This window comes from Oncorhynchus nerka, linkage group LG23 (genome assembly GCF_034236695.1).
Source record: "Oncorhynchus nerka isolate Pitt River linkage group LG23, Oner_Uvic_2.0, whole genome shotgun sequence".
NCBI classification, from domain to species: Eukaryota; Metazoa; Chordata; class Actinopteri; order Salmoniformes; family Salmonidae; genus Oncorhynchus; species Oncorhynchus nerka.
In genome coordinates, this window is record NC_088418.1 from 48,156,332 (window position 1) to 48,300,510 (window position 144,179).

General features: G+C 44.7%; 3 protein-coding genes and 2 pseudogenes across 4 annotated transcripts; 2 read left to right on the top strand and 3 right to left on the bottom strand.

The window, feature by feature from the left end:
• The first annotated feature begins 20,498 nt into the window (after positions 1–20,498).
• On the top strand, positions 20,499–47,354 carry LOC115106967 (actin nucleation-promoting factor WASL-like; annotated as a pseudogene).
• A 3,478-nt stretch (positions 47,355–50,832) lies between these two features.
• LOC115106968 (leiomodin-2-like) lies at positions 50,833–56,196 on the bottom strand. Its single transcript, XM_029630234.2, is given in 5 exon segments — positions 50,833–51,218; positions 52,819–53,108; positions 53,111–53,453; positions 53,591–54,277; positions 54,535–56,196. Coding segments are annotated over 5 exon segments (1,653 nt in total). The 5' UTR covers positions 54,814–56,196; the 3' UTR covers positions 50,833–51,164.
• A 7,369-nt stretch (positions 56,197–63,565) lies between these two features.
• Positions 63,566–77,587, bottom strand: LOC115106252 (ankyrin repeat and SOCS box protein 15-like). 2 transcript variants are annotated; one of them, XM_029628820.2, is made up of 13 exons: positions 77,482–77,587; positions 76,798–76,879; positions 76,646–76,698; positions 76,022–76,150; positions 75,736–75,894; positions 75,360–75,466; positions 75,072–75,210; positions 74,666–74,837; positions 74,074–74,234; positions 73,547–73,691; positions 71,116–71,383; positions 70,661–70,814; positions 63,567–70,485 (listed from the first exon to the last, which is right to left on the bottom strand). In XM_029628820.2, the coding sequence occupies exons 2-13, from the start codon at positions 76,875–76,877 to the stop codon at positions 70,310–70,312; spliced, it is 1,743 nt and encodes a 580-aa protein (XP_029484680.1). In that variant the 5' UTR covers positions 76,878–76,879; positions 77,482–77,587; the 3' UTR covers positions 63,567–70,309. The 2 variants fall into 2 exon arrangements, with proteins under 2 accessions (XP_029484679.1, XP_029484680.1); XM_029628819.2 differs by having other exon boundaries at positions 63,566–70,485; positions 76,646–76,879.
• A 1,957-nt stretch (positions 77,588–79,544) lies between these two features.
• LOC115106253 (NADH dehydrogenase [ubiquinone] 1 alpha subcomplex subunit 5-like) lies at positions 79,545–82,685 on the top strand. The gene is made up of 5 exons (XM_029628821.2): positions 79,545–79,609; positions 80,077–80,121; positions 80,212–80,328; positions 80,576–80,641; positions 82,476–82,685. Exons 1-5 carry the CDS (start codon positions 79,589–79,591, stop codon positions 82,575–82,577), a joined length of 351 nt encoding a protein of 116 aa, XP_029484681.1. The 5' UTR covers positions 79,545–79,588; the 3' UTR covers positions 82,578–82,685.
• Positions 82,686–83,695: 1,010 nt separating this feature from the next.
• On the bottom strand, positions 83,696–108,127 carry LOC115106970 (conserved oligomeric Golgi complex subunit 5-like; annotated as a pseudogene).
• Positions 108,128–144,179: the final 36,052 nt, after the last annotated feature.

Below are 144,179 nucleotides of genomic sequence, written 5' to 3' on the forward strand. Positions count from 1 at the left end.
ATGGGGTTGTGGTGGCTAAATTGTCCAATATAATTGTCCCAATACAATTTCCATCCTAATCCTTCCGCCATAATGGAGAGAGGTGAACTGTTAGTCTTGATGCAAACGAATCCAATGTCCAGAGTTTGATTCAAGTCGAAATATAAGAATCCATGTATTTGTCGTTCTTCTTGTTACAAATATGTTACGAAAAATAGAACAAAGCTAAATTGTTCAATTCAAACCAAAGAAACAAACAACATGCATGGTTTGGTCAAATGAGTGTGTGCTGCCATTGCAGTCACTCCGAAGACGTGGATGTCGATTAAGGCAGCCCTCTGCACCTCTCTGATTCAGAGGGGTTGGGTTAAATGTGGAAGACACGTATCAGTTGAATGCATTCAGTTGTACAACTGACTGGGTATCCCCCTTTCCTTTCCCGATAGGCCTTGGAGCCTGTAGACATTTGAACTGTGTTCCCCTTCAGTAGAGGGGGATATACACACCTGAAGATGAATGGCAGTAACACATAAAAATATACCAAATAAGCCAGGGATGTGCAACTGGCAGGTCACCCCTTTGCTAGGCCCGCAGATCCATTTCCAAAACGTACTGTTTAGAGTTAGAATAGTAGAATACACAAGGTGCCATTTTGGAATGTGGTTGTGCATCGGCAGTTTTTCACTTGTGATGCCAGTCACTGGGATTCACTCAATTAGTCACCATCCCTATTGATTTTGTTAGTCACTCTCACTCAGATATCATATTAAAAACTGCAACCATTTTTCTCCACCCAATGGCAAAATGTATAGAGTTGCAGGAAATTAGTTGTACAATTGTAAAATGGGGGGAGCAACACAACTGAACTTAGGGGCCCCAAAAGGCTAGGGCTGGCTCTGACTGCATGTAGAACCGTGAGCCGCCACAACCCCTCAGGATGAATTCATGTTTCTGGTGGCCCCCACCCACATCAGAGTTGCCCAAGCTCTGACAAAGACGGAACCTTTTTCTTGTTTTTTTTCTTTCCAATGCAATGATATTTTCACAGGTTCCTCACTCAGCCTTTTCCTGTAGATGTCCGTTTCATACCTTTTACTGTGACTTTTTTTTTGTATTTTGTTTTTTACCCCTTTTTGGTGATATACATTTGGTAGTTACAGTCTTGTCCCATCGCTGGAGAGGCAAAGGTCGAGAGCCACGCGTCCTCCGAAACACTGCTTCTTGACACGCTACTTGCTTAACCCGGAAGCCAGCCGCACCAAGGCGTCGGAGGAAACACCTTAGGAAACGCCCGCCACAGGAGTCACTAGAGCGAGACGGGACAAGGACATCCCAGCCGACCGGCCAAACCCTCCCCTAACCCGGACAAAGCTGGACCAATTGTGTGTGCGACACAGCCCGGGATCGAACCCGGATCTGTAGTGATGCCTCAAGCACTGCTGCTCCTCTCGGGAGGCCTTTTAGTATTAATTTGTGCAGTTGAATGAGTGAATGAGTGGAGAAGGGAAAAAAGAAGGGCTATATTATATGATCTTTATTTCTGCCTAGTATATACTGCCCTCTTGTGGTACAGTTATATTTCATCTATCTGTCTCTGATCTCTATCTCTCCCTCTGTATCTCTCTCCCTATGTCTCTCTCTGATCTCTCTATCTCTCCCTCTGTCTCTCTCTGATCTCTCCCTCTATCTCCCTCTGATCTCTGTCTCCCTCCCTGTCTCATACGAACTCTAATTTTCTTCATTCATTAAGTTACATATTCAATTATTTCTGTTCTGTGGGCATTTGAGGAACTGACCTGGTTGCTGCATTACTTCCCATCGCTCTGTGTGTGAGGAGAGCACTGGTATGGCAAGGGGCGTGTGTGTTTCAAGCTTCACGTTTTTTTAGTAGTCCTGTATATGGGATGCACACCGTCCAGCGAAATGCTTACATGCAGGTTCCTTCTTGACAATGCTACCACAATAACAAATAATAAAAGAAAGGAATACGAACAAAGTCAATGGCAGTAGAATAGAATGAACATTTTATCATAAATGTAATACAGGAAGACAATTTATAGCCCAATATGTACATTTGTTTTGGAGATGGGGACGTTGGGGGGCAAGTGTTTAAATTGTGCAGTATTTAGCAATGATAATAAAAGAGTCTGTTAGCAGCAGTTGTGATATGTGTGTAGCATGAATGTATGTGGGTGTGTGCGTGTTAGGGTTGAGTAGTGGAAACCGGGTTATAGAGATTTCCCAAACCCACACCCTTTTCCCAGGACATTTCTCCCGCGCTGCAGATAGCTGTATAGGTCTCCTAATACAGGAGTATTAAAGGCCTAGTGCACTACTTTTATTAATATAGATTTTTTTACTTACCTTTTTTAGGGGGGTGCTGCAGCTACTTCCTGCGGATATGGGGTTATACATAAGCTTCTAACTTATAGCCTCTGTCTTTTGCACAATTTGCACCTGCGCTCCCGTGGACTCGCTTCCTAAAAAACGCTCCTTAGCTCTTGGTGTCCCCCCCCAACAAAAAGAAAAAACCTAGACTAGAATAGCTTGCTGGGCATTTTTCTTTAGCATTTGTTATACTAATAGAATATTTGTAGAGGGATGCAAGCTCTTGATTGCTCCATGTTAAATACATCAGACTCACTGGGAGTGTGAAAGAAGAGAAAAAACACAATGGCGGTAGGCTATCGCAGTTATTTATTCAGACCCATAGCCATTCACTCTAACTGAAGAGAAGTGAAAGCCTTCTGCATTTTATTCTAGTTTTATTCAAGCATGTCATTAGAACAATGAAGAGAACAATGAGGAAAACACAACTTATTTCATTTAACTGTTGAAAGCAAAGAAGGGACGAAGCAACAATCGAGAGAGAAAGGAGAACGATAAGGGGAAATATTATGAAAGTACAGTACCAGTCAAAAGCTTGGACACACCTACTCATTCAAGGGTTTTTCTTTATTTGTACTATTTTCTACATTGTATTGTATAATGTAGGAGGCATATTTTGGGTCATTGTGTAAGAACCAACGCTGGAGTAGAGAAGCAGGTACGGAGAGTGAACATTTAATATTGCACAGAAATGGATCAGGAAAGGAAAAGCGTAAGAACTGGGTAACAAAAAAAAAAAAAAAAAAATGTAATGCTGAAGCAGGGAACAGAGCTGGGGAACAGACAGATATAGGGGAGGTAATGAGACAGGTGATTGAGTCCAGGGGAGTGCAATCATTTTCTGATGAGCGTGACGAGGGAAACAGATGTGCGTAATGATGGTGGCAGGAGTGCGTAGTGCTGGGCAGCCTTTCACCCTCGAGCCCATGAAGGAAGAGTGGGAACAGGCGTGACACATTGTCCTGTTGAAAAACAAATGATAGTCCCACTAAGCGCAAACCAGATGGGATGGCGTATCACTGCAGAATGCTGTGGTAGACATGCTGCTTAAGTGTGCCTTGAATTCTAAATAAATCACAGACAGTGTCACCAGCAAAGCACCCCCCACACCATCACACCTCCTCCTCCATGCTTCACGGTGGGAACCACACATGCGGAGATCATCCGTTCACCTGCTCTGCATCTCACAAAGACACAGAGGATGGAACCAAAAATCTCAAATTTGGACTCACCAGACCAAAGGACAGATTTCCGCCGGCCTAATGTCCATTGCTTGTGTTTCTTGGCCCAAGCAAGTCTTCTTATTATTGGTGTCCTTTAATAGTGGTTTCTTTGCAGCAATTTGACCATGAAAGCCTGATTCACGTAGTCTCCTTTGAACAGTTGATGTTGAGATGTGTCTGTTACTTAATTTGAACTCTGTGAAGCATGCATTTGGGCTGCAATCTGAGGTGCAGTTAACTCTAATGAACGTATCCTCTGCAGCAGAGGTAACTCTGGGTCTTCCTTTCCTGTGGCGGTCCTCGTGAGAGCCAGTTTCATCATAGTGCTTGATGGTTTTTGCGACTGCACTTGAAGAAACTTTCAAAGTTCTTGAAATTTTCTGCATTGACTGACCTTTATTTCTTAAAGTAATGATGGACTGTCATTTCTCTTTGCTTATTTGAGCTGTTCTTCCCATAGATTAGTCTTTTACCAAATAGGGCTATCTTCTGTATACCATCCCTACCTTGTCACAACACAACTGATCGCGTTAAGAAGGAAAGAATTTCCACTAATCATCTTTTAACAAGGCACACCTGTTCATTGAAATGCATTCCAGGTGACTGCCTCATGAAGCTGGTTGAGAGAATGCCAAGAGTGTGCAAAGCTGTCATCAAGGCAATGGGTGGCTACTTTGAAGAATTTCAAATATAAAATATATTTTGATATGTTTAACACCTTTTTGGTTACTACATGATTCCATATGTGTTATTGCATAGTTTTGAGGTCTTCGCTATTATTATACAATGTAGAAAATAGTAAAAATAAAGAAAAACCCTTGAATGAGTAGGAGTGTCCTAACTTTTGACTGGTTCTGTATATGTCACCCTACTAATTATACAATTTTTAAAACGTCCCTATTAAAATTACATTCATAGCCTATAATTGTAACTTTGAAGGCAGCATGTCCTGAACCAGCAACGCAAGTTCTCTCCCAGCTTCATGGTTTAAAGAGGTGTGTAATTCCAGTACATATAATACAGTATAATACAATACAGTAAAGTAATACAGTCCACAAAATTAGCCTATTGGAGCTTGTTTAGTTTCTTTTCCCAAGAGAGCGTGGCTGCATCTATGGGCTTTTATGTTTTTCTGTCATGCATTATGTGAGGTAGCATATAGCCTACTGTATATCATAGGCTATTTATTGGATAATGGCACTATCATTTGGGCTTTTTCGGGCTTGGGATCATAAAATCTATTTAAAGTAGGGCTCATAGAATATCTTTAATGTATGGCTCGTCAGGCTCAGGTAGCATCAGGCTTGAATCTTCATGCTGGTCAAAGCTCTAATCAAATCCAGACATATTTATATGCTTTAGAATGACACTTCTGATTTTGGCGGGAAATACTGGGTTACCTGGGAGAAAAGTGATCTATTCTCGGGATGGAACATTTATAAATACCGGGAAAATATTAAACCCTAGTGTATGTGTGTGTGTGTGTGTGTGTGTGTGTGTGTGTGTGTGTGTGTGTGTGTGTCTGTGGGGTGTGTGTGTGTGTGTGTGTGTGTGTGTGTGTGTGTGTGTATGTGTGCTAAGGTGCAGGTGGTCAGTCCAGTTTGAGTGTTCAGCTGTCTAATGGCCTGTAGACAGAAACTGTCTCTGAGCATTTTAGTATCAGACCTAATGATCCGTTGCCATCTGCCCGACAGTAAGGGAGTGAACTGCTCGTGGCCGGGGTGTGTGGTGTCCTTGATGATGCTACGGGCCTTCCTCGGGCACCATTTTGAGTAGATGTCCTGTAGGGTTGGGAGCACGGTCCCAGTAATGTAGTGGGCCGTCTTCATATACCGCTGGAGGGTCTTGTGGTCCTGGACGGAGCAATTCCCAAAACCAGGTCGTGATGCATCCGGTCAGGACGCTCTCGATGTTAAGCAGTATTTGGAGAGCACCCTTAGGAAGTAGAGACGCTGTTGCGCCCTCTAGACAAGAGTGGTAGTTTTGTTGGTCCATGTCAAGTCCTCGGTGACGCAGAGGAACTTCAAACTCTGACTCTTTCTTTTGCAGTCCTGTTGATGTGGATCGGAGCATGTTCCTTTGGTTTGCTGACGTTGAGTTGGAGGTTGTCCAGGGGTCTCTGAGGTACCGCAACGCATGAGAAGAAAAGTGATGGTGGTGAAATGGACAGCGCTCTCCAAGGTGCTGATTCATTAAAATTATTTTAGACGTCACTGCGGAATATGTACTATGAACACATGCTCGAGCAGAGCTGTGGGGCTTACCCAAGTCTGAATCTCTTACAGCCTTTCAAGACATCAATGTACAGCAACATTTTTAGATGTCACTGCAGAACACCCATCAGACAGAAGGGACCATGCAGAGGGGGTAGATGAGACCACTCATTTAGAAGGACATGACATTCATCAAACCGTTTATTATTCTCATCAGAGGAAGAAGTAACGCCTTTCCTTTTAACACTCAAAGGCTCCTCATCTCTTCCGAGATGGCATAGCAGTTCAGACGTCTTTTGTCCTCGTCTTGTCGTGTCCTGTATATATATATATTTACAACTTTTTTCACATACATTTTATTTTTATTTTCCATCAACTCATCTTCAAAACACTCTCCTGCAACCCGCCTCACCAATTTATATTTATAAATAAGTATTATTTACCTCAAATCTGCAATCCTCCAAGAAACTAGCCAGAAACTCCAAGAAGCTAGCCAGAAACTCCAAGAAGCTAGCCAGGAGCTAGCCGGAAGCTAGCCCAGAAGCTAATCCAGAAGCTAATCAGAAGCTAGTTCAGAAGCTAGTTAGCTTCTTTACTGGCAAATCGTTAGTATTCAGCTAACCACGGTTTGTGGTCATCAGCTATCCTTTAGCTCGAAAATCTATCGCCAGTTTTGTACAGCGCAACGCGGCTCGGAACGGAACATACCGGACCAATTTTTCTCTCCATGTCCCTGGATTTCAACTGCTCTCTGGACATTCATACCCGGATCTCACAGCTAGCTAGCTGCTATCCGTGTGACTATCTGCTTTCGTCGATTCCGGAGCAAACATCAATTACTCCGGAGCTAGCCAGCTCCGTCAATCACTCCTGAGTTCCATCAATCACTCCTGGGCTGCAGTCACCTATCCGGACCCGTTTTACTGCCTACGCGGAGCCCCACCGGGCCTTCACAACTGGACTGCCGACGTTATCTACACGAAGGAGATCCGGCTGGCTCCTCCGTCGCGACGTTACCTGGACGCCCATCTGCGGCCTGCTAACCGTTAGCTGTCTTACCGGCTGCTCTCAGAATAGACAATCGGACAATTTATTTATTTGTATTATTATTATGTTCTTCTTGGGCCTCTATAACTATATCTAATGTTTATTTATTGTATTTATTATTTATTTATTTGTTGTTTATTATTATATTTTTTGTGTGATTTGGATTAATCCCCTCTACCACACGGAACCTCACTCATCTACTGACGGAACGCAAGAGGTGGCTAACAACAGACCTCCATCCTATGCTAGCTTGCTACCGATGGCCTGGCTAGCTGTTTAAATCGCCGTGTCCCCCAACCAACCTCTCCACTCACTGGACCCTTTTGATCACTCGACTAAGGATGCCTCTCCTTAATGTCAATATGTCTTGTCCATTGCTGTTCTGGTTAGTGTTTATTGGCTTATTTCACTGTAGAGCCTCTAGTCCTGCTCACTATACCTTATCCAATTTATTAGTTCCACCACCCACACATGCTATGACATCTCCTGGTTTCAATGATGTTTCTAGAGACAATATCTCTCTCTTCATCACATCATCAGGTTTACCTCCACTGTATTCACATCCTACCATACCTTTGTCTGTACATTATACCTTGATGCTATTTTATCGCCCCCAGAAACCTCCTTTTACTCTCTGTTCCAGACGTTATAGACGACCAATTCTTATTGCTTTTAGCCGCACCCTTATTCTTCTCATCCTATGTTCCTCTGGCGATGTAGAGGTGAATCCAGGCCCTGCAGTGCCTAGCTCCACTCCTATTCCCCAGGCGCTCTCTTTTGATGACTTCTGTAACCGTAATAGCCTTGGTTTCATGCATGTTAACATTAGAAGCCTCCTCCCTAAGTTTGTTCTATTCACTGCTTTAGCACACTCTGCCAACCCGGATCTTCTAGCTGTGTCTGAATACTGTCTTAGGAAGACCACCAAAAATTCTGAAATTTTAATTCCAAACTACAACATTTTCAGACAAGATAGAACTGCCAAAGGGGGCGGTGTTGCAATCTACTGCAAAGATAGCCTGCAGAGTTCTGTCCTACTATCCAGGTCTGTACCCAAACAATTTGAACTTCTACTTTTAAAAATCCACCTCTCTAAAAACAAGTCTCTCACCGTTGCCGCCTGCTATAGACCACCCTCTGCCCCCAGCTGTGCTCTGGACACCATATGTGAACTGATTGCCCCCCATCTATCTTCAGAGCTCGTGCTGCTAGGCGACCTAAACTGGAACATGCTTAACACCCCAGCCATCCTACAATCTAAACTTGATGCCCTCAATCTCACACAAATTATCAATGAACCTACCAGGTACCCCCCCAAAGCCTTGAACACGGGCACCCTCATAGATATCATCCTAACCAACTTCCCCTCTAAATACACCTCTGCTGTCTTCAACCAAGATCTCAGCGATCACTGCCTCATTGCCTGCATCCGTAATGGGTCAGCGGTCAAACGACCTCCACTCATCACTGTAAAACGCTCCCTGAAACACTTCAGCGAGCAGGCCTTTCTAATCGACCTGGCCGGGGTATCCTGGAAGGATATTGATCTCATCCCGTCAGTAGAGGATGCCTGGATATTTTTTTAAATGCCTTCCTAACCATCTTAAATAAACATGCCCCATTCAAGAAATTTAGAACCAGGAACAGATATAGCCCATGGTTCTCCCCAGACCTGACTGCCCTTAACCAATACAAAAACATCCTATGGCGTTCTGCATTAGCATCGAACAGCCCCCGTGATATGCAGCTGTTCAGGGAAGCTAGAAACCGTTATACACAGGCAGTTAGAAAAGCCAAGGCTAGCTTTTTCAAGCAGAAATTTGCTTCCTGCAACACTAACTCAAAAAAGTTCTGGGACACTGTAAAGTCCATGGAGAATAAGAACACCTCCTCCCAGCTGCCCACTGCACTGAAGATAGGAAACACTGTCACCACTGATAAATCCACCATAATTGAGAATTTCAATAAGCATTTTTCTACGGCTGGCCATGCTTTCCACCTGGCTACTCCTACCCCGGTCAACAGCACTGCACCCCCAACAGCAACTCGCCCAAGCCTTCCCCATTTCTCCTTCTCCCAAATCCGTTCAGCTGATGTTCTGAAAGAGCTGAAAATCTGGACCCCTACAAATCAGCCGGGCTAGACAATCTGGACCCTTTTTTTCTAAAATTATCTGCCGAAATTGTTGCCACCCCTATTACTAGCCTGTTCAACCTCTCTTTCGTAACGTCTGAGATTCCCAAAGATTGGAAAGCAGCTGCGGTCATCCCCCTCTTCAAAGGGGGGGGACCCAAACTGCTATAGACCTATATCTATCCTACCATGCCTTTCTAAGGTCTTCGAAAGCCAAGTCAACAAACAGATTACCGACCATTTCGAATCTCACCATACCTTCTCTGCTATGCAATCTGGTTTCAGAGCTGGTCATGGGTGCACCTCAGCCACGCTCAAGGTCCTAAACGATATCTTAACCGCCATCGATAAGAAACATTACTGTGCAGCCGTATTCATTGATCTGGCCAAGGCTTTCGACTCTGTCAATCACCACATCCTAATCGGCAGACTCGACAGCCTTGGTTTCTCAAATGATTGCCTCGCCTGGTTCACCAACTACTTCTCTGATAGATTTCAGTGTGTCAAATCGGAGGGTCTGCTGTCCGGACCTCTGGCAGTCTCTATGGGGGTGCCACAGGGTTCAATTCTTGGACCGACTCTCTTCTCTATATACATCAATGAGGTCGCTCTTGCTGCTGGTGAGTCTCTGATCCACCTCTACGCAGACGACACCATTCTGTATACTTCCGGCCCTTCTTTGGACACTGTGTTAACAACCCTCCAGGCAAGCTTCAATGCCATACAACTCTCCTTCCGTGGCCTCCAATTGCTCTTAAATACAAGTAAAACTAAATGCATGCTCTTCAACCGATCACTACCTGCACCTACCCGCCTGTCCAACATCACTACTCTGGACGGCTCTGACTTAGAATACGTGGACAACTACAAATACTTAGGTGTCTGGTTAGACTGTAAACTCTCCTTCCAGACCCATATCAAACATCTCCAATCCAAAATTAAATCTAGAATTGGCTTCCTATTTCGCAACAAAGCATCCTTCACTCATGCTGCCAAACATACCCTTGTAAAACTGACCATCCTACCAATCCTCGACTTTGGCGATGTCATTTACAAAATAGCCTCCAATAACCTACTCAACAAATTGGATGCAGTCTATCACAGTGCAATCCGTTTTGTCACCAAAGCCCCATATACTACCCACCATTGCGACCTGTACGCTTCTCGTTGGCTGGCCCTCGCTTCATACTCGTCGCCAAACCCACTGGCTCCATGTCATCTACAAGACCCTGGTAGGTAAAGTCCCCCCTTATCTCAGCTCGCTGGTCACCATAGCATCTCCCACCTGTAGCACACGCTCCAGCAGGTATATCTCTCTAGTCACCCCCAAAACCAATTCTTTCTTTGGCCGCCTCTCCTTCCAGTTCTCTGCTGCCAATGACTGGAACGAACTACAAAAATCTCTGAAACTGGAAACACTTATCTCCCTCACTAGCTTTAAGCACCAACTGTCAGAGCATCTTACAGATTACTGCACCTGTACATAGCCCACCTATAATTTAGCCCAAACAACTACCTCTTTCCCAACTGTATTTAATTTATTTATTTATTTTGCTCCTTTGCACCCCATTATTTTTATTTCTACTTTGCACATTCTTCCATTGCAAAACTACCATTCCAGTGTTTTACTTGCTATATTGTATTTACTTTGCCACCATGGCCTTTTTTGCCTTTACCTCCCTTATCTCTCCTCATTTGCTCACATTGTATATAGACTTGTTTATACTGTATTATTGACTGTATGTTTGTTTTACTCCATGTGTAACTCTGTGTCGTTGTATCTGTCGAACTGCTTTGCTTTATCTTGGCCAGGTCGCAATTGTAAATGAGAACTTGTTCTCAACTTGCCTACCTGGTTAAATAAAGGTGAAATAAAAAAATAAAAAAAAAATAAATATGCATATAGAGCCCCACAGTGGAGGTGTCATAATACCCATAAAACCAAGCAGTCAAACGGAAATGGTTCCAATTGTTTTTCCACCATTCATTTTTCCCATAGGGGAAAATTAAAATAAGGGCTGTGTTTCGTGAAGGCTTACCCTGGGGTGACGTTTTGAAAACCATGGAAATCTCGTTCAGACAAGGTGACTTTGATCAATATATTCGTCTCAATTTACTCTCAGATTCTAAAATGCTAATTAGCATCAAAGCAGCCATAGTGCAAAACTATAAATCCTTGCAAGCACCTTCAAGGCATCTCTATCTGATACTTTTGCTAACAGGTATTTTGTCAATTTGAAACTTTCACAAGACAGTTCCCAGAATTGTCCATTTAAAGAAATTTTCCCAATGTATTCAATACTACATTTAGCTAACATTCAATAGTTAATCCAGAGATTTCTTACCTTTGCTTCGAGTCATAAGTTTCGTCCAGATCATCATGAAATTTGTAGTTATTTATTTTAGACACATTAGCAGCTAATTAGCATTTGGGGGGGGGGGGGGTAAATACAGGCGAATATATTTATAAAAGTCATATCGTCCTAGAGAGATTTACACAGTTATCAAAATGTCACGCCAGAGTAAGCGTACACAAAAACCTTATTTTAGTGTTTCTAAAATCCCCTATGTTGTTGCCGATCCTTGCGGCCTGTGCCTGTCAGGAAGTCCAGGATCCAGTTGCAGAGGGTGGTGTCCAGACCCAGGGCTCTGAGCTTGGAGGGAACAATAGTGCTGAATGCTGAATTCTAGTCAATGAACAGCATTCTCACATGGGGTGTTCATCTTGTCCAAATGTGTAAGGGTCGTGTGAATAGCAATGGAAATGGCATTTCCCGTGGATCTGTTGGAGCGGTAGGCAAATTGGAGTGGGTCCAGTGTGCCTGGCATGCTGACTTTGGTGTGGTCCATGACCAGCCTCTCGAAGCACTTCCTGATTACCGGGGTGAGTGCCATGGAGCAATAGTCATTTGGGCATGTCACCTTGTTTTTCTTGGGCACTGGGACAATGTGTGTGTGTGTGTGCTTGATCACTGAGGCCAGGGTTTGCATTGTAGCTGGGTCTGTGGTGGCTCCATCTCTTACAACGTTCACTCTTGGGTCTGTTTTCTTTCTGTGGGAGTTTGCTGTAACTCTTCTTGGGGCATTGAGATTTTACAGAACACTCTCTGAGGAGGACAAGGAGTTGTACTTCAATCAAGTGGACGGATTGATGAGCTTCCCCTGAGCTACAAAGATGAAGGGTCAAGTATCCCGAATAGGCATGGAGTTTCAGGCATGGATGGGGGCTCCATGCCTGAAGTTTGAAAATTCACATGACTCTGTTACTGGCACAGCCTGGTCAGTTCAGCCATTATACATTTCACAAGATGCCTCATCTCAAGTTGATTGGGAGTGAACCTTGGAAGACCTTTTGTCCGTCAGACTTCCCATTCCTTCAAATCATATTATGTAATCTAATCCTAGAGGTTAGAGTTTCCAGAGCACTGAAAACATTCTCAGTGTTGTGTGTGTATGCAGTTCAGTAGCCTGGTCCCATCTGCATGCCCTGCTTTAGCCAACTATTCTGACAACAATGGCATGTATGACACCAACGGTCAGAGGAGCTGGTTAACACACAAACAGATCTGGGATCAGTTTAATGGGCCACAGCCCTGACTCATCAGTCATCATCAGACAGAGCATACTGTAGTTGATCAGCTAACCTGACCTAGGTCTACTCCCAAACAGTCTGTATGTCAACTCTCTCTCTCATTTGGTGACATACTCTTAAGATCCTTGTGATTCGTACCAAAGAATGGTGAGAATGGTGAGAAACCATAAAGCACCCAATGATATTGAAAAATCACAAAAGATGGTGTCCGAATGTTGACAGCCAAGGTACCTTATTACACACATCCCTGTCCTTAATTCGATCCAGCTGTAATGTGTGACTGCAGGGCACTCCTTTGTGCTCAGCTCAGTCCCAACCACAGGGAAACACCTCAGAACACTGAGGGATGTGAAACAGTGTAACTCTACTCAGAAAACAACGTTTACATCAGTAACGCCCCATTCTCTGGCTTGGTTTGTGTTTCGTTGGCTTTACCACTACTGCCCTTTATAGACAATACAACAGAGCTGTCATTGTACTTAAGTGAGCAGTTAGCCTCGTCCTCTTCATCATGATCATTATTGTCATCGTCATCATCTTTATCATCGTCGTGATTTCCTTTACACTCTGAAAGAGCATTGTGTACTACATTCTTCTCCTTGACAACATTCATTCTCTCTGTCGGCATGTTTCCTGATAAACACTTGTTTCCCTATCTGTGTTTGACAGGCCTCCTGTGCTGGCATGCCGTGGCCCTCTCTCCCTCTTTCTCTGTTTCACTGACCCATATTGAGACCTCTGTTCTCAGTGAGGAGGGTCCTTCTCTGCCTGCCTGTCTGGTTCCACGGGTTCTTTCAGTCTGCTCCATTGAGCCATTCAGCAAAACCAGCCTATGTATCATTTTATGGCAACTAATCATTTTCTGATGGGAGTGGCCTGAGTCCACTGTCATGATGTAGACCCAGAGAAACTATAAAGGCATATTGTCCTGATGCTCTCATCAGGAGTGCGTGCGTGCGTATGTGTGCGTCCGCATGTGTGTATGAATCACTCTGTTAGAGGCTGGGAGCCGAGGCTCTGCATCTCTACCCCCTCGAGCTCCATGATAAAATATGCAGCAAGAAACGTGTATGCTTCTCTCGTAGGCCTACATAGGCTTTGCTTCATTGTGAATATTAAAGCAAAATGAAACTGTGAAAACTGAAAAAATTATTTAGATGTGTGTTGGGTACTGTACTGTCTGAGTTGAAAGGGCCAACAACAATTGCTGACACAATTGGTTAATGTGTGATTTGTTCCAGCCCTGCCACGTGCACACTATTGCCCTCAAGGGAAAGGAAAGTGTGTCCTTGAACTGATTTTTAAAAAATCACACACCGAAGGATCAACTTAAACAGGAAGCACCCGTGGTAGGGACTATTCGATGTTGGTCTGATCAATCTAAATCTATGCTTTACGTATTGTTTTGATCACGCGGACTGAAAATATTCTGGGTCACCTCTGAGAATAGTATCGACGTATACACTGACTCGGTGACTGGGTTCATCAGGAAGTGCATAGAAGATGTTGTTCCCACTGTGACGATTACAATTGATCTAAACCAAAACCGTGGACAGATAGCAGCCTTTGTGCAAAACTGAAAGTGTGAACCATCACATTTAACTATGGAAAGGTGACTGGGAACATGGAAGTGTACAAACAAACCAGCTATGACCTCTGTAAGGTAATCAAAGAGGCAAAGCGACAGTTACAGGGACAAAGTGGAGTCGCAAATCAATGGCTCAGACATGAGACGTATGTGGAAAGAACTCCAGACAATCACAGATTATAAAGTGAAGCCAGCCACGTCGCAGACACCAATTCCTCGCTCCCGGATAAGCTAAACACCTTCTTTACCTGCTTCGAGGAAAACAACATCGAGCCACCAACGCGGGCCCCTTCCTCTCACGAGGACAGTGTGCTCTCGTTCTCCGTGTCTGACTTGAGTAAGTCACTTGAGTGGGTTGAATCACTGATGTGATCTTCCTGTCTGGGTTGGTGCCCCCCCATTGGGTTGTGCCGTGGCAGAGATCTTTGTGGGCTATACTTGGCCTTGTCTCAGGATGGTAAGTTGGTGGTTGAAGCTATCCCTCTAGTGGTGTGGGGGCTGTGCATTGGAAAAGTGGGTGGGGTTACATCCTTCCTGTTTGGCCCTGTCCGGGGGTATCATCGGATGGGGCCACAGTGTCTCCTGACCCCTCCTGTCTCAGCCTCCAGTATTTATGCTGCAGTAGTTTGTGTCGGGGGGCTAGGGTCAGTTTGTTATATCTGGAGTACTTCTCCTGTCTTATCCGGTGTCCTGTGTGAATTTAAGTATGCTCTCTCTAATTCTCTCTTTCTTTCTCTCTCTCGGAGGACCTGAGCCCTAGGACCATGCCTCAGGACTACCTGGCATGAGGACTCCTTGCTGTCCCCAGTCCACCTGGCCGTGCTGCTGCTCCAGTTTCAACTGTTCAGCACCTGAGGTGCTGACTTGCTGCACCCTCGACAACTACTGTGATTATTATTATTTGACCATGCTAGTCATTTATGAACATTTGAACATCTTGGCCATGTTCTGTTATAATCTCCACCCGGCACAGCCAGAAGAGGACTGGCCACCCCTCATAGCCTGGTTCCTCTCTAGGTTTCTTCCTAGGTTTTGGCCTTTCTAGGGAGTTTTTCCTAGCCACCGTGCTTCTACACCTGCATTGCTTGCTGTTTGGGGTTTTAAGCTGGGTTTCTGTACAGCACTTTGAGATATCAGCTGATGTACGAAGGGCTATATAAACAAATTTGATTTGATTTAAGCACGTTAACCATTACAAGGCTGCCGGCCCAGACGGCATCCCAAGCCACGTCTTCAAATATTAAATCTGTCAGTCTGTTTCCCAGTCTGTTGTCCCCACTTGCTTCAAGATGTCCACAATTTCTCCAGTACCCAAGAAAGCGAAGGTAACTGAACTAAATTGCCCCGTAGCCCTCACTTCTGTCATCATGAAGTGCTTTGAGAGGCTAGTTAAAGATCGTTTCACCTTACCCGACAACCTAGACCCACTACAATTCGCTTAACGCCCCAACACAGCTGATGCAATCACCAATGTACTGCACACTGCCCTATCCCACCTGGACAAGATAAATATAATAATGCTGTTCATCGACTACAGCTCAGCCTCAACACTATAGTGCCCTCTGAGCTCTTCACTAAGCTCGGGGCCCTGGGTCTGAACCCCTCCCTGTGCAACTTGATCCTGGACTTCCTGACAGGCAGACCTCCACAGGGGTGCATGCTCAGCCCCGTCCTGTATTCCCTGTTCACCCATGACTGCATGGCCACGCATGTCTCTAACTCAATCAACAAGTTTACTGACAACACAACAGCGGTAGGCCTGATTACCAACAATGATGAAACTGCCTACAGGGAGGAGGTGAGAGCCCTGGCGTATGGTGTCACGAAATGAACCTCTCCTTCAACGTCAACAAGACAAAGGAGCTGATCATGGACCATAAGAGACAGCAGAGAGACTCCCCCAATCGATATCGATAGGGCCGCAGTGGAGAGGGTCAAAAGATTCAAGTTCCTCGGTGTGCACATCACTGATGACCTGAAATGGGGGCACACTGCCTGCCCTCTACAGCACCTGGTGTCACAAGAAGGCTACGAATATAATCAATAACCTCAACCACCCAAGCCACGTCATGTTTATCCCGCTACCATCTATGTAGAACAAAGGTTTCAAGCTCACTCAGGATATGCATATTTTTGATACCATTTGAAAGAAAATACTTTGAAGTTTGTGGAAATGTGGAATTAATGTAGGAGAACATAACACATTAGTTCTGGTAAAAGATAATGCAAAGAAAAAAACTGCGTTTTTTTTGTACCTTCATCTTTGAATTACAAGAGAAACGCCATAATGTATTATTCCAGCCCAGGCGCAATTAAGATTTTGGCCACTAGATAGCAGCAGTGTATGTGAAAAGTTATAGACTGATCCAATGAACCATTGCATTTCTGTTCAAAATGTTGTATCAAGACTGCCCAAATGTGCTTAATTTGTTTATTAATACACTTTCAAGTTCATAACTGTGCACTCTCCTCAAACAATAGCATGGTATTCTTTCACTGGAATAGCTACTGTAAATTGGACAGTGCAGTTAGATTAACAATAATTTAAGCTTTCTGACAATATCAGAAATGTCTATGTCCTGGGAAATGTTTTTGTTGCTTATAACCTCATGCTAATCACATTAGCCTACGTTAGCTCAACCCTCCCTTGGGGGATCCACTGTCACGCCCTGATCTGTTTCACCTGTCTTTGTGCTTGTCTCCACCCCCCTCCAGGTGTCGCCCATCTCCCCATTATCCCCTGTGTATTTATACCTGTGTTCTCTTTTTGTCTGTTGCCAGTTTGTTTTGTTCGTAGAACCTACCAGCGTTTTGTTTCCCTGCTTCCACCTGTTCCTTGCTCCTGTTTCCTTGCTCCTTGCTTTAGTTGCCCATTTCTGACCGTTCTGCCTGCCCTGACCCCAAGCCTGCCCACTACTCTGGATTACCGACCTCTGCCTGACCTGACCCTGAGCCCGCCTGCTGTCCTGTACTTTACACCCTATCTGGATTATTGACCCCTGCCTGCCTTGACCTGTCGTTTGCCTGCCGCTGTTCGAGGAATAAACTTTTGTTTCTTCAACACTGTCTGCACAACGTAATACCCACCGATCCTGTAGAGGTTTTAAACAGTCGCCACTAGCCAGCCTGCACCCAGTACCCTGCCCTGAACCTTAGTCACTGTTACTAGCCGGCTACCACCCGGTACTGTACCCTGCACCGAGACTGCTTTGCCCTATCAACATAGAGCCCTATCAACATAGAGTCACTGACTCAATAGCCTCGGTTTCTCGGATGACTGCCTTGCCTGGTTCACCAATTACTTTGCAGACAGAGTTCAGTGTGTCAAATCGGAGGGCATGCTGTCCGGTCCTCTGGCAGTCTCTATGGGGGTGCCACAGGGTTCAATTCTCGGGCCGACTCTTTTCTCTGTATATATCAATGATGTTGCTCTTGCTGCGGGCGATTCCTTGATCCACCTCTACGCAGACGACACCATTCTATATACTTTCGGCCCGTCATTGGACACTGTGCTATCTAACCTCCAAACGAGCTTCAATGCCATACAGCACTCCTTCCGTGGCCTCCAACTGCTCTTAAACGCGAGTAAAACCAAATGCATGCTTTTCAACCGATCGCTGCCTGCACCCGCATGCCCGACTAGCATCACCACCCTGGATGGTTCCGACCTTGAATATGTGGACATCTATAAGTACCTAGGTGTCTGGCTTGACTGCAAACTCTCCTTCCAGACATCAAACATCTCCAATCGAAAATCAAATCAAGAGTCGGCTTTCTATTCCGCAACAAAGCCTCCTTCACTCACGCCGCCAAGCTTACCCTAGTAAAACTGACTATCCTACCGATCCTCGACTTCGGCGATGTCATCTACAAAATGGCTTCCAACACTCTACTCAGCAAACTGGATGCAGTCTATCACAGTGCCATCCGTTTTGTCACCAAAGCACCTTATACCACCCACCACTGCGACTTGTATGCTCTAGTCGGCTGGCCCTCGCTACATATTCGTCGCCAGACCCACTGGCTCCAGGTCATCTACAAGTCCATGCTAGGTAAAGCTCCGCCTTATCTCAGTTCACTGGTCACGATGGCAACACCCATCCATAGCACGCGATCGAGGGAAAGATGAAATGAGCAAAGATATCCTCTATTAAACACTGCTCTAGAGCGCTAAGGACCTCAGACTGGGGCAAAGGTTCACCTTCCAACAGAACTAAGACTCTAAGAACACAGCCAAGACAACACAGGAGTGTTTTTTGGACGAGTCTCTGAATGTCCTTGAGTGGCCCAGCCAGAGCCCAGACTTGAACCCAATCGAACTTCTCTGGAGAGACCTGAAAATAGCTTTGCAATGATGCTCCCCATCCAATCTGACAGAGCTTGAGGAGATCTGCAGAGAAGAATGGGAGAAACTCCCCAAATACAGGTGTGCCAAGCTTGTAGCGTTATACCCAAGAAGACTCGAGGCTGTAATCACTGCCGAATGTTTTTTTTAAAGTACTGAGTAAACAGTTTGAATACTTATGTAAAATGTGATAATTCAGTTTTTATGTTGAATAGATTTGCAAAAATGTCTAAAAACCTGTTTTTGCTTTGTCATTATGGGGTATTGTGTGTAGATTGATGAGGGGGGAAAACAATTTAATCCGTTTAAAATAAGGCTGTAATGTAACAAAATGTGGAAAAAGTCATGATCAGAATTCTTTCCAAATGCACTGTATACTCTGAGTGTACAAAACATTAAGAACACCTATTTCCTTGACAGATTGACCAAGTGAAAGTTATGATCTGTTATTGATTTCACTTGTTAAATCCACTTCAATCAGTGTAAATGAACGGGAGAACAGGTTAAAGGATTTATAAGCCTTGAGACTTGTATTGTGCGTGTGTGCCATTCAGAGGGCGAATGGGCAAGACAAAATATTTAAGTGCCTTTGAACTGGGTATGGTAGTAGGTGCCAGGGGCACCGGTTTGTGTAAAGAACTACAACATTTTGGGGGTTTTCACGCGCGAACAGTTTCCCATGTGTATCAAGAATGGTCCACCCCCCCCCCCCCCCCCCCCCAAAAAAACATTACATTTTTACATTTACATTTAAGTCATTTAGCAGACGCTCTTATCCAGAGCGACTTACAAATTGGTGCATTCACCTCCAGCCAACTTGACACAACTATGAAAGCATTGGAGTCAACATGGGGCAGCATCACTGTGGAAATCTTTCGACACTTGAGGCTGTCCTGAGGGCAAAAGGGGTGAGTGCAATTCAATATAAGGAAGGTGTTCCTAATATTTGGTATAGTCAGCCATACAGTGCCTTCGGAAAGTATTCACTTCGAACAGTATTCACCCTTCCCCTTTTCCACATTTTGTTAAATTTCAGACTTAATCTAAATTGGAATTAATAAACAATTTTCCTCAAGTAATCTACACACAATACCCCATAATGACAAAGCAAAAAAACTGTTTTTTAGAAATGTTTGTTAATGTATAGCCTATATATTTATATTATGGACTCTGACATTGCTCATTTGGATTTTTCTTAATTTCTTTCTTTTTACTTTCAGATTATGTGCGAATTGTTGTCTATGTATTATTGCTGCACTGTTTGAGCTGGAAACACAATCATTTTACTGTACCTGTGATAACATCTGTCAATAACATTTGATGTGATTTGATTTGTCCAGGCCTAGGCCTACTCCACCATAGCCTCATCTCCGAATTATCCTCAATGCTTATCCTTATCCTCAGTGCTGTGTTCACTTTCTAGTCTGAACTCGGAAATGTCCGATTTAATAACTGGTTGACGTAGCAAGTCGGAATGTCCAGGTTTCCTAGTTGCGTTCAGGAATAACCACAGATAAAACAATGAGCCAGATATTTCACCGGATGTATAGATGTGAAGCATCCGGTTGGCGTATCCACTCACTACTAAATATGGTGATGAGAGGAAGCCCAGTGGCCGGCAGTGGGAGAAGATGGAGTAACACGGATTTTGGCCAATGTTCTGCAAGTTTTCTCATCATTTAAACATACAGGTTTCTGTTTCCAAAACCAGAATCTGAAACAAACAGAGTGGACTGCGTTTTGTAGACATTACCATTTGCCAAGGTTTCAAAAAATGGCGTTGTTTAGAAGGAGTGCAAGGTTCAAATAGAGTTATCGCACAGGCGCACCTCCCATAGTAGGGGTTTCCTAACGGATATATGTAAATTAATGCTGAAACGCGCCAATAGGATCTCACTAGTTCGTGCTTGCCTCTCCCCGCCTCCTTGCACGTTCTGTGCTTAATTTGTTCCCGTTTCTTTGTTCCATCTTGGGTTAGTTATAAGAATCTTTGGTATAAGCATAGGCGGACTGGATCGTACCGTTCTCTCAAAAAATAGTTTAATTGCGCTTCTTTTGACGAATTTGCATTCATTTTTGATATCAAGATTGTATATGTGTATGTGATACATGTTGTGTAACAACCGTTTAATGCTCTCAAGATGATCTAGTCCTGCATTTCAAAAAGTGCGCACTCCCCCCGTTAGGTGTTTGGTTTATTCCCACAGACTGCCATGTTGGATTGAGCCACAAATCTGCTGCTGTTCGCGCTGGAGTTCCGATGAAACTTTAGTATCTACCTCCTTCAGGACGTTGCAGTAATGTTCTCATAATTTGGATTGAAGGAGGACCTTGCGTTGCGTTTGGAACCAACGGGGATGTTCGCGTACTAAAGCGGTTTCTATCGGGTTGTGGTCAGACGTGCATGGATGTGAGGGTCCGGTTGCAGGCCACGGCAGATCAATGACTATTTGTTTGAGTTTCATACGACGAATCGGAATCATAACACACCTTTTGGTTGATTGTCAGTAATGAGTGGCCATCTGCCGCAACGGCGGCCCGCTAACAATGGATCCATACTGCTAACCCCACAAGAGAACGACTGTCTCTTCAATTACCTCGGCAGAAAATGCACGGTAAGTTTTATCAGTCATACTTTCTTTACTAAATGCTCATGGATGATGTTTACCCGTTTCAGGATGAATTGAAAACCTGTGTAATTGATGCCTCAATATATTTGATAAAACCATCGAAAGGGAAACAACTCTCGCCACTGGCACTGACGGTCCTTCCATTGGTTTGGGCTAGACCGGTTGAACAGGGTTAAGGAAAAGGGAATGTTGATATCCCAGGACACAGTGCCATTTGGGCGGTAGAAAGTTTGTCAAGCCCGGAGGCCTCGGGTGTTTCCTGACACACCTGCATAGCATGGAAACACCCAAACGAGGTAAACCACTGTTAAGAAGAATGTGCTCCTCGGTTTTGTTGGCCTAGACCAAGGCCAGTGTTTGGATCTGGTAAACCCATCAACCCGGCTACGAATTATTATTCGTACCAGCGTTGCATAATGCCTTGGCAGATTTCGGAAGCCGCCTGTGTGTTGGGAACAATCTGTCTGGCATGCTACAACACTTGCCATTCATTGTTCTGCTGTCCACACGATACTTTCTCATAGGCAATCACACGATTCAATTCAGTTGACTGCTCTCCTCGGGTTTTGGAGATATAGCAATCAGTGAAGAATGTGTCCAATGTAGCGTTACATTGTATCCCTGGCAAATGATCTCTGCTGGGCAAGGCGCTATTTAATGTGACGGCCTGAAATGTATATTATATAACGCGTTTTGTTATCAATTGACACTTCCAGAAAATTATATTTCAAGAGAAGCAATGTGTCCTCTTGAAATATGATCTGCGTTGATTGCACTCTTTAACCTTGGGTATTTTAAATTGGTGTAATGTACAATAGAATTGTAACCTACACTTATGTCAACAAAACAGTACAGTATCTATTCGCTGGTTTATTAGATCAAGTTGACACACTGGGGTGTATGTCAATAAACTACCTGGCTAGCCTTGGGTGGTTAACTAATTGTCATCAGATGACAATTCAGAGAATGCACCCACCCCTTATTTCACTCTCCATACAGGTATGAGCTTCCTGTAAACACCAGGTTGGTTGACACAATTGGACGCCATTTAATGTTGTTGATCAGTTCATCGGGCATGTGGCTTAATCAGATTTCCTCGTGGATATAGGTCAGGATGTGTTGGGTAATGTTTGAAACTAAGTATGGCTTCTTGGCAGGTTTCTGCCCCGTGTGAAGACGGATACTGCTCGCACAGGTTCCCTACGGTGGTTGAGCCGACAGTTTCTCGAGAGTAGACGTTTTCTGTCTCTGTAGTAACTTTCCCATGCCACATTACCACACCCTTTACTTCCCCATATTATCTCGCTTTGAGTCATGTTACCGTTGCCATGTTCACAAAGTAGGCTAAGGTGGTGTGGAGGAAGTAGTCTTAACTTACTTCCTACTGCTCACGTGGTGGGCCAGAAGAGAGTCCCGCCTCCTACCTGTCAGTCAGTCATACCTGTCCCACGTGTCTCTGCACGTGTGTCGTACACCTGCATACACAGCCAATGACGTCATTCCACAGACATCCAGGCCATGTCACTCACCATGTGACACAGCCCAGGCAGTTTGCGTGAGGAACATTCCTGCCTCACTCTCCTCTTGAAAAAAAAATGTTGTTAAAATCCGGGAGAGGTGAGTGATTGCTTGTTATGTAGTGGTCTCACGTAGCTAGAGAAGAACATGCAGGAACTCATCATTGCTGCTGCAGTCTTTACTCTTCCTCCACAGAGAACTGAACCCCGAACAGCCCCTGGCTTCTGTGTTTAACCTTTGGTTTATTCCATTCGTTAAAGGCAAGTAATGTTATGCTAGCTGAGCCAGAAGCTAATGTCTAATACCCAAGTTGCCTGTTGAGACGTAGCTGTTATATGCTACTCGGAATCAGAGCTGTCAGTGGATTTCAGCTCAGTGTCTCTCTCTCTCTCCTCTTTCAGTCATTCATACATACAAACAGTGAGCCGCAAACTCTGAAACGCAGGGCTCTGCCAGATGATGAATCACACATGTGAGAGGTCCAACCTGTGTTGCTGTGGCTTTACTGACATTCAACTCATTGGTATTCCTACTGCTTCACTTTTTACTATCAGCACCAGGCTAGAGTTGGAAGCTATCCAATTTGTGTGTGTGTATGTGTGAGACTGCCTGAGCAGCAGTCCTCTCCAGCAGGAAGTGCGGTAGTCGACCTCCTTCAGTGTTTTGTGCAGGAGTGGCAAAAACTTGCCTTTTGATCTTTACCACATACTCTCCTTCCCAACCTCTTCCCTGTTCCCACTGTTTCCCCACTTCTGCCTCCCCTTACCAGCCCTACTCTGGGCCACTTCCTCCCCTTACCAGCCCTACTCTGGGCCACTGCCTCCCCTTACCAGCCCTACTCTGGGCCACTGCCTCCCCTTACCAGCCCTACTCTGGGCCACTTCCTCCCCTTACCAGCCCTACTCTGGGCCACTTCCTCCCCTTACCAGCCCTACTCTGGGCCACTTCCTCCCCTTACCAGCCCTACTCTGGGCCACTGCCTCCCCTTACCAGCCCTACTCTGGGCCACTTCCTCCCCTTACCAGCCATACTCTGGGCCACTTCCTCCCCTTACCAGCCATACTCTGGGCCACTGCCTCCCCTTACCAGCCATACTCTGGGCCACTTCCTCCCCTTACCAGCCCTACTCTGGGCCACTGCCTCTCCTTACCAGCCCTATTCTGGGCCACTGCCTCCCCTTACCAGCCCTATTCTGGGCCTCTGCCTCCCCTTACCAGCCCTACTCTGGGCCACTGCCTCCCCTTACCAGCCCTACTCTGGGCCACTTCCTCCCCTTACCAGCCCTACTCTGGGCCACTGCCTCCCCTTACCAGCCCTATTCTGGGCCTCTGCCTCCCCTTACCAGCCCTATTCTGGGCCTCTGCCTCCCCTTACCAGCCCTATTCTGGGCCTCTGCCTTCCCTTATCAGTGTCTGTATTTCCTACTACTCTCCAGTCTCTACTCCTTCCCAACTCCACTCTGACTTCCCCCCTCTCTTTCTGTCCTTCCCAGCCATTCCTACCCTATCCCGCTTTTTAGGATAAATGGGAAATACTGTCAGGACATGGATGGATTAATGATGCACAGTTGCCGTGCATTCAACATCCTGTTTGTTTCCCCCTGTGAGCCCTCTACAGTCCCACTGGCTGTAGTGTGTAGTAGCACCAGCAGCCTGGAGAGTGGTGCCATGGCGAGCTTTGATGATGTCACTGGGACTGGGTGCCTCCTGTGGCCAGCGGGGCTCGTTCTGGCTGCCGCTGGTGATCAGAACTGGAGAGGCTGATGGATGATACAGCTCAGCTCTGTGACCTCACTGCGGTAGCACAGCCCACTAGATGAGCACAGACAGATATTGCTTTCTTTGAAATGTAGGCTGTCCCCAGATCCTGCACAGCCCATCTGTGTGTAGTTAGCTACTAGGTTTTCTAGTAAACTTGGTTTACCACTTTATGCTCTGGCCTGCCTTTCATCTGCAGGGCAATGGGCCTGAACCCCACTGCGACGAGGCTAGTAAACTCTGGGAAGAACCTGGGCCCCGTTTCCCAAAAGCATTTTAAGGCTAAGTTCGCTGTTAGAACTTTCGTAGGTGCATCGATAAATCTCTGTGCAGTTTCCCGAAACCGTTGTTACTAAAGTTGCACTTGAAAGCGCTCGTTATTTACTGACGGCCTAAGACCACTCGTAAAACAGCTAAGTGTCGTTAGCTGCTTTTTTCTTTTCACCCTTCTGCGTCACTTTATTCACAGAAGATCTCTGCTAAACATAGAATCAAGATGTTTATCTGTCTGATTGTGATCAATGATAAATTAAGAACAAAGTTTGACTGCAAACCTTGGCATTTGTTACAAACAAGTGAAGGATAAAAAGCTTTTAAATGAAACCGGAGATGATTGCATTAAAATATACTTTTGGTCATGTAATGTATGTGAACACCTGGTCATTGAACATCTCATTCCTAAATCTTGAGCGTTAATATGGAGTTGGTCCTACCTTTGCTGCTATAACAGCCTCCACTCTTCTGGGAAGGCTTTTCACTAGATGTTGGCACATTTCCGCTGGAACTTGCTTTCATTCAGCCACGAGCATTATTGAGGTCAGGCACTGATGCTGGGCGATTGGGCCTGGCTCGCAGTCGGCGTTCTAATTCATCCCCAAGGTGTTCAATGGGGTTGAGGTCAGGGCTCTGTGCAGGCCAGTCAAGTTCTTCAACACCGATCTCAACAAACCATTTTTGTATGGACCTTGCTTTGTGCATGAGGGCATTGTCATCCTGAAACAGGAAAAGGCCTTCCCCAAACTGTTGCCACAAAGGTGCAAGCACAGAATCATCTAGAATGTTACTGTATGCTGAAGCATTAAGATTTCCCTTCACTGTAACTAAGGGGCTTAGTCCAAACCATGAAAAACAGCCCCAGGCCATTATTGCTCCTCCACTTAACTTTACAGTTGGCACTGGCATCCGCCAAACCCAGATTTGTTTCCACTGATCCAATGGTGGCGAGCTTTGCAACACTCCACCCGACGCTTGGCATTGCGCATGTTGATCTTAAGCTTGTGTACGGCTGCTCGGCCACGGAAACCCGCTTCATAAAATTCCCGCCGAATAGTTATTGTGATGACGTTTCTTCCAGAGGTAGTTTGGAACTCTGTAGTGTGTTGCAACCAATGACAGACCATTTTTACGTGCCTCAGCACCCGGTGGTCCCGTCATGTAAACTTGTGTGGCCTACCACTTCGCGGCGGAGCCCTTGTTGCTCCTAGAGGTTTCCACTTCACAATAACAGCACTTACAGTTGACCAGGGCAGAAATTTGACAAACTCACTTGTTGGAAAGGTGGCATCCTGTGATGGTGCCACGTTGAAAGTCACTGAGCTCTTCAGTAAGGCCAGTCTCCTGACGTTGTCTATGGAGATTGCATGGCTGTGTGCTCGTTCTTATTTTATACACCTGTCAGCAATGGGTGTGGCTGAAATGGCCGACTCCACTAATTGAAGGGGTGTCTGCATACCTTTGTGTGTGTAAATAGACATGTACATACATATTTGTCACATGCTTCGTAAACAACAGGAATAGAGCTCAGCACAGGCAAAGTCCTAGAGGAAAACCTGTAACCAGTCTGCTTTCCACCAGAAACTGGGAGATTAATTCACTTTTGAGTAGGACAATAGCTAAATCACAGGGCCAAATTTACAATGGAGTTGCCTACCAAGAAGACAACAAATGTTCCTGAGTGAAAAAAAGTTAGTTTTGACTTAAATCTTCTTGAAAATCTATGACATGACCTCAAAAATGTTTGTCTAGCAATGATCATCAATCAATTTGACAGAGCTTGAAGAATTTTGAAAATAATAATGGGCAAATGTTGCACAATCCAGGTGTGCAAAGCTCTTAGAGATTTAGCCAGAAAGACTCACAGCTGGAATTGATGCCAAAGGTGCTTCTACAAAATATTGACTCAGGGGTGTTTGTACTTACATTTGAAGTCGGAAGTTTACATACACCTTAGCCAAATACGTTTAAACTCAGTTTTTCACTGACATTTAATCCTAGTTAAAATTCCCTGTCTTAGATCAGTTAAGATCACCACTTTATTTTAAGAATGTGAAATGTCAGAAGGATTTATTTCAGCTTATATTTCTTTCATCACATGCCCAGTTGGTCAGAGGTTTACATACACTCAATTAGTATTTGGTAGTATTGCCTTTAACTTGGGTCAAATGTTTCGGGTAGCCTTCCACAAGCTTCCCACAATAAGTTGGGTGAATTTTGGCCCATTCCTCCTGACAGAGCTGGTGTAACTGAGTCAGGTTTGTCAGGCCTCCTTGCTCCCACACGCTTTTTCTGTTCTGCCAATAAATTCTCTATAGGATTGAGGTCAGGGCTTTGCGATGGCCACTCCAATACCTTGACTTTGTTGTCCTTAATTCATTTTGCCACAAGTTTGGAAGAATGCTCTGGGTTATTGTCCATTTGGAAGACCCATTTGCTTGGCAGCCTACTTTTACCGTCCTGCGTGAGGAGACTGCCTAGATGTCAGCAAGCCATACAGAGGACAGTACTGGTACACGTACACACACACACACACACACACACACACACACACACACACACACACACACACACACACACACACACACACACACACACACACGAGGACAGGGTGACTTTATTCCTGCTGAGAAATGAAATGAACTGGTAGTCTAAACTCTGCCCGTGCTGTCACACACCTCTGTAGTAGTGTTTCTGCGCATACATAATTTTCTGACCTTGATTTAAAGGTCGACTTGGTGAGATGAGGTTGCCCTGAGCAGATCCGCGGACTTTGAGATGAGCGCGATGCAAACATTTTGCGCAGTCAGAGTATCTGCGCAGGTGCGCTTCACACAGTTTCAGCATGACCGCTTCGGGACCAAAACAGAGGAGACGTTTAGCCACGCTATTAGTTGTTGTAGAAATCGGCCTGATATTGTGTTTACTTGGGTCCTTGAGTGTATTTTTTTTTTTTTTTTTTTTTAACTAGAAAGTTGATTCCACTGAGGTCGAATACCTCTGTTTTTTTAAAGTAAAAAAAAAAAGTCACTGTAAAACAGATGGTCTGTGGGTCTCAGTTAAATCCCTATTCCATCCATTTTACATTTGAGTTATTCAGCAGATGCTCTCATCCAGAGCGACTTAGTTAGTGCCTTCATTCCTTCTATTAGGGGTACTATACTCTCATCACATCATTCATTAACCCCTTGTGCCTCTCTCTGTCACTCTCTCCGTCACTCTGCAGTCGCTGTGTTCTGCGGTGGTGCAGGTATATGCAGCAGACAGGAACTCAGCCTGGACCAAGAGGTGCTGTGGTGTGGCCTGTCTGGTCAAAGACAACCCAGCACGATCCTACTTTATCAGGGTGTTTGACATCAAGGTGGGTCTAGTTCACACACAAAACACAGACCAACTCGGACACGGCAGCAACCTTTACTATGTCCTTTACTATAGAGATGAGAGAGACACACACACTAAATCTGTTGAAGTGCCTTTGAGCAAGGCACTTAATCCTAATTTGCTCAGAGTGTCCCGCACTACTATGGCTGACCCTGTAAAACACATTTCACTGCACCTATGTGACAATAAAACCTCGCTCGCTCTCTCTCCACAGGAGGGTAAAACCGTGTTTGAGCAGGAGCTCTACAACAACTTCTCAATCACCGTTTCCAAATCTTACTTCTTCACGTTCGCAGGAGATGTGAGTTATACCTTTCTCTATGTACTTGATATATCTTGCTCCAGCCAAGTCCTTTCACATGACATGGCCATTTGTTTATGGCAAAAACCTGTGTGTGTGTGTGTGCTGTTTTTTCAAGCCTGCAGTGTTCGTTCGTTCTTATGACATTCTACTTCATGCGTTTGTGGGCGTGCGTATTTGTGTGTGGGTGTGTGTGTAGTCGTGCCAGATGGGACTGAACTTCGCAAGCGAGGAGGAGGCCAAGCATTTCCGGGTCGCCGTGGGAGACCTGCTGGGGAGACGACAGAGAAAATCTGGTGACTACCGACGCCATCTTTGATTCTACTGACCTCAGACCTCTATTAAAACCATTTCCTCCCCTCTGACCTCAGCCCGGTCTGCTAATGATTGGACAGGTCCTCTCCATTTTGAGATGTATGGATCTCACCTTCTTTATCTGCCATCTCCTTTACTTCCTAATTGTTCAATTGACAGCTCTCTCTTCCTTTCTCTCTGGCTCTCTTCCTTTCTCGCTCTGGCTCTCTTCCTTTCTCGCTCTGGCTCTCTTCCTTTCTCGCTCTGGCTCTCTTCCTTTCTCGCTCTGGCTCTCTTCCTTTCTCGCTCTGGCTCTCTTCCTTTCTCGCTCTGGCTCTCTTCCTTTCTCGCTCTGGCTCTCTTCCTTTCTCGCTCTGGCTCTCTTCCTTTCTCGCTCTGGCTCTCTTCCTTTCTCGCTCTGGCTCTCTTCCTTTCTCGCTCTGGCTCTCTTCCTTTCCCGCTCTGGCTCTCTTCCTTTCCCGCTCTGGCTCTCTTCCTTTCCCGCTCTGGCTCTCTTCCTTTCTCGCTCTGGCTCTCTTCCTTTCTCGCTCTGGCCCACCGTTACCTCCGGTAGAAGGGGAGCGGATCTAGAATCAGCTTTAACCTCTCTGAAATCCAAACTAGAGGTCAACCGATTATGATTTTTCAATGCCGATATCGATTATTGGAGCACCAAAAAATAGCCGATACTGATTAATCGGCCGACTATTTCTTTTTATATATATATATTACAACAGTATTGAATGAACACTTTTGTTTTAACTTAATATAATACATAAATGAAATCAATTTAGTCTCAAATAAATGAAACATGTTCAGTTTGTTTTAAATAATCCAAAACAGTGTTGGAGAAGAAAGTGAAAGTGCAATAATTGCCATGTAAAAAAACTAACATTTAAGTTCCTTGCTCAGAACATGAGAACATATGAAAGCTGGTGGTTCCTTTTTAAAAATGAGTCTTCAATATTCCCAGATAAGAAGTTTTAGGTTGTAATTATTATAGGACTATTTCTCTCTATACCATTTGTATTTCATATACCTTTGACTATTGGATGTTCATATAGGCACTATAGTATTGCAGCATAATCCCGGGAGTTGATAGGGTTGAAGTCATAAACAGCGCTGTGCTTCAAGCATTGCAAAGAGCTGCTGGCAAACGCAGGAAAGTGCTGTTGGAATGAATGCTTACGAGCCTGCTGCTGACTGAGCGGTGGTAAGCAGACTGCTCTATCAAATATCAAATCATAGACTTAATTATAATATAATAAACACACAGAAATACGAGCCTTGGGTCATTAATATGGTCAAATCCGGAAACTATCATTTTGAAAACAAAATGTTTATTCTTTCAGTGAAATATGCAACCGTTACGTATTTTATCAAACGGGTGGCAACCTTAAGTCTAAATATTCCTATTACATTGCACAACCTTCAATGTTGTGTCATAATTATGTAAAATTCTGGCAAATTAGTTTGCAACGAGCCAGGCGGCCCAAACGGTTGCATATACCCTGACTCTACTTGTAATGAACACAAGAGAAGTGACACAATTTCCCTAGTTAATATTGCCTGCTAACATGAATTTCTCTGAATTAAATATGCACGTTTAAAAAAATATATACTTCTGTGTATTGATTTTAAGAAAGGCATTGGTGTTTATGGTTTGGTACATTTGTGCAACGAGTGTGCTTTTGTTAAATCATCACCTGTTTGGCGAAGTAGGCTGTGATTCGATGATAAATTAACAGGCACCGCATTGATTATTTGCAACGCAGGACAAGCTAGTTAAACTAGTAATATAATCAACCATGTGTAGTTAACTAGTGATTATGTGAAAAAAAATTATAAGATAAGTTTAATGCTAGCTAGCAACTTACCTTTGCTCCTTGCTGCATTTGCGTAACAGGTGGTCAGCCTGCCACGCAGTCTCCTCGTGGAGTGCAACGTAATCGGCCATAATAGGCATCCAAAAATGCCAATTACCGATTGTTATGAAAACAACTTGAAATCGGCCCTAATTAATCGGCCATGCCGATTAATCGGTCGACCTCTAATCCTTAACATAAACCTGTGCCTGATCAGCTAAGACCAGGGGCAACCGTGCTCTTGAAGATAAGCTTGCTATAATAACAAGGTCAGGACTGTTTGCCCTCTGTCCCAAACCAGCAATAGTCTATGCAGTCTCTGTATGGATGATGGTCCTCGACTCTTTTAGATCTGAGCTCCGTTTTATCAGTCTGCCTGTGATCGTTCTGGGAAATTACTAACTCGTACACCTGCGCTTGACGATTAATCCACACATACACCCCTGCTGCTTATAAACTAACTCTGTCCGAACCCTCCCCTTGTTGCAGAAGAGTTCCTCTTTGATCCGTGCACTTCAGTCACCTGTAACTCCATGCCAATCCCTCACCTCTCCCTTTCACTAACACTAACACACAGCACTATACAGGAGTTTAATTCTATACATTTTGTTTTACAGAAAAGAGACGTGACCCTCCAGGTCAAAATGGTAGGTCCTTCATGAAATTCACTCGGGTCTTTTTAAAAAAAAATTATATATATATTTTTTTTAATCAGAAATTGATGTAGACACTACGCTTTCAAACAACCCAGAAATTATTTGACTCAAAATATTCCTCCACAAACACAATCGTCACTCCCCCACTTCCCCACATGGCTTTGATTGAATGGTTCCAGTGTAAAGCCATTGGATAATCCCCTGATAGTAGGGTCTTAGAGTGAACACCTCTCTCAAGCCCCTGGCTAACAGATGACCTTTCCCCAGTCTTAATCTTAACCAAAATGGGCATGGAAGTACTGTATATCTGACTGTAGCATCAGTGGTGAGAGGCCATTTCTAAGTACAAAGATCCACTATACAGGACATGCTTTAGGTATTCTGCACACACACACTCTCCAGAAAGCCAGTTCCACAGGGACGTTGAGCAGATCCCTCCCCTCAATCTGAAAATACCAAACCTGTAACAACACTCATTCTCCAAACCAGGCCATATGAATAATCAGCCTACATTCACAGTAGATCACTTAGCTATAGATAAGATATATATAACCTTGTAGCGTATAAGCGGCATCTCATGCTCCAATCCCCTCTCATCAGCACCCAGACAGGCTGGGGGTGATACGGTTCATGTCACTTGGTACCAGAGCTTTCCCCAATTGTACAGATACTATAGCAGTCAAAATCTCTTTTTTTTTAGAGATGCTCTCTGAACTGGTCATGTAGATTTGCTGTTGTGGAACAGTACAGTGGCACACTTGCATAGCACTCCTTGGCATCGCTTGGCAACAGTGGATACTATTGGACTTCAGCTAGTGTGCTCTGTCTGGCTCCCCATAGTATTGTACTGGTCTGACTGGGTGGACAGACGGTGTCAACCCCTGCTCTGCTTAATCAGGCTAAGAGGATTTAATTCAGCTGCTAATGTTAGTTACTGCACAGCACTCACACTACCCCAGTCCCCTAACACCCATAGCAATGGCTTTGTGGAACGGAAGGAGTTGTGGTGTAGGGGTAGAGGAAAGGGGGAATTGGTGACATTTAGACCCATCCTGTCCCCTGAGGGTTGATCAAACCAAATGTTATTGGTCACTTGCACATGGCTAGCAGATGTTAATGCGAGTGTAGCGAAATGCTTGTGCTTCTGGTTCCAACAGTGCAGTAATATCAAACCAGTAATCGAACAATTCCCCAACTGCTGCCTAATACACACAAATCTAAAAGGGCTGAATGAGAATATGTACATATAAATATATGGATGAGCGGTGGCTGAGCGGCGTAGGCAAGGTGCAATAGATGGTATATAAAACAGTATATACACTGCCGTTTGCGTTCACTGTCCCTGTTTTTTGAAAGATAAGCAAATGTTTTGTCCATTAAAATAACATCAAATTGATCAGAAATACAGTGTAGACATTTATTAATGCTGTAAATGACTATTGTAGGTGGAAACGGCTTATTAAAATAAATACTAATAATGGAATGTCTACATAGGCGTACAGAGGCCCATTATCAGCAACCATCACTCCTGTGTTCCAATGGCATGTTGTGTTAGCTAATCCAAGTTTATCATTTTAAAAGGCTAATTGATCACTAGAAAACCCCTTTGCAATTGTTAGAACAGCTGAAAACTTATGTTGATTAAAGAAGCAATAAAATAGGCCTTTAGACTAGTTGAGTATCTGAGATTTGTACAGGGTAAAATCCTTCCTTCAAGATCGCCATCACTCCATTTTACAATGTCATGCCATACCCTGTGGACGGAGCGTTCCTCTTACAACAGGACAATGACCCAAAGCACAGCTCCAAACTATGCAAGAATTATTTAGGAAAGAAGCAGTCAGCTGGTATTCTGTTTATAATGGTGGCCAGCACTGTCACCAGATCTCAACCCTATTGAGCTGTTGTGTGAGCAGCTTGACCGTATGGTACGTAAGAAGTGCCCATCAAGCCAATCCAACTTGTGGGAGGTGCTTCAGGAAGCATGGGGTGAAATCTCTTCAGAGTACCTCAATAAATTGACAACTAGATGCCAAAGGTCTGCAAGGCTGTAATTGCTGCAAATGGAGGATTCTTTGACGAAAGCAAAGTTTGAAGAACACAATTATTTCAATTATAAATCATTATTTATAACCTTGTCAACATCTTGACTATATTTCCTATTCATTTTGCAACTCATTTCATGTGTGTTTTCATGGAACACAAAGACCTTTCTAAGTGACCCCAAACTTTTGAATGGTAGGGTACATAATCAAATCAAATCAAATGTTATTTGTCACATACACATGGTTAGCAGATGTTAATGAGAGTGTAGCGAAATGCTTGTGCTTCTAGTTCCGACAATGCAGTGATAACCAACAAGTAATCTAACTAACAATTCTAAAACTACTGTCTTATACACAGTGTAAGGGGATAAAGAATATGTACATAAGGATATATGAATGAGTGATGGTACAGAGCAGCATACAGTAGATGGTATCGAGTACAGTATATACATATGAGATGAGTATGTAGACAAAGTAAACAAAGTGGCATAGTTAAAGTGGCTAGTGATACATGTATTACATAAGGATGATGTAGAGTACAGTATATACGTATGCATATGAGATGAATAATGTAGGGTAAGTAACATTATATAAGGTAGCATTGTTTAAAGTGGCTAGTGATATATTTACATTTCCCATCAATTCCCATTATTAAAGTGGCTGGAGTTGAGTCAGTGTCAGTGTGTTGGCAGCAGCCACTCAATGTTAGTGGTGGCTGTTTAACAGTCTTATGGCCTTGAGATAGAAGCTGTTTTTCAGTCTCTCGGTCCCAGCTTTGATGCACCTGTACTGACCTCGCCTTCTGGATGATAGCGGGGTGAACAGGCAGTGGTTCGGGTGGTTGATGTCCTTGATGATCTTTATGGCCTTCCTGTAACATTGTGTGGTGTAGGTGTCCTGGAGGGCAGGTAGTTTGCCCCCGGTGATGCGTTGTGCAGACCTCACTACCCTCTGGAGAGCCTTACGGTTGAGGGCGGAGCAGTTGCCGTACCAGGCGGTGATGCTCTCGATTGTGCATCTTGTAGAAGTTTGTGAGTGCTTTTGGTGACAAGCCGAATTTCTTCAGCCTCCTGAGGTTGAAGAGGCGCTGCTGCGCCTTCTTCACGACGCTGTCAGTGTGAGTGGACCAATTCAGTTTGTCTGTGATGTGTATGCCGAGGAACTTAAAACTTGCTACCCTCTCCACTACTGTTCCATCCATGTGGATAGGGGGGTGTTCCATCTGCTGTTTCCTGAAGTCCACAATCATCTCCTTAGTTTTGTTGACGTTGAGTGTGAGGTTATTTTCCTGACACCACACTCAGAGGGCCCTCACCTCCTCCCTGTAGGCCGTCTCGTCGTTGTTGGTAATCAAGCCTACCACTGTTGTGTCGTCCGCAAACTTGATGATTGAGTTGGAGGCGTGCGTGGCCACGCAGTCGTGGGTGAACAGGGAGTACAGGAGAGGGCTCAGAACGCACCCTTGTGGGGCCCCCGTGTTGAGAATCAGCGGGGAGGAGATGTTGTTGCCTACCCTCACCACCTGGGGGCGGCCCGTCAGGAAGTCCAGTACCCAGTTGCACAGGGCGAGGTCGAGACCCAGGATCTCGAGCTTGATGACGAGCTTGGAGGGTACTATGGTGTTGAATGCCGAGCTGTAGTCGATGAACAGCATTCTCACATAGGTATTCCTCTTGTCCAGGTGGGTTAGGGCAGTGTGCAGTGTGGTTGAGATTGCATCGTCTGTGGACCTATTTGGGCGGTAAGCAAATTGGAGTGGGTCTAGGGTGTCAGGTAGGGTGGAGGTGATATGGTCCTTGACTAGTCTCTCAAAGCACTTCATGATGACGGAAGTGAGTGCTACGGGGCGGTAGTCATTTAGCTCAGTTACCTTAGCTTTCTTGGGAACAGGAACAATGGTGGCCCTCTTGAAGCATGTGGGAACAGCAGACTGGTATAGGGATTGATTGAATATGTCCGTAAACACACCGGCCAGCTGGTCTGCGCATGCTCTGAGGGTGCGGCTGGGGATGCCGTCTGGGCCTGCAGCCTTGCGAGGGTTAACACGTTTAAATGTCTTACTCACCTCGGCTGCAGTGAAGGAGAGACCGCATGTTTTCGTTGCAGGCCGTGTCAGTGGCACTGTATTGTCCTCAAAGCGGGCAAAAAAGTTATTTAGTCTGCCTGGGAGCAAGACATCCTGGTCCGTGACTGGGCTGGGTTTCTTCTTGTAGTCCGTGATTGACTGTAGACCCTGCCACATGCCTCTTGTGTCTGAGCCGTTGAATTGAGATTCTACTTTGTCTCTGTACTGACGCTTAGCTTGTTTAATAGCCTTACGGAGGGAATAGCTGCACTGTTTGTATTCGGTCATGTTGCCAGACACCTTGCCCTGATTAAAAGCAGTGGTTCGCGCTTTCAGTTTCATGCGAATGCTGCCATCAATCCACGGTTTCTGGTTAGGGAATGTTTTTATCGTTGCTATGGGAACGACATCTTCAACGCACGTTCTAATGAACTCTCACACCGAATCAGCGTATTCGTCAATATTTTTATATGACGCAATACGAAACATGTCCCAGTCCACGTGATGGAAGCAGTCTTGGAGTGTGGAGTCAGCTTGGTCTGACCAGCGTTGGACAGACCTCCGCGTGGGAGCCTCTTGTTTAAGTTTCTGCCTGTAGGCAGGGATCAACAAAATGGAGTCGTGGTCAGCTTTTCCGAAAGGGGGGCGGGGCAGGGCCTTATATGCGTCGCGGAAGTTAGAGTAACAATGATCCAAGGTTTTACCACCCCTGGTTGCGCAATCGATATGCTGATCAAATTTAGGGAGTCTTGTTTTCAGATTAGCTTTGTTAAAATCCCCAGCTACAATGAATGCAGCCTCCGGATAAATGGTTTCCAGTTTGCAAAGAGTTAAATAAAGTTCGTTCAGAGCCATCGATGTGTCTGCTTGGGGGGGGATATATACGGCTGTGATTATAATCGAAGAGAATTCTCTTGGAAGATAATGCGGTCTACATTTGATTGTGAGGAATTCTAAATCAGGTGAACAGAAGGATTTGAGTTCCTGTATGTTTCCTTCATCACACCATGTCTCGTTAGTCATGAGGCATACGCCCCCGCCACTCTTCTTACCAGAAAGATGTTTGTTTCTGTCGGCGCGATGCGTGGAGAAACCCGTTGGCTGCACCGCATCGGATAGCGTCTTCCCAGTAAGCCATGTTTCCGTGAAGCAGAGAACGGTGCAGTCTCTGATGTCCCTCTGGAATGCTACCCTTGCTCGGATTTCATCAACCTTGTTGTCAAGAGACTGGACATTGGCAAGAAGAATGCTGGGGAGTGGTGCGCGATGTGCCCTTGTCCGGAGTCTGACCAGAAGACCGCTACGTTTCCCTCTTTTTCGGATTTGTTTTCTTAGGTCGCTGCATGCGATCCATTCCGTTGTCCTGTTTGTAAGGCAGAACACAGGATCCGCGTCGCGGAAAACATTCTTGGTCGTACTGATGGTGAGTTGACGCTGATCTTATATTCAGTAGTTCTTCTCGACTGTATGTAATGAAACCTAAGATGACCTGGGGTACTAATGTAAGAAATAACACGTAAAAAAACAAACTGCATAGTTTCCTAGGAACGCCGGAAGTAATACATATGATATTAATAAGTAATGTAAGATATGTAAAACATTATTAAAGTGGCATTGTTTAAAGTGAATAGTGATCCATTTGCTAAAGTGGCCAGTGATTGGGTCTCCATGTCGGCAGCAGCATCTCTGAGTTAGTGATTGCTGTTTAGCAGTCTGATGGCCTTGGGGGTGCCACACTCCGTGCCCTCACCTCCTCCCTGCAGGTCCACTACTGTTGTCGTCTGCAAACTTGATTGAGTGGGAGGCATCATGAAGCCTCCAGCTTGATGATGAGCTTGGAGGGAACTATGGTGTTGAATGCTGAGCTGTCATCAATGAACAGCATTCTTCTTCCTCTTGTCCAGATGGGAATGTGCAGTGAGATGGCGATTGCATCACCGGGAAGGTGGAGGTGATATGATCCTTGACTAGTCTCTCAAAGCACGCCATGATGACAAGAAGTGAGTTCTACGGTGCGGTAGTCATTTAGTTCATCTTTGCCGTCTTGGGTACAGGAACAATGGTAGCCATCTTGAAGCATGTGGGTACAGCAGACTGAGATAGGGAGCGATTGAATATGTCCGTAAACACACCAGAATAACTACACTGTTTATATTCAGCCATATTCCCAGACCTCTTTCCATGGTTAAATTGGGTGGTTTGCGCTTTCAGTTTTGTACGAATGCCGCCATGCATCCACGGTTTCTGGTTAGGGAAGGTTTTCATAGTCACAGTGGGTACAGCCTCTCCAATGCACTTCCTTTAAAAATTCACTCACCGAGTCAGCGTATAGGATGATGTTATTCTCTGAGGCTGACCGGAACATATCCCAGTCATCAAAACAATCTTGAAGCGTGGATTCCGATTGGTCAGACCAGCATTGAATGGTTCTAGTCACTGGTACATCCTGTTTGAGTTTCTGCCTATAAGATGGTAGGATCAAGATGGCTTTGTGGTCGGATATGCCGAAGTGAGGGCGGGATTTGTATGCATCGCGGAAGTTAGAGTAGCAGTGGTCAAGTTTATTAATCCTGCGCATAGTGCCCAAGCCAGACTGGCATGGCTTGGGCTTTGCCCATACAGACAACATTCCGGTCTGTCTGGCATTGTGTGTTCTGTCTGCGGTAATGACAGGTGAGAATGACCCTGCAGATAGGAAGAGGGCACAGCCAGATCCACATTGGGCAGATGGATGTGGTACCGTGTTTGTTTGTGTATGACTCACTAGTGTGTGTCTGCGGAATTAACTGTATTCACCCGGAAGGTTCCAGTTTTCGTTGCCTTGAGTGCCCTCTCTCGTTCATCTCTCCCGCTCCTTATCGCTCTCGCGCTCTCCCTTTTTCTCACACCATCTCTCCTCCTTTCTCCATGCCGTCTCTTGAGTCCTGTCTCCCACCCAGCCAGCCAGCCTCTCTCTCTGATGTAGATTCATCATGTTTAAGAGAACCTCAGGGATTATGGTGGATTAGCAGTGGGCATTAATGGTTATGTAAAATCCAGCATCATCGTGATTTGCTGGGATTAGAGGTGGGCTGGAGTTGGGGGTGTGGTTTGGCCCGCTGGTGGAGAAAGGCAGAAGGGAAGGGATGAGAGAGTAAGGGAAAGAGTCAGGCTCAGAGATGGGACCTGGCAGTGCTCCCTGTTGTGAAGGGGAGGAGAGAGTACTCAGTTTGGAGGCGGGGCCAGCTGTTGCTGTGGCATTTGCCCAAACCCTAGGCACCTCACTTAGCCGGAGGGTCTTAGTCTGCCTGGCTCTGCCTGCTGTCTGTCTGGTCCGTACCCTGCGCAGTCTCCTCTCTTTATCTCTCTGGTTGCTCTTCCACCTGGTTCTCTGAATCTGAAAATCCTGGAGTTGGTTCTCTAGTTCTGTGGCTCGCACACCCTGTGTTCCTCTTGGGATGTCTCTCTGCTTCTGAGGACCAAAAGATCTCTGGATCAGTGGATCTCTAAGCTATAGCCCAGGACTGGGCACCACGTAGTCTTGCCCCCCCCCCCTCATGCTGCCGCCATCACTCTGTGATGATGTTCTGTACCACCTTCCTGTCCTCTCCCTCTGAGGACCTATCTGAGGGGGGAGGAGGAGGGATCCATCCAGGAGGGTGTCTCTCCACCCTCCACTGCCTGATCCTTCCCCAGGAGGAACTATATGCGCCCCCCTCCGACCCTACCAACCGCCTCTCGCTGCGCCACGGGGACCAGGCCTGCGGCGTTGTGGGTGAAATGCTTCTGGACGTCAACACGGCAGCTGCCGGAGGGTGTAAGGGGGACAGAGGTGGGAGGAAGGGGGACGGAACTCCCTGTGACTGTAGTCCCTCAGTCTCGCCCTCGGTCAGAAAGAGCCCCCGTGGGGACTCCAGCCACAGAGGTAGGTGGCTGATGAGTCAGGACACTCATGTCCATAGAATTCAGTTTGGTTTGACCACTATGTGGGTGTCACAGGACGTGTGAGCCGCAGGCAGTGGCAATATTATTCCGTGTGAGGTTTCCACACGCATCTCATCCAGTCAGTGTGGTAGTCGTTTTTCTTGTCTGCTGTGCGTTGGTTAGCAGACACATCTCTCTGACTGACTGTCCTAAGCATAATGGGAGGCATTCGAGAGGAGATGGTTGTACACGAGGAGTGCTTAGTGAAAATGTAATGTGATCCCAGCAGCAGATTGTGTGTTGTGACGCTGGCTGAACTCTCCAGGTGTTAAAAGCCAACGCACGGTGTCACCCGGTGTGCCCTCTCATCGAACTAATTGGAGGACGCGTCAACGATGGAAGTAGACCTCATTAATGAAATGTCAAAAGTCTATTGTAATCCAGTATGTTAAACTACCTAGATCTGAGACTCTGGTCTCCCCCAGACCAAGACTCTCCGGGCCTGTTGCATTGTGGGTACTGTCGTTCTGACTCTCTTCTCCCCCCCCAGGCCCGGCCCTGCCCATGGCCACGGTGGACATCAAGAACCCAGAGATCAACACTGTGTCACGGTTCCACGGACACACCTCTCAGACTAACATGGTGAGCAGCAGCTTCAACAACAACAACAAGAAGGAGAAGAAGGTGAAGGGAAAGAAGGGCAAGAAGCTGACCAAGGCAGACATCGGAACTCCCAGCAACTTCCAGTGAGTTTTCCATTCCATTTCTTTCTCATTTATTACTCTCTATTCTGATTGACAATAAATGTCACATGCTGCTGTGCAAATGGACTAGACAACAGGTGGAAATTATAGGCAATTAGCAAGACACCCCCAATAAAGGAGTGGTTCTACAGGTGGGGACCACAGACCACTTCTCAGTTCCTATGCTTCCTGGCTGATGTTTTGGTCGCTTTTGAAAGCTGGCGGTGCTTTCACTCTAGTGGTAGCATGAGACTGAGTCTACAACCCACACAAGTGGCTCAGGTAGTGCAGCTCATCCAGGATGGCACATCAATGCGAGCTGTGGCAATAAGGTTTGCTGTGTCTGTCAGCGTAGTGTCCAGAGCATGGAGGCGCTACCAGGAGACAGGCCAATACATCAGGAGACGTGGAGGAGGCCGTAGGAGGGCAACAACCCAGCAGCAGGACCGCTACCTCCGCCTTTGTGCAAGGAGGAGCACTGCCAGAGCCCTGCAAAATGACCTCCAGCAGGCCACAAATGTGCATGTGTCTGCTCAAACGGTTCAGAAACCCCACTCCATGAGGGTGGTATGAGGGCCTGACGTCCACAGGTGGGGGTTGTGCTTACAGCCCAACACCGTGCAGGACATTTTGGCATTTGCCAGAGAACACCAAGATTGGCAAATTCGCCACTGGCGCCCTGTGCTCTTCACAGATGAAAGCAGGTTCACACTGAGCACGTGACAGACGTGACAGAGTCTGGAGACGCCGTGGAGAACGTTCTGCTGCCTGCAACATCCTCCAGCATGACCTGTTTGGCGGTGGGTCAATCAAGGTGTGGGGTGGCATTTCTTTGGGGGGCCGCACAGCCCTCCATGTGCTCGCCAGAGGTAGCCTGACTGCCATTAGGTACCAAGATGAGATCCTCAGACCCCTTGTGAGACAATATGCTGGTGCGGTTGGCCCTGGGTTCCTCCTAATGCAAGACAATGCTAGACCTCATGTGGCTGGAGTGTGTCAGCAGTTCCTGCAAGAGGAAAGCATTGATGCTATGGATTGGCCCGCCTGTTCCCCAGACCTGAATCCAATTGAGCACATCTGGGACATCATGTCTCGCTCCATCCACCAACGCCACGTTGCACCACAGACTGTCCAGGAGTTGGCGGATGCTTTAGTCCAGGTCTGGGAGGAGATCCCTCAGGAGACCATCCGCCACCTCATCAGGAGTATGCCCAGGCGTTGTAGGGAGGTCATACAGGCACGTGGAGGCCACACACACTACTGAGCCTCAGTTTGACTTGTTTTAAGGACATTACATCAAAGTTGGATCAGCCTGTAGTGTGGTTTTCCACTTTAATTTTGAGTGTGACTCCAAATCCAGACCTCCATGGGTTGATAAATTATCACTGGAAATCAAATTTGTGTGTGATTTTGTTGTCAGCACATTCAACTATGTGAAGAAAAAAGTATTTAATAAGAATATTTCATTCATTCAGATCTAGGATGTGTTATTTTAGTGTTCCCTTAATTTTTTTTGAGCAGTGTATATACATACACACAGAACCAGTCAAGTTCTGACACACCTACTTATTCAAGGGGTTTTCTTTATACTCTTTTCCACGTTGTAGAATAATAGTGAAGACATCAAAACTATGAAATAACACATATGGAATCATCTAGTAACCAAATCAAAATATATTTTAGATTGTGCAAAGTATCCAACCTTTGCCTTGATGGCAGCGTTGCACACTTCCGACAGTCTTGAAGGAGTTCCCACATATGCTGAGCACCTGTTGGCTGCTTTTCCTTCACTCTGCAGTCCAACTCATCCAAAACCATCTCAATTTGGTTGCGTGATAGTGGAGGCCAGATCATCTGATCTCAATTATTAAATCTCAGCCGTCATACCGCTCCGGAAGGAGACACGTTCTGTCTCCAAGAGATGAACGTACTTGGGTGTGTAAATGGCAAATCAATCCCAGAACAACAGCAAAGGACCCTGTGAAGATGCTGGAGGAAACAGGTGCAAAAGTATCTATATCCACAGTAAAACGAGTCTTATATCGGCATAACCTGAAAGGCCGCTCGGCAAGGAAGAAGCCACTGCTCCAAAACCGCCATAAAAAGGCCTGACTACGGTTGGCAACTGCACATGGGGACAAAGATCATAATTTTTAGAGAAATGTCCTCTGGTCTGATGAAACTGTTTGGCCAAAATGCCCATTTATGTTTGGAGGGAAAAGGGGGAAGCTCGCAAGCCGAAGAACACCATCCCAACCGTGAAGCATGGGGGTGGCAGCATCATGTTGTGGGGGGTGATATATATTTTTGATGTTTTTATGAATATCACTAGCAACAGAATAAACACATTTTTTTAATTAGTAGTATCTTTCTATCCAACTTTATTTCTCAACTCCTAGTGTTGAGCTAATTACAGTCTCTGGAGTGTTTGACATAGCTTATTCGCAAGTGCTTTTTCAAAGCCTGACAGTGTGGCGGGTGCAGTGTCCAAGGCAAGACATACATTTTTGCCAACACATGATTCACCCTTGTTTAAACAGCTGCTCTTAGCGAAAAATGTGCTTGGAGTTACCTTTCTAGCTTGGCTACTTTTAGAGTTTACACTTCCTCTGTGTGTGAGTTTAGGGTTTGGTGTGTGTATAGTAGGTAGCCTATGTGATCATTCCCGCAGGCTCTGTACTACTCTCTGTCTGATCATGTGTTTCCTTCCAGGCACGTTGGCCACGTCGGCTGGGACCCTAACACAGGCTTTGATGTGAGTATGACTGACTGACTGACTGACTGGGTTCTGACTGAGGAGATATTGTTGTTGTCTACACTGTAGCATCTGACTAGTAGAATCATCCCCTACTTCTAATGGTATGGGAAGATCCTATGTGACCTGTGATCTGCCTCTTCTCACCCGGTGGTCTAGCTAGCCTCTGTCATATAACGTGTGGGACATTTTAAAAGTTTTAATGTCTCATGCACAAGTACAGTGAAATGCCTGTCTTGCAAACTCAAACCAGTAGGCCTGGACGGTGGGATGGTTTCTCCGAGGATGTGTATTACTGGGAGAAAGGGGGGGGGGTTGTGTTTTTACCCCCCCTTACGAGTTCTCAGGCTCAGAACTTGTTTATTTCTGATTTAGTGTTCATCAGACATGGTTCTCCTCAGAACTAAATATGAAATATTATGTCGTCTCTCCTCTCAGCCCCCTGCAGAAGTCACTGCCTAAACCTGTTTCTGCGTCATCCATTCAGTTGCTTCCAAAAAAGGATGATAAGTAATTATTGCGTGGTGTTCTACACGCACATCAAACCTGATGATTTGTTGACATTTCTAAAATAAGATTTCAATGATTTTTGCGTTTCAGAGCTTTAATACTTTCAAGAACTTAAGTAGAGAGCGAGATGAGCGAGTTTAAGAGAAAGAGCTGTCGGGTGTTTTAACATGGTTCGACAGGAACAGGAAAGAATACCCCTTACAGCAGTAATTCATTACATCAAAGAACACAACCTGAGTTACATTAACTAAACCAACTAAGTTGTTGTTTTGTGTCTCTGCCCAGAGATCAAGAGTAGTGGTTTAAAGTAGACGTGATATAAACCTGTGTAATCTAGTTCTGTGTGAATATAATCCCACAGCCTTCAATCCACTCTCCCGCCTGGGCAGTGCCAACCTGGCACAGTTCCCCTCAGCCACCAGGTGGCGATGCAGGGGCTGTTTACAACAGGGGTGCCAACATCTGAGCAGTTTATCTGAACATGAGACCGCCAGCTCTGACATGTTTCTAACTGAGTAGTGTTTTATCGTTCTAACTCATTGAGGTTCAAACTAAGTGAAGTTGTAACCAATTGAAGTGCTGAGTGACGTTCTAACTGATAGTGGTTCTAACCCGGCATTGGTTCTATTCCTGTTAGTTTCTTTTCCAGTATTTCAGTGTTCTCTTCCAGAACCCAGTGTTCTCTTCTCTCCTCCAGTTGAACAACCTAGACCCGGAGCTGAAGAACCTGTTTGACATGTGTGGCATCTCTGAGGCCCAGCTGAAGGACAAGGAGACCTCCAAGGTCATCTATGACTTCATCGAGAAGAAGGGAGGCGTGGAGGCAGTCAAGATCGAGCTCCGCAGACAAGGTGTGTGTGTGTGAGTCGGGGGGAGAACTAAGGGCTTTAGGTTCTGTGTTTGTCAGAAGAATATCCATAGTGACTGACAAACACGTTGTCTTGTAGCCTAAACTGTGATAGAGTCCATGTAGATTGTTTAGTGCTCTAATGTTCATCGTGTGTTCCTCAGGTCCTCCACCTCCGAGGTGGTGTGGTAGGTTGGTTTATCTCTGCATGGTGCTGCTGTGGCATTAACCTGACTGGGAGCTGTCTGATAGACTAACTCTGACCTCTGTAGGACAAAAGATTAGTTCCATCTCTGTCCCAAAGTCTAACATGGGGTTTCCCCAAACTGGGTCCTGTGTGCACGTTCTGTTGCCCTAAACTATGATTATTTGAATCAGCTGTGTAGTGCTAGGGCAAACGCCCAAAAATGTGCTCCCAGGAAGGGGCCCCAGGACCGAGTTTGGGGATCCCTGGTCTAACACAGGGGTGCACAACTCAGGCCCCCGAGTTCCTCAGGACTGATGCCTTTGAAGACCAGGGTCTCTGTCCAGTGTCTTGAGTAGGAATGGTGATCTAGGCTCTGTTTTCTCTTCTAGATCATAATGAATAAGATTCTATGGAAAGAGCCTAGATCAGCACTCTTAATCGCAGACGCTTTGTGGAGAAGGACCCATAGCTGTGCAACCCTGGGCTGGATCTAACATGTCCACCTTGACAGACCAGACCAGGAGTCAGTTTGCAGTGTGCTGAAGAGATGTTTGCCTTTTGACTTTAGAATATCATGTTAGTCAATGCTATGCTACCACAGAGCTTTTGTTTTGAGTTTCTGGGTTAGTTGAGAAGAATAACATGAAGCATAGCTGTCCCTAGTGACTACAGTCATTACTGCATGCTGTCATACCAGCAATTGAGCTGTATTTATTGCTGCCTTTCCTCCTGAGGTTCTTCTAGAATTGAAAGCATGTTGTGAAGTGTACAGTAGACTCAGAATGTGTATATATGCAATAGTCGATTCCATGCAAAAATCATTTATCTTCTCTCTGGTCCAGCCCCCCCACCCCCTCCTTCCAGAGGTGGACCACCACCCCCTCCCCCACACCAGACTTCCGGCCCCCCGCCCCCACCCATCAGGGGAAGGGGCGCACCTCCACCTCCTCCCCCTCCAGAGCGCCCACCTCAGCCCCACCACCACCTCCCCCTCCAGAACAGGCATGGGAGCTCCACCCCACCCCCAACCAGAGGCCCTTTGCCCCCTCCTCCCCAGCCTTCCCATGCCTCCCTGGCTCCCCATGCCCCACCTCCTCCCCCGCCTCCCTCCTCCGCCCCAGCAGGTATGGGTTCCGGAGCACCCCCTCCTCCTCCCCCGCCTCCCGGCCCTCCTCCCCCACCCATGCTGCTGGAAGCTGATGGAGGTGGTGCTGGTAAGCCCTCAGCCCTGTTGAGCCAGATCAGGGAGGGGGCTCCGCTGAAGAAGGTGGAGCAGAAGGAGAGGCCCGTTTCCACCAGCACCGGCCGAGACGGTCTCCTCGAACAGATACGACAGGGCAAGCAGCTGAAGGCTGTGAGTGGACATTACCTTATACACTACACTCTAACCCCTATGCCCATGTTCCCTATACTCTAGCTCCTACCTCAACCACTAAAAGCCAATTTATGATTGATCCAGATGCTGAGTACTGAGGGTATGATGCGATTTCAGAGCTTAATCGAGCTCTGTACCGCATCGCCGTGTGCCTCCCAAATTTTGTAACAATGTGGATGGTTCCGTATTGCACTGTATAGCTCCGCATTGACATGATTGGTTGACGGTAGGTGGGGGCGGGAAGTCCTCTATAAACACAAACTCACTTCCTTGACATCTTCCTTCACAACAGCTCTGCGAAGCGCAGGAAGTATGAATGGCCTGACTTCTACACTTCCCCTACCCTAGTGATACTAGATGCACATTCCCCTATACTGGAGCGTGTTGACTGGTGTGTATTCCTGCGTGTTCCAGGTGACTGACGAACCAGTGTCAGGAGGACCCGCCAGTCCTTCAGCCGGCATCGTAGGAGCTCTGATGGAGGTGATGCAGAAGAGGAGCAAAGCCATCCACTCCTCAGGTACACATGCATACATGTACACACACACACACCAGATAAGAGGATGCTGTTATATTCATACCAATGTATTTTCTATGTTCGTGTGTCTCTCCCTAGATGATGACGACGATGATGATGAGGAAGAGGACTTTGAGGATGATGATGAGTGGGATGACTAGTGACCCCCCCCCCAGATGATTATGACAACACTACATTGTTCCTAAATTGTTTTTCTAAATCTTATTCAAATGATAATGTAAATGTTTTATCAATTTGCTGTATATTTTTGTTGCCTTCATGCTTTTTTTTATTTGTATTCTGTGCAATACCTCATTTAATCTGTAAAGGTTTGTCATGTTCTCTTTCTGTAAAGTTGTTCTCTCCTGCATTAACATTTTTTTTATGTCAAGTTTCTCTTGGTCTGTAGAGTTCAGTCAGTGACTGGAGGGAGAACAAATGAACAAACTGACAGGGCCCTAAATGTTAAGAGTTGTTAAAAATCGAGAACACTATTTTCATACCCTTCTCTTACTTAATTTTTACTTATTCAAAAATCCTAGTTTAGCACTCTTATTTTCTTACAAAATCAGCTCTGTTGGAATATTTAGTCCCATTCGCTGTCGATGGTAAATCTACTCAGAGTTTGTATTTTTGCACGAATTGAAAGAGGCTCAGTACGTGAATACGGAGCAGTATCATGGCTGTATCTGCAACGTTATGCTTTAAAGGCTACCGATATCACTTCAATTATCCAATACTGTCAACCCGTACACTACACACACACACACAGCTGTCTTGCTCTGCGTTTCGGCTTGTTTCATCAGTTACAGTATATAGTTACAGTAATACTCTACAAACATATTTGTTTTACTGTAGCAATCAGCCGACTGCAGTTCTTTGTTTGAATCAGGTCGGTGCGGATGCAAAGCTTGAGGATGAATTAGTTTTGGTAACTTAATATGACATCTGAACTGTTTCACTAACAAACTGTCCTTCAGGACCAGTGAACTACACTAACACTCATCTACCATTGACACTAACCTAGTCTCTACACAGAGGGATACTGCTTTCTCATTGGGGAAGGGAACTAATGCTGTTTTTTACAGTATCGCTCTGTCTGTTTTCACGGTTAGTGAAACTCCGTTCAGTAACCAGGATATATGGACCTCAAACCTTCAGAAATTAGGTTGGAAGAATAATGGACTATTAAATTGTACACTCAAATAAATGTTAATATTTACAGTGACGCTTTCCTGTTTTCTGTGGGATGGATGTGAGTATGATGATAAATATGACCAGCCTTTGTACTGTACCGTACAATAAGTGTTTGTTTGGGCCCAGGGTTGTTTGAGGGAGAGCAACTCCTGAGTGTTTACTTGTTTTGATGTTTGAGCACGTTAAAGGCGTGGAGGTGTGCGTGCATGTGCACTAAGCCCTCTGGCAACCCTTCCATCAGTAGTGAGTGATGACCAGAGCTCTCATCACCAGCAGCTTGGCATGATTGAGCAGACAACAGCTGAGACATATTCACATGGGGTCTTTGAACGGTACATATAGCATTTAATGAATAGAGCAGACTTGACTCTTATATGCTACAGAGCTGTCTGATCTACACTTAATAGTTCTATCTGACTGTCCAGTGATGTTCCACGGCCTGTCTGAATACCTGAATAACCCCCTGGTATGTCTGCTCCCACAAACTGATCTCAAACTGAAATAAGATTGCCTGCATTGTAGATATTTATATTTAATAGTAGTTGGGTGTTATTTCAATCCGTTCCAGTTGATGCCTGTGTAGCTATGCCAACGATAGAGTGGGTGCAGCAGGGTAGAGCGTGTCCTTTGTCCTCTCCCTTGTGCACTTTGGTAGGCCTGCAGGACCAGCGTCCCCTATGAATGGTTTACGAAAGGGGTTATAGTGGGTATATCACAGTTCCAGGCCACCAGCACTGTGGGAATTACACCTGAGCAGTAAGCTTGGCACCCCTAGTGACAATACACTGGGGACAGAGCATGGACATAGCAACAACGGGACTTACTGTAGGACTGGTGGCATGGCAACAAGGGAATGACTGCTTAATGGGAACACATGGACATATGGCGAAAGTCCATGACAGCCACTAAATCTGAGTACTGGAATGCTTGCTGCAGGCCTGATGGGAGGGTTGGACCAAGTAGTGAGAAAAGACTGTATTAACAGCTGTTAACGTTGGTTTCAGTGTGGCCTATGGTCATTGTGTCTCAGTTCCCAGTACTCATGTTGGCTAAACCCACACATGAAACTGTGAGGTCGAACTGAGTCCACATGCCATAACTCATGGACTATTTGTAGTGTGTATGTAGAAGATATTAAACTGGAATGATTGAATAGAGGGATGGAAATAGAAAGAGAGCAATTAAAAAAATGTATGTATGAAAATACAGTTTGCCAGGCAGTGGGATTAGAAAAATAACTCATGACCTTTCAGTAGACACTTTATTGTTATTTTACCAATCTGCCAGCTACGTTAGGGTCAAGTGTTAAGAGTTACCAATTCTCTCCACATCCTCTTATTGGCTGTTTACACAATCTATTTTTCTGACTGTCCATACCGTTTTATATGTGACCCATGTCAGATTTGCACATTCACACTGATGTAGCCTCTGAAGTAGCACACCGATGCAATGCTCATTTTCTGTCACTAGCTAGTTTTCCATCCAATTGGCGACAGATTTTCATGCGAATATTCTAAAATCCGGATAACAAAATATGCGCAGTTTCCACCAAACAGCCTAGTCGCGGATAAAAATCAGTGCGTGATGACATTTTCCACACAAAATGTACCTTTTCGCACTAAATAAACATATCTAGCCAACAGCACGGATAGGCTGGATTTTTAAAAATTAACTAGGCAAACCAGTTATGAACAAATTCTTATTTACAATGACGGCCTACCGGGGACCAGCAGGTTAAATGCCTTGTTCAATGGCAGAACGACAGATTTTTACCTTGTCAGCTCGGGGATTCGATTCAGCAACCTCGCTGGCCCAACGCTCTAACCACTAGGCTACCTTGCCGCCCCATGATGGATTATATGTAAAAGCGATAATATTTGTATTAGTGAAACAGAAGTCAATCATCATGTCACCAGAATAAGATTCTCGACCACCGTACGTGCACTCAACCCTGTGAAGTTTATCATCAATTATTTAATCTGTAGCCTAATAACGTGCATGGTTTTGCAAATCATAGTGGGAGGTCCACACACCATGTCATCCCGTGACTACTTCGTTATTATATCAATATTTTTTGCACATGTAGGCTTTTCCACCGCCATTTATTTCACAATTCATTTTCCCGACACAAATATCTGCATTTATAAAATTGTTCCAAAACTTCCTGTTTCCATCACACATGTCAATATTTTTTATATATATTTTTATAGTATGACTTCACTCGTGGAAACAAGTGTTCCTGGGTAGTTTTCGTTTCTGGTCATGTAAAAAAGACAGAAACACAAGAGGCAAAAAATCTGAGTCCAAATCATAGAGATCCTATTAGATTATTTTAATTCCATGGTCCAGACAGGTCTCATATGGAGCATTACAATTTTATCAGGATTTATATCCACGTGTGGATATGGTGTACATCTAAACTCAAAAAGATCAGATTCCATGATTTTTTTCCCCTTCGGTTTACACATCATGGAAAGATCAGATATACAGTACCTGATGATAATACCGGATGATACCGGAAACTGTGCTGAAATTGCTCGTCAAGATCGTTGTGTTGTCTAAGTGGGGAATATTGTTTCCCTCCAAGTCAGTTCTTTAGTGGAACTGAGGTAAACTGTGTTTTTGCTGAGTTTGATGTCCTTTCCAATTCCATGTGGGAAGCTAGGATGGTTATTCAAGGACAGTTGTGGCTGCTGCCAAAAGCATTTCCATGTTGTGTTTGCTTTTAACAGCTGTGGGGTGGATTTAGGACCATTCCAGAAAACTCTTCCAAGACACACAAATGCTCAGGGGGAGTATTAGGTGTTCCTCTGCTACATACAATGAGTATAAACTACATTAAGAACACCTGCTCTTTCCATGACAGACTGATCAGGTGAATCCAGGTGAAAGCTTTGATCCATTAATGTCACCCTTATTAAATCCACTTCAGTCAGTGTAGATGAAGGGAAGGAGACAGGTTAAAGATGGATTTTTAATTATTGAGACAATTGAGACACAGACTGTGTATGTGTGCCATTCAGAGGGTGAATGGCCAAGATAAAATATTTACGTGCCTTTCAACAGGTTTTGGTAGTAGATGCCAGGCACACCGGTTTGTGTCAAGAACTGCAACGCTGCTGGGATTTTCAAGCCCAACAGTTTCATGTGTGTATCACGCAGGGTCTACCACCTAAAGGACATCCAGCCAACTTGACACAACTGTGGGAAGCATTGGGGTCAACATGGGCCAGCATCCCTGTGGAACGCTTTCGACACCTTGTAGAGTCCATCCCAACGAATGGAGGCTGTTCTGAGGGCAGCGGGAGTGGGGATGCTGTCTGACAGGAAGATGGATATAACTTTTTGGCTTTTGGGCAGAATCTTTTTGCCAAAACCTTTTTGGACAGAAGCCATAGGACAGTAACTTTAGAACATTACATTTTGTAGAGAATCTTTTGGACATTCACAGTACCTTTTCAACTGTACCATGGTTTAATCAGCAATAAAATACCATAACACTTCATTGTGTTGTGACTTTTATCTTCATGTTCAATTCATATAGTATATTCCTCACACACCAAATATAATATTTACAATTATACAAAAACAGGTTACCTCAGTAAACAATTTAGACAACAATGTATACATTTATCATCACAAAAATGTAGACAACCAAAAGCATACAGCATAAATACATTTAAAAAAGATATGAATTTCATATTTATTTTTTTCTCCAATAGTAAAGGTGTTATTGCAGTGGTAATTTCCAGTATCTTCTCTGAGGAAAAGTCCAGTTCAATCTGAACGTATTGTTTGTGTCCTCAGTAGTCTCAGGGGGTTCCCTGTGTCTTCAGATCAGCTAGTCTCTTCATCGGGGACAAAGACAAACTTCCTCTGTGGAACTTCCACCTGCAATTTAAAAGACAGCGATTTCTGTTTTATATGAAACAGGATTTTTTTTCTTATGCCAGGTTCCCTCGAAAACAAAAGATTCCGTGAAAACTAGAGCTATTTCAGAGAGAAATACATGTGAGCAGAAAGAAAACATATATTCCGTAGCCTAATATTGTCCAGTCATTCCAGGATTTTGTGATTCTGCATTGTTTGTAAAATCAACAATCCCCTACATATTATGCAAGGGCTTGCAAATTTGATCCTCCACCGCACTATTACCGCATCTAACAGTCAAATCACCGCAATATTACGGCATAAAACTGTCATCACACTACAAAAAGAGGGCTCACAATTAAAACCAATCACCATACTTTTACCGCATAAAGTGGTTCAATCAAGCCACATGTCAACAAATGTTTTCCCCGTCAGCGCATTTTCCTGATAAATTGGGCAAAACTCATCACAAAATGTCAGAAATATCTAACATTTTTGCTCGCAACTATAACAAAAATCCCTCTGCACTTTCCTTATTTACTGTTTGTTGTCAAAGTTCGTTCTGGTACTGTGAGGCCTCTCCCATTTCCCTTATCATACCAGCTGTACAACAGTCCTATTTTTAACTCTAGTTAAGTGGCAGGCATTCACATCCTCTAGACCCTAGCCTTCTGAGGGCAACCAGGATTTTCCACAGTAACAACATAACAAGCAGTTACCACACATTAATGGGCCCACAGAAACACTAGAGACTAGACTACTCTTCTCTCACTCCTTACTCCTTCTTGCTCTCTCTCTCTCTCTCTCTCTCTCTCTCTCTCTCTCTCTCTCTCTCTCCCCCTCTCTCTCTCTTTTTTATCCCTCTCTCTCTCTCTCTCTCTCTGTTTTTATCCCCCACTCTCTCTCTCTCTCTCTCTCTCTCTCTCTCTCTCTCTCTCTGTTTTTATCCCCCCCTCTCTCTCCCTCTCTCTCTCTCTGTGTTAGGGACTTCAACCAAGGCTTGTGTTGTGTTTGGCTTTGTTCAGACATACCACAGCGCTTGATGATGGAAAAGTGTCATATGATCGACGTCCATCGTAAAATAACATGTCAACCACAGGAGATGACTCCGACAGCGATGTTCCTCTGTCACCTGTCTAAATCACACTGACCTCTGAGGTATGTGTTCCCTTTGACTGTAGGAATCCACCCTAAGGTTCTCAAAGCACAACCTTATTTATCTTAGACCATTTAGACCAGATACTTTCTCTCAACCATTTTATATGAGTTGTCTTTGACATTTTCCAAGATGACATAGTGTCTCAGTCTGTTGGCTTTGTCACAGAAATAGACACTTTTCCAGATGGAAACATGTGGAAACATGTGAATTAGTCCAAGAATACCCAGCCCAGGATACAGATAGAATAGTCTCCATGTTGGTAAGGGCCAATCGTTTTTCCTGGCCATGTGACCTGACCAGAAAATGACTCTGGGCCCTAATGATGATGTATGAGACTAGGAACTCTCATAGGTTTTGTCTCACCAGCTGACCATCTTTAACCCTTAAACCCTTGTTAACTCTTATTGGCTGTGCATGTACACACACACATGCACGCACATGTACTCACACACACAATCTCACCTTTCTGAGGGAGCGGACACTGGCGTTGCGGATGGAGTCCATGAGCTGGTCATGTGAGGAGCGCAGTGGAGTGGGTGGCCTGCTGTGCTCCTGGTCTCTGGTCTCTGCCACTGGCCGCAGAGCGTTCTTCAGCTCCTTCAAGATACTGTTGGTCTCTTTCAGTCCTTTCTTCCCCTTCTTCCCCTTCCCTTTCCCTTGCTTCTTAACGACTTCCTCGTGGAGCCTGATCACCTCCGCTATCTTCCTAGTCGGCTTCTTCTTCTCTGCCGGGGGCTGGCAGGGCAGTGAAGGGGTGGGGGAGGAGGTGGGGGAGGAGGTGGGGGAGGCGGCAGGGGAGCAGGAGGGGTCTGTTTTTTGGGGAGTTTGGGGGATTGCCAAGGAGACACCCGCGGGGAACCGTAGGGCGAAGAACCCGGAGTGGCCTTCAACAGAGCAGTGGTACGGGGGTTAACGGGCCCCTCTGGCCCCGCCTGCTGGTTCTGTCTCTGCTCCTGCAGGCGTTTCTGTCTCTGACGGTCCATGTTACGGGTCAGGATGCCTGTCATGCTCATCCGGGGGCCTGGAAGGTGGAACTGGTAACCCAGCTTGATCAGGGCGTGGTTCTCCCTCAGAACCTTCACCATCTCCATCTCCACCTGACAGAGAGAGAGAGAGAGAGAGAGAGAGAGAGAGAGAGAGAGAGAGGGACCGTGAGTTTGTGCTTTTACTATTGCCTGCGCATGTGTGTTGAGCAGCTGCATCAAGATCTAATACCAAGTCCAGACTGACTGACCTGTCCTCCACACATGTGTCTCTGGTTGTGGAAGCGTAGCTCAGTCAGGGTGCTATTGCTAGGCAGAGCCTGAACCATAGCCAGAACCCCTTTCCCTGTCACATAGTTGGACTCGATGTTCAGGCTGACGATGGAGGTGTTTTCGCACAGCGTCTTGGCAATGGCCAGCGCCACGGGGTCATCAGCATGCGTGTTGGCCAGGCTAAAGACACGCACGTGTGTGTTGGAGCGCAGTGCCTCAGCGAACTGGATTAGAGTGTCCTGTGAGATGTCCTCGATGTTGTTGAGGTTGACCTCTTTGAGCTCAAGGTCGTTATTAAGGACTTTTTCCAGGGCCTCGTCGACAACTGTTGGGTTGCCATCGGCGTTGGGGTCAAGCGGAGGTGGGGGCGGGGTTAGTCTCATAGGCTCCACCCTTGGGAGTCTCAGGAGGCTAGGGGAGGAGATGACGACTGACAGCGGTGATGGAGGACCAGGATCCTTTGGGTGCGCTGCTTCAGGCCTTTCCTCTTCTGGCTCCTCTTTATCCTCCTCATCCTCTGTTTCAGCTTCCTCTTCCTCACTCTCCTCCTCCTCTTCCTCTTCATAATCTTTATTTTCTTTCTTGTTCTCGTCATCCTCCTCTGCTTCGCTGTTGCTTTCTGTCACACATTCTTCCTCGCTCTTTTCGGCATCGTCATCGTCATCCTGTTTAGACATAAAGTGTAAATCTCTCATTAATCTGACTCAGACACATGGTCATGTTCTCTTATAACTGTATTATGTCTAAAGTTAAACTGGATGATTTGCATTTTTTTTGTGTGAAGGTCCTAACTGGTTCTCCGTTGTACAATAAAGTGATCATTATTGAATAATGAAGCTTCTTAATTGGTCAAACAGAATTTAAGGTTATATAGATCTGAGAGTAGCAAGCTAGCGGAGTTCAGACTCTCCTGATCACTGACCTGTTTGGGACTGCTGGCTTCCCCTCTCTCATCCTCCAGTATCCTCTTGGTCTCCTTCTCCCAGTACTTCAACAGAGAGTCTCTACTGAAGGTGCCAGTGGGGGTCTTCTCCGTCTGGTCCCTCTGTCTCAGACCGATGGGCACGTTGGCATCAGGGTCAATGTCTGCCAGCTCCATCTCCAGCTCTGCTAGCTCCTCAGGGCTGAGAGAAGCCAGTAGTTCATCCTCATCCACATCCTCATACTTACTCAACTCCCGACGGTACCCAAAACCGTTCATCGCTGAAGAGGTTGGCCCCTTGGCTGAGCTCCAGGTAGATGGGGCTCTGTGTGCCGTACGAGTCCGATCAGGATGGGATCTTTCTGGGATAGGTTTCCGGTCAGAGTGGAGTCTTTCTGGAGGTGTGGGTCCAGTCAAGTTCAGTCTCAGCCAGTTCTGTTTGTCCTCTACTGCTTCAATGAGAACAGTACAAGTGGTGTGTGTGCAAGGTAAGGGGCCTAGCTGGGGTGTCTGTGTCGGTGGTGTGTGTGTTGAGTGTGTGTCCTGTTCTCTTCTCTTCTAATCTCTCCAGCTGCTGCAGAGGTCTTAAGAGAGGGATCATTGGGGTGCAACAAAGCGTCAGGCCATGATGCACAGTGCTTTTTTGGGAGGCGCTGCTCAGAGCGGTAGACTAGAGCCACAAAAAGCATGTGAGCTCAGAGAGCAGAGCGGCCCTGGTCAGGCATGTCAGCAGATCCCAGCAGCGGCCACATTGTTCATGGCCCAAAAAATGCCCAAACCGGACCCAAGAGAGACAGACAGCGAGTCATCGAGGCACATAACGACAAGCAGAAACACAGAGACACATAGCAACACGAAAACACATATTTACACACATAGGGACATCACATCACACATAGAGAAACCCACAGCCATAGAAATACATTCAGACTCAGAGACCCACAGAGACACACACCATGACATAAATATGTCTCAAATAGTACACTTTTCCCTAGGTGGCTCTGTTAAAATGTAGTGCACTACATAAGGAACGTGGTGTAATTTCAGATGTGCCTCTAGTAAAGACCAGAGAGGTTGGTTATCCCATAAGGGACAGAGTGAATTAGGCTGTATTGAATAGGTTTCTTTTCAAGTGGCTTTATCACTAATCAACATTGTTGTGTGACACCACTGGCCATCCCGTGGGATTAACTACTACAGATAACAAGGTTTCTATGGTATAATGTTTCCATGGAGCAGACTAATAGAGCAATAATGTGAAAGTAGAGCTGTATCTTTTAGTGGGCTTTGATTTAGTCAAATGGTTCCTGAAATACTGGGAATAACAGTAGACTGCGTTAGTGGGCTTTTTTAAAAGAGGGTTATGTTATCATTTTAGGCTTGTCAGAGTAGAGTGGAGGAGCTTCTCTGAGAGCTGGCAGACAAGACAGTGGGATGTTCTCTATCTCTTCTATACACTGCTGGCTTTGGGCTTTTAATCTGACCTCTTTATACATCACCACTCTGTCTGGCTTAATTAATGAAAAATAGTATTTGGTTGGAGAACAAAAATGGTCTGTTTATCTAGTCACTTTAAACAATGCCACTTTATATAATGTTTACGTACCTTACATTACTCATGTCATATGTATACAGTGGGGCAAAAAAGTATTTAGTCAGCCACCAATTGTGCAAGTTCTCCCACTTAAAAAGATGAGCGAGGCCTGTAATTTTCATCATAGGTACACTTCAACTATTACAGACAAAATGAGAAAGAAAATCCAGAACATCTCATTGTAGGATTTTTTATGAATTTATTTGCAAATTATGGTGGAAAATAAGTATTTGGTCAATAACAAAAGTTTATCTCAATACTTTGTTATATACCCTTTGTTGGGAATGACAGAGGTCAAACGTTTTCTGTAAGTCTTCACAAGGTTTTCACACACTGTTTGGCCCATTTTTCCATGCAGATCTCCTCTAGAGCAGTGATGTTTTGGGGTTGTTGCTGGGCAACACGGACAAAGATTTTCTATGGGGTTGAGATCTGGAGACTGGCTAGGCCACTCCAGGACCTGGAAATGCTTCTTACGAAGCCACTCCTTCGTTGCCCGGGCGGTGTGTTTGGGATCATTGTCATGCTGAAAGACCCAGCCACGTTTCATCTTCAATGCCCTTGCTGATGGAAGGAGGTTTTCACTCAAAATTCCACGATACATGGCCCCATTCATTTTTTCCTTTACACAATCAGTCGTCCTGGTCCCTTTGCAGAAAAACAGCCCCAAAGCATGATGTTTCCACCCCCATGCTTCACAGTAGGTATGGTGTTCTTTGGATGCAACTCAGCATTCTTTGTCCTCCAAACACGACAAATTGAGTTTTTACCAAAAAGTTATATTTTGGTTTCATCTGACCATATGACATTCTCCCAATCTTCTTCTGGATTATCCAAATGCTCTCTAGCAAACTTCAGACGGGCCTGGACATGTACTGGCTTAAGCAGGGGGACACGTCTGGCACTGCAGGATTTGAGTCCCTGGCGGCGTAGTGTGTTACTGATGGTAGGCTTTGTTACTTTGGTCCCAGCTCTCTGCAGGTCATTTACTAGGTCCCCCCGTGTGGTTCTGGGATTTTTGCTCACCGTTCTTGTGATCATTTTGACCCCACGGGGTGAGATCTTGCGTGGAGCCCCAGATCGAGGGAGATTATCAGTGGTCTTGTATGTCTTCCATTTCCTAATAATTGCTCCCACAGTTGATTTTTTTCAAACCAAGCTGCTTACCTATTGCAGATTCAGTCTTCCCAGCCTGGTGCAGGTCTACAATTTTGTTTCTGGTGTCCTTTGACAGCTCTTTGGTCTTGGCCATAGTGGAGTTTGGAGTGTGACTGTTTGAGGTTGTGGACAGGTGTCTTTTATACCGATAACAAGTTCAAACAGGTGCCATTAATACAGGTAACGAGTGGAGGACAGAGGAGCCTCTTAAAGAAGAAGTTACAGGTCTGTGAGAGCCAGAAATCTTGCTTGATTTTAGGTGACCAAATACTTATTTTCCACCCTAATTTGCAAATAAATTCATTAAAAATCCTACAATGTGATTTTCTGGATTTTTTTTCTTCTCATTTTGTCTGTCATAGTTGAAGTGTACCTATGATGAAAATTACAGGCCTCTCTCATCTTTTTAAGTGGGAGAACTTGCACAATTGGTGGCCGACTAAATACTTTTTTGCCCCACTGTATACTGTACTCTATACCATCTACTGCATCTTGCCTATGCCGCTTGGCCATCGCTCATATATATATTTATATGTACATATTCTTATTCATTCCTTTACAGTTGTGCGTAAAAGGTAGTTGTTGTGAAATTGTTAAGATTACTTGTTGGATATTACCGCATGGTCGGAACTAGAAGCACAAGCATTTCGGTACACTCGCATTAACATCTGCTAACCATGTGTATGTGACCAATAAGATTTGATTTGATTTGTGGAGCTTTGAAGAAGCTCTCCCGTTCAGTCACTCTAAATATTTTAATGACACTGGGTGATAATAGTCTGGCTAACACCTAACTCTCAAAGTCCTCCTGACTTCAAAGTCAGGAATGGCTCTTTGAAGTCGTGGGCACAATGCGTCGATAATGAAGGGGGCTGTGCTTTTTACTGATTGGTTCATCTCTGTGTCTTTCTCACTCAAACACCCGTAGGCACAGTCATACACAGGCCCAGAGCGCCGCCCCCCTTCCATTACAACAGTTGAATTTTCAAATCCAAACAAAGCAATGTTAATCCCAGAGGGGGGGGGGGGGACATTTGAGAGAACCAATCAAACCCGTCGCTCAATTTCGGAGCGAATACTGCATTAACAAACAGCCTCCTTTGCAGACTAGTGTGTCACAGCTCTCCCTGCTCTGGGTCACGTGGGCCGCGCCAGGCTAGGGTAATAACTCTCTTTTGGTAAAGGGCTTGTTGTTGTAGGTGCCTAATTCCAGAAATCCAAAATGGGTTTGACGTGTGTAGATGTATGATGTGTGCATACTGTTTCAGGCAATGGGCAATGATGTGGAGCCTATGAGACTTTTCTGTACATATATTTCTACGTACAGCAGAATTGTGTGTCCAAGACCTCCCAAGTGGAGCAGTGGTCTAGAGATTCTGTTTGTCCAGGCTCTGTCGCAGCTGGCCGTGACCGGGAGACCCATGGGGCGGCGCACAATTGGCCCAGAGTCTTCCGGGTTAGGGGAGGGTTTGGCCGGCAGGGATGTCCTTGTCCCATCGCGCACTAGCGACTGCTGTGGCGGGCCGCTGACACGGTCACCAGGTGTACGGTGCTTTGTCTGACACATTGGTGAAGCTGGCTTCCGGGTTAAGTGGGCATTGTGTCAAGAAGCAGTGTGGCTTGGTTCGGTTTTGTTTCGGAGGACGCATGGCTCTCGACCTTCGCTTCTCCCGAGTCCGTTCGCCAGTTGCAGCGATGAGACAAGACTAACTACCAATTGGATCCCACGAAAAAGGGGTCAAAAATAATAATTAAAATGTAAAAAAGAATTGTGGGTCCAATACATTTTTCCCTTGGGGACAATAAAGTGTATTGTATTGTGTAATGACACCCAGAAAGGGGCTACTGTGAGTGAGGAGGATGGAGGATGGGCTTTAGGTCAATGTGGCCTCAGGGCAATTCATATTATTCTGTATGTAAATCTGTGACAATCCATTTAGTATGATGTGTTACGTAACATTAGGTTACAGTACACTATGAATGGAATAGCGGTCGTACATATCTTACAAATTAGAGGATATATAGTATCATCCCACTGGGCACACAATGTCATTTCAACATGGATAATTGGGTAATATTTGGTTGAGACGATCAATGAGATTACAATTTATGTTGACCCAATCAAAAAGACAGTTAAAAGTTAGTTGAATGTCCAATGTGTTACCACTATGCTTTCAACCATCAAAAACACAACCAAATTCCAATGAAAAAACAATGAAAAAACAATTTACAGAACAGCATAGTTCAAATGGGAATATAATGTCAGATATTTTGTTTATTTATACAACATATTATCACTGTGCTTCATCTAATAGCAGAACCAAATGACCTGGATTGCAGTTAAAATTACATTAAAAGTACATGGTGCAAGTCATCAATGCTGTTCAAGATTCTGCTTCGATTATTACAGCAGTTTTGAAGATCTCCACAGTCCTGCGACAACCCATGCATGCTACTGTATCTTGAACACGTACACTCTATATGATTACATAAGTAGACATTTATAGTAACAGGAACCTCAAAATGTGGTCATGGATGTGTTACTCATTTTAAGGTTGAATGTTACGTTAGTTTGTAAGATAGTCATAACTTTAGGCTATTTACACTATTTTGAATATCCCACCGATCCTTTACTTCAGCGAAATCATTTACAAAATAGCCTCCAACACTCTACTCAGCAATGTAGTCTACCACAGTGCCATCTGTTTTGTCACCAAAGCCCCATATACTCCCCGAGGGCTAGCCCTCGCTTCATATTCATCACCAACCCCACTGGCTCTAGGTCATCTATAAGTCTTTGCTAGGTAAAGCCCCACCTTATCTTAGCTCACTGGTCACCATAGCAGCACCCACCCGTAGCATGCGCTCCAGCAGGTATTTTACACGGGTCATGCCCAAAACCAACTCCTTCTTTGGCCGCCTTTCCTTCCAGTTCTCTGATGCCAATCAAATCAAATCAAAGTTTATTTGTCACGAGCCAAATACAACCTTACAGTGAAATGCTTACTTACAGGCTCTAACCAATAGTGCAAAAAAGGTGTTAGGTGAACAATAGGTAAGTAAAGAAATAAAACAACAGTAAAAAGACAGGCTATATACCGTAGCGAGGCTATACAAGTAGCGAGGCTACATACAGACACTGGTTAGTCAGGCTGATTGAGGTAGTATGTACATGTAGATATGGTTAAAGTGAATATGCATATATGATGAACAGAGAGTAGCAGCAGCGTAAAAAGAGGGGTTGGGGGCACACAATGCAAATAGTCCGGGTAGCCATTTGATTACTTGTTCAGGACTCTTATGGCTTGGGGGTATAAACTGTGGAGAAGCCTTTTTGTCCTAGACTTGGCACTCCGGTACCACTTGCCATGCGGTAGTAGAGAGAACAGTCTATGACTGGGGGGGCTGGAGTCCTTGACAATTTTTAGGGCCTTCCTCTGACACCGCCTGGTAAAGAGGTCCTGGATTACGGTCAGCTTAGCCCCAGTGATGTACTGGGCCATAGGCACTACCCTCTGTAGCTCCTTGCGGTCGGAGGCTGAGCAGTTGCCATACCAGGTCGTGATGAAACCAGTCAGGATGCTCTCGATGTTGCAGCTGTAGAACCTTTTGAGGATCTCAGGACCCATGCCAAATCTTTTTAGTCTCCTGAGGGGGAATATGCTTTGTCGTTCCCTCTTCACGACTGTCTTGGTGTGTTTGGACCATTCTAGTTTGTTGTTGATGTGGACAACAAGGAACTTGAAGCTCCACTACAGCCCCATCGATGAGAATGGGGGCGTGCTCGGTCCTCCTTTTCCTGTAGCCCACAATCATCTCCTTTGTCTTGGTTATGTTGAGGGATAGGTTGTTATTCATGACACCACCCGGCCAGGTCTCTGACCTCCTCCCTATAGGCTGTCTCGTCGTTGTTGGTGATCAGGCCTACAACTATTGTGTCGTCTGCAAACTTAATGATGGTGTTGGAGTCGGGCCTGGCCATGCAGTCGTGGGTGAACAGGGAGTACAGGAGGGGACTGAGCATGCACCCCTGTGGATCTCCAGTGTTGAGGATCAGTGTGGTAGATGTGTTGCTACCTACCCTCACCACCTGGGGGCGGCCCGTCAGGAAGTCCAGGATCCAGTTGCAGAGGGAGATGTTTAGTCCCATAATCCTTAGCTTAGTGATGAGCTTTGAGGGTACTATCGTGTTGAACGCTGAGCTGTAGTCAATGAATAGCATTCTCAGATAAGTGTTCCTTTTGTCGAGGTGGTAAAGGGCAGTGTGGAGTGCAATAGAGATTGCATCATCTGTGGATCTGTTTGGGTGGTATGCAAATTGGAGTGGGTCTAGGGTTTCTGGGATAATGGTGTTGATGTGAGCCATTTCCAACATTTCAAAGCACTTCATGGCTACGGACGTGAGTGCTACGGGTCTGTAGTCATTTAGGCAGGTTGCCTTTGTGTTCTTGGGCACAGGGACTATGGTGGTCTGCTTGAAACATGTTGGTATTACAGACTCAATCAGGGACATGTTGAAAATGTCAGTGAAGACACCTGCCAGTTGGTCAGCACATGCCCGGAGCACACGTCCTGGTAATCCGTCTGGCCCAGGGGCCTTGTGTATGTTGACCTGTTTAAAGGTCTTACTCACATCGGCTACGGAGAGCGTGATCACACAGTTGTCCGGAACAGCTGATGCTCACATGCATGACTCAGTGTTGCTTGCCTCGAAGCGACCATAGAAGTGATTTAGCTCATCTGGTAGGTTTGTGTCACTGGGCAGCTTGCGGCTGTGCTTCCCTTTGTAGTCTGTAATAGTTTGCAAGCCCTGCCACATAAGATGAGCGTCGGAGCCGGTGTAGTATGATTCAATCTTAGCCCTGTATTGACGCTTTGCCTGTTTGATCGTTAGTCGCAGGGCATAGCAGGATTTCTTGTAAGCTTCCGGGATAGAGTCCCGCACCTTGAAAGCGGCAGCTCTACCCTTTAGCTCAATGCGAATGTTGCCTGTAATCCATGGCTTCTGGTTGGGGTATGTACGTACCGTCACTGTGGGGACGACGTCCTCAATGCACTTATTGGTAAAGCCAGTGACTGATGTGGTGTACTCCTCAATGCCATCGGAAGAATCCTGGAAAATGTTCCAGTCTGTGATAGCAAAACAGTCCTGTAGTTTAGCATCTGCTTCATCTGACCACTTTTTTATAGACCAAGTCACTGGTGCTTCCTGCTTTAATTTTTGCTTGTAAGCAGGAATCAGGAGGATAGAGTTGTTATCGTATTTACCAAATAGAGGGCGAGGGAGAGCTTTGTACCCGTCTCTGTGTGTGGAATACAGGTGATCTAGAATTGTTTTCCCTCTGGTTGCACATTTAACATGTTGATAGAAATTTGGTAGAACTGATTTAAGTTTCCCTTACATTAAAGTCTCCGGCCATTAGGAGTGCCACCTCTGGGTGTGTGGTTTCCTGTTTGCTTATTTCCTTATACAGCTGACTGAGTGCAGTCTTAGTGCCAGCATCTGTCTGTGGTGGTAAAAAAACAGCCACGAAAAGTATAGCTGAAAACTCTTCTGCACATCTATCACTCCAGTGTTTAATTGCTAAATTGTAATTATTTTGCCACTATGGCCTATTTATTACCTCCCTAATCTTACTACATTTGCACACACTGTATATAGACGTTTCTATTGTGTTATTGACTGTATATTTGTTTATCCCATGTGTAACTCTGTGTTGTTTGTGTCGCACTGCTATGCCCTATCTTGGCCAGGTCGCAGTTGTAAATGAGAACTTGTTCTCAACTGGCCTACCTGGTCAAATAAAGGTGAAATAAATAAACAACTTTTTTTTAAAGTAAAATTGAATTGTGTTTGGTTGGCAATGCAACCAAATATCAACATTTGACAGAGATGTATTTTCTGCTTGGATAGTTCCATCAGTGCCACTGACTCTGGCTTTAATTCCAGTTTGTCTACAAATTAATAATAGACATTTTGGATTCACATCTACACCTCAACCGAAAATTACAGTTAAAAAATGGGACTAAATCAAATCATATTATACTTTAAAATAAATGCACTTTAAATATGGATTTGGTCCTATTTTATTTCCTTCGATTTTTGGTTGAAATTGAAATGTGAATCCAACATATCAAATATTCAAATTGTAGACAAACTGCAATTAAAGCCAGACTAATTCAGTGGCACATATGGAACTATTCAAGCAAAATAAACATCTCCTTCAAATGTTGATATTTGGATCTGTTGACAGCCAAACACAATTCAATATCACTAAATATCATTTACATCTAAAATCAACCAGAGCTTGAAATGCCTCTATTGAATTGTCTATTTTTTGTTGAATTCTGGGTTAAATTGAAACAGTAGCTTTTGATGACTGCAAATGCTATGTAGGTCTAAATAGTTACTAGCTACCATTTACTATTAGAATGTTATTTTTAAGTAACACGCCATAATCCATAACCCCTGAGGGGGAATTGACTGACGTTGTGACAAAGCTCTTGAGAGAAAAGGAGGAGGGGAAAAAAGGACCGTCTTTTATCCTACTGTTTTGACCGAACAAATGTCAGTGAAAAGCATCACTAATGATCTATGAGTGATAAAGTATGGTCACGTTTCATTTGCTCTATTAAACCTACCCTTTGGAATGACTTCGATAGCAACAGTGAATCTACAGTATTTAGTTTTTAAGTGGAGGTCTCGGAACAATCACTCTCACGATAGCACATTGGTAATAGTCAGTGACAAATAGCTAAGCAGAGCTGGGCTTGGTTAAAGCCCAGAGATGGGAGACCGAAGGGTACCTGTAGATAGATCAATTCTCCAGTAGGAGGTGCTGCCCAGCATGTATTTTCTTTCTGATAGTGGATGACATTGAAAATCTGACGTTGTTTTAAAGGTACAAATCAAATTCAACATATTTTAGACAAGGTTTGTCTATGTTGAAATTTGGTTACCATGATGACATAATCCCGTGGTTGAAATCTCACCCTCAAAACTTTCTTTTTTCAAATCCAATGTATTTTCCACCACATTCCACGTCACAACACGTCGACAATTACATTGAAACAACATTGATTCAACCAGTCTGTGCCCCGTGGGATATGTCTTACCCGGTTACAAATTGGATGATAATCATTATCTTATTATACTTCTTTCTCTGAGACCAGGTTGCTTGTTGCGTCTTAACAACAGAGGAGAATTATGGGGAGAATTTAAGTTGGTGGTGAGGTGAACTAATGATAAAGATTAGGATAATTTATGTGAAAGGTTAGGGGAACTAAAATGACAAAGGTTGGGCAAGTTACGTTGCAGGTTAGGTGAATTGGGTTAAGTTAAGAATAAGGGTTAGGGGAATGATTAGCTAAAATCCTACAGTTGTCTCCGATGTTAACTCAAATGTGCAACCTTTGGAATGCTAGATGGTTGCGGATTACTCTCACCCATCCTCCTTGAACAACTTCTCTGCTTTTATTTCTGTCTCAAGTAACTAGACCATTAGTAGGTATCATACGTCTTGGAGGTGCTAAAAAATGCGTAAGTATGTTTTGTATGGCTCTGAGGCCAGGCTGTTTAGGTAGATGACCAAAGACTCATAGTGCTCATAGTACTCGTAGTACTCTCTTTGGTGTGACCAGCGAGGTCTATGGTGAGTTTTCCAACCCGGTTCCTGGAGAGCTACCGTCCTGTAGGTTTTCACTTCAAAACTAATCTAGATGACTTATTCATCACAAAACCATTTGATGTTGGCAATTATTTTAATGAATACTTCATTGGCAAAGTGGGCAAAATTTCTGCAAGAAATGCCAACAACGAACAGAGAAACATCATATTCATGCTTCAAATATTGAAAGAATAACATTGTAAATTTGAATTTTGTAAAGTTAGTGTGGGAAAGGTGGAAAAATTGATATCGATCAATAATGACAAACCTGGCATTGACAACTTAGATGGAAAGCTACTGAGGATGGTAGCTGACTCTATGGCCACTCCTATCTGTCATATATTTCATCTGAGTCTAGAGGAAGGTGTTTGTCCTCAGGCCTGGAGGGAAGCCAAGGTCATTCCGCTACCCAAGAGTGGTAGAGCGGCTTTTACTGGTTCTAACAGCATACCTATCAGCTTGATGCCAGCTCTCAGCAAACAGTTGGAAAAAATTGTGTTTGACCAAAAACAATGCTATTTCTCTGTAAACAAATTGACAACAGACTTTCAGCATGCTTATAGAGAAGGACATTCAACATGTATGGATGGCACTGACACAAATGACTGACGATTGGTTGAAAGAAATTGTGGGAACTGTACTGTTAGATTTCAGTGAATCCTTTGATATTATTTACCATAACCTGTTGTTGACAAAACGTATGTTTTATGGCTTTTCAACCTCTGCCGTATAATTTATTCAGAGCTATCTATCTAATAGAACTCAGAGGGTTTTCTTTAATGGCAGTCTCTCTAATGTCAAACATGTAGGGTGTGGTGTACCACAGGGCAACTCTCTAGGCCCTCTATTATTTTCTATTTTTACCAAAGACCTGCCACTGGCATTAAATAAAGCCTGAGTGTCCATGTATGCCGATGATTCAACCATATACACTACCGTTCAAAAGTTTGGGGTCACTTAGAAATGTCCTTGTTTTGAATGAAAACATACATGAAATGAATAGGAAATATAGTCAAGACGTTGACGAGGTTATAAATAATGATTTTTAATTGAAGTAATAATTGTGTCCTTCAAACTTTGCTTTCGTCAAAGAATCCTCCATTTGCAGCAATTACAGCCCTGCAGACCTTTGGCATTTTAGTTGTCAATTTATTGAGGTACTCTGAAGAGATTTCACCCCATGCTTCCTGAAGCACCTCCCACAAGTTGGATTGGCTTGATGGGCATTTCTTACGTACCATACGGTCAAGCTGCTCCCACAACAGCTCAATAGGGTTGAGATCCGGTGACTGTGCTCCAATTAAGCGCTGTCCACAGGGTATGGCATGGCGTTGCAAAATGGAGTGATAGCCTTCCTTCTTCAAGATCCCTTTTACCCTGTACAAATCTCCCACTTTACCACCACCAAAGCACCCCCAGACCATCACATTACCTCCACCATGCTTGACAGATGGCGACAAGTACTCTTCCGGCATCTTTTCATTTTCTCTGCATCTCACGAATGTTCTTCTTTGTGATCCGAACACCTCAAACTTGGATTTGTCTGTCCATAACACTTTTTCTAATCATCCTCTGTCCAGTGTCTGTGTTCTTTTGCCCATCTTAATCTCTCTTTTTTTAGGCCAGTCTGAGATATGGCTTTTTCTTTGCAACTTTGCGTAGAAGGCCATCATTCCGGTGTCGCCTCTTCACTGGTGACGCTGAGACTGGTGTTTTGCGGGTACTATTTAATGAAGCTGCCAGTTGATGACTTGTGAGGCATCTGTTTCTCAAACTAGACACTCTAATGTACTTGTCCTCTTGCTCAGTTGTGCACCGGGGCCTCTCACTGCTCTTTCTATTCTGGTTAGAGTCAGTTTGCGCTGTTCTGTGAAGGGAGTACTACACAGTATTGTACGAGATCTTCAGTTTCTTGGCAATTTCTCACATGGAATAGCCTTCATTTCTCAGAACAAGAATAGACTGACGAGTTTCAGAAGAAAGCTCTTTGTTTCTGGCCATTTTGAGCCTGTAATTGAACCCACAAATGCTGATGCTCCAGATACTCAACTAGTCTAAAGAAGGCCAGTTGTTTTGCTTCTTTAATCAGCACAACAGTTTTCAGCTGTGCTAACATAATTGCAAAATTATTTTCTATTGGTCAATTAGCCTTTTAAAATGATAAACTTGGATTAGTTAACACAACGTGCCATTGGAACACAGGAGGGACGGTTTCTGATAATGGGCCTCTGTATGTCTATGTAGATATTCCAATACAAATCAGCAGTTTCCAGCTACAATAGTCATTTACAACATTAACAATGTCTACACTGTATTTCTGATCAATTTTATTTTAATGGACAAAAAAATGGCTTTTCTTTCAAAAACAAGGACATTTCTAAGTGACCCCAAACTTTAGAACGGTAGTGTACGTGTCAGCAACCACAGCTAATAAAGTCACTGAAACCTTTAACAAAGAGTTGCAGTCAGTTTTGTCATGGGTGGCCAGTAATAAACTGGTCCTGAACATCTCTAAAACTAAGAGCATTGTATTAGGCACAAATCATTCCCTAAGCTCTAGACATCCGCTGAATCTGGTAATGAATTGTGTGGCTGTTGAACAAGTTGAGGAGACTAAATGACTTGGTGTTACCTTAGATTGTACACTGTCATGGTCAAAACATGTAGATTCAATGGTTGTAACGATGGGGAGAGGTCTGGCCGTAATAAAGTGATGCTCTGCTTTTTTGACACCATATTCCAAAAAGCAAGTCCTGCAGAGTCAAGTTTAGTCTTCTCTTGATTATTGTCCAGTCATGTGGTCAAGTGCTGCAAAATACCTAGGTAATAAGCCGCCTTTGGCCCTGAACAGAGCGGCACATCTTGTTCTTCATCTTGCTCTTCATCAGAGGGATAATATAAATACCATGTATGCCAGTCTCTCTTGGCTAAGAGAGGAGAGACTGACTGCATCACTTATTTTTATAAGAAACATGGTTGAAAATTCCAAATTGTTTGCGTAGTCAACTTACACACAGCTCTGACACACACACTTACCCCACCAGACATGCCACCAGGGGTCTTTTCACAGTCCCCAAATCCAGAACAAATTCGAGAAAGCGTACAGTATTATAGGGAACCATTATTGCACGGAACAGCTTTCCATCTCATATGGCTCAAATGAACAGCAAACCTGGTTTCAAAAAACAGATAAAGCAACACCTCACGGCACAACGCCTCTCCCCTATTTGACCTAGATAGTTTGTGTGTATGTATTGATGTGTAGGCTACAGTATGTTTGCCATTTTTAAAATGCATGTAGTTCTCACCTTGAGCTGTTTATTAATGTTATGTCATGTTTCATGTTTTGTGTGGACCCCAGGAGGAGTAGCTGCTGCTTTCACAACAGCTATTGGGGATCCTAATAAAATACAAAATAACAAATCTAGCTCACATGATTCTAATAATCAGCTGGTGAATCAGGTTAGATAAAATGGGGATTAGAGCAAGAGCCTCCAGGAAGTTAGCTTTAGATAAAACAGGGGTTAGAGAAAAATCCTCCAGGAAGATAGCTTTAGATAAAACAGGGATTAGAGCAAAAACCTCCAGGAAGTTAGCTTTAGATAAAACGGGGATTAGAGCAAAAATCCTACAGGAAGTTAGTTTTAGATAAAACGGGGATTAGAGCAAAAGCCTCCAGGAAGTTAGCTCTCCAGGAATAGGGTTGGAGAGCCCTGGTCTATGGTATGACTAGTGGGTAGGAATACAGTGTCCACTCCACTGTGTCTCGATGAGCGGTAGGCTGGTGTTGACAGGGCAGGAATGCTGCTGTTCAGATAACAACAACAGTCTGGCAACGCTAGAACTCTCTCAACATAATTCTACATTGGACCATGCTACTCTAGTCTACCCTCCGCTAGCTGTGCCTTAACAACAGCAGAACCCACGTTTGGTTCAGTCAGTTAACTGGGGTGTTATTCAGTTTAAACATTTCATGATATGATCTGAATACAGCAATTGTTGTTCCGCTACTGTAAAGGCCCAAGGCTTGGTTGGAGTGGAGGATACCAGGCACTGCACAGTGCATAGGACTATAGTCATGTGCGTGGATGCCGATTGTAACATTGCCACCCAATGGTGTTTTAGGGTTACTCAACTTTGCTTTGGGAAAATGGCTGAAATCCTAACATGTATTTGGGGAATGTTACGAGATTTGCCTCATAAGCTCTCTGTGTTCCAGGAAGAGTTGAGCTGAGGGTTGTACTACGAAGCAGGATCATTGAGTTAGCCAGCTAACTCCTAAATATTCTGAAATAACTTATTTTTTAAATTTCTTTAAAAAAAAAAAGCTTGAAATAAGCTTGAAAATTAAGAGTTATTTGTGGTTGTTTATCAAAGTTAGCTGGCTAACTCATTGATTCTAGTTTGTTGTACACCCAACAGGTCTCAGTAGCCTTGTTTTTACCTGCTGCAAACATGCATCCTGTCCTGATCTTGTCAACAGTCACATTTTTAGACATTCTTTCAAAAATAATGTGTATTTATTTATTTTAAGACTCATATTGATGCCATAAGTCAATGCTCCAACTTGTCAAGGATTTTAGAGTGCCGGATAATGATGATTTAAATGGTTTCCCTGTCCAGATCTGTCTACACTTGCAAGCCTGACTACCTCCGGAGGTTGTCAGGGAAATCTGATCACAATCAGATCACAATGCGTCTTTTAATCTTCTACACCTGTTTAAAAATGTGGGCACAATCAGAATGTGGACAAGATCAGGACAAAGAATGCATGTTAGCACCAGTCACAGGGCTAGTGAGAACACAACTAGTTCCCAGAACTTTGAGGGTATAATATGGACGAGCTGTTGTCTAGATCTATAGGTCTCTCTAGATTTAAACCCTGGTCTTATATGAGTCAGGTAGGTGTCAGGGTCACTGTAAAAGTCAACAGTCCATTGCAGCAGAGTCATTCAGACCAGTATTCCGTGAGTGTTTAGCCCTACTTATAAACTGAATGAGAGTGTTATTTTTTAGACCTAACCTGCTCTTCCCATGGGGAGATCTTGAAGAGTACATCACACTACATGCACTGTACCATGCTGCACAGCTGTGCGGTCTAATGTATGCAGTCTAGTAGAAGTAGCAGTACTATGATAAGTACAATTGACACAATTCAGAGAACATGAATCAGTGTGAAAAGAATTGTAGTTATTACAAACATTACATCACAAGAACACTTGCCATACTTCATATAAGCATAAGTATATGAGCTGATGCATTATTCATGAGAAAGAGCGTAATGTGATTGATCAGTTATGCACAGAACAGGATGACTTTTTGTTGTTCTAAACATGTTTTCATTGATATAGTCCTCTTATGAGTGTGAGGCTTCCAACCCACCATACTCGTCGTACTCCCTGTAGGTGAGGTAGTGTTTGAGTGTCGGGGGAAACGGGACGCTAGCCATGACCTGTGGGTCATTCAGTCTTCTAGGGGTCATCTGTCTCCTAATGACCAAACGACATTGGTGCTGCAGGGACCGAGGGTTGTCTGGGGATACACACACATGGACGGGCACACACACACACACACACACACACACACACAAAAAGTCAGGTTATTCTGTTCATGTTGATGGAGAGTTGATCTGTAAGATATTTCAGTCTTTCCATTCCCACTGTTTTCTGTCCACTACTATTGTTTATTAGCAATGACGCTGCCTTACCCAGAATGTCACAGATGTCTGGCCACTCTTTCTGTTTCTCCAGGACCCGTAGGAGGTTGGGGCAGATACGTGGGTGTCTGACGTAGTCCAGAAGCATCCGTACCACACTCCCCGCCAGGTTGACCACCGACGACAGGGAGATGATTTCACAGAACTGGAGCAGAGAGCGAACACGACAGCGAGACTGACATCAGAAGGACACGCAGTGGAACTGGACAAGGTATTAGCTACACTTGCTGTTATGTTCTAAGTTAGACCAACACATTCTACATCAGTGGCGGCCAACCCTGGTCATAGAGGACCACAGTGTGTCTTTAGCTCCAGCCGAGAACAAAAACACAGAACCTGTCTTCCTCCAGAACCAGGACTTGCCTACTTCCTGTATTCTAAATCAAAGATTGGGGGCCTACTCCTGTTGTACTGGAATAGGCCAGGAATAAGTCTACATGACTTACCGAGGCTCTGTAGTCCTGGTTATAAAATAAAGTTCTTCTATGGTTATGTTGGTAGTCGACCCTGGAGTCGCAGTCCATATCCTGTCCGTTGCCGTGGTTACACAGGAAGCACTTCTCTATGTCGTAGCCGTTGTTGAGCAGCAGGCGCAGAATCATGTGATCTCTGAGACAGTACTGCAACGCGGTGGGAAACAGTGTGTCACTGATCATTCTGAAGTAGCAGTTGACTTCGGCACCCCTGGACAATAGCAGACGCACCAGCTCATACCTGGGGTGGGATGGGATAGGGTTAGACAGGTGATGTCATAGAAGAGACCAGGAAGTAGGAAATATCTGGGAGCTGGGTTGAAGATAAAAGGTTAAGACAACGTCATAATTACAAAAGGAAGCTTAAAAAAATAAACAAATTCATCGGACCTAGCATGGGAGCCAACAAACTGTTCCAATATATACAAGTTGGTGATGTCACTGCTGTGTTCCATTCCGTTTCATTTATACAGTGCATCTGGAAAGTATTCAGACTTTTTCCACATTTTGTTACGTTACAGCCTTATTCTAAAATGTATTAAAATGTTTTCCCCCCCCTCATCAATCTACACACAATACCCCATAATGACAAAGCAGAAACTGTAAAATACTTTATTTACATACTGTAAGTATTCAGAACATTTGCTATGAGACTCGAAATTGAATTCAGGTGCAACCTGTTTCCAATGATCATCCTTGAGATGTTTCTACAATTTGATTGGAGTCTACCTGTGGTAAATTCAATTGATTAGACATGATTTGGAGAGGCAAACACCTGTCTATATAAGTCCCACAGTTGACAGTGCATGTCAGAGCAAAAATCAAGCCATAAGGTCGAAGGAGTTGTCCATAGAGCTCCGAGACAGGATTGTGTCAACACACCAAAACATTTCTGCAGCATTGAAGGACCCCAAGAACACAGTGGCCTCCATCGTTCTTAAATGTAAGAAGTTTGGAACCACCAAGACTCTTCCTAGAGCTGGCCGCCCAGCCAAACTGACCAATCGGGGGAGAAGGGCCTTGGAGAGGTGACCATCTACTGTATCTTGCCTATGCTGCTCTGTACCATCACTCATTCATATATCCTTATGTACATATTCTTTATCCCCTTACACTGTGTAGAAGACAGTAGTTTTGGAATTGTTAGTTAGATTACTTGTTGGTTATTACTGCATTGTTGGAACTAGAAGCACAAGCATTTCGCTACACTCGCATTAACATCTGCTAACCATGTGTATGTGACAAATACATTTGATTTGATTTGATGAACCCAATGGTCACTCTGACAGAGCTCCAGAGTTCCTCTGTGGGGATGGGAGAACCTTCTAGAAGGAAAACCATCTCTGCAGCACTTCTCCAATCAGGTCTTTATGGTAGAGTGACCAGACAGAAGCCACTTCTCAGTAAAAGGCACCTGACATCCCGCTTGGAATTTGCCAAAAGGCACTTAAGACTCTCAGACCACGAGAAACAAGATTATCTGGTCTGATGAAACCAAGATTGAACTCTATGGCCTGAATGCCAAGCATCATGTCTGGAGAAAACCTGACACCATCCCTATGGGGAAGCATGGTGGTGGCAGCATCATGCTGCGGGGATGTTTTTCAGCAGAAGGGACTGGGAGACTAGTCAGGGTTGGCAGAAATATGAACGGAGCCAAGTATAGAGAGATACTTGATGAAAACCTGCTCCAGAGCACTAAGGACCTCAGACTGGGGTGAAGGTTCACATTCCAAGGGGACAACAACCCTAAGCACACAGCCAAGTCAACGCAGGAGTGGCTTCAGGACAAGTCTCTGAATGTCCTTGAGAGGCCCAGCCAGAGCCCGGGCTTGAACCCGGTCGAACATCTCTGGAGAGACCTGAAATTAGCTGTACAGCGACACTCCCCACCTAACCTGACAGAGCTTGAGGGGATATACAGAGAAGAATGGGAGAAACTCCCCAAATTCAGGTGTGCCAAGTTTGTAGCGTCATACCCAAGAACACTTAAGGCTGTAATCGCACCAAAGGTGCTTCAACAAAATACTAAGTAAAGGGTCTGAATACTTTTGTAAATTTGACATTTCAGTTTTTTATTTTTAATACATTTGCAAAAATTTCTAAAAAAAGCGTTTGTGCTTTGTCATTATGGGGTATTGTGTGTAGATTAAGGGGGGGGCAATTTAATCAATTTTAGAATAAGGCCGTAACGTAAAAAGTCAAGGGATCTGAATATTCTCTGAATGCACTGTAGCTATTGCAGAGGTAGTTGGTGAAACACGGACTACTCTCAAGTGAGGAATAACCTTCCCCGAGGGAGACATTAAGAATTGCGTTATCCTAAAGCTAACACTTTAGGATGTCGGCTTAGTTCAGTGGTCTAACATGGTCTTGAGTTACCCACACAGATACAGTTTCATACCTCCCAGCGCGTACAGCCACCAGGAAGCAGCGTAGCGGGTCCAGGTCAGTTTTGGCCCCGGCGGCCAGCAGCATCTCTGTGCAGGTGATATCACTGTTGGATACGGCGAAGTAGAGTGGACTCCGCCTCATGTCCCCGTAGCTCTCTGGTAACACAGTAATAACAACATGCTCAATTATCCAAAACATCCTAGGAACTCAGTCGGGGTTGAGAGTTAGAATAGTAGAATACACAATGTGCCATTTTGAAATGTGGTTCTACATCGGCAGTTTTTCTCTTGTAATGTCAGTCACTCAATTAGCCCATGTCAACATTTCTTTTTTTAGATAGTCTAGACAGCGTGTAAGTTAAGGGCACGTACCCAGGGGCCTTGACCTCCAGAGGGCCCCCATTGGCCCACACAGGAATCAACCTCACAACTCCGAAGTTACAAGCACCTTCCTCTTGAGCATGGCTCCCTTATGAAATAGATTATGTGTCCATGTGTTTGCCCAATTGTACTACCTGGGTATGTCCATGGATTGTACCTGAGATGTGTACGTCCAGCTGAGTGTTGACATCGAAACCTTTCTCTATGAGCAGCTCCAGACAGTCAACATGGCCGCCATCTGCTGCAGAGTGGACTGGGCTCTGGCCAGACAGACGGATGGCCCTCTTAGTGGTGATGGGGATGAAGGTCCTCAGAGCACTGGGACAAACACAGCATCATAGATCAGATTGTTGATTATACCAGCACTATTGATTATGTTGTTGAAACAGGATCTAGACTATGACTTGAACAACTGCTTCTAGACCCAGGGATGGATAATTCCTCAGGGGCAACACTTTCCAAGAACTGGATCATCAGATAACTCTCTAGCCGATGTCTTGATCAATTGATTTCCATAAAGACCAGCATGCTTTCCAGTAGTTGTTCTTGGCATCCCTGTTCTAGACTGTTAGTAATATATGCCATTTAGCAGACGCTTTCACACAAAGCAATTTACAGTCATTATGTGCATACATTTTACATAGGGGATCATCTACGTCCTGGGAATCGAAACACAGTTCTGGCGTTGCAAGCGCCATGCTCTACCAGCTGAGCTACAGAGGACCGCGTAGTAAGAGTCAGCCACTCACAGGATGTGTCCCTCATAGGCGGCTCTGTGTATGGGCAGCTGGCAGGCCAGACTGGCAATGTTAGGGTTGGCTCCAGCTTGCAGGAGGAGGTATATGCAGTCCAGGTTCCCTGAGCCGGCTGCATCGTACAGAACAGTGTCTCCGTTATATGCCTGGGCGTTCACGTCGCCACCTGGTGGGAAAGGAGGATGATTAACCCTACTGTAGTCCTGTAGACTTGTGTTCAAGCCAAACATTTATGTAAACTGATATGAACAATCAGTTGATATCAACTATTTTTCAGTTCCTTGTAAATGTATTTTTGGCTGTTCTTCGAGAATGTTTATTTGCCTTTTGGTATGACAATACGTTTAAAATGTTTACATTATTCATCAAGGACAATCTAAGGCCTATGATTGGCTCGTACCGTTCTTTATGAGTATATCCAGGACCTCGGCATGGGCATACTCTGCTGCGATGCCCAGCGGGGTGACATTGTGCCCATCTACAGCTGTCACCTTGGCCCCATGTCTCAGCAGAAGCACCAGGATGGCACTGCAGCCCACCTGGCAAGATAACACACACTTTTTAAGGAGAAGGGAATTACAATAAAACATATTTTTTATGACATGTTTTGGCATTCCTGGACCTTGATGATAGGGTATACGGCTGAAGAAGAAATATAAACAAGACTACAGGTGTAACTCAAACTCACCTTGGCTGCCTCGTGAATGGCCATCCACTTCTTCAGACACACCTGTTCCACGAAGGCCCCACAATTGATCAGAGTGGACACCATGTCATATGATCCCTGTCTCACCGCTAACACACATCAACACAGGACGACACATAACAAAACATAACTTGCATGCTTGATTGAGTGACGACATTGTGCTTGAATACAGTATTGTGTGTGTGTGTGTGTGTGTGTGTGTGTGTGTGTGTGTGTGTGTGTGTGTGTGTGTGTGTGTGTGTGTGTGTGTGTGTGTGTGTGTGTGTGTGTGTGTGTGTGTGTGTGTGTGTGTGTGTGTGTGTGTGTGTGTGTGTGTGTGTGTGTGTGTGTGTGTGTGTGTGTGTGTGTGTGTGTGTACCAAGCAGCAGTGGGGACTCATTCAGGCTGTTGGTTTTGTGTGGAGAGGCTCCATGCCGCAGTAGAGTCCTGACATTCTCCAGCAGACCCTCCTGAGCAGCCAGAATCAACGCTGTGTCCCCGCCTGCAGTCACATCATCCACAGTCCCATCACAGGAAGCTGCAGGGTAACACACACAAAAGTAATGGGAATTAAACACATGTGTTATAGAAGCAGTACTGTAAGTGGCTACGGGTATTTCAGGTACTAGTTGTGAGGTACTGCTGGTGGTATGTGGGCCTCTCACCCAGCAGGACCTGATCCAAGACCTGTTCCTGGGACTGCACAACGGCTCTGTGTAGGGGAAGCCACCCTCTGATGTCCCTCTCTGTGAAAGCCTGCAATCCAGACAGCTCCTGCAGGGTACACACATCACCTAGGGAGAGACACCACACAGAACCCTACGTTAGGATTATGGCTAGCGTTATGGCTAGGGTTAGGGTTGAACCCTGATGTGGACATAAAGCTAGGGTTAGGGTTGAACCCTGATGTGGACATAAAGCTAGGGTTAGGGTTGAACCCTGATGTGGACATAAAGATAGGGTTAGGGTTGAACCCTGATGTGGACATAAAGCTAGGGTTAGGGTTGAACCCTGATGTGGACATAAAGCTAGGGTTAGGGTTGAAACCTGATGTGGACATAAAGCTAGGGTTAGGGTTGAACCCTGATGTGGACATAAAGCTAGGGTTAGGGTTGAACCCTGATGTGGACATAAAGCTAGGGTTAGGGTTGAACCCTGATGTGGACATAAAGCTAGGGTTAGGGTTGAACCCTGATGTGGACATAAAGCTAGGGTTAGGGTTAATAGCTTAAGGGCAAGGGTTGGGCTAGGGCAGTTTGAAAGGCACGGTCGGTGAGGGGTAGTCCTACCTTGCTCGATGGCAGTCACTATCCTCAGATAGTCACCACTGACTGTTGGCATGCTGTTGAGATATGGGTAAACAAAGTCAGGGAGCGGTGACAAACTTATTGCGGGATGTGCGAATAATACATGAACGTAATTCTCTCCATTTTCTGAATACCTGTCTATTGATAAATCTCGAATACTCTCTCGAATGGCATAGTCAATAAGCTCCTCTTCACATCTATCGATGTCCTCCATTCCTACAGAGAAATAAAAAAGAGTAACCAAAAGGTTACCATGAACCTCAATACTATTTTATTGATTTAACTAGGCAAGTCGGTTAAGAACAAATTCTTATTTACAATGTCAGCCTACCGGGGAACAGTGGGTTAACTGCCTTGTTCAGAGGTAGAACGACAGATTTTTACCTTCAGCTCGGGGATTCGATCTAGCAACCTACCCACTAAGCTACCTGCTGCCCCCTCGATCTAGCAACCTACCCACTAAGCTACCTGCTGCCCCCTCGATCTAGCAACCTACCCACTAAGCTACCTGCTGCCCCCTCGATCTAGCAACCTACCCACTAAGCTACCTGCTGCCCCCTCGATCTAGCAACCTACCCACTAAGCTACCTGCTGCCCCCTCGATCTGGCAACCTTTGGGTTAACTGGCCCTACGCTCTAACCACTAGGCTACCAGTCTCCCCCAAATGACTCATGTCACTGCAGTCTGCATAGATCAACAGACACATCCTAAACTATAGGCATGCAGACAGGAATGTCATTGCAATGACAAATTAAAAGGTTTTAAAGCACCTTCGTCGCTATCAAATATCCGAATGAACGGGCAACTCCAGTCTTACCTGTAAAATCTCCAGTGAAAGTCCCAGTCTCCGAAGGTTTGTTGGCTGCAAACTAACTTTTATGTTGGTGTTTGCAGGAGTAATGGGATATTTTTAGACTTGACATGCCTATAATATCAGCCCCACACACTCTGAGAATGCCTGTCACACTGTCACATGCAGTGTTTCGCTATCACACTAAACACAGTTTATCATAATGAGATTTAATTGACTATAGGAGCCATACAGTATAGACAGGCTGTCCGGTTTACAGGACACAAGTCCTACATTATTTTGATATTGCAAGTATGTGTAGTGTACCCACTTCGAATGGTTTTAAATTACCATTTGTAATACTTATTTTTCCAATCTAATCATTGAACATGTATTGTAGGATCCATTAATAAATAATATGTATTTAGGTTACTAAATAAGATGACTCATGTCTACAGTCGTGGCCAAAAGTTTTGAGAATGACACAAATATTAATTTTCATAAAGTCTGATGCCTCAGTTTGTATGATGGCAATTTGCATATACTCCAGAATGTTATGAAGAGTGATCAAATGAATTGCAATTAATTGCAAAGTCCCTCTTTGCCATGCAAATGAACTGAATCCCAAAAAACAGTTCCACTGCATTTCAGCCCTGCCACAAAAGGACCAGCTGACATCATGTCAGTGATTCTCTCGTTAACACATGTGTGAGTGTTGATGAGAACAAGGCTGGAGATCACTCTGTCATGCTGATTGAGTTCAAATAACAGACTGGAAGCATCAAAAGGAGGGTGGAGCTTGGAATCATTGTTCTTCCTCTGTCAATCATGGTTACCTGCAAGGAAACACGTGCCGTCGTCATCATTGCTTTGCACAAAAAGGTCTTCACAGGCAAGGATATTGCTGCCAGTAAGATTGCACCTAAATCAACCATTTATCAGATCATCAAGAATTTCAAGGAGAGCGGTTCAATTGTTGTGAAGAAGGCTTCAGGGCACCCAAGAAAGTCCAGCAAGCCCCAGGACCGTCTCCTAAAGTTGATTCAGCTGCGGGATTGGGGCACCACCAGTACAGAGCTTGCTCAGGAATGGCAGCAGGCAGGTGTGAGTGCATCTGCACGCACAGTGAGGCGAATACTTTTGGAGGATGGCCTGGTGTCAAGAAGGGCAGCAAAGAAGCCAATTCTCCCCAGGAAAAACATCAGGGACAGACTGATATTCTGCAAAAGGTACAGGGATTGGACTGCTGAGGACTGGGGTAACATAATTTTCTCTGATGAATCCCCTTTCCGATTGTTTGGGGCATCTGGAAAAAAACTTGTCCGGAGAAGACAAGGTGAGCGCTACCATCAGTCCTGTGTCATGCCAACAGTAAAGCATCCTGAGACCATTCATGTGTGGGGTTGCTTCTCAGCCAAGGGAGTGGGCTCACTCGCAACTTTGCCTAAGAACACAGCCATGAATAAAGAATGGTACCAACACATCCTCTGAGAGCAACTTCTCCCAACCATCCAGGAACAGTTTGGTGACAAACAATGCCCTTTCCAGCATGATGGAGCACCTTGCCATAAGGCAAAAGTGATAACTAAGTGGCTCGGGGAACAAAACATCAATATTTTGGGTCCATGGCCAGGAAACTCCCCAGACCTTAATCCCATTGAGAACTTGTTGAGGTCATTCCTCAAGAGGCGGGTGGACAAACAAAAACTCACAAATTCTAACAAACTTCAAGCATTGATTATGCAAGAATGGGCTGCCATCAGTCAGGATGTGGCCCAGAAGTTAACTGACAGCATGTCTGGGCAGATTGCAGAGGTCTTGAAAAAGAAGGGTCAACACTGCAAATATTGAGTCTTTGCATCAATTTCATGTAATTGTCAATAAAAGCCTTTGACACATGAAATGCTTGTAATTATACTTCAGTATTCCATACTAACATCTGACAAAAATATCTAAAGACACGGAAGCAGCAAACTTTGTGGAAATTAATATTTGTGTCATTCTCAAAACTTTTGGCCACGACTGTACTTACTACACAATCAAACATGCTGAGCTTTTATTTTGAAAAAACGTGGACGTGTTGACGTCATTTTTATTCGACAGAAGTGACCCAGAATCCGTAGCGCCCATAATCATGGCTGGCGTTCTGAAAAAGGTACGAGTCGAGGTCATATTATGATGACGCTTTTGTGAAAATGTAATGTGCTTTTGTTTATTCAGTTAGTTTACTGTCACTTTACAATCGATATGAGCTTTTGTCGCTTCCTATTGACAAGCATGCGTGTCAGCTAGCTGCTAGGCTGGCTCGTCTCCTAGCTAACAAACTTAGCTAGCTTGCTCATTTGCTGGAGGGTTCGTGGATATATACTTTGATCTGCTATGTCATGGTTAGTTACCTAGGCCAGGGGCTTGTCCGTTGTGAAGTAAATATAGCCCATTTAGATGGCTGACACGATACGAACTCAAAGGTACATGACGTTTTATCCATATGTTCTGTAATGTTCCACCTTCCTTCTGAGTGCCGTATGACTATTTTACCCAGGAGATTACTAACGTTAGCAAACTATGTAGTCTCGCGTGCTAGCTAGCTATTATGCTCATTGTGTGTCATATTTTCCCCAGACAACAGGCTTGGTGGGACTGGCCGTGTCCCACAACCCTCATGAGGTGAGTCTCCAGTAATGGCCATAAACAGCAGTAGTGGACCACGCCTACTTTGGTATGATAATGTAACGTTCTGTGCGTGTGTCCCCTCAGCGCCTGAGGATCTTGTACAGTAAGATCCTGGCGTCTCTCCAGGTCATCCCTCAGGACGCAGCCTACAGAAAGTACACAGAACAGCTTGTCCATGACCGCTTTGACCTTATCAAAGCCGTAAGTTTACACTCCAACCATCCTCACATCTAGGGTCAGGTGAAGTTTAACAGAGTACTCTTCCTGCCAGCTCTCATTGTGACTGTGATTTCATGTATTAGCTTGAACCTGTATGAACTTCTGTGAGGTAATCCCCCTTGTTGACTTCTATATTTATGATATCATGTTACGAGACATTGTTTGGAATGGCATCTGTGTTTCAATCCATATAGATAACTTCATTGTCTTTCTTCATTTCAATCGAAAGGAGCCTGATGTGGAGAAACTAGAGAAGAAAATCAACTGTGGTCAGATCGAGGAGGTCATTCACCAGGTACAGAGAGGAGCCTCGCTCTTTTCATTGCATCTTCCTCCTAAAGTTGCTTTCTCTATCCACGTTTACACCTGGTTTCTACATGCGTCCGTTGTCCTGATCATGTCCAAATTCTGGTTGTGCCCACATAAGTTGACTGGTGTAGACACATTGTGATCTGATTGTGATTATATCTTCCTGACCACATCCGGAGGTCGTTGAAGACGCATCTTGTGCCGATATCCTTGAAGTGTAAACAGATCCGGATAACGAAAGCGGTTGTCCCGCCCCCTCGAAAAATAGCAAACAGTTGAATTAAGATCATGGACTTTAGAAACCAAGTGCCAACTGGCACTGTGGTCGGATATGCCACAGTCCAATAACGTGTCCAGCTCTGCTTAAAATTGACACATAGAAAAATATGTTTAAGAGATATTGTCCCGAATGAGAGAAAAAGGGTTCTCACATCTAATGCCAGGCCAAAATAAAATATTTGAAAACATCATAGGCTACAGAAAGGCCAAGGACTGTAATAGCAGAATTTAAGGTGTTGGGGATGCATGCAGCGACGGACTATGATGGAGCAGTGTATAGATAGGCCTAATGTTCCCCCTGTACCTAGCCAGAATGAACGGTGGGCAGGTGGTGAATAGTCCATTTCAGTTATCAGATATGAACATAATACAGTGATGTTATAATGCAGTCCTTTTCGGATGTCAATAAAGTGCAGAAGATTTCCAAACTGACGCGTCGAGGCGCATTGCTTTCTGTAGCCTAAGTATGAGCGAGGCTACTGTCCAATAGGCTAGTGTAGGCTTCAATTACGAAGGACTCTTCAGGCTACTGTCCAATAGGCTAGTGTAGGCTTCAATTACGAAGGACTCTTCAGGCTACTGTCCAATAGGCTAGTGTAGGCTTCAATTACGAAGGACTCTATAGGGCTACTGTCCAATAGGCTAGTGTAGGCTTCAATTACGAAGGACTCTTCAGGCTACTGTCCAATAGGCTAGTGTAGGCTTCAATTACGAAGGACTCTTCAGGCTACTTTTAGATTGACTCTGTTCCTTTATAAAGCCTTTGCTTTACATGCTTGCTCCTTTGCACTTTTTATAGATTGCTGCTTTTATCCATGCATTTTCATAATTTGACCACACGTCTTGCTACAGGTTATCATTTTGAGGTACCGTTAGTGAATTATCAATGATTTGGAGGAAACTAAACCACGGTCATTCTCCCAGCATGTTGCTTTTTTATTCCTTTTAATATTGTTTAGGCCTATACTAAAGGTTATTTACAATATGTATGTAAACATCGATGCGTAATGAACAACCCTATCCTGACAATGCGTTGCGCCATTCAGAGATGCACTTTGTAGCCTACTCTAACTTACTGTGCAATAATAGTATTTTGTACACACATCCAGATATTCAAATCGTTTGTGTTGTGACGTTTTTAGGGATTGGAGAGATTCTCTGAATATTGGACAAGTCGAGGTTATCGAAATAGTAGTCTGTTACGCCCAGTCTTAAATCATTGGATAACAAAAGTAGGCTGTAATGATGAGTATAAAACTATTGATTATAAAAGCGTGCTGTTTCCTGTCATAACGGTAGGTCGAATTAATTTGCCAACAGGGAGGGACCAGGGAATCTGGTCACAATACGAAGTGGGCAGATAAGAATCCCATTTTATTACCGTGTGTAGACACAACAAATCTCGATCGGATGACGACAGCCATGTTAATGGAAGTTGTAACCACGGCTACAAAAACTTCCCACATACTATCTCCCTCCTCTTCCTCATTTATCATACATCTCTTGCCTTATCTGACCCACTCATTTCCTCTTCCCTCCAGGCGGAGTGCGAGTTGGCTCTATCCAGGAAGATGGCAGAGTGGAAACCATGGGAACCACTGATTGAAGAGCCTCCTGTCAACCAATGGAAGTGGCCCGTTTAAAGACTACTTGCTGTATTTGTCTGTTTATGTCAGTGTAATTACTTCATTCCCAATGAAGCATGTACAAATAAAGCTGTGGAAATATTTTCCCTATCCTTGTAAAACTAATCTTGTACCTTTTTGCCTTGTGGGTACTGAGTGATGACAGTTCCATTAAAAACACTCAGCCAAACCAAGGAGAATGAATGGACGTTAAATAGCAAGACACTTTTTGTGCTCATTTGTTGCAAACGGTTTGCATTAATGAATACACCATGTGTAAACCTTGAACCATCTTGATCAGATCACGAAAAACACAATTAATGTAAGGTGTAACCAGGGCTATAAATCGACCACCTTTGAGAAAAAGCATCGTCCTATCCTAGTGCACTTCACATATTTAAAGATCACTTAAATGTAAGATTGGACAAAAGTCTGAACTGGCACCCATGTGGGTTGCAACATGCATATAAGGCCGTTATATTATTTGACTTTATTTATACTGGACTTCTTCTGGAGGTCAGTCATTTTAATCATCAAGACATGCTGCATGGCTCAAGATACAAGCCTTCACAACTTGTTTAACTTCTCGTTTTATTATAACCACAAACTTAGAGCTTTACATCGACAGGACCTCATGAAATAAGACAACATATGAACAGTTCTATAGACCAGACAGGGGAAAGAGCTTTGTGTAATAGACTAAGGGCTTTATTATTCAACCCAGATAGCACACTCTGAACCGACATCGTTTACCGTGAATGCAGTCTCCACTAACACGGCAGGAACATTGCCTTGGAATTAAAATGACGCTTTAATACGGATTGAATAGAGCCCTACCATCAATCATTCACCATAAAGCATTTAATAGTACAAAATTAGGTTAACCGTAATAACTAGCTAGCATGTATTTCCCATTCACTAGTAAGAAGCACAGGTAACTGCCCCCTTGTGCTGCCCTCTGTGGCATAGCCATAGAATTAGCAGAACAGACTTTTTCATACAATATTGTGGGTCGTTTTCCGTTTGAAATGCTGCTCATCACATCCATAGAAACGAGCAACACTGAAAGTCATTTCAATGGAAACTCCTGTTGGGTGGCCCATAAAAAAAGCCAAAGGATTTTCATAGCCATGACAGACATCTACTAATTCTATAGTCATAACATTCATAATATTGGGATGTGTTCTTCACTGAGCCGTTCTCCATGCCCATGTGAAGTGCAGACAGTTGCATCATGCGAGCTGTAGTTCCCTCAGGTCCTGGGCTCCGCTGGTGGCCCTCTGCAGCAGCTGGACCATGATGGGGTAGACAGGGGCGAACTCCTTCCCCTGACGAGCCCTCACACTCTGCATGTAGGCCTCCAGAGCACCCCTAGCACACACAGAAGGAGAAGGAGATGGCATTACTAAAGACACTACCCAATAGAACTGATAGGAATTTCATCATTTTACCACAAGAGGGTGCTCACTCACTCCTCTGAGTGATACCAAACAACCCAACAAAGCTGTCTCAAAGGCTGTAAGACTTTTGTCGTTCTCCTGCAGTAACCTAATGAGTGTAAGGCGGTCTCTCTCTGAAGGGTGGTCATCCAGCCACTGGGAGTAGCGAGCGATGGACCACTCTGCTCTCTGTAGAAGAAGAAGAATTAATACAAAGTTAAGATAATGATGGTTGGAAGCAGAATAGATAAGTGTGTATAGGAGTGTGTGTAGGTACACTACATGACCAAAAGTATGTGGACATCTGCTTGTCGAACATCTCATTCCAAAATCATGGGCATTAATATGGAGTTGGTCCCCCTTTTGCTGCTATAACAGCCTCCACTCTTCTGGAAAGGCTTTTCACTAGATGTTGGAACATTTCTGTAGGGACCTGCTTCCATTCAGCCACAAGTTGGGCGATTAGGCCTGGCTTGCAGTCAGCGTTCCAATTCATCCCGAAGATGTTCGATGGGGTTGAGGTCAGGGCTCTGTGCAGGCCAGTCAAGTTCTTCAACACCGATCTCGACAAACCATTTCTGTATGGACCTCGTTTTGTGTACAGGGGCATTGTAATGCTGAAACAGCAAAGAGCCAAACTGTTGCCACAAAGTTGGAAGCACAGAATCGTCTAGAATGTAATTGTATGCTGTAGCGTTGATTTCTCTTCACTGGAGCTAAAGGGCCTACCCGAATCATGAAAAACAGCCCCAGACCATTATTCCTCCTCCGCCAAACTTTCTCCTGGCATCCGCCAAACCCAGATTAGTTCGTCAAACTGCCAGATGGTGAACCGTGATTCATCACTCCAGAGAACGTGTTTCCACTGCTCCAGAGTCCAATGGCGGCGAGCTTTACACCACTCCAGCCGGCGCTTGGCATTGCGCAAGGTGATCTTAGGCTTGTGTGGTGCTGGTCGGCCATGGAAGCCCATTTCATGAAGCTTCCAACGAACAGGTCTTGTGCCGACCTTTCTTCCAAAGGCAGTTTGGAACTCGGTAGTCAGTGTTGCAACCGAGGACAGAAGATTTTTACACGCTATTCACTTCATCACTCGGCAGTCCCATTCTGTGAGCTCGTGTGGCCTACCACTTTGCGGCTGAGCCATTGCCGCTCCTAGACGTTTCCACTTCACAATAACAGCACTTACAGTTGACCGGGGCAGCTCTAGCAGGGCAGAAATTTGACGAACTGACTTGTTGGAACGGTGGCATCCTATGACGGTGCCACATTGAAAGTCACTGAGCTCTTCAGTAAGGCCATTCTACTGCCGATGTCTGTCTATGGAGATTGTAAGGCTTTGTGCTCGATTTTATATACCTGTCAGCAACAGGTGTGGCTGAAATAGCCGAATCCACTCATTTGAAGGGGTGTCCACATACTTTTGTATATATAGTGTGTGTCGGTGTGTGTACCTGGTGAGGTGATTTGAGCTCAGGTGAAAAGGAAGTGTAGCAGGGTGCTGTATGGAATCAGATCCCCCACGGCTGGACTGCTGGCTATCAGCTCACTGTTCTGGAACAGCGGGTCCCTAACAACACACACACAAAATGTCTTGTCTACATTGAGGTGTCTAGCCCGGAATAACATGTTCATTATGTTACACCATTAGCCTTTACCCATTATCTTTAAACCATTCTCCTAGCGTCTAAGTAGAGACAGAGGCAGACGGCGGGGAGAATTACAGCTCTCTAACCCTCCAATAATGACTAACATCTTCATTAAGATCCACTCTGGAAACGACCGCTGCTGTTGAGGCGTTCCCCATCTCATCAAAGGTGTAACAGGAGTAGGTGTGACATAATAACAGATGTAATAACATACCGGAACGATCTCAGCAGGCGGCAGGGTTTCCCCCAGCTCAGACACTCTCCTACAGAGAGGAGCGACAGGCCAGGTCCATCTAAAAACACAGAGAAGAAATAGCACCGCGAGAACACGAATAGAGAGCTACTGGGTGAACTTCAAGATGCACAGAACACCCAACAGACTGGCAAACAGCGAGGGAGAGCCGGAGGCAGACACGGAGAGAGACACTGATAACACCCTCACATTACAGCCCTTCTCCTCACCTGAGCGAAGGGTGGCGCAGCAGGCTGGCGTGGCGGATGAACAGTGTGATGCAGCGCCGGGCGATGCTCTCCGTGTTGTCGTATGTGAAGTCGACACACTGGAAGTGGCGGAAGTCGTCCGCCATCGCACGGCCCACGAAGCCCTGTAGGTCTCGCGTGTACAGGGAGCAGGGCACGTCCGTCTTCCCCGGAGGAGGACATAGACCTGGACACAGAGACATATATAGAACACACACACACCCTATGGTTAGTATAGGTCACAGACTAAGGGCCTGACTCATAACCTTGAACCTCAGGCCATTGACCCACAATGCTTGAGTGACTACACACCAAACCTATGCGTGTTACTGAATGTGTTTGTTTATGCAAATGTGTGTATGTGTGTGCTGCGAGTCGGCTAGGTCCCAGCAGGGCCTTGTCTGTGCAAGATCAGAGAGCGCAGAGCAGGCTAGTTTGTATTCAGAGCGCTGAATGTCAATCTGAGCTCTCGGTCTCTGTATGTATGGCCGTGACAGAATAACCAGTGTGTGCCAGGGGCCGATAACATTTAGCCAGCGGCAGGAGGCTACAGTACTGACGCAGGGACCCTTTGTGTGGCTCTGTCCAACGGGACCCTGCTAGCTGTGTGTGTGTGTGTGTGTGTGTGTGTCGTGACTGCAAAGCCCCAAGACTAACGGAGTCTACAGGTCCATTGGGAGCCTCTCTATTGTACAGAGACGAGTCTAGCTAATATGAATGGAGGGAGAATATCTGAATTCAACTGTAGAGGGTCTAAACCAAGGGTTTCTAAAACTTTTTACTCAGGCCCCACTTCCAGCTTTGGAACCCCCCCCCAGCTTTGGAACCCCCCCCTGCACAGGCCACGTCTATTTCTATTGGCACAAGCACTGTTCACACCCCTCTTGTTAGCAGGGAGAACATTTAGCAGGTTTAAAAGATTATTTCCTGCAATTCTATACATTTTGCCATGTCTAAAGTGTACTCGTGATATTTGAGTGTCTCGAACATTACAAAAAATAAATAAATCCATGGGCTAAAAAGACCCAGCTGGAAAACGCTATTGTAACGAGCTCTCTGAGGTATGTAATGACTGATACGACAAGAGGAACTGATGATGCACTAACCAATTTAGACATGTCACCTTGTGCATTCTACTATTACAACTTTCAGGAGTAGGTAGAAAGCCGGACCCCGCCACCCCACCTAGAGGGCCCGCCCCACAGTTTGGGAACCGCTGGTCTAGACCATAGACATCGTATTAAATTCATCGCTAATTATATAGTCTAGACTGGTTCTACTTGTGTGTACACACACATACAAGTGAGCTGCTGGTCTCACAGCTAGGTTTCACTGGGCTATTGCCTTGGCTGGCATTGTATGGATGCTTGGTGATTCAGACTTGACCTTTTTACAAAATTAAATCCCTCGGTCTTTTTTTTAACACGTCAATATCGCCGCGGTGACTAAAATCCTGCCACAGCTACTCTGCTAGAGGGTGTCCCTACACTTTATATCTGGGAAACGGTCAATGAATCAGAGAGACTGGGATGGTAAGCGAGACCAAGAGTTCACTCAGAGGACGTGTGTGTGTGTGTGTGTGGGGAACAGGGTGAGTGGGTTTTACAACTAGTTTTAAGATCACTGCAAGGAGCTCCCTCTGCGCAATGCAAGATCAAGTGTGTGTGCGCGCAAGTGTATTTGTTGGGGAGAAAGGGGGCAGGGGTGAGTTCATCCACATTGTGTTTATCTGACCATGAAAGGCCATTTGGACAGGGGGCTGAAGAGACAACATACATACACACCCACCCACCCACCCACCCACCCACCCACACACACACACAGGATAATATACAAAAGCAGAGCGGTGTGTGTAGAACAGTAGATAGATAGTCTGAGGACGTGTGTATGAGTGTGTAAATGTCATTATTGTGTTACAACACAAGCTCAGGGGAAAGAGAGAAACACTGTAAATGTAAATTAGCAACAGATGCTGTTTAGAGCCAGGTGGAACACAGACAATCAGATAATAGCTTCACAGATAACTTATTGTCACACATAAAGCTCTGTAGCAGTATGTCACCAAGCCCACCTGTAAACATGACCCTTTATAACAACTTAAACCCCAACCTTACTCCTAGAAACCCCAACCTTACTCCTAGAAACCCCAACCTTACTCCTAGAAACCCAAACCTTACTCCTAGAAACCCCAACCTTACTCCTAGAAAGGGGGCGACTAGCTTGAGGTGTCTTAAAGTGTGTGTGTATACTGACCCAGAGAAGTCTTCCTGATGCATAGTGATGATGATGGAGTCACTGACCGACAGCAGGAGAGGCTGTACTGCACTGGTCATCAGAGCCTGTACTCCCTAAACGCACACAAGGCAGTGCATCATTTAATAAGGCATTCAAAAAGGTTGTGTCATAACTTTGAAACAACTCAGTCAGACAATGACATCTCAAATATCAGTGGACACATGAACTGAACAAACATTACCATAACTGCTTGCATCTGCAGGCCAGGTGTGTTGCTGAAGGACACTGTCTCCACAGGGACACACCTGATTGGCTTAAGTCTGCCATTGCCAAGCAACCCAAACAGACAGGTGGCTGCTGGTCGTCTTGGCTGAATGTGATTTGCTGATACGCGGACATTTGCAGTGCACTCTAGAAGTGTGTGTGAGACTGGTTGTGTGTTTGGGCATGTGTGTGTGTGCCGGTCGTGGGGTTCGGAGTGGTGCCGCCAGTTTATCGTCCATCTTTAGATCAATCTAAACTCAATAGACCTGACCCAGTGTGTGTGTGTTTGTTTGTGTGTATTTGTGTGCTAGTCAGCTAAGCCCCTGCCAACAATAGATAACCAGATCTCTGTTCAGATCTCCTTTCTAAAGTTAACAATGTCCCCTCCGTTGTGTGTGCGTGTGGGATTGGCGGAAAGCAGAGAGAAACAAGCCTCCGACCGTTTTCCCAGTTACCACAAAATAACTTTGTGAGAAAAAGCGAGTGATTGCCAAAAAGAGAGGACACACTCCACTCAGTGTTTACCCTTTTACCTACCAGAGGGAGGTGCAGCAGTAATGCCAATATTTGGTTTCCATAACTCAGTTCCAAAAGTGCCCAATCATAATCCACAACCATCTGCACATCAGATAGAATGGAGAGAGGAAGAAGAGGGGAAGATGAAGTTCTTTTTTTGAACTCAAAAGATGCACGGTGTCCACAACGGAAGACGTTTTCATGTCTTTTTAACCTTATTTTCCTTTTTCGATTCCACAATTCTGACTTTTCCCCCTCCTTTTGGGGGACAAAGGGGGGTGAAAGTCGCATGTACAATATACTCCTTGTACACGCGAGGGGTAGAGATGAGAGGAGGAGGAGTAGAGAGAGGAAAAGAGTAGATCAGTATGGGAGGAGACGAGTGTGTCTTACCTCTAGGGAAGCAGTGAGAGCATGTTCAGCAGCCGGAGGACATGACCCCAATCCCGATATCACCTGAGAGAGAGAAAGAAAGAAAGAACGAACGAAAGAAAGAAAGAAAGAAAGAAAGAAAGAAAGAAAGAAAGAAAGAAAGAAAGAAAGAAAGAAAGAAAGAAAGAAAGAAAGAAAGAAAGAAAGAAAGAAAGAAAGAAAGAAAGAAAGAAAGAAAGAAAGAAAGAAAGAAAGAAAGAAAGAAAGAAAGAAAGAAAGAAAGAAAGAAAGAAAGAAAGAAAGAAAGAAAGAAAGAAAGAAAGAAAGAAAGAAAGAAAGAAAGAAAGAAAGAAAGAAAGAAAGAAAGAAAGAACGAACGCACGCACGCACGCACGCACGCACGCACGCACACGCACACGCACGCACGCACGCACGCACGCACGCACACGCACACGCACACGCACACACACACACACACACGTCAGCTTACAGTGAAACCTGACAAACCATAATCGTCTCTTTCCTCATATATCCCTGCCGTATTCCTCTAAGGGTTATTACAGCATTTATCCTCCCTCCTTCCTCTCCTATCCTCAACGTCCCTCCTTCCATCCCATCCTTCTTTTCTCCCCCTCCCTCCCTCCCTCCCATCCTTCTTTTCTCCCCCTCCCTCCCTCCCTCCCTCCCTCCCTCCCTCCCTCCCTCTTAAAATAACCAGGCGTTCTTGCTGAAACGGCCTCACTCTGCTTTCAAATTGTACAATTTTGACAATCTCCCAGGCCACTAAATATTTGATGGCAGAGTAATCTATTTTTATGCCACTATTAATCACGCAGGCCTCAGCACCAGGACACATCATACATCTTTAATGGGCCATATTAAGGAATATGTTTCCCCATCTCTCCCTCTAACTCTCTTTCTCTGCCACTCTCTCGCTCTCTCTCTACATCTGACTCCATCCCTTCCTTCGTCATCCTTCTCGCCTCTCCTCTCCCCCTCTCGCCACCGCTCCTCTCCCCCTCTCGCTGCATCTCTCTCCTTCTCGCCCCGCTTCTCTGCCTCTCGCGCATCTTCTCTGCCTCTCGCGCAACTTCTCTGCCTCTCGCGCAACTTCTCTGCCTCTCGCGCAACTTCTCTCCCTCTCGCTTCTTCTTTCTCTCTCCCTCTCGCTTCTTCTTTCTCTCTCCCTCTCGCTGCTTCTCTCTCTCCCCCTCTCGCTGCTTCTCTCTCTTCCCCTCTCGCTGCTTCTCTCTCTCTCCCCTCTCGCTGCTTCTCTCTCTTCCCCTCTCTCTCCCTCTCGCTGCTCTCTCTTCCCTCTCTCCCCTCTCGCTGCTTCTCTCTCTCCCCCTCTCGCTGCTTCTCTCTCTCTCCTCCTGCTTCTCTCTCCTCCTCGCTGCTTCTCTCTCTCCCCCTCTCTCTCCCCTCTCGCTGCTTCTCTCTCTCCCCCTCTCGCTGCTTCTCTCTCTCCCCCTATCGCTGCTTCTCTCTCTCCCCCTATCGCTGCTTCTCTCTCTCCCCCCTCTCGCTGCTTCTCTCTCTCTCCCTCTCGCTGCTTCTCTCTCTCCCTCTCGCTGCTTCTCTCTCTCCCCCTCTCTCTCCCTCTCGCTGCTTCTCTCTCTCCCTATCTCGCTGCTTCTCTCTCTCCCCCTCTCGCTGCTTCTCTCTCTCTCCCTCTCGCTGCTTCTCTCTCTCCCCCTCTCGCTGCTTCTCTCTCTTCCCCTCTCTCTCCCTCTCGCTGCTTCTCTCTCCCCCCCATCTCGCTGCTTCTCTCTCTCCACCTATCGCTGCTTCTCTCTCTCCCCCCCTATCGCTGCTTCTCTCTCTCCCCCTATCGCTGCTTCTCTCTCTCCCCCTCTCGCTGCTTCTCTCTCTCCCCCTCACTGCTTCTCTCTCTCCCCCTCTCACTGCTTCTCTCTCTCCCCCTCTCTCTCTCTCTCTTCCCCTCTCGCTGCTTCTCTCTCTCCCCATCTCGCTGCTTCTCTCTCTCCCCCTATTGCTGCTTCTCTCTCTTCCCCTCTCGCTGCTTCTCTCTCTCCCCTCTCTCTCTCCCCTCTCGCTGCTTCTCTCTCTCCCCCTCTCGCTGCTTCTCTCTCTCCCCCTATCGCTGCTTCTCTCTCTCCCCCTCTCGCTGCTTCTCCCTCTCTCCCTCTCGCTGCTTCTCTCTCTTCCCCTCTCTCCCCCTCTTGCTGCTTCTCTCTCTCTCCCTCTCGCTGCTTCTCTCTCTCTCCCTGTTTCGCTCTCTCCCCCTCTCACTGTTTCTCAATTTAACTCTGCTGCTTCTCTCTCTTCCCTCTCTCGCTGCTTCTCTCCCTCTCGCTGCTTCTTTCTCTCTCCCTCTCGCTGCTTCTCTCTCTCTCCCTCTCGCTGCTTCCCTCTCTCTCCCTCTCGCTGCTTCTCTCTCTCTCCCTCTCGCTGCTTCTCTCCCTCTCGCTGCTTCTTTCTCTCTCCCTCTCGCTGCTTCTCTCTCTCTCCCTCTCGCTGCTTCTCTCTCTCTCCCTCTCGCTGCTTCTCTCTCTCTCCCTCTCGCTGCTTCTCTCACTCCCCCTCTCGCTGCTTCTCGCTCTCCCTCTCGCTGCTTCTCTCGCTCTCCCTCTCGCTGCTTCTCTCTCTCTCCCTCTCGCTGCTTCTCTCTCTCTCCCTCTCTCTCTCCCTCTCGCTGCTTCTCTCTCTCTCCCTCTCGCTGCTTCTCTCTCTCTCCCTGCTTCTCTCTCTCTCCCTGTTTCGCTGTCTCCCCCTCTCGCTGTTTCTCAATTTAATTCAAGGGGCTTTATTGACATGGGAAACACATGTTAACATCGCCAAAGCAAGTGAGTAGATAATAAACCAAAGAGAAATAAACAATAAAAATGAACAGTAAACATTACACTCACAGAAGTTCCAAAAGAATAGGCATTACAAATGTCATGTTATGTATATATACAGTGTTGTAACGATGTACAAATGGTGTAAAGTACAAAAGGGAAAATAAATAAACATAAATATGGGTTGTATTTACAATGGTGTTTGTCTTTACTGGTTGCCCTTTTCTTGTGGCAACAGGTCACAAATCTTGCCGCTGTGATGGCACACCGTGGTATTTCACCCAGTAGGTATTCTTTGTGGATCTGTGTAATCTGAGGGAAATGTGTCTCTAATATGGGCATACATTTGGCAGGAGGTTAGAAAGTGAAGCTCAGTTTCCACATCATTTTGTGGGCAGTGTGCACATAGCCTGTCTTCTCTTGAGAGGCAGGTCTGCCTACAGCAGCCTTTCTCAATAGCAAGGCTATGCTCACTGAGTCTGTACATAGTCAAAGCTTTCCTTAAGTTTGGGTCAGTCATAGTGATCAGCTATTCTGCCACTGTGTACTCTCTGTTTAGGGCCAAATAGCATTCTAGTTTGCTCTGTTTTTTTGTTAATTCTTTCCAATGTGTCAAGTAATTATCTTTTTGTTTTCTCATGATTTGGTTGGATCTAATTGTGTAGCTGTCCTGGCTCTGTGGGGTGTGTTTGTGTTTATGAACAGAGCCCCAGGACCAGCTTGCTTAGGGGACTTTTCTCCAGGTTCATCTCTCTGTAGGTGATGGCTTTGTTATGGAAGGTTTGGGAATCGCTTCCTTTTAGGTGGTTGTAGAATTTTAAAACGGCTCTTTTCTGGATTTTCCTTCCGATGGCATAGAAGGTCCTTCTTGCCTTGTCTCAGATCGTTCACAGCTTTGTGGAAGTTACCTGTGGCGCTGATGTTTAGGCCAAGTCATGTATAGTTTTTTGTGTGTTCTAGGGCAACGGTGTCTAGATGGAATTTGTATTTGTGGTCCTGGCGACAGGACCTTTATTGGAACACCATTATTTTGGTCTTACTGAGATTTACTGTCAGGACCCAGGTCTGGCAGAATCTGTGCAGAAGATCTAGGTGCTGCTGTAGGCCCTCCTTGGTTGGTGACAGAAGCACCAGATCATCAGCAAACAGTAGACATTTGACTTCAGATTCTAGTAGGGTGAGGCCGGGTGCTGCAGACTGTTCTAGTGCCCTCACCAAATCGTTGATATATATATATATATGTTGAAGAGAGTGGGGCTTAAGCTGTATCCCTGTCTGGCTGCTCCTCTCCATCTCCCTGCTCCTCTCCCCCCTCCCGCTGCTCCTCTCCCCCCTACCGCAGATTCTCTCCACCCCTCCTCTCCCCCTCCTGCTGCTCCTCTCCCCCTACTGCAGATCCTCTCCACCCCTCCCACTGCTCCTTTCCACCCCTCCCACTGCTCCTCTCCCCCCTACCGCAGATCCTCTCCACCCCTCCCACTGCTCCTCTCCCCCCTACCGCAGATCCTCTTCCACCCCCACTCCCACTGCTCCCCCTCTCTCTTCCCCTCCCCATGCTCCTCCCCCTCCCTCCCTCCCTCCTCCCTCTCACTGCTTCTCCCCCTCTCGCTGCTTCTCCCCCTCTTGCTCTCCCTCTCACTGCATCTCTCGCTCTCCCTCTCGCTCTCCCTCTCGCTGCATCTCTCGTAAAATACAATGTTGACGTTGTGAGGGATCAGCCGGATCAAGTGGCCCGACAGCGCGCTCTCCTGGAGGTGGCCCGCAGTACAGCCACTACTGATGAGCTCACCTGAGGCCAATTGACTGTGCTCTCTTTAGGACCTGACTAAAGGGGCAGAGTGATTATGAGCTGGAGACTATGGCGAATTCCAGGACAATACGATTCCCTGTTATAGGTTCGGCTCAAGCTTTTGGATTCGCGTTTTGTACCACTTTGTTTGTAGGGCCCCGGGGAGAGTTGAAACTCCCAATACAGTTTCCCAATACAGTCATGTCTCTGCGTCTCATTTCGTGCTGTCCCGCCTAGGATTTTGTCAGTGAATAGGTACAGCCTTTCACAATGTGTAAAACACAATACTGACGTGTAAAACACAAGGTGGACGTGTAAAATATAATGTAAAACATAATGTAAAACATAAAGCGGACGTGTAAAACATAATGCAGACGTGTAAAACAAGGTAGACGTGTAAAACAAGGCAGACGTGTAAAACAAGGTAGACGTGTAAAACAAGGTAGACGTGTAAAACATAATGCGGATGTGTAAAACAAGGCAGACGTGTAAAACATAATGCAGACATGTAAAACAAGGCAGACGTGTAAAACATAATGCAGACGTGTAAAACATAATGCAGACGTGTAAAACAAGGCAGACGTGTAAAACATAATGCGGACGTGTAAAACATAATGCAGACGTGTAAAACATAATGCAGACATGTAAAACATAATGCGGACGTGTAAAACATAATGCAGACGTATAAAACATAATGCAGACGTGTAAAACAAGGTAGACGTGTAAAACATAATGCAGACGTGTAAAACATAATGCGGACGTGTAAAACATAATGCAGACGTGTAAAACATAATGCAGACGTGTACATCAAGGCAGACGTGTAAAACATAATGCGGACGTGTAAAACATAATGCGGACGTGTAAAGCATAATGCGGACGTGTACATCAAGGCAGACGTGTAAAACATAATGCGGACATGTAAAACATAATGCGGATGTGTACATCAAGGCAGACATGTAAAACAAGGCAGACGTGTAAAACAAGGCAGACGTGTAAAACAAGGCAGACGTGTAAAACAAAACGCAGACGTGTAAAACAAGGCAGACGTGTAAAACAAAACGCAGACGTGTAAAACAAGGCAGACGTGTAAAACATAATGCGGATGTGTACATCAAGGCAGACGTGTAAAACAAGGCAGACATGTAAAACAAGGCAGACGTGTAAAACAAGGCAGACATGTAAAACAAGGCAGACGTGTAAAACAAGGCAGACGTGTAAAACAAGGCAGACGTGTAAAACATAATGCGGACATGTAAAACATAATGCGGATGTGTACATCAAGGCAGACGTGTAAAACAAGGCAGACATGTAAAACAAGGCAGACGTGTAAAACAAGGCAGACATGTAAAACAAGGCAGACATGTAAAACAAGGCAGACGTGTAAAACATAATGCGGACGTGTAAAGCATAATGCGGACATGTAAAACATAATGCGGATGTGTACATCAAGGCAGACATGTAAAACATAATGCGGACGTGTAAAGCATAATGCGGACGTGTACATCAAGGCAGACGTGTAAAACATAATGCGGACATGTAAAGCATAATGCGGACGTGTACATCAAGGCAGACGTGTAAAACATAATGCGGACATGTAAAACATAATGCGGATGTGTACATCAAGGCAGACATGTAAAACAAGGCAGACGTGTAAAACAAGGCAGACGTGTAAAACAAGGCAGATGTGTAAAACAAAACGCAGACGTGTAAAACAAGGCAGACGTGTAAAACATAATGCGGATGTGTACATCAAGGCAGACATGTAAAACAAGGCAGAGGCAGACATGTAAAACAAGGACATGTAAAACAAGGCAGACGTGTAAAACATAATGCGGAAAACAAGGCAGACATGACATGTAAAACAAGGCAGACGTGTAAAACAAGGCAGACGTGTAAAACAGTAAAAAGCATAATGTGTAAAACAAGGCAGACGTGTAAAACATAATGCGGACATGTAAAACATAATGCGGATGTGTACATCAAGGCAGACGTGTAAAACAAGGCAGACGCAACAGACGTAAAACAAGGCAGACGTGTGTAAAACAAGGCAGACATGTAAAACAAGGCAGACATGTAAAACAAGGCAAAACAAGGCAGACGTGTAAAACAAGGCAAAACATAATGCGGACATGTAAAACATAATGTGTACATCAAGGAGACATGTAAAACATAATGCGGATGTGTAAAACAAGGCAGACATGTAAAACATAATGCAGACGTGTAAAACAAGGCAGACTTGTAAAACAAGGCAGACATGTAAAACATAATGCAGACGTGTAAAACAAGGCAGACATGTAAAACATAATGCAGACGTGTAAAACATAATGCAGACGTGTAAAACATAATGCAGACATGTAAAACATAATGCAGACGTGTAAAACATAATGCAGACGTGTAAAACAAGGCAGACGTGTAAAACATAATGCAGACGTGTAAAACATAATGCAGACGTGTAAAACAAGGTAAACGTGTAAAACATAATGCAGACGTGTAAAACAAGGCAGACGTGTAAAACATAATGCAGACGTGTAAAACAAGACACACATGTAAAACATAATGCGGACGTGTAAAACAAGGCAGACGTGTAAAACAAGGCAGACGTGTAAAACAAGGCAGACGTGTAAAACATAATGCGGACGTGTAAAACAAGGCAGACATGTAAAACATAATGCAGACGTGTAAAACAAGGCACACATGTAAAACATAATGCGGACGTGTAAAACAAGGTAGACGTGTAAAACATGATGCGGATGTGTAAAACAAGGTAGACGTGTAAAACATAATGCGGATGTGTAAAACAAGGTAGACGTGTAAAACATGATGCGGATGTGTAAAACATAATGTAAAACATAATGCGGACGTGTAAAACAAGGTAGACGTGTAAAACAAGGCAGACGTGTAAAACATGATGCGGATGTGTAAAACAAGGCAGACGTGTAAAACATGATGCGGATGTGTAAAACAAGGTAGACGTGTAAAACAAGGTAGACATGTAAAACAAGGCAGACGTGATGCTGTAAAACATAATGCAGACGTGTAAAACATAATGCAGACGTGTAAAACATAATGCAGACGTGTAAAACATAGGTAAAACAAGGTAGACGTGTAAAACATGATGCGGATGTGTAAAACATGATGCGGATGTGTAAAACAAGGTAGACATGTAAAACATGATGCTTACGTGTAAAACAAGGTAGACGTGTAAAACATGATGCGGACGTGTAAAACAAGGTAGACGTGTAAAACATGATGCGGATGTGTAAAACATGATGCGGATGTGTAAAACAAGGTAGACATGTAAAACATGATGCTTACGTGTAAAACAAGGTAGACGTGTAAAACATGATGCGGACGTGTAAAACAAGGTAGACATGTAAAACATGATGCTTACGTGTAAAACAAGGTAGACGTGTAAAACATGATGCGGACGTGTAAAACAAGGTAGACATGTAAAACATGATGCTTACGTGTAAAACAAGGTAGACGTGTAAAACATGATGCGGACGTGTAAAACAAGGTAGACGTGTAAAACATGATGCGGATGTGTAAAACAAGGTAGACGTGTAAAACATGATGCGGATGTGTAAAACAAGGTAGACGTGTAAAACATGATGCGGATGTGTAAAACAAGGTAGACGTGTAAAACATGATGCGGATGTGTAAAACAAGGTAGACATGTAAAACATGATGCTTACGTGTAAACAAGGTAGACGTGTAAAAATAGCACAGTGCAAGCTAAGCGTAATGTGTATGATGGTGTGTGTGTATACGTGTGTGTGAGCGTATTATGGGGGGGACCTTAGCAACATCTTGGTGTCGTCTGTAGAGGGAGTTGACCACCGCCATGTTCCTCCTCTGGCCTTCTGTGAGAGGCCCCATCACCTGACTGGCATCCCCCTGGGTAGACAGCCGGAGAGAAGAGAGAGAGTGAGAGAAGAATGGAAGGATGGAGGAAGAGAAATTGAGGAAGAGAGAGAGCGGGAGAGAGAGAGAGACAGAGAAAGGGAGAGGAGGGAGAAGGAGAAATAGATGGAGGGAAGAGAGAGAAAAAAGTCAGGACACCTGTAGTACTCAGCAGACACACAGCATCAGTGAGAGCAAGGGCCCACAGGAGCCAGACGCCAGCTCCCACTGCTATAGCAGAGCGAGGAGGGGCCACACAGAAATGGGGCAGGAACCAGGATCCAGCTGTAGTAGCAGTTTGTGCTGCTGTCTTCAGGCCATGTTCCACAGGCGGATGGGGACACCTCACCACCACTCATCTCAGAGGTGATGACAAGCAGGTCACACACACAATCTAATCCTCATCATACCTACTAGACTTAATCAAATGATTGGAGAGGAGAAAATAGGAGGGAAAAGTCATAGACAAGCTCTGAAAATAACATTGGGAGTGGAATGATCTGGAAGCAATCTGAACCTTCACACCGTAGACAGAGTGCTGATTGGATAACAGAAGACAGAGAGAGAGGAATTGGGGCCATCTCAGGAAGACAGAGAGAGAGGAATTGAGGCCATCTCAGGAAGACAGAGAGAGAAGTATTGGGGCCATCTCAGGAAGACAGAGAGAGAGGAATTGGGGCCATTTCAAGAAGACATAGAGAGGAATTGGGGCCATCTCAGGAAGACAGAGAGAGGAATTGGGGCCATCTCAGGAAGACAGAGAGAGGAATTGGGGCCATCTCAGGAAGACAGAGAGAGGAATTGGGGCCATCTCAGGAAGACAGAGAGAGGAATTGGGGCCATCTCAGGAAGACAGAGAGAGGAATTGGGGCCATCTCAGGAAGACAGAGAGAGAGAAAAAGTTCAGACAACATGTGCAAAGTGGTGCCATAGCAACGTTCTAAAAAGGGCACAGCAACAGTTAACTATTGCCTCAGAGTGTAGTTGTGTGGATGGCAGACACGCACACACTGGCATTCATGACATGCACGTGCCCACACACACACCACACACACACAGAAAGGTGTCAGGGTACCAGCCCTGAAGACGCTTCCTGTTCACACCTGAGTATGTCTGTGTTTGTCAAATCAAATCGTATTTGTCACATGCACCGAATACAACAGGTGTAGGTAGACCTTACAGTGAAATGCTTACTGACAAGAACTTAACCAACAATGCTTTATGAAGTTAAGAATAAAAAAAATTAAAAAGTGTTAAGTAAAAAATAAAAAATAAAAGTAACAAATAATTAAACAGCAGCAGTAAAATACTTTACTGTTTTGAAACTTCTGTATGTGTAATGTTTACTGTTCATTTTTGTTGTTTTTCACTTTATATATATTCACTTTGTATGTTGTCTACCTCACTTGCTTTGGCAATGTTAACACATGTTTCCCATGCCAATAAAGCCCTTGAATTGAATTGAATTGAAAAATAACAACCAAGGCTATATAGAGGCAGTACCGGTACAGAGTCAATGTGCAGGGGCACCGGTTAGTTGAGGTAACTGAGGTAATATGTATACTACCGGTCAAAAGTTTTAGAACACCTACTCATTCAAGGGTTTTCTTTATTTGTACTATTTTCTACATTGTAGAATAATAGTGAAGACATCAAAACTATGAAATAACACACATATCAAATCATGTAGTAACCAAAAAAGTGTTAAACAAATGGGGCCTATTTGAGATTCTTCAAATAGGCCCCATTTGGCTTGATGACAGCTTGCACATTCTTGACATTCTCTCAACCAGCTTCACCTGGAATGCTTTTCCAACAGCCTTGAAGGTGTTCCCACATGTGCTGAGCACTTGTTGGCTGCTTTTCTTTCACTCTGGGGTCCGACTCATCACAAACCATCTCAAGTTAGTTGAGGTCAGGGGATTGTGGAGGCCAGGTCATCTGATGTAGCACTCCATCACTCTCCTTCTTGGTCAGATAGCCCTTACATAGCCTGGAGGTACGTTGGGTCATTGTCCAGTTGAAAAAGAAATGATAGTCCCACTAAGCACAAACCAGATGGGATGGCGTATAGCTGCAGAATGCTGTGGTAGCCATGCTGGTTAAGTGTGCATTTAATTAAAAATAAATCACTGACAGTGTCATCAGCAAAGCACCCCCACACCATAACACCTCCATGCTTTACGATGGGAAACACACATGCAGAGATCATCCGTTCACCCACACCACTTCTCACAAAGACACAGCGATTGGAACAAAAAATCTCAAAGTTGGACTTTAGACCAAAGGACAGATTTACACCAGTCTAATGTCCATTGCTCGTGTTTCTCGGCCCAAGCAAGTCACTTATTATTATTGGTGTCCTTTAGTAGTGGTTTCTTTGCAGCAATTCGACCATGAAGACCTGACTCACACAGTCTCCTCTGAACAGTTGATGTTGAGATGTGTCTGTTACTTGAACTCTGTGAAGCATTTATTTGGGCTGCAATTTCTGAGGCTGGTAACTCTAATGAACTTATCCTCCGCAGCCGAGGTAACTCTGGGTCTTCCTTTCCTGTGGCGGTCCTCGTGAGAGCCAGTTTCATCATAGCGCTTGAGATTTTCCGTATTGACTGACCTTAATGTCTTAAAGTAATGATGGACTGTTGTTTCTCTTTACTTATTTGAGCTGTTCTTGCCATAATATGGACTTGGTCTTTGACCAAATAGGGCCATCTTCTGTATACCACCCCTACCTTGTCACAACACAACTGATTGGCTCAAACACTTTAAGGAAAGAAATTCCACAAATTCACTTTTAACAAGGCAAACCTGTTAATTGAAATGAATTCCAGGCTGACTACTGAAGAATCTCAAAACTCAAATATATTTTGATTTGTTTAACACCTTTTTGGTTACTACATGATTTGATATGTGTGTTATTATATAGTTGTGATGTCTTCACTATTATTCTACAATGTAGAAAATAGTACAAATAAAGAAAAACCCTTGAATGAGTAGGTGTGTCCAAGCTTTTCATTGGTACAATATATACAGTTGAATTCTGAATTTTACATACAGTTATTAAAACTCGTTTTCCAACCACTTTTTCAACCACATTTTCAGCCACATTTTTTGTTAACAAACTATAGTTTTAGCAAGTTGGTTAGGACATCTACTTTGTGCATGACACAAGTCATTTTTCCAACAGTGGTTTACAGACAGATTATTTCAATTATAATTCACTGTAGCACAATTCAAGTGGGTCAGAAGTTCGCATACACTAAGTTGACTGTTCCTTTAAACAGCTTGGAAAATTCCAGAAAATTATGTCATGGCTTTAGAAGCTTCTGCTAGGCTAACTGACATAGTCAATTGGAGGTGTACCTGTGGATGTATTTCAAGGCCTACCTTTAAACTCAGCGCGTCTTTGCTTGACATTATGGGAAAATCAAAAGAAATCAGACCTCAGAAAAACAATTGTAGACCTCCACAAGTCTGGTTCTTCTTTGGGAGCAATTTCCAAACGCTTGAAGCTCCCACATTAATTTGTACAAACAATAGTACGCATGTATAAACACCATGGGACCACGCAGCCGTCATACCGCTCAGGAAGGAGACGCGTTCCGTCTCCTAGAGATTAACGTACTTTGGTGTGAAAAGTGCAAATCAATCCCAGAACAACAGCAAAGGACCTTGTGAAGATGCTGGAGGAAACCGGTACAAAGTATCTATATCCACAGTAAAACGAGTCCTATATCGACATAACCCGAAAGGCCGCTTAGCAAGGAAGAAGCCACTGCTCCAAAACCGCCATTAAAAAAAAACAGACAACAGTTTGCAACTGTACATGGGGACAAAGAGCGTACTTTTTGGAGAAATGTCCTCTGGTCTGATGATACAAAAATATAACTGTTTGTCCATAATGACCATTGTTATGTTTGGAGGAAAAAGGGGAGGCTTGCAAGCCGAAGAACAGGCAGCATCATGTTGGCAGCATCATGTTGTGGGGGTGCTTTGCTGCAGGAGGGACTGGTGCACTTCACAAACAGATGGCATCATGAGGATGGAAAATTATATGGATATATTGAAGCAACATCTCAAGACATCAGTCAGGAAGTTAAAGCTTGGTCACAAATGGGTCTTCAAATGGACAATGACCCCAAGGATACTTCCAAAGTTGTGGCAAAATGGCTTAAGGACAACAAAGTCAAAGGTATTGGAGTGGCCATCACAAAGCCCTGACCCCAATTCTATTGAAAATTTGTGGGCAGAACTGAAAAGGCGTGTGTGAGCAAGGAGGCCTACAAACCTGACTCAGTTACACCAGCTCTGTCAGGAGGAATGGGCCAAAATTCATCCAATTTATTGTGGGAAGCTTGTGGAAGGCTACCCAAAACATTTGACCCAAGTTAAACAATTTAAAGGCAATGCTACCAAATAATAATTGGGTGTATATAAACTTCGAACCCACTGGGAATGTGATGAAAAAAAATAAAAGCTTAAATAAATCATTCTCTCTACTATTATTCTGACATTTCACATTCTTAAAATAAAGTGGTGATCCTAACTGACCTCTGACAGGGAATTTTTACTAGGATTAAATGTCAGGAATTGTGAAAAGCTGTGTTTAAATGTATTTGGCTAAGGTGTATGTAAACTTCTGACTTGATATATATATATACACAGTTGAAGTCAGAAGTTTACATACACCTTAGCCAAATACATTGCTTGAGCGCGATGAGCCAAGTAAAGCCCCCTGGCCAAACCCTCCCCTAACTCAGACGACGCTGGGCCAAACCCTCCCCTAACCCAGACGACGCTGGGCCAAAGCCTCCCCTAACCCAAACGACGCTGGTCCAATTGTGCGCCGCCCTATGGGACTACCAGTCATGGCCGGTTGTGACACAGCTTGGGATTGAAACTGGGTCTGTAGTGACGCCTTAGACCGCTGCACCACTTGGGAGGCCCCTCACAAGGTGTATTTTGATCTGTTTTTTAAATCTAATTCTACTGCTTGCATCAGTTACCTGATGTGGAACAGAGTTCCATGTAGACATGGCTATATGTAGTAATGTGCGCCTCCCATAGTCTGTTCTGGACTTGGGGACTGTGAAGAAACCTCTTGTGGCATGTCTTGTGGGGTATGCATTCAACATGTCAATACCTCTCACAAATACAAGTAATGATCGCTCCTCCACTTTGAGCCAGGAGAAATTGACATGAATATTATTAATGTTAGCTCTCTGTGTACATTCAAGGGCCAGCCGTGCTGCCCTGTTCTGAGCCAATTGCAATTTTCTTATGTCACTTTTTGTGGCACCTGACCACACGACTGAAGAGTAGTCCAGGTGCGACAAAACTAGGGCCTGTAGGACCTGACCTGTTGATAGTGCTGTTAAGAATGTAGACCTGCGCTTTATTATGGACAAACTTCTCCCCATCCTAGCTACTGTTGTATCACTATGTTTTGACAGTTTACAATTCAGGGTTACTCCAAGCAGTTTAGTCAACTCAACTTGCTTATTTTCCACATTGTAATAAATACAAGATTTTGGTGGGGTTTGAGGGTTTAGTGAATGATTTGTCCCAAATACAAAGTTTTTAGTAAAAATATATTATTCCTTGCCACCCACTCTGAAAGGAACTGCAGCTCTTTGTTAAGTGTTGCAGTCATTTCAGTCGTTGTTGTCGCTGACGTGCATAGTGTTGAGTCATCCGCATACATAGACACACTGGCTTTACTCAAAGTCGTTAGTAAAGATTGAAAAATCAGCAGCAGACTATGATCGACAATGTCAAAAGCCGCACTGATGTCTAACAAAACAACCCCCCAAATCTTTTTATCATCAATTTCTCTCAGTCAATCATCAGTCATTTGTGTAAGTGCTGTGCTGAGTGTTGAGTGTCCTTCCCTATAAGTGTCCTGAATATCTGTTGTCAATTTGTTTACTGTAAAATAGCATTGTATCTGGTCAAACACCATTTTCTCCAAAGGTTTACTAAGGGTTGGTAACAGGCTGATTGGTCGGCTATTTGAGACAGAAAAGGGGGCTTTATTATTCTTAGGTAGCGGAATGACTTCAGCTTCCCTCCAGGCCTAAGGGCACACACTTTCTAGTATGCTTAAAAAACATGGCAAATAGGCGTGGCAATATTGTCCACAATTATACTCAGTAATTTTCCATCCAAGTTGTCAGACCCCGGTGGCTTGTCATTGTTGATTGACAACAATACTTTTTTTCACCTCTTCCGCACTTGTCTTTCATAATTTGGTCAGATATAATTGGATGTGTAGTGTCAGCGTTTGTTGCTGGCATGTCATGCCTAAGTTTGCTAATCTTGCCAATGAAAAAAATCATTAAAGTAGTTGGCAAAATCAATATTTTGTGATGAATGAGCCATCTGATTCAATGAATAATGGAGCTGAGTTTCCCGAAAATGTAATTTAAGTTGCTCCAAAGTTTTTTTTACTATCATTCTTTATGTAATTTATCTTTGTTTCATAGTGTAGTTCCTTCTTTTTATTCAGTTTAGTAACATGATTTCTTAATTTGCAATACGTTTGCCAATCGGTTGTGCAGCCAGACTTAGTTGACATTCTGGTCACTGGTCGCCATAGCAACACCCACCCGAGCACACACTCCAGCAGGTATATTTCACTGGTCATCCCCAAAGCCAATTCCTTATTTGGCCGCCTTTCCTTCCAGTTCTCTGTTGCCAATGACTGGAACTAATTGCAAAAATCACTGAAGCTGGAGACTCATATCGCCCTCTCTAACTTTAAGCACCAGCTGTCAGAGCAGCTCACAGATCACTGCACCTGTACATAGCCTATCTGTAAATAGCCCACCTCAACTACCCCATATTGTAATATTATTTTTTTCTCCTTTGCACCCCAGTATCTCTACTTGCACATCATATTCTGCACATCTATCACTCCAGTGTTAATGCTAAATTGTAATTATTTCACCACTATGGCCTATTTATTGCCCAGTATATAGATTTCTCTATTGTTATTGACTGTACGTTCGTTTATCCCATGTGTAACTCTGTGTTGTTGTTTGTGTCACACTACTTTGCCTTATCTTGGCCAGGTCACAGTTGTAAATGAGAACTTGTTCTCAACTGGTCTACCTGGTTGAGAACTAGTTGAGAACTGGTTGAGAACTAAAATCAAATAAATTAAAATAAAATTCCTTTTGCCTCATCCCTCTCAAACACACAATTTTTCAAATCCTCAACCATCAACAGGGATTAAATCGTTTTTACAGTCATTTTCTTAATGGGTGCATGCTTATTAGTGACTGAAATAAGCAATTTCATAAATGTGTCAAAGTGCAGCGTTTGTTTGCTCCTCATTACACACCAGCGACCAACAAATATTCTGTACATCATTAACATAGGAATCACTACAAAATGTATTGTATGACCTCTTATACAGTCCCAGCCTCTGGAACTTTGGTTTTCCTAGATATGGCTATTATATTGTGATCACTACATCCGATGGATATGGATACTGCTTTCAAGCTAATTTCTGCAGCATTAGTAAAGATGTGATCAATACATGTTGATGATTTCATTCCTGTGCTGTTTGTAACTACCCTGGTAGGTTGACCTACCCTGGTAGATGCCTGCACTGGTTACAGTTTGAAGCTTTTTCCTGAGTGGGCAGCTTGATGAAAGCCAGTCAATATTTGAAATCACACAGAAAATATACCTCTGTTGATATCACATACATTATCAAGCATTTCACACATGTTACCCAGATACCGACTGTTAGCACTTGGTGGTCCATAGCAGCTTCCCACCAGAATGTGCTTTAGGTGAGGCAGATGAACCTGTAGCCATATTACTTCAACAGTATTTAACATGAGATCCTCTCTAAGCTTTACAGGAATGTGTTTCTGAATATAAACAGCACCACCTCCAACATTAGCATTTCTGTATTTTCTGTAGGTGTTTTAACCGTGTATTGCTACCACGGTACAAAGGTATTATCTAAGTGCGCTTCAGAGATAGTCAAAATATGAATGTCATCTGCTACTAGCAAATTATTGATTTCAGGAACTTTTTTTCTGAAGTTACATACGTTAATGGGGGTAATTTTGAGCACTTTTCTTCTGGGATGCTTAATTGTTTTCATTGCTTTAATGGGAAGCTTAGCAGCAGCAGATGTGCTCATGTTATTTATGTTAGTGCAGGGTGAGCTGCACACAGTGGACTTCCTCCTAGGACACACCACCTCAGTGTTAAATCTGGTTCATAGGCCCATGATTACTGCATACAATAGCTGTAGGATCAGTAGAGGCATTCAGGGCAGTTAGAGGGACATAAATGAGGTTATTTACATTGTGTCTACCAACGCTGGTATAATGTACATTTGCTGAAGCATTATGACAACTCAGTCACAATGGTAGGGATTAACTGAGCTGCGCTTGGGTCACTGTCTCAACCCAGCCTTATAATGCTGTGAAAGGATCATGAAACCCAAATGACTTGGGTGGATCCCATCCTCCATATAAAATGTGTTTTGTTTTCAAAAAGGTATAGAAATTGTCAACAAAAGTTACCCCCATTCAGCTGCAATAATCACGTAGCCAGAAGAGAAAGAATCCTGCTAAAGTGTTCAATGCCACGATTCAGAGAGGGCACAGGGCCAGATATGATTGTCTAGCAGAGAGTCAATCAGCTCTTTAAAATCCAGTTTCAATCCTTCCGAGCTGCCCTTCATAATGTCATTAAAACCCACATGGACGACGATACAATCGATTTCCATGTCCTGACTTAGTACATTCGGGAGCAGCTTAGTAATGTAATTTACTAGAGCTCTGGGACAGGACATTGTTTTTGCACCAGGTATGCTCAAAGTTCTTACCATAGAGCTGCCCAAAATCACAGCAGGCGAGAAGGACAAGGAAATCAACCCAATTCCACGGGTCACAGGATTTGGAGAACCCTTTATGGGTGGCTGAGAGGCAGGATAAGTTGAGCCCGTTGCTCCCGGCGCAGGCCTCCGACAGATGGAGAAGCCCCACTCGATCCAGTTTCTGACATAGGCTGGCGACCTGCGTGATCAAGGAAGCCACCTCAAGCCTAAAATCCTCGGCAAGCAAACAATTACCGCACTGGAACGCTGAGTTATCCAGTTTGTCCCGAAACAAAGCGCAGTAGATACAGCTCCCACATATGTGAAGAGCTGGACGACGGAGGGCTCCTAGGGTTGCAGGGTTTACTTCTAGTCCTCTATATAATCAAGAGTGAGAGCCAGGGTGGAGAGATTGTCTCAACACATTTTTTATTTCTTAATGTTCAGGTCAACTCTACCTTTTGAAGACTACATTAGTGGGCAGGAGGAACCACTCAGACACTGTGTGCCTGTGTCCCAAATGACACCCTATTCCCTATATATTAGTGCACTACTTTTGACCAGAGCCCTATGGGTCACTAACCCAGGCACTAGCCTCCTCAGTAACCTTCCTCATCTGACAAGCCAAGCAGCCCACTTGATGATGACCATCAGGGAAATTCTGAATGAACACTGACGACAATGGGCTGAGAGAGACATTCTCTGACCGGTCTGTACTATTCTACCCCCCTCTATTCTCCTGTTCTCTTCTCCTCATCCCCTCTCATCTCCTCTCCTTGCGCCCACTGACACACAGGGCTGCCACTTAGCCACAGAACAGGGTTTGACTGATGGACAATTGGTTGTTGTGGTGACCTACCAGCTGCTCAGACTTGACGCAGAAGAGCTGGACGGTCTTGGCAGCGTTCTTGACCACCGCCAGAGTCAGACTTGTGTCTACCGACGCCACGTTCAGCTCGCTGTGGAGGACGCACACATAATAATATGACATGTAGGACATCGGAAAGATCAGCAAAAGAAAGTGTGATGAACAACAGATGTAAGAAATCATATTTCATTTTTCTTCTCTGAGAATGTTGTCTGAGTGGAGAACAGTGTGTGTGTGGGTGTGTACCTGGTGATGGTCTTGATGGTGCTGTCCGGTTCGTCGTGGGAGGGCGGGGGTTACGTCAGGTTGACGGGGTCAAACAGACGAGACAGAGACTTGGAGAGGTACGCTGCCTCGTAGGGCTGCAGATAATCCTTCAAAGCCTTTTCTGGACTACACCTACACACACATTATTTATCTCATGAATATGTTTACATACAATATACATTGATGGTTAATTATTTTCCTGGTTTAAACAAAGTTCTACATTTCGGGAACATGCCTAGAGAACAGATTCTCTGTCTATTTACACGTCTGACACACACTGATCTAGACCCACAGCGAGCGCACAGTGGACTCGTCTGTACCGCTGGAGCGAGATAAAGACATCAGCAGTGACAGGCACGGCTACCCTCTCTCTCCCTTGCCCTCTCTCACACTGATGAAATGGGGAAGAGGTAGAGAAACCCAAACAAACAGCAGCCTGTAGGGCCGTCAAGGGACAAGGTTGGATATGGGGTCGCACGCACGCACGCACGCACGCACGCACGCACGCACGCACGCACGCACGCACGCACGCACGCACGCACGCACGCACGCACACACACACACACACACTTCTCCAGCAGCGCTCCAAACATTGGTTCATCTGGCCAGTCATTTATGCACCATAATTCACCAGACAGGGCGCCTATTGATTAATGGTGCTCTCTCGTTAACTGAAAGGTCGCTAAATGAGAATAATGACAATGACGACGAGTGATTTTTCGCACACGAGCAAATGTGCATTCAATGTTTGTTCTCCATCTCATCACCCTCTCCTCTGACTTATTCCTCCGTGTCAACCAGCCGATTCATCCATCTCTTCCCACCCGTCACTGCTCCGTCTGGGCTTCTTCACACTACCTCCTTCCATCCTCCTCGCTCACTTTATCCGTCTGTGCAGTTCTCCTTCAGCTTGTTAGTGGACCTTCTGTCCTTTCTTCACCCCCTCCATCCCCCTCTCTCTTCAGTGCCCTACCACAGCAACAGGCACCTTGAGTAACAGAGGTAATTTGGCCCACAGCAGCGCCCGTAATTACAAGGTTAAACACTGAGAGACAACACAAAACACACAGGTTGACAGCTCTACATCAGAGAGCAAACAGAGAGATGGAGAGAGAAAGAGGGTATGGGGGTAGAGCAAGGAAATGAAAGAGAGGTGGGACGGAGTGAGGGACCCACGAGAGAAAAGAGTACTAGAGAGAGGGATAGAGAGATTTAATGAAGTCAGGGAGATAACCTGGCTCTCATGTACTCTTGGTTAATCAACACTGACTCAGCTTCACTGAGTGCCAGAGGGGAAACCAGCGGGGCCAGGCGCTGTAGCGTAGCCTGAGTACCCAGGGACATGATCTCCTACTGGGAAACAGGGAGCAGCAAGGGCCCCTGGCAGGGCCTGGAGCTCCACACCTTTGGGTTAATGTGTGACTCATATCAGGCTCCAGCAGTTATAGACAGACGCTAGAGTGGACAGGAGCCATTTCCACCTGTCTGGTCACCTAGCCATACCAACGCAATTTAAACAAACACTCAGGTTGTTGCATCTGCCACAAATATAGCTGCTTTTTCCAGACATCTAAGTTTACCCAGTAGAGAGGGTCTCGGGTCCCAAATGGCACCATATTCTAAAAATCTTGGTTGACGGAGTCGTCCGTTCTTTTGACCAATCGATTGTTCAACATTTTTAAACGTGTATTTTTCCACATATTAAATCAAATAAAATCCAACGTTATTAGTCACATGCGCCAAATCCGACAGGTGTAGACATTACAGTGAAATGCTGAATCCAACAGGTGTAGACCTTACAGTGAAATGCTGAATACAACAGGTGTAGACATTAAAGTGAAATGCTGAATACAACAAGTGTAGACATTACAGTGAAATGCTTACTTTACAAGCCTTTAACCAACAAGTTAAGGGCAGTTAAGAAAATAGAGTTAAGAAAATATTTACTAAATAAACTAGAGTAAAAAAACAGTAACAAAGTAACAAAATAACAATAATGAGGCTACATACAGGGCCTTACCGGTACCGAGTCAATGTGCAGGAGTACAGGTTAGTTGAGGTAATTTGTACATGTAGGCAGGATAGATAATAAACAGCAAGTAGCAGCAGTGTAAAAACAAAGGGGGGTCAATGCAAATAGTCCGGGTGGCCATTTTATTAAACAGCAGTCTTATGGCTTGGGGTAGAAGCTGTTAAGGAGCCTTTCGGAACTAGACTTGGTGCTCCGGAGAACAGTCGGGGGTGGCAGGGTAGCCTAGTGGTTAGAGCGTTGGACTAGTAACCGAAAGGTTGAAAGTTCAAATCCCCGAGCTGACAAGGTACAAATCTGTCGTTCTGCCCCTGAACAGGCAGTTAACCCACTGTTCCTAGGCCGTCATTGAAAATAAGAATTGGTTCTTAACTGACTTGCCTAGTAAAATAAAGGTAAAATAAAAAGTCTATGACTAGAGTCTTTGATTATTTTTTGGGCCTTCCTCTGACACCGCCTAGTACAGTATATAAGTCCTGAATAGCTTGGCCACAGTGATGTACTGGGCCGTACTCACTACCGTCTGCCTTACGGTCGGATGCCGAGCAGTTGCATACCAGGTGGTGATGCAACCGGTCAGGATGCTCTCGAAGCTGCAGAACTTTTTGAGTATCTGGGGACACATGCCAAATCTTTTCAGTCTCCTGAGGGGGTAAAGGTGTTGTCATGCCCTCTTCACGACTGTCTTGTTGTGGTTGGACCATTCTAGTTTGTTGGTGATGTGGACACAAAGAGACATGAAACTATCGACCCGCTCCACTACAGCCTCATCGATGTGAATTGGGGCGTGTTCAGCCCGATTTTTCCTGTAGTCCACGATCATCTCCTTTCTCTTTCTCACGTTGAGGGAGAGGTTGTTGTCCTGGCACCACACTGCCAGGTGTCTGAACTCCTCCCTATAGGCTTTCTCATCTTTGTCGGTGATCAGGCCTACCACCGGTGTGTCGTCAGTAAACTTAACGATGGTGTTGGAGTCGTGCTTGGCCACGCAGTCGTGGGTGAACAGGGAATACAGGAGGGGACTAAGCACGCACCCTTGAGGGGCCCTCGTTTTGAGGATCAGCATGGCAGATGTTGTTGCCTACCCTTACCACCCGTGGGTGACCCATCAGGAAGTCCAGGATCCAGTTGCAGAGGGAGGTGTTTGGTCCCAGGGCCCTTAGCTTAGTGATGAGTTTGTGGGCACTATGGTGTTGAACACTGAGCTGTAGTCAATGAACGGCATTCTCACATAGATTCTCACACACTATGTTTGAATAAAATCAACTATACTAAAATCAGGATACTTTGCCTGATGCTTTAAGCACTGCAATTAAAAATCAAGACACAAATTCCTAAAGAGGGAACAAGAGATCAATATAGCTTAACGAGAAGAAAAATACCTGTTCCCGACCCTCTTCCTCCCGCTGCCAGCTGACGTTTGCAGATTCTGCCATTAGGTTCCTGAAGTTGCCGGTAATAGGCCACACCAGCGGTCGGCCACCTTTTCCATTTGGAGTTCCATGTCATCGTACCATTTCTACTGATCCGCGTGCCAGTTATGATTATCATATGCACATTTTCGTGGGTTACATTTAATTTCTGATAAAGTCTTCTTATCTAAAAGTCAATGTCATGTGGTTCATCAAAATTATATCTAAATGAAAATGATACAAATCCAAAAGTAACTTCTATTGCCAATATGTGTATATAGCCTACATATAAAAACATTGTAGCCTGCAGGTAGACCACATCCTGTTAAAAATAAATATCCTATTAATCACATTGGCTATGCATGGCCTGTCTTGCAAGGAACTTGAAACATTGTATCAGCTACTAACTTGGATCCAGCCTGAAGCTCACACTAGCAAACTTGCAACGTTGCATAAAGTATGTGAACTCTTGAGAGACAGACACAGCTGTAGGATATTTGCATAAGAAGTAATAAGGTAGGTATTTTTTATGACATTTCCACCGGATCAAGCGGTGCATGACATTTTTTTCCCCTTTCCTGCAAAGTGTTTATCGAAAGAGAGAGAGCTGGAAATATTTCTCCAATCAGCTACGTTGAGGAACTGTTGTCATTCTCAATGGATGTAAAAACAGACTTTGTTTACTTGCTTTTTGAGTGGAAGATAAAAATGCATTTGAGAAGCTCCACAGTGATGATGAGTTAAGACAATCAGAAATAGTTTCAGATTCACAAATGGGTACATTTATAAGTGCGCAGGTCAGGTAGCCGAGTTCTATGCGTAATCTGGTGTGTGTGAGCACTCCAAACAAAAGACAATTAATAACTTGTAAATGGAATGAAATAAACCCAAACTTTTCCTCACAAGTGTAGCCTAGGTTGTGCACTCCTACAATGACAATGGTAAAACTGCAATATTAAGAATATTTTGAATCAATCAACAGAAATAACCATAACAAAACAAATATTGTAGATTAGAAATGATAGGAATTAGCGGTAAATGTACTCCTGGTGATACTGGTGTGGCATCCCCGCAGCCTCTGCAATGGATTAGTCCACTCAGACAGGCATCTCCTGTGCCATACATGCCACTGTTCGACCAGTCGCCTAAATTAGGTCAGCCCTACCCTATTCCCTTATTTAGTGTGCTACTTTTGACCAGGACGATGGGAGGGTGAGTCTGGTCTAGCAGGATTCGAGAAAACTCTGATGTTGACGTTCCTTTATCAATCGTTTTCTTCAACTGTCCTTCAAACGTTCTCTGTTTACTCCACTACAAAGCCCTGTCTCTCCTCAGCGAGGTGCTATATAGCTTTCTCTGGTCAGATAGCTACTGTCCTCCATGTCTGCACTCAAAGACTTCTTATACACTCACACTGGAAGCCTTTGGAAAAGCTTTATCTTTCTCCCTTCTTTCACTATTTCTGGCACTCCGCCCACACACACACACACACACACACACACTCCTCCGAGCACTCTAAAATATAGCAGGTTTAATGGACGTTTACTTTCTGCTCCATCCATGCATACTGATCAGTGTGCTGGCTGTGACCGGTTCTGTGGCCTGTTTTAATTGCTAGTGGTCTCCCATGTTTAAATTCTCCTACAGCTTTAGTACTGATGGAGCAGAATATAAAGAGACTTTACATTCTGAGAGTAACCACGCATCACGGAATGTGTGTGGGTGAGTGTGTATGAGAATCTTCATACTGAAATTATTTCTGACAATCACAGCAAGCTGGGTACAATCCCACACTAGTCGAGTTGAGTGAGTGAGTGAGTGAGTGAGTGAGTGAGTGAGTGAGTGAGTGAGTGAGTGAGTGAGTGAGTGAGTGGTGGTGGTGAGTGGTGAGTGAGTGAGTGAGTGAGTGGAGGTGAGTGAGTGAGTGAGTGAGTGAGTGAGTGAGTGAGTGAGTGAGTGAGTGGTGAGTGAGTGGTGTGAGTGAGTGAGTGAGTGAGTGAGTGAGTGAGTGAGTGAGTGAGTGAGTGAGTGAGTGAGTGAGTGAGTGAGTGAGTGAGTGAGTGAGTGAGTGAGTGAGTGAGTGAGTGAGTGAGTGAGTGAGTGAGTGAGTGAGTGAGTGAGTGAGTGAGTGAGTGAGTGAGTGAGTGAGTGAGTGAGTGAGTGAGTCAGTCAGTCAGTCAGTCAGTCAGTCAGTCAGTCAGTCAGTCAGTCAGTCAGTCAGTCAGTCAGTCAGTCAGTCAGTCAGTCAGTCAGTCAGTCAGTCAGTCAGTCAGTCAGTCAGTCAGTCAGTCAGTCAGTCAGTCAGTCAGTCAGTCAGTCAGTCAGTCAGTCAGTGTCTGTCTGTCTGTCTGTCTGTCTGTCTGTCTGTCTGTCTGTCTGTCTGTCTGTCTGTCTGTCTGTCTGTCTGTCTGTCTGTCTGTCTGTCTGTCTGTCTGTCTGTCTGTCTGTCTGTCTGTCTGTCTGTCTGTCTGTGTGTGAGAGAGAGAGAGAGAGACTCATCCCAAACCATTCGATCACTGTGAGTAGCATGTGAAGAGGCAGACTGCATACTGTAACAAGTTAGCTGAGAGAGAGACATGGAGAGAGGGGGATAAAAAAGAGAAAGAAGGAGAAAGGGGCGAGAGAGTAGTCTAGTCTCTAATGTTTTGGAAGATTACATACACCTTAGCCAAATACATTTAAACTACAAATAATCCTAGTAAAAATCCCTGTCTTAGTTCAGTTAGGATCACCTATTTATTTTAAGAATGTGAAATGTCAGAATAATAGTAGAGAATGATTGATTTCAGCTTTTATTTCTTTCATTACATTTACATTACATTTAAGTCATTTAGCAGACGCTCTTATCCAGAGCGACTTACAAATTGGTGCATTCACCTTATGACATCCAGTGGAGCAGCCACTTTACAATAGTGCATCTAAATATTTTAAGGGGGGGTGAGAAGGATTACTTTATCCTATCCTAGGTATTCCTTAAAGAGGTGGGGTTTCAGGTGTCTCCGGAAGGTGGTGATTGACTCCGCTGTCCTGGCGTCGTGAGGGAGTTTGTTCCACCATTGGGGGGCCAGAGCAGCGAACAGTTTTGACTGGGCTGAGCGGGAACTGTACTTCCTCAGTGGTAGGGAGGCGAGCAGGCCAGAGGTGGATGAACGCAGTGCCCTTGTTTGGGTGTAGGGCCTGATCAGAGCCTGGAGGTACTGAGGTGCCGTTCCCCTCACAGCTCCGTAGGCAAGCACCATGGTCTTGTAGCGGATGCGAGCTTCAACTGGAAGCCAGTGGAGAGAGCGGAGGAGCGGGGTGACGTGAGAGAACTTGGGAAGGTTGAACACCAGACGGGCTGCGGCGTTCTGGATGAGTTGTAGGGGTTTAATGGCACAGGCAGGGAGCCCAGCCAACAGCGAGTTGCAGTAATCCAGACGGGAGATGACAAGTGCCTGGATTAGGACCTGCGCCGCTTCCTGTGTGAGGCAGGGTCGTACTCTGCGGATGTTGTAGAGCATGAACCTGCAGGAACGGGCCACCGCCTTGATGTTAGTTGAGAACGACAGGGTGTTGTCCAGGATCACGCCAAGGTTCTTAGCGCTCTGGGAGGAGGACACAGTGGAGTTGTCAACCGTGATGGCGAGATCATGGAACGGGCAGTCCTTCCCGGGAGGAAGAGCAGCTCCGTCTTGCCGAGGTTCAGCTTGAGGTGGTGATCCGTCATCCACACTGATATGTCTGCCAGACATGCAGAGATGCGATTCGCCACCTGGTCATCAGAAGGGGAAAGGAGAAGATTAATTGTGTGTCGTCTGCATAGCAATGATAGGAGAGACCATGTGAGGTTATGACAGAGCCAAGTGACTTGGTGTATAGCGAGAATAGGAGAGGGCCTAGAACAGAGCCCTGGGGAACACCAGTGGTGAGAGCGCGTGGTGAGGAGACGGATTCTCGCCACGCCACCTGGTAGGAGCGACCTGTCAGGTAGGACGCAATCCAAGCGTGGGCCGCGCCGGAGATGCCCAACTCGGAGAGGGTGGAGAGGAGGATCTGATGGTTCACAGTATCGAAGGCAGCCGATAGGTCTAGAAGGATGAGAGCAGAGGAGAGAGAGTTAGCTTTAGCAGTGCGGAGCGCCTCCGTGATACAGAGAAGAGCAGTCTCAGTTGAATGACTAGTCTTGAAACCTGACTGATTTGGATCAAGAAGGTCATTCTGAGAGAGATAGCGGGAGAGCTGGCCAAGGACGGCACGTTCAAGGGTTTTGGAGAGAAAAGAAAGAAGGGATACTGGTCTGTAGTTGTTGACATCGGAGGGATCGAGTGTAGGTTTTTTCAGAAGGGGTGCAACTCTCGCTCTCTTGAAGACGGAAGGGACGTAGCCAGCGGTCAGGGATGAGTTGATGAGCGAGGTGAGGTAAGGGAGAAGGTCTCCGGAAATGGTCTGGAGAAGAGAGGAGGGGATAGGGTCAAGCGGGCAGGTTGTTGGGCGGCCGGCCGTCACAAGATGCGAGATTTCATCTGGAGAGAGAGGGGAGAAAGAGGTCAGAGCACAGGGTAGGGCAGTGTGAGCAGAACCAGCGGTGTCGTTTGACTTAGCAAACGAGGATCGGATGTCGTCGACCTTCTTTTCAAAATGGTTGACGAAGTCATCTGCAGAGAGGGAGGAGGGGGAGGGGAGGGGGATTCAGGAGGGAGGAGAAGGTGGCAAAGAGCTTCCTAGGGTTAGAGGCAGATGCTTGGAATTTAGAGTGGTAGAAAGTGGCTTTAGCAGCAGCGACAGAAGAGGAAAATGTAGAGAGGAGGGAGTGAAAGGATGCCAGGTCCGCAGGGAGGCGAGTTTTCCTTCATTTCCGCTCGGCTGCCCGGAGCCCTGTTCCCAGTGGGTCAGAAGTTACAATACACTCAATTAGTATTTAGAAGCATTGCCTTTAAATTGTTTAACTTGGGTCAAATGTTTTGGGTAGCCTTCCACAAGCTTCCCACAATAAGTTGGGTGAATTTTGGCCTATTCCTCCTGACAGAGCTGGTGTAACGGAGTCAGGTTTGTAGGCCTCCTTGCTCGCACACACTTTTTCAGTTCTGCCAACACATTTTATATAGGATCGAGGTCAGGGCTTTGTGATGGCCACTCCAATACCTTGATTTTGTTGTCCTTTAGCCATTTTGCCACAACTTTGGAATTATGCTTGGGGTCATTGTCCATTTGGAAGACCAATTTGCGACCAAGCTTTAACTTCCTGACTGATATCTTGAGATGTTGCTTCAATATATCTACATAATTTCCATCCTCATGATGCCATCTATTTTGTGAAGTGCACCAGTCGCTTCTGCAGCAAAGCACCCCCACAACATGATGCTGCCACCACAGTGCTTCATGGTTGGGATGGTGTTCTTCGGCTTGCAAGACTCCCCCTTTTCCCTCCAAACATAAAGAAGGTCATTATAGCCAAACAGTTCTATTTTTGTTTCATCAGACCAGAGGACTGAAAGTATGCTCTTTGTCCCCATGTACAGTTGCAAACCGTAGTCTGGCTTTTTTATGGCAGTTGTGGAGCTGTGGCTTCTTCCTTGCTGGCCAGCCTTTCAGCCTTTCATGTCGATATAGGACTTGTTTTACTGTGGATATAGATACTTTTGTACCTGTTTCATCCAGCATCTTCACAAAGTCATTTGCTGTTGTTCTGGGGTTGATTTGCACTTTTCGCACCAAAGTACGTTCATCTCTAGGAGACAGAACGCGTCTCCTTCCTGAGCGGTATGACGGCTGCATGGTCCCATGGTGTTTATACTTGCGTACTATTGTTTGTACAGATGAATGTGGTACCTTCAGGTGTTTGGAAATTGCTCCCAAGGATGAACCAGACTTGTGGAGGTCTACAATTGTTGTGGAGGCCTTGAAATACATCCACAGGTACAATTGACTCAAATTATGTCAATTAGCCCAATCAGATGCTTCTAAAGCCATGACATAATTTTCTGGAATTGTCCAAGCTGTTTAAAGGCACAGTCAACTTAGTGTATGTGAACTTCTGACCCACTGGAATTGTGATACAGTGAATTATAAGTGAAATAATCTGTCTGTAAACAATTGTTGGAAAAATGACTTGTGTCATGCACAAAGTAGATGTCCTAACCGACTTGCCAAACCTATAGTTTGTTAACAAGACATTTGAGGAGTGGTTGAAAAACGAGTTTTAATGACTCCAACCTAAGTGTATGTAAACTTCCCGACTTCGACTGTATGTTCACTTCAGACTTACTTGTAGTCGTGTTTGGCATGTGTGAAGAGGTCCTGGTTGTCTGTCTCTGTGGTGGGCAGGTCCATGGCGATGTCCAGCCCTGCGCTGCTCGAAATCACCCCCTGGATGCTGGAGCTGTACTGCAGCAGCCGACGCCGCAGGTCGTTATAAAGACAGAGAAGCTTTTAGGGTACTCTCCCTCTAATGCCTGCTTGAGGAAGGAAGAGGCTGGATAGAGAAAGAGACAGCGCGAGAGAGAGAGGGGGGGGGGTGAGAAGGAGGTCACAAAAAGAGAAGATTGAGAAGGAGGACGAGCAGGAGAGTGGAGCTGTAAAATGTCACCTTCTGTGTTTTAATGACTGCATAGGTAAACATCTGCTTTGATGCACAGTAACAGTCTTTCTGCTCCCGTGAACTAGAAACATCACATTATCCCCGAGTACCAGACTAGAACATGGATGAAGGGAGGAGACTGAAACAGAAAGACTATCCTGCTTAAAAGAACAGAAAATAAACGGTGACATTTTCCCGCTCATTATTATGTTAATCCCCTGAATTTGCGAGTGATTAGTTGCTCGTTAAGGGATGATATGCAGATTGTTTTAATGTAGATTGATTTGGTGAATGCATAATATAGCGTTTTATAATGATTCATACAGGTTTGAACTGAAGTACTTTCAGGCTCTAATGAGGTCTGGAGGGAGCAGCGCAGGCAGGAGGAGAAAGGATAATGTGCATAGATAGCATTCATATACACTACTCTAATTCATATCCTCGTATACAGGAGGAGAAAGGATAATGTGCATACAGCATTTGACATTCAGTATATTTATTCAAATTCTCATATTTCCATATGCTAATAGAACCATAGGTTATATTTCACCATAAGAGAAAGAATAAAGATAAAAAAATATTAAAATATGTGGAGGGGTGGGAGCCACTGGCACAGAGACAGACGGAGGAAGGATAGAGCCAGGGAGACAAAGACAGAGAGAGAGGGAGGAAAAAGAGATATACTGGGCCTGTGCGGATGTTGACCATATTGACCAGTGAGAGTGAATGAGGAGCATCATTAACAGGTGATAACACTGAACTGTGTTAGAGCAGGGATCAATAGACACCGATTCGTCCAAGGCAGGCTGCTGTGGGCTTTACGAAATGGTAAAGACACACACAATGATTAGTGCAACGGTGACTGGATCATAGCTCGACTGCTCTCTTTCTTTACCCTGCCAAGGGAGCACTTTGTATAGGTTGTGTTGCACACAGTTTCCCTTCATATCTTTTTCATGACATCTGCTATCAGTCAATGTTCTCGAGTCTCTCACCACCAGGGAATTAGATGCAGAACTCGGCAGGAGAAAAGACAACGGCGTCTATAAGAGTTTTTAGAAACAGTTCCATATGCAATCAAAAGATCCTATAGGTAGGCAGCCCACAGGTCGCAGTGTGAAAATAGAGTTAACAGCACCACAGGAGCCAAACACACCTCTCTTTTACTCACCTTTACATCTACTGACATTTATCCCTTCTGCTGAAATGGCACACTTACTGTAAGATAAGGAGGGGGCGGAAACGTTTCTCTGCGGTGTGTGTGGAGGGATGCTGTAGGGTTGTATCTCCACCTTATATAAGGCAAGGCCCATGGCGGGGTATAAATTAAAGGTGTGTGTGCGAGTGTGTGTGTTTATAGACCCTGTCCTGTCTGAAAGGGGGGTATATATCATCAGAGAGGTGTAATCATACCCCGCAGTGGTTGGGACGGGACAGGGACGGGCGTTTAGGCTTTATAGGAGAAGGGAAGAGTGATGGCCCCACCGTCTGTGCTGTACCACTGATACACTCACACAAACGCACGGAAATGCAGGTACAGCATTACTTGCAGGCAACGTGGCCTGAAAGAGAAAAGATGAAGAGAAATGTATGAGGGAGAGAGAGAGAGACTCAGAGAGAGAGAGTAAGCACACACACTGCTATTAGGGTGCATCAGCGTTACTCTGAAACAGACATTACTATGTAGCCTCACCAGCCGTTGCTCTCTGCAACTCCACTGAGAGAGTGTGTGTGACAACACTCCAAAACGTGTAGAGGATATCAGGCTGGCCGTCCTGCAGCGAGAAGAGAGAAACGGGGGCCTCCCGGGTGGCGCAGTGGTTAAGGGCGCTGTACTGCAGCGCCAGCTGTGCCACCAGAGACTCTGGGTTCGCGCCCAGGCTCTGTCGCAACCGGGAGGTCCGTGGGGCGACGCACAATTGGCCCAGCATCGTCCGGGTTAGGGAGGGCTTGGCCGGTAGGGATATCCTTGACTCATCGCGCACCAGCGACTCCTGTGGCGGGCCGGGCGCAGTGCACGCTAACCAAGGTTGCCAGGTGCACAGTGTTTCCTCTGACACATTGGTGCGGCTGGCTTCCGGGTTGGATGCGTGCTGTGTTAAGAAGCAGTGCAGCTTGGTTGGGTTGTGTATCAGAGGACGCATGACTTTCAACCTTCGTCTCTCCCGAGCCCGTACGGGAGTTGTAGCGATGAGACAAGATAGTAGCTACTAAACAATTGGATACCACGAAATTGGGGAGAAAAAGGGGTAAAAAAATAATAATAATAATAAAAGAGAAGAGAGAAACAACTGAACAGAGGGTCACACAAGGAGACAAACACACACAGGGCTGTGATGAGTGCAGTCTGCACCCCACAGGCAGAAGGGCAGTGTGACTGTCATTAACATCATTATCTACCAGTGTGATCCTGGTAGATAATGCTGCACACATTTATCACACTGCAAATCAGCTAGAACACCACCCCCACCCCACACACAAGTGCGCGTCCACCATGCTGTGCCATAACTGTCGCCGTGGACAACAATGACAACTCGTCACCATGGTTACAAGTTATAGCTGGGCGTCTTAGGAGGTTAGTGCACTAATTAGTGTCCACTCCTCTGATGCATGCAGAGTTAGTACACACATGAGATCAGACAAATTCCGTCTCCTTGCTTGACATCCTGATTACAGATTGATGTGTCTTTCGGCTCCGTTTAATATATCTGTATTTCCTCATGCTGTTTGTCTGTAGAGCTGAGCTAGCCCTACACTCATACTAATGACCTGCTCTGATCTGGTCCTAAGATGACAGGAGGAGAAGTGTGTACAGTGGAACAGGACATGGTGATGATGGTGGAGATGATCTAATGGTGATGATGATTTTGATGATCTTAATGATGATGATGATCTTAATGATGACGGTGTGATGATCTTAATGGACATGATGATGATTTGAATGGTGATGGTGGTGATCTTAATGATGATGATGGTGATAATCTTAATGATGATGATGCTGCTGGTTATTGTGATGATGACTGTGTTGATGAAGATGGTGATGATCTTAATGGTGATTATGAAGATGATGATGATCTTAATGGTGATGATGATGGTGATGATCTTAATGGTGGTGATGGTGATGATGATGGTGATGATCTTAATGGTGATGATAATGATGGTGATCTTAATGGTGATGATCTTAATGGTGAGGATGATGATGGTGATGATCTTAATGGTGATGACGATCTTAATGGTGATGACGATGTGATCTTAATAGTGATGATGATCTTAATGGTGATGATAATGCTGGTTATGGTGATGCTGATAATGACTATGATGATGAAGCTGGTGATGATCGTAATGGTGATGATGAAGATGGTGATGATGACGGTGGTGATGATCTTAATGGTGATGATCTTAATGTTGGTGATGAAGATGGTGATGATGATCTTAATTGTGATGATGATGGTGATGATCTTAATGGTGATGAAGATGGTGATGATCTTAATGGTGATGATGAAGATGGTGATGATGACAGTGGTGATGATCTTAATGGTGATGATCTTAATGTTGGTGATGAAGATGGTGATGATGATCTTAATGGTGATGATGATGGTGATGATCTTAATGGTGATGATAATTATCTTAATGGTGATGATCTTAATGGTGAGGATGATGATGGTGATGATCTTAATGGTGATGATGGTGATGATCTTAATGGTGATGATGATGGTGATGATCTTAATGGTGATGATCTTAATGGTGAGGATGATGATGGTGATGATCTTAATGGTGATAATGATGGTGATCTTAATGGTGATGATCTTAATGGTGAGGATGATGATGGTGATGATCTTAATGGTGATGACGATCTTAATGGTGATGACGATGTGATCTTAATAGTGATGATGATCTTAATGGTGATGATAATGCTGGTTATGGTGATGCTGATAATGACTATGATGATGAAGCTGGTGATGATCGTAATGGTGATGATGAAGTTCTTGATGATCTTAATGGTGATGATGAAGATGGTGATGATGACGGTGGTGATGATCTTAATGGTGATGATCTTAATGTTGGTGATGAAGATGGTGATGATGATCTTAATTGTGATGATGATGGTGATGATCTTAATGGTGATGAAGATGGTGATGATCTTAATGGTGATGATGAAGATGGTGATGATGACGGTGGTGGTGATCTTAATGGTGATGATCTTAATGTTGGTGATGAAGATGGTGATGATCTTAATGGTGATGATGATGGTGATGATCTTAATGGTGATGATAATGATCTTAATGGTGATGATGGTGATGATCTTAATGGTGATGATGATGATCTTAATGTGATGATGGTGATGATCTTAATGGTGATGATGATGGTGAGGATCTTAATGATGATGATGGTGATGATATTAATGGTAATGATGATCTTAATGGTGATGATGATGGTTCTGATCTTAATGGTGATGATGATGTTGATGGTTATGATGATCTTAATGGTGGTGATGGTATTGATAATGATGGTGTGATGGTATTGATGATGACTGTGTGATGATCCTAATGGTGGTGGTGATAGTGGTGATGATGGTATTGATGTTGATGGTATTGACGATGATATTAATGGTGATGATGATCTTAATGGTGGTGACGGTGTGATCTTAATGATGATGGTGATGATCTTAATGGTGGTGATGCTGCTGGTTATGGTGATGATGACTGTGTTGATGAAGATGGTGATGATCTTTAATGGTGATGATGACGGTGGGGATGATATTAATGGTGATGATGACAGTGTGATGATTTTAATAGTGATGATGGTAATGATCTTAATGGCGATGATCTTATTGGTGATGGTGATTATGATAACGGTGTGATGATCTTAATGGTGATGATGGTGATGATCTTAATGGTGATGATCTTAATGTGATGATGGTGATGATCTTAATGGTGATGATGGTGATGATCTTAATGGTGATGATCTTAATGGTGATGATCTTAATGGTGATGATGGTGATGATCTTAATGGTGATGATGATGATGATGATGATGATCTTACTGGTGGTAATGATGATCTTAATGATGATGATGCTGGTGATGAGCTTAATGGTGATGATGCTGCTGGTTATGGTGATGCTGAGAATGACTGTGATGTTGAAGATGGTGATGATCATAATGGTGATGATGAAGATGGTGATGATTTTAATGGTGATTATGAAGATGGTGATGATCTTAATGGCGATGATGACGGTGGGAATGATCTTAATGGCGATGATCTTATTGATGATGGTGATGATGATAACGGTGTGATGATCTTAATGGTGATGATGGTGATGATCTTAATGGTGATGATCTTAATGTGATGATGGTGATGATCTTAATGGTGATGATCTTAATGGTGATGATGGTGATGATCTTAATGGTGATGATCTTAATGGTGATGATCTTAATGGTGATGATGGTGATCTTAATGGTGATGATGATGATGATGATCTTACTGGTGGTAATGATGATCTTAATTGTGATGATGCTGGTGATGATCTTAATGGTGATGATGCTGCTGGTTATGGTGATGCTGATAATGATCTTAATGGTGATGATGGTGATGATCTTAATGGTGATGATCTTAATGGTGATGATCTTAATGGTGATGATCTTAATGGGGATGATGATGATCTTAATGGTGATGATGATGATGATGATCTTACTGGTGGTAATGATGATCTTAATTGTGATGATGCTGGTGATGATCTTAATGGTGATGATGCTGCTGGTTATGGTGATGCTGATAATGACTGTGATGTTGAAGATGGTGATGATCATAATGGTGATTATGAAGATGGTGATGATCTTAATGGTGATGATGACGGTGGGGATGATCTTAATGGTGATGATGACAGTGTGATGATTTTAATAGTGATGATCTTAATGGTGATGATGGTGATGATCTTAATGGGGATGATGATGATCTTAATGATGATGATGATGGTGATGATCTTAATGGCGATGATCTTAATGGTGATGATGATGATGATCTTACTGGTGGTAATGATGATCTTAATGGTGATGATGCTGGTGATGATCTTAATGGTGATGATCTTAATGGTGATTACCTTGATGGTGATGCTGGTGGTGATGATCTTAATGATGATGCTGCTGGTTATGGTGATGCTGATAATGATTGTGATGATGAATATGGTGATGATCATAATGGTGATGAAGATGGTGAAGGTGACAATGATCTTAATGTTGATGATCTTAATGGTGATGATCTTAATGGTGATGCTGGTGGTGATGATCTTAATGTTGATGATAACGATGATGATCTTAATGTGATGATGGTGATGATCTTAATGGCGATGATAATGATGATGATCTTAATGTGATGATCTTAATGGTGATGATGATGATCTTGATGTTGATCTTAATAGTGATGATCTTAATGGTGATGATGATGGTGATGATCTTAATGGTGGTGATGGTATTGATGTTGATGGTATTGATGATGATGATGATGATGATGATGATGATGATGATGATGATGATGATGATGAGGATGATGATATTAATGGTGATGATGACAGCTGTGTGAGATGTGCTTCATTTCTAGGTAAACTGCCCCAGAGCCTAAAGACTGGATGATTTCCGCTTATCTTACAGAAACTAAAGTAAAGTAGGCCTACTCTGCTTCATGTTCTACATAGTGTACTGTCCTGTGGCCTATCACAAAAAGGACACACACACACAGTCGATCAATGCTAACCTGATAACATTAAACCAACACAAAATAGACCACACTATGTCCATGTCCTCCTTCTGAACTTACACAAACAGGCATGTACACGCACCACACACACACACACACACGCATGCACCACACACACACAGCACTAGACCTTAATTGGAGCAAGCTGATAATAGGTCGACTGCTCTCCTGAATAGAAAAGGCCAATTATAGGACTGTGGACTTTTATAAAGAATAAAGAGAGATGGAGAGACAGATAAAGAGAGAGAGACGGAGAGAGCATGACAACGGACGGAACGAGAGGGGGACAGAAACAGAGTGAAAGGGAGGAAGGGAGAGAAAGAGAGGGAGGGAGCAAATTAAAAGGGTCCATGCTCCTCTAAGAAAGAAAATTGGCACAGCTGAATCTCTTTCAGCTTGTATTAGAGAACTTAAGTCCCTGCATGCTGTTCTGCTTAACAGCCCAGCATTCTGCTGATGCCAGCAGAGTCAATAAAGCCTGGGTAGGTTTGGTCCAGGACAGGCCCAGGTAATGGACCGATCAGTATGGAGAGAGGGGAATGGGAGAGGGAGGGGATGGGAAAGAGGTTGGCAGGGGAAGGCAAAAGAGAAGAGAAGGATATTGCCAAGAGTAGATGGATAGATGTTGTGGAAGGGTGTGCTGATGACAGTCCAGGGGCAAGGACACACAGGCCTTTTACGAGGACATGGCGTCTCACCTTAATGATCTCATTGATGAAGCAGACGTGAGTGACAGGGTCTCTCTTCTTCATCAGGACCTTCTGGAGGTGTTGCACCTAAAGACAGAGAGATTACAGGTTAACTCTGTACTCCCTGACTAGGTACATTACTCTACTTCAGCAGGTAAAAGTGCACCTTTGCTTGGGTAAAGTATCTGTAAAGGTAAAAGCATACCTGTCCGCAAGCGAGCACTGATCTGGTCCATGAGTTTCTCTAGGTTGGTCCAGAGAGCAGCTCGGAACGCTGCCGTGTTACCTGGGGCTCTGCCGGGCGCACCTGACACACACAAACAAAACTACACGGGTTAAAAAGTTACACAAGACACGAGTACCTAAACTGAAACACAACTTTCCTCAACACCTAACGCTCACTCACCCACCACCTACCTCTGTTGTCAGCGGACTGGGTGAGTCCCTTGATATCCAAGGCGGTGGTGACGTTTGTCCTGTATGGTGGTCCGGCAGCCCTCCACCACCAACACTGATGGTCTCCCTCAGACTGCCCAGGTTACGGAACACCTGGAGGGACGTGCCCACCTGGGTCGGGTTCTACATGGGGACAGAGAGGAGACGGTCTCAGTCAGTCAACCCCAACACTGTCTAGTCTGAGACAGTCAGCCTCGGAGCACAGTGGAGTCCAATCAACCAACTAAATACACTTCAGACAGTTCTAGTAACCGGACAGACACACAGAATGGAGTGTACCTCACACTCTAGAATAGCACAGAGTGAAACACACGTACAGACTGACACACACACACCTCCAAGCTCAGACGATTGACGTCACTATACGCAAGCGAGGGGCTGATCCCCCAAAATTTGTCATTTTCAACAATTCTCCTCAGCTAACGGAAAAAAGATCAGGATACGCAAGTACTCTGACATTTTGGGGTGTGTGTCCGAGTGTGAATATGTGTGTGGGTGTGTGTGAGTAATTACTAACAGGGTTTGATAGCAGCCCTTATTAAGGAACCGGCACTCAGGACCAATCAGAGCTTTGTTCACTATCATCCAGAAACCGCTCACACCTTCCCTCCCCCCTCTCTCCAAACCCCCCCCCCCACGTCTCTCCTTCGCGCTCTCCTCGCTGTTGCACGCGTGAAACTGAGATTGAGGTCAGACCCCAATCTTCTAGCTCCCTCCCTCTCCACCTCATTTCTCCGGCCTAACGAGTTCTTAGAAACACAGTTACAACTCTCTCCATTCCTAACTCAAGGCCATTTAGGAAACTGCCCCTAAAGTCAGCTCCAGCTGGGTCATAATCAGGAAGCCAGCGCCAGAGCTCACGGCCCAGTGAGGTGTCAGCTGGTGGATGTGATACTGTCAAGACCCCGTCATGGAGCCTCGACCCCAGCCGTCTGGAAGACGTGACACTATACGTCTCGTGTCTGCAGTCCATGGATCAGTCAAATGAGGTGACACAGGTGTTGACTTAACCATGACGTCTCATGTCCAAAGCCATGATGCAGTACTTCTAACGCCAGAGTTTGCTGTGGATAAAACGCACACAGAAAAACACACACTGCCGAGGGGCGAGTTTTGATCAGTTCTTTGCATGCTTGAGCGTGCAGCGCCCTTCCGGGTCGGGTGGGTGTGCATGTATGTATGTCATGCACTACATGACCAAAAATATGTGGACACCTGCTCGTCAAACATCTCATTCCAAAATCATGGGCAATAATATGGAGTTGGTCCCCCCTTTCCTGCTATAACAGCCTCCACTCTTCTGCAAAGGCTTTCCTCTAGATGTTGGAACATTTCTGTAGGGACCTGCTTCCATTCAGCCATAAGAGCATTAGTGAGGCCAGGCACTGAAGTTGGGCATTAGGCCTGGCTTGCAGTGGGCGTTCCAATTCATCCCAAAGATGTTTGATGGGGTTGAGGTCAGGGCTCTGTGCAGCCCAGTCAAGTTGTCCCACACCGATCGACAAACCATTTCTGTATGGACCTCGCTTTGTGCACAGGGAACAGGAAAGGCCCTTCCCCAAACTGTTGCCAAAGTTGGAAGCACAGAATTGTCTAGAACATCATTGTATGCGGTTGTGTTAAGATTTCCATTCACTGGTACTAAGGGTCCTAGCCCGAACCATGAAAAACAGCCCCAGACCATTATTCCTCCTCCACCAAACTTTACAGTTTGCACTATGCATAGAGGCAGGTCACGTTCTCCTGGCATCCACCAAACTCAGAATTGTCCGCCAGACTGCCAGGTGGTGAAGAGTGATTCATTACTCCAGAAAACGCATTTCCACTGCTCCAGAGTCCAATGGCGGCGAGCTTTACACCACTCCATGGCTGCTCGGCCATGGAAACCCATTTCATGAAGCTCACAACAAACAGTTTGTGTGCTGACGTTGCTTCCAGAGGCAGTTTGGAACTCAGTAGTGAGTGTTTCAACCAAGGATATATGATTTTTACACGCTGCGCACTTCAGCACTTAATGGTCCCGGTCTGTGAGCTGGTGTAGCTTACCACTTTGCGGCTGAGCCGTTGTCGCTCCTAGACGTTTCCAGCTCTAGCAGGGATGAAATTTCACAAACTGACTGTTGGAAAGGTGTCGTCCTATGACGGTGCCACGTGAAAGTCAGATTTTACACACCTGTCAGCAACGGGTGTGGCTGAAATAGCTGAATCCACTGATTTGAAAGCATGTCCACATACTTTTGAACAACAGCTGTGTCTTTGTGAGATGCAGAGTGGGTGAACGGATGATCTCCGTATGTGTGGTTCCCACCGTGAAGCATGTGATGGTGTGCAGGTGTTCTAAAAAAAATTGACCGGTAGTGTATATACAGTACCGGTTAAAAGTTTGGACCTACTCATTCAAGAGTTTTTCTTTATTTGTACAATTTTCTACATTGTAGAATAATAGTGGAGACATCAAAACAATGAAATAACCCATGAAATCATGTAGTAACCAAAACAGTGTTCAACAAATCAAAATATATTTTACATTTGAGATTTTTCAAATAGCCACCCTGTGCCTTGATGACAGCTTTGCACACGCTTGGAATTCTCTCAACCAACTTCAACTGGAATGCTTTTTCAACAGTCTTGAAGTTAGTGTGTATGTACACACACACACACACACACACACACACTACCGTTTTCCACGAAAACACACATGGAATGAGTTGCAAAATGAATAGGAAATATAGTCAAGATGTTGACAAGGTGATAAATAATTATTCTTAATTGAAATAATAATTGTGTCCCTCAAACTTTGCTTTCGTCAAAGAATCCTCCATTTGCAGCAATTATAGCTCTGCAGACCTTTGGCATTCTAATTGTTTGTTGAGGTAATCTGAAGAGATTTCCCCCCATGCTTCCTGAAGCACCTCCCACAAGTTGGGTTGGCTCGATGGGCACTTCTTACGTACCATACGGTCAAGCTGCTCACACAACAGCTCAATAGGGTTGAGATCTGGTGACTGTGCTGGCCACCATTATAAACAGAATATCAGCTGACTGCTTCTTTCCTAAATAATTCTTGCATAGTTTGGAGCTGTGCTTTGGGTCATTGTCCTGTTGTAGGAGGAAACTGGCTCCAATTAAGCGCCGTCCATAGGGTATGGAGTGATAGCAAGATCCCTTTTACCCTGTACAAATCTCCCACTTTACCAGCACCCCCAGACCATCACATTGCCTCCACCATGCTTGACAGATGGCGTCAAGCACTCCTCCAGCATCTTTTCATGTTTTCTGCATTTCACAAATGTTCTTCTTTGTGATCTGAAGACCTCAAACTTAGATTGGCTGTCCATAACACTTTTTCCAATCTTCATCTGTCTGTGTTCTTTTGCCCATTTTCATTTTTTCGTTTTGTTGGCCAGTCTGAGATATGGCTTTTTCTTTGCAACTTTGCCTAGAATGCCAGCATCCCGGAGTCGCTTCTTCACTGTGGACGCTGAGACTGGTGTTTGCGGGTCTATTTATTGAAGCTGCCAGTTGAGGACTTGTGAGGCATCTGTTTCTCAAACTAGACACTCTAATGTACTTGTCCTCTTGCTCAGTTGTGTACTGGGGCCTCCCACTCCTCTTTCTATTCTGGTTAGAGCCAGTTTGAGCTGTTCTGTGAAGGGAGTAGTACACAACGTTGTACGAACTCTTCAGTTTTTTGGCAATTTCTCGCATGGAATAGCCTTCATTTCTCAGAACAAGAATAGACTGACGAGTTTCAGAAGAAAGTCTTTGTTTCTGGCCATTTTGAGCCTGTAATCGAACCCACAAATGCTGATGCTGCAGATACTCAACTAGTCTAAAGGAGGCCAGTTTTATTGCTTCTTTAATCAGAACAACAGTTTTCAGCTGTGCTAACATAATTGCAAAAGGGTTTTCTAATGATCAATTAGCCTTTTAAAATTATAAACTTGGATTAGCTACGGAACGTGCCAATGGAACACAGGAGTGATGGTTGCTGATAATGGGCCTAGATATTCCATAAAAAACCTGCCGTTTCCAGCTACAATAGTTATTTACAACATTAACAATGTCAACACTGTATTTCAATTTGATGTTATTTTATTGGACATAAAATGACATTTCTAACTGATCCCAAACTTTAGAACGGTAGTGTATATATGCACACACACACACTTGTCCCCAGTGTAGAAGGTACCGAGGGGGATCTTTCTCTTTCGGCAAGACAAAATCAGGTTAATTAGTTTGTCTTGATTGGGCACGCACGCACGCACACACACGGAGCCGTGTGAGAGGAGCCGTCTAAAATCACCCCCACTCAGTCTTAACGAGCATGTGCTGGATGTGACAGCATACACAGGCTGAGTCCCAAATGGCATCTTATTTCCTACATGGGCCCTGGTCAAAAGTAGTGCTCTATGTAGGGAGTAGGGTGCCAATTGGGACACAGACATACAGTACAGGGGAAGAAACCACCCTTCACAGACCATTACTGTATTGTTGTCGTCAGGCAGGCAGCTACAACACTAAGCCAAGATTATTACCCATACACCCTGTATCCTTATGGACACCATGTCAGATAACCTCATTAAACCAGGTAGGGAATGTAATATGCACAATGCTGTGTAACACAAACACCTGTCTAGGCTATTGGCTTCCTTCACTGCTAGGCCTATACTTTGACATGAAAGTGATGCAATGACTGTGAGGCTGCTGTCATGGTTTCTGGACTTCTAATTTCAAGAGACATCCCGGTTAAATCAAATATTCTGATGTTCATTCTGACCACATGAGTGTAGCCAAGGGCATTTAATTGACTCAGTGTTACATATTCAGCCGGCAGTGCCTGCCTCTTTACAGATGGTCCGCAGTACTAAAATATGCCTGCTGATAGTGCAAGGTTTGGTGGGAACTGGATCCCACACACTCATTGAAGACTTCCAAAAAAGGTACATCATCCCACAGAAAACAACCATTTCTCATTAGAAGTGAGGAGGATAGCAGGCCATATGTGCAGGCATATTCACATTCACAGCAGGGAGAAAGGCTTATTTTGGTGATTCCAGGATTAGAAGTGTTTCTCTAGAGGAAGGTGGGCAAACCATGGAGAAGAGGCTTCGCATGCTGCGTCTCTATTTCGTTTCGGAGAGAGGCATGTTTTCATGTTTGCGGTTTTGTTCTCTAAATGTTTGTTTTTTGGTGTGCACGCATGTGTGTGTGAGTGTGTGTGTGTGTGTGTGTGTGATGGTGGGCTGGGGGGTCTCTTCATGATAGTAAGTGTAATGTTTGACTGGTATTTGAGTGAAAGCAGCGTACAGGAGCAACAGAGGGCCTAGCCATCAACAGTATTAATCCTTGCAACCAGACACATACGTTCACACACACAATTCATTATACAGAATACATACCAATGACCATGACTGACTCAAACTCAGAAACGTTCCTCTTTCATGTACCTCTGCTAGAATGAATAATTGAATAAGTCATCTCTAGTGATCTCTTTTATTTTCCAGAGGATTTGAGGTCATTGGTTTAAGGCACTTCTGGGAGTAGTTACAGTGGCTTCCGTGACAACCCTCTGCTTTCTACTTAATTGGTTCCGTCCTACAGACAGACACCTGTTGGCCTGAACCACTACTCACTGTCCATATGTCCTGTTAGCTTTTACCAGAGAGTGGACATTTACTCACCTCACTCACTCACTTGAAGGGTATGACAAGAAATTGGTCAAACAAAGCAAATCGCTGAGAAGAAGATGGGTGAGATGGTTTACACACATGCTGGTGGGTTATGTACCCTCTGACATTTGCTTTCCTGTAAGTGTGTGTGTGTGTCTCTCTCTCTCTCTCACGGTTTCATGACAAATGTCCAATCTGCTTTGAGGTAACAATATCAAACAGCACAAGTGCAAGCCTTTGACATATAAAGGGAACACTTGAGTAAATGAAGGATACAAAGTATATTGAAAGCAGGTGCTTCCAAACAGGTGTGGTTCCTGAGTTAATTAAGCAATTAGCATCCCATCATGTTTCGGGTCATCTATAAAAATGCTGGGCAGGCCCAGTTGCCCATTATTTTGCCTACCATGGCTGTGTCCCCATAGAATGACAATGCCTTCATCCACAGGGCACGAGTGGTCACTGAATGGTTTGATGAGCATTAAAACAATGTAAACCACATGCCATGGCCGTCTCAGTTAACAGATCTCGAGCCAATTTAACACAGCGTTTTCCATCACCATCAACAAAACACCAAATTATGGAATTTCTCATGGAAGAATGGTGTCGTATCCCTCCAGTAGAGTTCCAGACACTTGTAGAATCTATGCCAAGGTGAACTGAAGCTGCTCTGGTTTGTGGTGGTCCAACGCCCTATTAAGACACTTTATGTTGGTGTTTCCTTTATTTTGGCAGTTACCTGTATGTTGGTGGGTTAGGTACACTCTGATGTTTTCCTTCCTGTTGCGTGCGTGCGTGCGTGCGTGCGTGCGTGTGTGTGGTTACAGCCACAGCAGCTTCCAGGTAACATCACCTGCCAGAGAGACTGAGGCAGAGTCACACATATGACAACCCTCTGCTTTCCACTTCAGTGGTTCCTTCCTACAGACACCTGTTGGCCTGAACCATTACCCACTAACCATAGCTTTTACCACAGTGGACATTTACACACGCATGCACACGCGCACACACATGCCGTGTATTTGTCAAACAAGCCAATCGCTGATAAGAGGATGGGTGAGACTGTTCACACACGTTGGTGGGTTATGTACACTCTGATGTTTGCGTTCCTGTAAGTTTGTGTCTGTTTGATGACAACAGGTCCAATCTACTTCGAGGTAACAATATGAAACAACACAATAACAAGCCTATGACCTAACTTGACTCTACAGCTGTCGGATTTCCTCACAAAGTAGTATGTCTAAGTTGCTGAGCGGGACATTTGTTTTAACTGAGGTTAACGAGAGGGTTAAATGCACTAAATCATTCAGGAGGAAAGGAGATAATAAAAAGGGCATGAAAGTAGAGCTTCTAAAAGAGAGATGAAGAAAATAGAGGGCTGTTAGGCAGCAGAGCCAGAATTAAGGGAGAAATACATTCGGACTTCTGCCAAGTAACCAAGGCAACCCCACAACAAACATCAGGAAGGCCTATTCAAGTCTTTTAGGGCTGGTTGTGTACATTGAACAGACAGACCCAAAACGACCAGGAGAAAGAACACACTTTTTAGGAGAGGAGGATGGGAAGGAGACAGAAGGTGGGGAAACGACAGAGGAGTGGAAAAGGTGACAAACAGTCGCATGTAGAGCGGCGTCACACGTGAGTCAATGAGAGAGGACACGTTGGAGAAGTGTAAGAAACAAAAATCACTTGGCAAGCAACCCATTTAGTGTCTATTTGGACATCACAGTACGGACTCAAAACTGCACTCAGAAGACTTACAGTGGGGCAAAAAAGTATTTAGTCAGCCACCAATTGTGCAAGTTCTCCCACTTAAAAAGATGAGAGAGGCCTGTAATTTTCATCATAGGTACACATCATAGGATCTGCATGGAGGAATGGGCCAAAATACCAGCAACAGTGTGTGAAAACCTTGTGAAGACTTACAGAAAACGTTTGACCTCTGTCATTGCCAACAAAGGATATATAACAAAGTATTGAGATAAACTTTTGTTATTGACCAAATACTTATTTTCCACCATAATTTGCAAATAAATTCATAAAGAATCCTACAATGTGATTTTCTGGATTTTTTTCTTCTCATTTTGTCTGTCATAGTTGAAGTGTACCTATGATGGAAATTACAGGCCTCTCTCATCTTTTTAAGTGGGAGAACTTGCACTATTGGTGGCTGACTAAATACTTTTTTGCCCCACTGTAGGTAATTGGCTCATTTCTTCAAGGTTGGGAGAGATGTAATATCGTCAAATATGGATATAAAATGAAGGCTTCATCAATGTGCATGAAGCGCGAGCACGCACGCACGCACGCACACACACACAAATAAAGAGACTAATGAATCTTTGGGGAGACGATAGCTCAGTACTGTCATATTTATGGCAGCTTAAACTTCCTGTTAGATGACAAACCTCTTTCCCTCTGCTAATGTCTTGAGCACGAGGTAACTTGTGTTTCCCCCAACATCACTGGCATTTAGTTTCCCTTGATTTGACATTCAAACTAAAAAGGTCAACATTTGAATAGATGCTGAAATGCTATTCAATATTCAAGACGTGTAACAATAGCAAAAGATGCCCAATAATTATCATACATTTACCACCAACCAGAGTCTTTCTGCTCGATGAACCGGAACTCAAAATAACAGGAAGTGGTCCTGTGCTGCTCAGTTGGAAGAGCATGGTGCTTGCAATGCCAAGATCGTGAGTCGATTCCCACTGTGGCCACCCATGTGAAAATGAACGCACGTATGACTAAGTTACTTTGGATAAAACCACCTGCTGTATCGCGTATATCATATACTGTATTATAGAAGGAAGAAGTGTCCGACTCGGTACATCTTCCACAAAACAAGTGTAAAGTGTTTTTTCTTGTGGATCAGTATACATCTCCGTAGAGACAATCACCAGGTAAGCACAATGGCTTGTTCTGCTCTCTTTCCACCCAGAGCTCTAACTAGAACACATTTGAACTCGTGGGCCTAGTAATGTAAAACCGAGAGTGAAAGTGTTTTTCCAGCAAATAACACTTGTCTCCCCTCTGGTACACAGAAGGAGCAGCTTCCACATCCTGACAAATTGGTCCTCACAGAACACTGAGCAACATCAAAGCAAATTACACTGAGGAAACAATATCGCTTTGTTTCAGACAACTTGGCCCGCTGCCAGATATAGCCTGTAGCTGACAGAGTGTGTGTGTGTGTGGTTGTGTACAAGCATTTGAGCATGTGTGCGTTCTGCCGCGTGTGCGTGTTCTGTCGTATGTGCATGCGTGTTATGTACACGCGGAGACGGTAAGCTAAAGAGCTCATTCCGGGATGATCTCTCCTCATTTACTGACAAGCCACACTAGGAGCTTTGAACAGCTCTGCTCTGTCTCGGTCTGTATGAGGAACAATCCCAAAGTCTCAACAATTAAATCATGAAGGGACTGAAGCATGTCGGTAGGAGGACGGACTCCCCAACTTTCTGAAAACTAGCGAAGAGACCACAGTATGGTAGTAAAATACCTTGGCAAAATGTTCCATAAAAAAAAAAAAAAGACAGTACCAAATCAGTCCTTCTGGGGCAATAGTTATAAACACATACACCACCACACTGTCTCTACTTTATGGTGCCTCAAAGGTCAGCTCACAATAATGATAATGAAACCGTCATTACCATGCCATAAATAACCAGTCAAATGAAGTGTTGTAAGGTTTATGCCGGTCCACACACGATTATCGTCACTCCCGATTTCATTGTTGTCGTTTCAGTCAGTGACCTTTTTTGAAAGACAGAACTTTCCCTCGTGTGGTCTTTGTGCCTTCAAGGAATACAAGTCGGCCTAATACAGATGTGTGAGTGCATTCTCTCTCTCGAGTCCTGTCTCTACTTAACCAATCAGCTGGGTGTAGCACCCAATCAGATTGAGGATGTTTTTTAGTTTTTTTAGTTAGTGTTCCAAACGGGACACTATGTATTTTTTTTTACCTAAACATGCAAACACCATCAGATGGACTGAATAGCAAGCAGTGCACGGGAATGACATTCACTCTCATGGGATGAGAGGTCAAAAATTACTAACTGAAAAGCCACACGCCCCATTATTACCACACAGGGGCATATGTCACTGTGCTTCTATGGCTACACGCACGCACGCACGCACGCACGCACGCACGCACACACACACGCACACGCACACGCACACGCACACGCACACGCACACACACACACACACACACACACACACACACACACACAATGCTACTGCCTACTTTGTTAATTTAGCAAACAAGACAGCTCATAATGCCGTTGTCACAGTCAGCACACCTATGTTGAATAGCATCAGATTAGCTATACAACTGGTCATTTTGCTCTCTGCCCCATGACAAAATGTTTAGAGTTGCAGGTAATTAGCTTTAAAAACAACATTTTCTCTCCGGCCTCATGGCAAAATGTGTAGAATATCATGAGATTAGCTATACAACTGCAAAATGTTTCTCTTTGCCCTATGGCAAAATGTGTAGTTAATTACCCACATTGTGAAGTTAATTACCCACATTTCTGCAGACCCACCCACCAATGAATTTCTGGCTACGGTACTGCAGTGTAGGCTAATGATTTCCTAGAAAACGTCACTGAAGGATAATTTTGCTGTTTAAGGGAGATGTTAAAGCATACAGTATATGCATGGTGACAAGACTTTCAGCCAAGTGTCTGACGGTCACTTGTCAACTGGTGAAGGATAGCGAAGACAAAGTTAAGCAAAGGTTATAGGTGTGTGTGTGTGTGTGTGTGTGTGTGTGTGTGTGTGTGTGTGTGTGTGTGTGTGTGTGTGTGTGTGTGTGTGTGTGTGTGTGTTTGTGTCTGCCTGTCTGTGTGTGTGCGAAAGCCACGCCTCAAATGATCCCCTATTTCCAATACAGTGCTCAACTTCTTATACAGTGAATATAGTCATTTGCTATTTGCACACAGTCTTCTGTATGACACAAACGGGAATATATCCTGGTTGTGATTGCAGGACGGGGTGTTAGGTAAGTGTTCTGTTGATCTAGCTGCAGGCCAATCAGAGCAGTGGGGTGCTGCCATTAAGAGAGGAGAACATAGAAACCCAGCTGGGATTGCACCATCACATAACAGTTCTCCTGTTCATCTCTCCATCCATCCAGAGATGACAGAGGGGAAAGGAGAGAGAGAGAGAGATGGTTGCAAATGAAGGAGAGGATCATGGAGAGTGAGGGAGGCAGAGAAGGAACAAGAGAGGGTGTGTGAAGAGAAAAGAAAAATGAGAAAGACACAGAGTAGTGACAGCTGCTGTCACTACAGACAGCATGCGCTGGAGAATAGCACCTTTTCACACATTCTGTCTGTTCCTCTCACCTTTTCTATCCCTCCCCCCCTGCCTTGCTCTCTCACTCTCTCTGCATGCCCTCATGTCTCCTGTGGTTCTCATGACACACGCAGACACAGGCGGTCAGATAGACTCACACAGACACACACTCACGCCCAGGCTGAGGGGCCATCTGCTCCCGAGTCACCTCTGATCACGTCTATCCCACTCTCCATCCTTTAATTCTCCGCCTATTCCCCTCTCATCATCCCTGCGTCCTCCTCCCATGTCTCCAGATCTTCTCATCTGCTCTCTCTCAGAGTTCAGATCAGTAAGAGACAGGTCTAGGAATGGTGCTGGTAATGGCAGGCTGACATTTCAGGACTGTGATTTTAGACCATTAACAGGCTCTGGGTTTGGATAGAAGCTCATGAAATGTCAATTTCTTGATTGTGCTAATGAACTCCAATGAGGATAAAACTGTGTCTACAGGTACAACGGAAGAGGGCTGCAAGCACATTTCTTCCTGTTGTGCTGACAGTGTACTTGTTTATGCCTTTTAATACAGAGGTTTCATACCAGCTCCCAGTGTAACCACAGCAGAAAGACAGAGTTAAGGTGCAAACCAGCGTGAAACTAGCTTTCATCTTCTCGGTTTCTGGTGATTATATAACAGCTATAAATAAGTCGAGTACTGCCGCTGAGACACAGGCAACTAAATAGACACATAATAATAAATATGTTTGAGGGAGAGAATTGGGGGGGGTGACTGAACATGAACGCTTCTTCCAACCTATTTCCCCCCCCACCCCACCCCATCTTTACCCACGGCAACAGAAGCAGAATAGCACCTTTTTTTGTTGTTGTATTATCTGAGTGAGCTAAGTGAGAGAAACAAGTTGACACTGATTTCCTTCAGGTTTAGCTGGAGGGATACACAGTCAACGCCCATTTGTAGCATCAGACAACGACACTTCAGTAACATCAGCATGGATTTAGATTAGGGCTATTCAACTGGGCCTCCAGGACCACAGCTCTGCTGTTGTTCAACTGGCCCCTGATTCAGCCCTGGGGACACCAGGTGAGTGGGCCTCTCTGGGCAATCAATGATAATACATCTGTGGGGATTTAACGATGATGCATCTATATAATAGCATCTAGTATGATTAGGCTCTGATCTAGACAACACACTACTAAAAGCGTAGGTAGGTAGTCATGTGTGTGTTTGTGGGGGGGAGTTATATTTCAAAAGGAATTGAACTCTGGGTCTGTATTTCCCTGTTCCTCAAATGAGACTCAGCGTGGTGGTGTTCGTGCCAGGAGTCATGCGCGCGTGTACACACACACACACACACACACACACACACACACACACACACACACACACACACACACACACACACACACACACACACACACACACACACACACACACACACACACACACACACACACACACACACACACACACACACACACACACACACACACACACACACACACACACAAACTAATGAAGGGGAATTACAACCTACACAGATGCATGTAAATCACGGTAAAAATGTATGACCTGGACAGTGCACATTGGTAGCCTTGGGGAGATTCGCACTAATGAAGGAGAGGTGGTCCCTTACAGAGACCTGAGATACCGTGCATAGCCTCAACCTACACACAGACACACTTCTATCTTTATCACAGTGGGCCGAACAGAACGTGGCCCATTACAGACTACGGAGAACAGACAGAGGCCCAGATTGTCCTGTTATGTTCTCACCTGGGCTTTATAGGCACAGTTCTTTATTATGGTCAAAATCATTCCATTCTGGTCCCCGGGTGAGACTGAGCAGACGGCCTATAAGCATCCCCCCTAATCTCTTCTCTCCTGACCTCCTCTCACCCCCCCCCCCCGAGTCTCTGAAACAGGACACCGTCCCCCTGAGAATACAGCTTTCTGGGTCACGATGACAACGGACAGGATTTACACACTCTGCTCTGCTCTGCGTGTGTGTGTGTGTGTGTGTGTGTGTGTGTGTGTGTGTGTGTGTGTGTGTGTGTGTGTGTGTGTGTGTGTGTGTGTGTGTGTGTGGAGGTAGCAAGACACACTACAGTTCAGAGAAACAGAGGAGTTTGTAATGGATAAGAAACTCACTTCAGACTAAAGATGAGGAGATTTAGCATTTAAAACTCTCTCTACCTCCATCTCTCCCACACTCGCGCTCACTTTCTCGCTGCCCGTCTCTCTCTCCCACTCTTGTCTGAGCTGCAGTTTTGAGAAGTCTGTCTGCCTGCCTGTCTGCTGTACTGCATAAGTGAATATCTCAGAGGGAGAGAGAGGCCTGCTGCCTGTCTGATAGCAATCTGACCTTGACACGTTCACCTTGAATCCCCCTACCAAAACAACCCTCCACCCTCCTCTGTCAGCTACCCTTCCCTCTTCTCTGGTGAATAACAAGTAGATCACTTTACTACATTCTCAACATCAAACCATAATAATGCTTGATGAATTAAACAAATTACCATGTGCGGGGAGAATGTAACAGTACAAAGAAAAAAAACTGGAAGCAGAGTTTGACTGTTTCAAGGGCACCCACGCACTGCACTCCGGACGGACGGACGGACGGACAGACAGACAGACAGACAGGTTCCTAACTTCCTACTCCTTCAGAATAATACCTCTGTAGAACTATATCAGTCACCGACACACAGGTACAGGTACTCAAGCAGTTGGAGGTGGCTGTTCTCCATTCCTGTCAGCATCGGTCTACTGTGACCGCTATATAGTGCACTACTGTTGACCATATATAGGGAATAGGGTGACATTTGGAACGTAGCCTTAGTCTTCTATCTGAGCTGCTTTGATAAGAACCAGGGACTGCGCAATATAGCGTGCCACAGTGATGCTCTGACCATGCAGACACACATCTATGTGCCTCACTCTCAAATTGCCAAGCCAGGCCTGAAATTGCAGGAGAAGTCGATATAAATATTAGATGATTTATTAAGCAGTAGAAACAAAAAGACAAACAAAGTCCTTGAGGGTTTGACTATTCTCCAGAGGAGTTTTCACCTCTAGTATAGGCAGGACGGAGGAGGGATTGGTGGGATGGATGGATGGATGGGTGGAGGAACAGGGTCTAAATTTATCAGGCAAAAAGCTGTCCCCCTCGGGAGGTTTATTAGAATAAAAATGAAAGGAACAAGAGAATAGTGTTTTTATGGGCAGGACGAAACAAAAGAGGGCAATAATTGGAGGACTATAAATAAATGTCTCATAAAATGTGTACACACACAGGTGAGAGGCCACAAGGAATCATGATAGGACTGGAAAAGTTTCCCTGGATTTCAGAGCATCCGGCAATAGGAGTCAAGTTTGTTTGACCTTGCAACACGATCACATTCCAGGTCACGATGTTAAAACATTTTTACGTAATAAATCATTTTGAAAGTAACGCTCCAAAAAGTAACCTTTTTCATTTCTATATGTACTAGAAAGTAACCTTTTTCATTTTTATATGTACTAGAAAGTAACCGTTTTCATTTCTATATGTACTAGAAAGTAACCTTTTTCATTTCTATATGTACTAGAAAGTAACCTTTTTCATTTCTATATGTACTAGAAAGCTAAGTGTTTGTTTCTTGGGCTTCAGGAATGTGACTGAAAGAAAGTGCCCCAGGTCTTGAAAAATAAAACAATTCAACTGATTGAAAGTATAAGGGGGATATCGACTAACAAACCCTGTGGTCAAGGCTAGGACGGAACCAGAGGAATGAGTGGAACTTACTCAGGTGTTTCAAAAGCTCTTATCAGACCGAGAGCCTAATTGTTCTTATGTAGTTCTTTTTTTGGAGTTTCAGTTTAGAAAACTATCTATTAGCAGAAGTGACAGTTACAGGGATGATAAAAACAGCTTGGTTGCCGTAGCAACGTCAGGGAAACTGTGCAGAAGGGAGGGGTGCATCAAATACAGCAGATCTGTAGCATCTTTAATTGAGCCTCTCATTCTCCTTCATTTCCGGCTACAACACGTTATGGAAAGAGATTAACTGTATAGGAAGCTCTGGGGACAGGTCTTCTGGATAATGGACAGCCAATAAATTGCCAGATGCAAACAGATGATCATATTTAGCGGACAACAGTTCTTGAGGGCTTGAACAGAAAGGGAAAGGGGGATACCTAGTCAGTTCTACAACTGAATGCCTTCAACTGAAACGTGTCTTCCACATTTAACCCAACCCCTCTGAATCTGCCTTAATCGACATCCACGTCTTCGGCGCCCGGGGAACAGTGGATTAACTGCCTTGCTCAGGGGCAGAACAACAGATTTTCACCTTGTCAGCTTGGAGATTCAATCCAGCAAACTTCTGGTTAGTGGCCCAAAGCTCTAACCACTAAAAAGAGGTTAGTGATCTTCGTTCTTACTGGTGAACCGGTGTTTGAGTTGTGTTGTTGCAATATCAACAGTCCCTGATCTCTGGTGTATCTTTGTATGCATCAAAATGAGTTTAAATTGTGTGAAGCGCAATGGACATTTAATGCACAATGTCTCAGGAAAGACCGTCTGGGTTGGCAATACTCAGTATAGTATGGACCTACAGGCCCTGGTGAAAACATTTGCACACAAAAAAAAATTTGACTTCAGGAGACCAGGGGAGTCTAAATTAGATTTAGGCCTAATTTAAATTAGGCCAAATTAAAAATATATTTAGACCAAATGTAATTTGGATTTAGGCCTAAATTATTTTACCTTGAATATTGCAGCACATTTGTGTATACTAGCCAGACAAAACCCGCTGAGTACAACAATAGTGTCAGAATGTATCCTCAAGCCTAATACTTTCTTCTTCATTGTTAGGCTGATGTGTAATTTTCATAAAATGTTTATAAATAGCACATACATCGCAGATAGTACACTGCATAATGAAACAATCCCTTGTGAGTTGGTGTTTTGAGGGTGGACTGACTATTATTGGCATTGATGCAGAGAAACTGCACTACGCCAGTGTTCCAGGTACGATATACATACAGGGCTGAGGCCAATCGAGGTCGGACCAGGCGAGGACAGTGTTATTTTAGCTGCCGAGCGGTGCTGTGAGGGTCAGTATCAGATATGTATTACATTCAGAGCCTTGACCGACTGCAGGGTGTGTTTCCCCGATAGCCGTACGGGGGGTGGACCCTGGCCTCCAACTCAAGGCTTCCTGTCTAATATAATGTGAGTTTCCTGCCAATCATTTTTTATTAATAGTTCTGTGGCCAACCTGCTCGCTGGGGTATGGGTTGACAAATTACACTTAACCTTGGAGAACTCCTAACAACTCCTAATACATTTTTAATAGAAGGTTAATATTGAATCAACTCTATTGAAAAAACATTCTCTCCAGTATCCGTTCGGTGGATCTAAAAGTAGATTATAAATCTGAAACTGTACACTGACCAACAGAATGAGAGAGAGAGAGAAAATAACAGAATTCTTTAACCAGGGGCGGGGCCTTCGCCAGGGTTGCAATCTGAGCCCTGCACTCTTCAATATTTACATCAACGAATTGTCCACTATTCTAGAAAATCCTCAGCCCCTGGTGTTAGCCTCCACAATTCAGAGGTTAAATGCCTGTCTTCGCAGATTACCTATGCCTGCTGTCACCCACAGCACATGGCCTACAGCAGAGCCTAGACCTGCTAGAGCAGTACTGCCAGACCTGGGCCCTGGCAGTAAAACCCCAAAAGACTAAAATAATGATTTTCCAGAGAAGATCCAGATCTCAGGGAATTAAACCAAAGTTCTCAATTGGTGCAAAATATATAGAGTACTGCACACACTACAATTACTTAGGTTTAAAAATAAGCTCAACTGGACACCTTAATGATGCAGTGAATGAACTGAGGGAGAAGCACGCAGGGCATTATACGCCATTAAAAAACGAATTCAAATTGAAATACCTATTAAAATGGTGTCATTGAACCAATTGCACTTCATGGCAGTGCAAGACAAGATTTCACCAAATGGGACAAACACCCCATTGAAACCCTGCATGAAGAGTTCTGTAAGATTCTCCTACATGTCCAGAGGAAAACTACAAACAATGCATACAGGGCAGAATTAGGCAAATATGCACTAATAATACAACTCAAAAAAGAGCTATTAAGTTTTGGAAACATCTCAAATACAGTGACCCCCTCTCATATCATTACCAAGCCCTGCAATGACAAGAGCTGAGCCAAAAAAAATCTAAAATAAATAAAGAGTCCCATCATCCAGCTGTTCCTGGGGCTGAGTTCACAAACCTGTTCTACTAACACACTGAAGGATCAGGACCAGAACAACCAATCAATCAGAATAAACCAAATTACAACACAGTCCCCAAAAAAAACGATATTGCAGTGCTATCTGGCCCAAAATGCAGTGCTATCTGGCCCAAAATGCAGTGCTATCTGGCCCTAGCTCGACAGTACACCATGGCTAACTATTTGACCATGGCTACTGATCAAAACCTTAGAAAAACCTTGACAAAGTACAGGCTCAGTGAGCACAGCCTTTCCAATACAGGGAGTCAGGTTTTCCTGTGTCTACCCTTCTCAATGGCAAGGCTGGGCTCACTGAGCCTGTACTTTGTCAAGGTTTCTCTAAGGTGTGAAACCACTACACCACAGCAGAACCTGAGACAGAGCTGCATTTCCTGACAAAATGTCAAAAATACATTTTAAACCCTTATTCAAGGTTTCAAAGACCTCTCTGATGGGGGAGGATGCAGAGAGCTGTGGGTTGGCAGCGCATTACATTGCTGCCTGCCATAAGATGAGGGACAGTGTCTGACAGACCAACCAACCTGCACATGTCCTCTATATTGCTATTGTTAAATAGTTATTTTGACCCTTGTTGATTGTTGTTACTGTTGTCCCGTTTGACAATTTGATTATTATTATTTTAATACTGTAAATATCCAAAGTAAGCTTTGGCAAAATGTACATTGTTATGTCATGCCAATAAAGCTAATTTAATTAATTGAATTGAAATTGAGAGAGAGAGAGAGAGTGAGAGAGGTGGGGGAGTAGAGCAAAACAGAGGGGAAGAGAGAAAGAGATTGAGAGAGAGAAAGTTTGAGGGGGAAGAGATAGAGGGGGGTATAGAGAGCAGGAAGAGTGGTAGAGAGAAAGAGAGGGTGAAGAGAGGCAGATGGGGTAGAGTGAGAAATAGAGATAGAGGGGTAGAGAAGTAGAAGTAGAGAGAGGGGGTAGAGAAGTAGAGGGCGAGAGGGGGAAGAGAGGCAGAGGGGGTAGAGTGAGAGATAGAGAGAGGGGGTTGAGAATTAGAGGTAGAGA

Excerpts from the sequence above, each read along its gene's own strand:
- LOC115106253 (XM_029628821.2), top strand. The coding sequence starts at position 79,589 with ATGGCTGGCGTTCTGAAAAAG. Across the intron at positions 79,610-80,076 it reads TGGCTGGCGTTCTGAAAAAG|ACAACAGGCTTGGTGGGACT; the intron begins GTACGAGTCGAG and ends TATTTTCCCCAG. Across the intron at positions 80,329-80,575 it reads GCTTTGACCTTATCAAAGCC|GAGCCTGATGTGGAGAAACT; the intron begins GTAAGTTTACAC and ends TTCAATCGAAAG.
- LOC115106252 (XM_029628819.2), bottom strand. The coding sequence starts at position 76,877 with ATGGAGGACATCGATAGATGTGAAGAGGAGCTTATTGACTATGCCATT. Across the intron at positions 75,467-75,735 it reads TGAGTCCCCACTGCTGCTTG|CGGTGAGACAGGGATCATAT; the intron begins GTACACACACAC and ends GATGTGTGTTAG. Across the intron at positions 70,486-70,660 it reads AGACATCTGTGACATTCTGG|ACAACCCTCGGTCCCTGCAG; the intron begins GTAAGGCAGCGT and ends GTGTATCCCCAG.